Source organism: Martes martes (genome assembly GCF_963455335.1).
Source record: "Martes martes genome assembly, chromosome: 1".
In the NCBI taxonomy this organism is placed as follows: Eukaryota; Metazoa; Chordata; class Mammalia; order Carnivora; family Mustelidae; genus Martes; species Martes martes.
In genome coordinates this window covers 177,877,637-178,021,815 of record NC_137888.1, presented here as the reverse complement: position 1 = coordinate 178,021,815, position 144,179 = coordinate 177,877,637, and the positions used below count along the sequence as shown (strand labels likewise).

Sequence of the window (144,179 nt, the reverse complement as noted above, 5' to 3'; positions counted from 1 at the left end):
GGTCACACCTCCATCGAGGGGCTGGGTACTACTCTCCTCTTGCTGTAACAAGTTACTACAAACTTAGTGGTCACAACACAAACATATCCTCTTCTAGCTCCGGAGCTCCGAGGTCCAGAATCAGTGTCCCTGGGCTAAAACAAGGAAAAGGCAGGGCTGGTTCCTCCTCAAGGTTCTAGGAGAGAATCACCTGCTTCGTCTCTTCCATCCTGGAGGGTGGCTTTCTTATTCCTTGGCTGGTGGCCTCCATGACAATGCCCTTCCTCCCTCGGCTTCCATTGCCACATGGCCATCTCTTTTTCCACTTTGACTCTCTTACCTCCTTCTTCAAAGACCCCATGATTAGACAGGACCCACCTGGATCATGCTCGATCATCTGCCCATCACAAGATCCTTAAGTTAATCACATGTGCAAAGTCCCTTCCACCACATAATGTGACATGTTCCCATGCTCCAGGGACTGGCACACAGACTCTTAGGGAATGGGGTGGAAAGGAGCATCCTTCTGTCTACCATAAGCTACAATGAGGATTAAATGAAATAATTTGAGTAAGGCATCAAGTACAGGGCTTGATACATTCAATAAAGTTAGCTTCCTTTCTTTCTGTCTGCCTGTCCCACTCCTGTTCCCTGTTACTGACTGGCTGCTTTCCTACTGAGACTACCTATCCTCCCTCCCCTGCCATTTCCTTACTTCCCCACAGCAAAGAAAAAAATAGAGATTAAAATGTGCCGCTTCATTATTTCACCTAGACAAGATATAAGGTCACAAGTAGGGTATAATCTGGGAGTTTCTGTGGGTATCTCTACATTTCAAAGGATAAATGGACTAAAAGAACCATAGGCATTTCAAAATACTAAATGCACTGAGAAAAAAAACGGACTTTCCCCACAGCTCACAGCTCTGCATAATCCAGCCCCTGTCCTGCACTTCACCCTCACCTACCTTCTCCTTCTGGCTCAAATCCCCCAGCTCAAATCTACATAGCACATCTTCATTTCTAGAACTCTGAGTCTTAGCACTTACAGTACACTTTTCAAGACTCCATGCAAATGTCACCTCCTCCAAGGGGCCTTTTCTGGGCATCCTTGCCAAAGTGGTCACCCTATCCCCTGCCGTGCCCTGGCCCCTGGGGCTCTCACATCACTCTTTCCTTTCCTTCACTTGTCACTATCTGAAATTCTCTTATTTATTGCTTACATGGTTACTCTCTACCCCCCACTAGAAGATTCCACGAGGACAGGAGTCTAGTCAATCTTTTTCCTCACTATCCCTATCACTGTTCCTGGCCTTTATTATTAAATCATTCATTCAGCAAATACTGTACGAGGGCCTGCTTGGGGTGCTAGAGATCCAGAAATAAACACAAAGACAAGGTTCCTGCTCTCAGGGGAATGGGAATTAGTAAGAATGCAGCTATCCTTTCTCTCTCCCTCCTCTTCCCTCTGGCTTCCAGACTTAGGGCTTCCACATGTAGCTATGTAGCCTGTACCCCAAAAAACACTAACGTCCATGGCAGCCCAAGCCCCACCAGGTTCGTCCTATGCACAGTCACATACAGTCACCCTGTTCCAACTGGACCCTCAAGAGGAACTAGAACAAACTACAAAGCAAAGTTAGCCTGGAGCAGAGCAACCCGTCTATGGCATCAATCAACCAAGGGCAGAAAGATAAGAGGTTGGGACATGTTCAGCTACAGCAGAACGGAAGTGATTCTCTCTCCCTTTTCTAAAGCACTGTTATGGCCCCTGTTAGGAGAGCCATTTGAAGAGGGGTATTGCCAAGAAAAAGTCATGCAGGATTTAAATCAGGCTTATGTTAAGTTTTGGCACAGCAAGGGCAGAGAATCTCCAGATAGAAAATGAAGACCTGTGTGCACATCTGGCCAGTAGGTCTCCTGGTGCAGCTGAGGGAAGGACAGGGCCAGCAAGCCAGCGTCCTGTGGCTGCTGGCAGCAGCAGTCCCAGGAGCTTGCTGGGCCGGCGCCCGGAGACTCCAGGACTGTTGCTCCTGGCAGCCACTACCGCCCTCAAGCTTGTTGTGAAGGCCTGACTTTGAGCAGCCAGGGCGGTTTTCCAAAGGCGCCCTGGTGGCTGGCAGCAATTTCAGAAGGGAAAGGAAAAAGCGGAGGGGGTAGGGTAGGAGATACGTTAAAAAGAATTTGTTTCAGCAAAAAAAATAATCTTCTTCTCATTATCAGTATGAAATACAGAAGTTTCCAAGCAAATGTAAATGGTTGGAGGGAAAAAATATGAAAGACTAAACCTCCCCATAAAGGGTTAAATTTTTCAATTAAGAGAAGCTACCTGGGTCTTGGAATTATGAGTGTTTCTCTTTCTTTGTTATATTTTTGTAATGAATTTATACAGCTTTTATCATCAGAGAAAACAGAGCTATTTTTCATTTAAGGGGGGAAAAAAGAGGCTGTGAAAAAAATGAGTAAAATATGAGTCATCAGCAAAACTTCATGTATACTGCCTCACCCAAAGGCAGAATAAGAGAAACTTTAAACTTGTGAGAAAACAGTATTTGAGAAAATGGTGACGTTTCTTAAATACGTCATTTGAAAGTAGAAGAGATGTTCTCAAATTTCTTAGTGCAGCAATCACTTCAGTTTCTCCCAGCTGCTCCACTAGCAGAAAGAGATACCACTAACCTTACGTGATTACTCAGTTTTTAACCACATGATGTGACTGTCACAAATAGAGCAGTCACAAATGCAGACGAATTCTGTGAGAAATACCAAGTATGTGAGATTTTTGTGCCACTAACTCATAAAACACGTCTACCTTAATATCCAAGAGACGGTGCACTCTGGTTTACCTAGAATTTTTTAAACTTCTCATAATGTCACAGGGGGAACGGGGGAGAGCCTGAATGGTTCAGTCTGTTAAGCAGCCAACTCTGAATTTCCGCTTGTGGTCTCATGTTGTAGGCTCAAGCCCTGCCCCACGTCAGGCTCTGTGCTCAATGGGGAGCCTGCTTGAGATTCTCTCTCTCCATCTGCCCCTCCCCCAGCACGCACTCTCTCCCTCTCTCAAAAATACAGAGGTGCTTGGGTGGCTCAGTCATTAAACCTCTGCCTTCGGCTCAGGTTATGTTCCCAGGGTCCTGGGATCGAGCCCCGCATAGGGCTCTCTGCTCAGCAGGGCAGCCTGCTTCACCCTCCCCCACTCCCCCTGCTTGTGTTCCCTCTCTCGCTGTCTCTCTATCAAATAAATAAATAAATAAATAAATAATGAGTCATTCCTAATGTCCTGAAGGACACCATAGTCTTCTAATTTTATTCATGTAAGAAAATATGCTAATTCTTTAAAGCCTACAGGTATCTACTGGTTCATCCATTGGTAAAAGGTAGATGAATAAGAGCAACAACACCAGGATGGAACAGTCACATGAAGCCCAGCAGTGCCTCACACAGGGACATAATCAGTAGCTGTTAGCTGTCGATACATGGACACTGGAGGTCCACATTTCCTACCCAGACAGGAAAGGGACTTCAGGATTCAGACTCTTTGAAGAGTTTCAAAAAGTAACATGGTACACATACATTCCACATTTTATTTAACCCCCTCTAAATCTGAGGCAGCACCCCATATTCAAATGCATTGCTATTTCTATGGCAAAATCTGTGAATATGCCTACCAAGTGGGATTTAAAAAACTACTGAAAGACATCAGTTCAGGTCAGGTTTTGCCCAACAAACTGAATATTTTAAAAAATGTTTATTTCCAGAACTTTCTGTGATCCCGATACTACAGACATGAGTTATGAGCCTGTACTAGTATTACTAGTTACATCATCCCTCAGAGTGTTCTCACATAGATCTCTTTTTTATCCTATGTGAAGGAAAATATGCATTCCAACTGTTTAGAATAGAAATGTTCATTCAATTAAAATTTGAACAGTCAAAAGGCTTTAGATAATCAAACTAAATGCTTGGGAATAATAAACATCAAATTCAGTGGTTCACTTCTGAGGGGAAAACAGCATGATACAATGAGGGGCTCCAACTATGGAGATGTTTTTACTTTTTAAGCTGGGTGATAGGTACCTAGAGATTTAGTGCCTTAGTTAAGACATTCAGAAAGACATAAAGAGTATTTTAAAATAATTTTTTTAAGTAAACCTCAATTACTTATTGAACATCTTCAACAGATACAAGAACCTGTGACTGGCCGAGGCTCACATTACAGCATTCTGGCAGCTTCTCATCAAACTAGCAGAAATTCCTTGAAAGGATCTTTCCTCAACGGCAGTGGCAAGAAACCAAGTTTCCCAGCCTCAGAAATGACATTCGATCAGAATGTACAATCTGTACTTAGCCTGCATGACTTGAATTATCATTCATTGAGAGCTTCAAACAGGTAAGCCCACAACTGACTGACCAGAGAGTGGCTTTCAGCTAACCAACTGAGGTCTATTCACTGTAGTTTCTGCATAGACGAAACTGACTCTATTCTTACTACCTCAGAGATGACCAGCAAATGTGATTAGGGAGAGAGAACATGGAGAGACCATAGTTCAGCAAAAAAGCAAAAAAGGGTTTTGAAGGGAATATCTAAATCAGCATTATCTGCTCAAGTAAATCCCAATTTTGTTCTCTTTAAGGAGTTTCAAGCACATCTTATATTTTTCAAGGGCAGAAGTCTTTCTAGTGTCTTAATCTTTTTTTTTTTTCAGAGTTTTCACAAAGTAGTATCTCCTTTAGTTTTCTAAATGGCCTTACAAAGTAGGTGAGCAAATTTATCCCTATTTGACAAAGAGGAGATAAAACTTGTTTGTAGTCAAATAACTGGCCCGTCATCCCAAATCTAAACAACAGTAGGAGTGAGACTAAAACACAGGTTAGCCATTTCTTAGTATATTCAAAGATGTCTTACTACAATAAGCCACACTCTAGACAGATTTAACATCCTCTCCCTAGGCAGGGATAAAGTTGGAAAAAAAAAAAAAAAGCTGTTTATTTTGGTTTCTTTCACTTAAGAAAAAAAAAAAAACCCAAGTTAATGGTTCACACTTTCATTATATAACATTGTAAAGATGCATTTTCTGTAAAAAACATGGGGACAAAATAGTTCAAAATCTCCTATTTCATTCTCCCTGCATAGTCTTAAATAAAGTAGAATTTCCTATGTGTTTTGAGGAAGAGAGAGTGATGTCATTCCTTTTTAGCCTAACTGACAAATGATCGGGTTTTAACAAGAGATTACATTCAACCCCCACCAAGAGTAAATAGACAAAAGTGCCTACTGTACACCAAGAACTAAACAATTTGATCAAAAGACACAAATTCACTCTCACTGGGAACATTCTGTCTTGTTTATATTTATAAAACAGAAGAGACATCATGTAATAATTTTCATTTTTCAGAAGTATAAAACAAAGATTTCCAGGAAGTATGAGGAGAGAGGAGTTCCGTTTTGTATTTTGGAAACTTCATGTCTAGAATACTGAATGAAGTGGGGAAAAAAGAAAGTAACAGGACATCTGACATCTGTAAGCGCAGTATGAGTGGGAAGAACAGCTAGAGCAATGGGAAGGAACAAACATCTGTGTCACCACTACATACAAGAAGCTGTGATTTGTGCTCTAAATAGGTCACCTCCTACAGTCTTCATAAGAAACCTCCAACTAGGAGCACAACTGAAATTAAAATATCCAAATGGTAAAACCCTATGCACCAACATGTTTTAGAAAGACAACATACCTGTAACCGCTGAAACACTCCGGAGCGTAAATTTCCAAAGCCATAGCAATACTGAGGATTCAGAGCACTTTCTGATGCCTCTTCATAGGGGGACTGTTCAATTTCCCAGTCGAATTCTTCATCCTCATCTTCTACTCCTCCCTCAGAAACCTCAGATGCACCTGAATGTGTTCAATATTAATTTGTTTTAGTACTGGATTCCCTAGGTACAACTTGGGGTGGGGGGATAAAAAGTACTGGGGAAAGAAAAAATACCTGCCCACGTGTACCAAAAGAGATATGTAAGAATATGTGGAGCCCACTATTTTTAATAGTCAAAAAAAAAAAAAAAAAAAGAACCAACCCAAAGGCCCATTAATAGCAGGATGGATGTATAAATGACAAATGCAATGAAAACAAAGTTTAGCTATAGATGGATAAATCTCACAAAAATATGAAGTGAAAGAAACCAGACAAAAAAGAACACATACCATCTGAATTATAGACAATTCAAAAGCAGGCCAAACTGAGGGTAGTGGCAACCTTGAGAGGAGAGGGGGGAAAAGTGACTAGAAGGAGGCTCCAGGTAGGATTCCAAGGTATTGGAAATGTTCCATTTCTTGACCTAGGTGGTATTCATTTTATGTAACTCATTGAATTATAAACCTCTGATCTAAGCTCGAGAGGCCAAGGTTTTGCAAAAGACTGAGATGCTGTTTTGCCTGGTCCAAAAACATGGCTGACATACTGGTTCTTTTTGTCTTTAAATTATATGTCCCCAAATGAGCTATTTTGCATTTTCATGTGATGTCCTTACCTTGTCACCTGAAGGATTTTCCTCCAATCTCCTATCTGCTATATCTCTTTTTCCCCTAGAAACACACAGCATTCCAAATATTCTATTTATCTTTATTTCTTCTTAACTGCAATAAACATACCTATTTCTTCCACAAGTGGTTTCGCAGTCCTGGATTTTCTTGGTGCCAGAAGAGCAGTTAGCATGTTCAGCCCCTCAAAATGCTGGCCAGGAGTTTCTTTGGGCAATCGAATGGTAAAAATTCCTTAAAGATAAATTTATTTTACACTTAGCTCTATTTAAAAATTCAAAGACTTCACAAATAAATCCGAGAAATACGTATCTTGGTAAATTATAATTCTATTTCATAGGGCTCCAAAATTATGCCCTTATTACACAGTCAGTGAATAAAAACCAGGATAGTAAAAGGCTCAAATAGGGTTTTTCAGAATCACTGATTCAGCTGTGACCTCTACAAGAAATTAATCTGCTAAAGCTGCAGGATGCTTTAGTCTTACACAGTATCCCCTCAATCTCTTGATCATATTAAAGTCTAAGTCAAAACCTCTAAAATTCCATCGCCTGAAAAGGTAGTAGCTTAGAATTAGCCCATAGCCACTTATAACATTTACTTCTGGACTTAAAGAGAAAAAAATCTGAATATCTGATCCAACGAATAGCAGCAGTTCCAAAAACACACAAAATCTTAAAGGAATTATAGCCTAATGAAGTTTTCTGATATTGCCAGAGACATAGCCCCAAAGTCTAAGGCATACTCAAATTCTATCTATATACTTCTTTTCTTTCCCTGACTGGGCTTATCAACTTCCTCCAGGTTCCCCCCATGAACTTATATTACATTATATACTACTCTGAATTTTAAAATATTTTACCTTTTTCATTGTACTTAATCATACTCTAATACAGTTGGTCCTTGAACAACCTGGGGCTTATGGCCTATCCCCCTGTACAGGTAAAAATCTGTGTATAACCTGACTCCCCAAAAAGTTAACATCTAATAGCCTACTGCTGACTGGAAGCCTTATCAATAACACAGTTGATTAACACATACTTTGTACACTATATGTATTATATATTGTGCTCTTGCTACAATAAAGATAAAAGATGAGATACCACCTCACACCAGTCAGAATGGCTAAAATTAACAAGTCAGGAAACAACAGATGTTGGCTAGGATGCAGAGAAAGGGGAACCCTCTTACACTGTTGGGGGAAATGTAAGCTGATCTAGCCACTCTGGAAAATAGTATGGAGGTTCCTCAAAAAGTTAAAGATAGAGCTACCCTATGACCCAGCAATTGCACTACTAGGTATTTACCCAAAGGATACAAACGTAGTGATTTGAGGGGTCACTTGCTCCCCAATGTTTATAGCAACAATGTCCACACTAGCCAAACTATGAAAAGAGCCCACATGTCCATCAACAGATGAAAGGATAAAGAAGATGTGGTATTTATACATGCAATGGAATATTACTCAGCCATCAAAAAAAATGAAATCTTACCATTTGCAACAACCTGGATGGAATGAGAGGGTATTATGCTAAGCAAAATAAGTCAATCATAGAAAGACAATTACCATATGATTTCATTCAAATGTGGAATTTAAGAAACAAAACAGAGGAAGCATAGGGGAAGGGAAGTAAAAATAAAATGAGACAAAAAAAGAGAGGGAGACAAACCATAAGAGACTCTTAACCACAGGAAACAAAACTGAGGGTTGCTGGAGGGGAGGTGGGTGCCAGGATGGGGTAAATGGATGATGGGCATTAAGGAGGGCACGTGATGTGATGAGCATTGGGTGTTATATGCAACTGATGAATCACTAAATTCTACATCTGAAACTAATGATATACTACCTGTTAATTAACTGAATTTAAATATAATTTAAAAATAATAAAAGAGAAAAGAAAAGAAAATGCTATTAAAATCATAAGAGAAAATACATTTATAGTATGGTATTATATTTATTGAAAAAAATCTGCATATAAGTGGACTTACACAGTTTAAACCCATGTTATTTAGGGTTCAAGTGTATATCAAATACAACTCAACCCAAATACAACCCTCCTAAACCCCTGGGTACTTTTAAAATTTAATAAATTTGTTTCAATATGCAACTTACCTGCAAACAAAAGCAGATTTACTACCTAGAAAGGTAGTTTCATCATATTTCATTATCACATTAATTACTGTGTTACGGGTTACAACTTTGTCATTTAACTCTTTCATGCCATCCTTCCTCCCTTACCCTAGTTTACTGAGATCAATAAATATTCACTTGATAAATAAACAAGTATCTTATTGATGAGATCCATGGATAAAGAAAAATCCAGTGGCTTCTCCAAAAGCAAAATAAATGGTTTCAAGGCTAGCTGAAATGAAGAGCTTATCAATCATGAAAAGAAACTTCAGTCAGCCTTTAAATGCCACCTTTGCACAGTTTCTCTCCTACCTACATGTTATTAGATTTTAAGTTCGAAAAGCACACAAGAAAAATGCCCACATCTTTTTAATTTTAAAAATTTAATTTTAAAATTTAAATTTTAAAAATTTAATTTTAAAAATCACCCACATCTTTTATAACCAATCACCTCACATAATCTGACTTTTGAATGGAATGGGGCCCCTGGATGGCTCAGTCTGTTAAGCCTCTGCCTTCAGCTCAGGTCAGGATCCCAGGGTCATAAGACTGAGCCACGTGGTCAGGCTCCTAATTCAGTGGAGAGCCTGTTTCTCCCTCAGCCCCTCCCCCTGCTTGTGCTCTCTCTCTCCCTCTCTCTCTGACAAATAAAGAAATAAAATCTTTTTTAAAATAAAATAAAATAGGGAAAGTAGAAAATAAACTTCCAGAAAAAAGAAACAGAGTATTTAAGTAACTTTAAAAAAAACTGTGAAGTACTTTAAAGGACTGAGAAAATTGTACCTGCTAAGAAATCCATGAGTAATGGGCACTGCGCTTGTTAAGAAACAAGAAAGTATGACCAGGACAGACTATATCTGCAAAACATCTAAAGGTCACCATCATGTCTCAAAGGATTACAACATAGTTATTCTAACAGGAAGAGTCCAAAGAAAAAACTAACAAAATTCCAAAAGCAATACCTTTATCTGTATCATAGGATCCTTGTTCGATTCCATTTTCCACAACTCTTCCAGGAAGGGTTAATCTGCGATTTAAATTAAGACTTCATTAAGTCTTTAAAGCACAAAGTGTAATAAGTGACCACCAATGAGAGTATACATTTGCCATTAAAATCTATCAACCATTTTAAAAAAGGCAATTCCTCAGCATTTCTTTAATATTTCACAAACAAAATAACTTCCATCTCTTTCCTAGCTGAGAAACAAGAAATCACAGATGACTCATCATTCTGTTTGAAACTCCCTAGTCACGAATAAAAGCAATACCGAATGGAAAAAAAAAAAGGTTAATACTTAAGAAAAAGCCACAATAAATACTAGTTATCACCATTGTTAGAGTACTTTCATCTTCCTAATGAATAGAAACTTATTAAGATACCTGGTGCTCCAGCAGTGGCTCAAAAAAGATGGACTAACTGGCTCCTTTCTCCACTAAAAAGAATTTTTAAAATGGAAAACAATAAAGAAATAACAAGGCCAATTGTTTATTTTGGGCAAACTACTGCTTTAAAAAAAAAAAAAGTGTGTTTCTCAAGTCTCATTATTACTATACAGAGTTTCCCCTTCTTTCACACTAAAGGAGATGATGAACTGATTTCCCTGTTTCCAGTTTTACTCTCTTCATTCAGCCCTCCACTGAGGCCCCAGAAAAACTTTTCTAAAATGGAAACCAGACCATCACTTTTCTTTTGAAAATACTTCTACTGGTGCCTGACACCAGCTAAATAAACTCACTGGTACCACCTACCAGACCAGCTCCCATTCCATTCCAAACTTCAAATGTGAGGTTCCTTTCCTTTCCCCCCTGCCCTCTGCTACCTATTCTACCATCATCATCATCATCATCATCACCATCATAACTTGGCAGGTCCCAAAGGCCCAGGGCTTCACAACCTAGTTACCTTTGATCTTAATGCTTCCTGGAGCCACAGTGCATTTCCAAACCAAAATCTCTTCTAAGCCCAACAGAAGGAGTTAGTTTAATGCATAAATTTGCTTGTTACAATGATGACAAACACTAACTTTACTATCAGAATTTGAATTGAGTCCCAGCTCTGACATTTACCACCTCTACAACTTTCTTTGTACAAGTTAACCAGCTTCAAAGCTCATATTGTAAAAAGAGAAAAATAACAGACTCTACCCCAGGGTTACTGTGAGAAGGAAAGGATAATGCAAAGGGCCCAGTGCGTGGAAGTAGGTAAACATTCCAAAGATGTGCTCTATTAATACCAACTTTCTTTTCCTAAACTCTAAGTATAGAGTTAAATTCTTACTGTGTGAGAGTGAAATCCTATCTGTTCACAGATCTGTCACCCAACTTCTCAAGGAGATGAGCGAGGTTTTATTCACCTCTGGTATACTGTAGCGAACTCTATTTTCAAAGATAGCCTGTATCACATCACTCCTCCCAACTGTGGGGTCTAGGTCCTCTCCCCTTAAAACTGAGTAAGCTTGCAAGTGTCCATCAATAAATGAATGGATAAAGATGTGGTGTACACACACACACACACACACACAATGGAATATTACTTCAGCCATAGAAAAGAATGAAATCTTGCCACATGGATGGATCTAGAGTATCATGTTAAGTGAAGTCAGAGAAAGACAAATACCATATTTCAGTCATATGTGGAATTTAATAAACAAAACAAATGGGGGAGACAAACCAAAGAACAGACTTTTTTTTTTTTTTTTTAAGATTTATTCGAGAGATAGAGCATGAGAGCAAGAGCAAGGTAGGGCAGGGCCAGATGGAGAGGGAGATAATCAGACTCCCCATAGAGCAGGGAGCCAGATGCAGGGCTAGTTTGCAGAACCCTGAAGCATGACCCGAGCTAAAATCAAGAGCCAGCCAACCAATGGACTGAGCCACCCACGAGCTCCTAAAGAACAGACTCTTAACTACAGAGAACAAACTGATGGTTACCAGAGGGGAAGGGGGCAGAGGGATGGATGACATAGGTGATGGGGATTAAAAGTACACTTATGAGTATTATGTAATGTACAGAATTGCTGAATCACATATACGATAAACCTGAAATTAATACAACACTATATATTAAATATATGGAATTAAAATAAAAAAGAATTACTGTTTTTAAAAAATTAATTCATGTTGTGGAAATGTTTTAACTATTACAATAAAGCAGAAGTGACAGTGTGATTTCTGAGGTTAGGTCATAAAGGTGATATGAACCTGCCTTGCCCCCTGGAATACTTGGCTTTGAAACCTTCAGTTCCACCTCCCCAAAGGAATCACAAACTAGACCATGCAAGGACACCACATAGAGAGGTCCTGAGTGTACACAAAGAGGCGCCCTCCCCAGCCACTCCACCAGTCCACAGCTGCTTTGGCCCTTGCTGTTCCAGGTCCAGCCACCATATGACTCCAAGTGATTTACAGATCTCAAGTCAGAACAGCCCAGCCAAGCCCTTACCAAATCCCTGACACACAACCAGGACAAGGGAGTTAAATAATTATTGTTTTACAACATTTAGTTTGATTGGTTATGCAGCAACAGATAACTGAAACAGTAGGTCCTTGTAATAAATATCTACTGTTCGCTGAACAATTGATTGCCTGGGCAATCACCAGGCATGGTAATAAAAACAATGCATGTATTATCTCAACCTTCATATCAACTCTTTAGGATCCCTAATATCAGTCCCATTTTACAAATTAGGAAACTGAGACCAAATAACTTGCTGTAAGTCCCAGAACTATTAAGTGTGCTGAGACCCAAGTGTGCCCAACTCCCAAGCCCCTGCTACCCAAGGAATGGATGAGCCCATGTGAAGAACACTCTTTTTTTTTTCAATAAAGATTTTTATTTCTTTATTCGACAGGCAGAGATCACAAGTAGGCAGAGAGGCAGGCAGAGAGAGAGGGGGAAGCAGGATCCCCGCTGTGCAGAGAGCCTGACGTGGGGCTTGATCCCAGGACCCTGAGATCACGACCTAAGCCAAAGGCAGAGGCTTACCTACTGAGCCACCCAGGTGCCCCAAGAACACTCTTTAAACTGTTTGATACATAACCTTTTATTTGGTCTTCATCAAAGCTCCCAAACTTAAGCAAAGTGGTTTCTACTTTGAAATCTGTTATTGTACTTTTTATTTTACATTCCTATCTCATTTAAGATCTTTTCTCTGGGCCTCTGATCCTTCATCTGTAACATATGTAAGTAACAGAAACTACTTTGTAGTACTGTCCTAAAATCAAATGAAATAATCCACATAAAGTATAGACCTGAAATAAAAATTCAGTAAATGTTCACTACCACCCACACCACCTTCCTCCCACTCTTCATGTCTTGCCTTAAATACCACTTCTTCAGAAAAGTCTTTCCCTGGCCACTTCACATTTAAACAGGCTCCCTTTTATTTTCTATCACTGCACTTTACTCCCCCCTTCAGAGCACTTACCACAATTTGTAATTATATGTTTACTTGCTCCTTTATTGTTCTTTCACCACTAGAATGTAAACTACTCAGGACACCACCATAACCCTGATACCAAAAATCCAGCCCAACATAAATAAACTAAGGTTAAAAAATGAACTAAAGGGGCACCTGGGTGGCTCAGTGGGTTAAAGCCTCTGCCTTCCACTCAGGCAATGATAGTGGGGTCCTGGGTTCGAGCCCCGCGTTGGGCTCTCGGGGAGCCTGCTTCCCTCTCTCTCTCTCTCTGCCTGTCTCTCTGCCTACTTGTGATCTCTGCCTGTCAAATAAATAAATAAAATCTTGTAACAAAATTAAAAAATAAAAAATAAATGAACTAAAAAATAATAAAGTGCAGTATACACAAGTAGGTGCATTAAGTCAGGGCCTAATGGAAATCCGAGCAACGCTTGTTCAGGCTCAGTGAAGGAACCAGCTTGACTCAAGAGGCAGTTTTTATTAGGAAAGCACAGGGGCAGGAAAGGGAGGTTGCAGCTACACCTGAATGTCATGAAAGATTAGGAGAATGGAGTTTACCTAACAAGCAAGGGAAGGACAAGGGACTGTCAAGGTTTTAGGAAGAATAACCTGACAGCATCATCTGTAAAAAGAAGCTAATATCGGGCGCCTGGGTGGCTCATTAGGTTAAGGCCTCTGCCTTCGGCTGGGGTCATGATCCCAGGGTCCTGGGATCCAATCGGGCATCGGGCATCGGGCTCTCTGCTCAGCAGGAAGCCTGCTTCTCCGTCTCTCTCTGCCTGCCCCTCTGCCTACTTGTAATCTCCGTCTGTCAAATAAACAAATAAAATCTTAAAAAAAAAAAAAGAAGAAGCTAATATCAATGCCTATTTCCAAGAAGCGCTGTCAAGACAAAATGAGATACACACAAATACACACACGCAATTTGCTTCGTCTGTTGAATGAACAGTTAGCTGTTACTACTGTTGTTACGGTTTTGCAAAGAGAAAATGCAAACAAGTGCTGAAAGGCCCTCACTGAGAATGAACAACCGCCACAATTAAAGGGCAAAATGAGAGAAGTAGCAGACGAGGAAAAGGTAGGAGAACGAGGCTCATTTGGTGTCCGTGAAGCAAAGGAAGGAGAGAATATCAAGAAGTGGGGAGCGGTCAGCTAAGAGGTCGACATAACTCTAAAGAGAACGGGGAATGAGAAAAGTCAAACGGACGGGTCAGCTGGGAAGTCAGCGCGCACCGTCCCAGTGCCGGGAGAGGCTGGGAGGACCAACGCAGGACGAAAACAACAGAAAAAAGTACGGGAACTAGGCTGACGGGACAGAAATAGCAAAGGTTACAAAGCTCCAAACGCCACGTTTTACAGCGGCTGGGAATCTCTTTGAGGTGGGGATTTAACAAAGTTAAAGACGGAAACGAGCTTCTGCAGCATCTGGAACGCAGACCTGACGGGGTCACTTCGTCAGCACCCAAAGCACCCGCGGAAATCTCGGAAAAGGGCAATCGGTAAATCGAGAAGTGCTCCCTCGCTCTTTTCCTCCTTCCTCGGTAAACAGCTAATGGGTAAGTGAAAAATGAATGAATCAATCAACTAATCAATCCCATAAATTCGCTCTTTCCAAGGCCAGACAGCGGGAACTCGCCTGAGAAAGTACGGCTTGGCGTAGAACTTGAAGTCGACCCCCTCGAAGTAGACGTCGAACTCCGAGACCCGGGCGTAGGGCACGCGTATGGCGATGGTCAGGAAGTCGGGGTCCTGGCTGAGGTCGAACGCCGGGGTCAGCATGACTGCGCTGGACTCCGGTGTCCGAGTAGCTCACGTTCCCAGCCGCCGCGCTCCCGCCACTCAAACTCTGCAGCGAGTCCCCACGCGCCGGGACACACCGGCTAGCCAGGGCGCTTCCGGCTCGAGACGGAAGTGCTCCTGCGTGGGGCAGGAAGTCCCGCCCCCACGCCGTTTTCCATGGAGACTAGACGCTGTTAACGGAGAAAGGGCGTGGAGCGCGGGGATGGGACCGCAGGAATTGAACCAAGGGTGTAACTTGGAGAAATCCGGACGAGAATCCTCTTCAGACCCATCAAGCCTGTTTCGAGAGCCATAGAGATAATTTTTAACAAGCATTGGCTTTGCAGGTAGAAAGACCTGCGTTTGAATCCCTTCTCGGCCACCTGTCAGCTGTGAATTCTTGGGAAAGTTACAAACCCTCTCTACGTTTCAGAGAACGCTTCTTTAAAATGACAATGATACTAACCCCATAGAGATGTGAAGATAACGTGAAATTATGCAAGTAAAGCTCTAACAACGCACCTGGCGAGTTGTCAACGCTCCTTGTGTGGAAGCAGTCACCGCAGTAGCCACAGCAGCGTCGTTACTGTGGTTTCCCTTACTTCTCACCTGCCTGGTCACCAACTCCCCCTTCTCCCTTCCGCTCCGTGTTTCTCGGCTGATTTCTCCTCCTCTCCCTCTCTTTTTCTGCTACTTTCTCTCCCCTTCCGAATTCCTTATTTGAGTATTCTCGTTTATGGAGCGTCCACTCCACTAACCTCATCTAACCTGCACTATGAACTCCAGAGAACACGACTCAGAGAGGTTCAGTACTATATCTTATAATCATGCACCTTAAAATTATCAGAACCCAGAACGTCTGATCCTTGAGCCCTGTTAGTGCCTGCATTGACAAATGGCCGTCCCTCTGTATCCCTTCTTGCCTTTTCTCACTTTTCTCCATACACTTTTAGTCCATGCTCCTCGGATTCTCCCAATGCCGGTCCCACTCATCTCCCTCTTTCCTTACATATTCCCTTAGCCTGCCTTCCTCTCATTGTATTTCCTGTTATTCCACCAGAAACGAGAGTATTCGGGAAATACTATTTACTTCCTGGTTTGAAATGTCAATGGAAAGGGGTGAGAGTCATCTCTGGGGTAATGAGTGGACCAGATCACTTCAAAAACCTTTACAACCTCCAAGTTTTATGAATCTTGAATATTAATTAGGACTTAGGAAAACATTAGCAGAAGCAAGTAAAACAAAAGTCTCAAAATCAAAAGCAATCTGCTTAACTCTGGGAGTTTTGATTAACACAAAATAAGAGGTTATGTGTGAAACAACTGAAAGAGTACTCTTTAAACGTTCATCAATTTCCAGGGTAGCAGAAGGATTAATAGAATTAATTGAATACTTACCTTGTGCCAGCACTGTGCCAAATCCTTTATAATGATTTCCTATTTGCCTCCTGACAACTCTTTGAAGTAGGCCTCTAGGATACTCTCCAGGATCCCACAGGATCACACAGCGGTGAGTTGTGCAGTGGGAATTGAAACCCAATTGAATCTGATTCCCGGGCCCAGCCTCTAAAATACTATAGGGTTGATTCCCTCCAATATTACCACCTACCCAACTGTTTCACGTTCTGAGTCCAAGCCATCCTGCTTTAGACTGTACTGATCCTAACAAATAATAGGTGCTCAATATTGAAAATGAATTGGTGGAAACTTGAAATTAGTGGAGCTCTCAAGAGGTCCCTTGAGATAGGCCTTTGGCTGGATCATTTCAAATTAGCTTGTCTAAAAAGAATCTTTACTTCTATGAGGAGACCTCATTCCTATAGGTCACAAGCATTAATATTTTTAAATTATTAATACCAAAGAAATAACTGAGACTGAATCTATGCCATCCATGAGGAGACTATAAGTGAAAGCACTTTACAAAGTAGAGCTGTGTACTTCCTAGGTATTTTATTCTGTATCTGACCAAATGCACACACACAGGATTGCATACAGATAAAAAGACTATAGGGTTCAGTACTGCTGTTATTTGTAAGAAACATATATTGCATCTGCTATATCACAAAATATTGACTGTTGCAACCGTATAACAGGGCTCTGTTATTTTACTTCTAGGCAATAGTTCATTTTATTCTTGTATTTCTAATTAGTGGTAAGTTACACAAGTTAAATACATTCTCTTTTTAAAAAAAACAGAATGTTACAGAAAAGTTTCCCTCTACTGCAGTCTAACTTTTGTCCCCTCTTCTACTTCCCCAAAGTTAATCCCTCTAGATACACTTGCATACATTTTTATTTAACATATTAATAATAGCTATTTTATCTTCTTATTTAAATCCAATTAATTAACATATAAGGTATTATTAGTTTCAGCAGAACGTTTTCTATTCCTTTATACATTTCTAGGTACCCTGTTATGTTACATTGTCTGTGCATGGGCACATTATCACACTAAATGTAAATCTACATTGTTTTATTTTTTTACTTTGATGATTTTTTAGACCTATGTATATTGCCTCAAGGATCATGTTGAGTTGGGTCAGTTGAGTTTCATGTCTAGATAAAGACATTGCTTGAAAATACATTATTTCAACATTGCATATTAACTGTTGTAGGGGAAAATCGAACAGGAATGAAATTTTTCATCATTTTTTGATCCATTCAAAGGCTACCGTATTTGTTTTCATTTTTCTTTTTCCTTCAGGTCTACTTTTGGATCCCCTTTCAGTGTTTTAAAAACAGTTTTTTCCTTGGCCACCTTTATTGAGGACGTGTATATAATATGCCATCTCTGATTATATTAAATTAACCTGTCCTCTAACAAGTTTGATTATAATCTGCTAGGTTCAAAATTAAGTGTTAAATTTAAAAATATATTTTCTATAAACAGTTCCAATTTCAGCCTTATGACAAAATTCTATTGTTGCAGCATTCTTTTAGTGGTGAAATGCTCCTTGTTTCCAGAAGGTGGCATTCATATAGGCTATTAAGACGGTGTTATCACAAAGAACAGAGTTTTAACTTACATTGGAAATAGCTTCCTTAAAAAGCTACTTATAGCTTTAGTTCATTATCTGAGCCATTTTGGGGAAGTGGTGGGATCTTACACAGAACTTGCAAACTACACCTTAACCACTGTTTTTATTTTGATATACCTACTTTCACACTCTTACCTACCGAGAAAAGTATAGAAAGATTTTTAAATGGTATTATACTCTATATTTTTACTTTTTTCACCTTACATAGCATTACAATATTTCCATTTGGCGACTTTTTTGGTCAAGAATATTGTACCATAACTATATCCTTCTAACACTAAAAATATGAACAAAGGGATGATTGGTTTTGAGAAAGGAAAAAAGAGATGAAATCAATAGTAAAATCATAAACCTAGATCACAATCCTAGAATAAAAAATGCAAAAGTTGAAATACAAACTAGATAAAACATTTCAAAGTTTGAAAATATATTGTCCTTTTATATAATAACAGTAAATACAATAAGACTAGACATCCTAAGTTTTGCGATTCCCAGTTATAAACTGCTTCCACAAGGGCTTGGATGAGTACTTGGATAATCTACAGATGAATACTGGATTGTAAAAGAGACTTAAGGGATCGTCCCAACAGGATACAGACAGAGCAGACCATGACCCCTTTAGAGTTAAGCATGACTCTTTCTGGTCCTTGCCCCAATCCTTCAGCCCATTCAAGTTACATTGTTAAAAGAGCACAGCACTGGCAATAACCTAGCACAGTAATGGTTATTTCAGGTAGGATTTAGTCCAATTCCAATTTCTTACAAGCTCGGTAAAGCTCTGAAGAAAATCTAAAATGGCTGCAGCTGACACCAGTAAACTTCTTGCAACATTTTTGTGCAGTGTGTAGCTAAGGGCTTAGCAACATATATTTCAAGATGCTAGTCCCATCCCATTAGATGAAATGCAGATCACATAGCAATGCTCACCAAACAGCAGTTCAAGCTTCCTTCATTGTTTAACATCATATATATATAAAAGACATCTACAGAAGGTGTTGTTTTGATGCCCTGCCCAGTTGCCCTTTATGGAAATGGTGCACCCATCTGTCACTAGCAGCCAAGTGTTATTAATGGTTCGCCCTTGTTCCTTTCTTCAAAGAATTGCCCTAATCCAGTGTTTTTCCACCTTCAGTATTTCTGGGAGATAATTCTTTGTTGTGGGGAGTTGTCCTGAGCACTGTAAGATGTTTAGCAGCATCCTGGCCTCCAACTTTCCAATGCCAGTACCAGCCTTGCTGTTGTGACAACCACAAATACCTCCCCAGACTTTGCCAAATGTTTCTTAGGGGACAAAATTGCCCACCGTTGAAAATGACTGCCCTCGGTTGATTGGAGGCTCCAGGAAGTCATTACCACCACCATCACCACCCTGCCATCCAGGCCCACAACCGTAAAAACTGATCTGGGGTACAGAGACTGCCTTAAAGGAGCAGATGACTTCAGCATGGTTTATGCTCTAGAGTTCCTTATGGGATCAGGTCAAGAGTGGTTTTCCCCAAGCCCACATCTTTGCTCAGTTCTTTCCCTTTCCTTGTCCTTCTTCACTTCCTCCCTTATGGGTTTCTCCTATTTATCCCTGGATAAATCACATGCATTCACTTCCTTGTCTCAGGCTCTGCTTCAGGAAATAAATCTAGGGCACCTGACCCATGAACTCATCTTGAGAAACTCCTTCTTTAACATTCTTTACACTTCTGCAGAACTGCTGGAGAAAAGTACCTACAATATCTACCAAAAATACGTGACAAGTTTTTATGTTATTTTTTTCACATTCTCATAATCTAGTTATGATTAATCTAATTAATCTTTGATTCAGAGTGAATGTGTTTTTAGTCCTTTGTGCAGAAATGACCTGAATGTACCTCTTTTGGCATCAGAGGCTGTGGTGGGATTGTACGTTGGCACAACCACCTTTAAAAACTGTTCGGCAATATACTCTGATAAAGTTAAACTTGTGTATGTCTTAACACCCTGCAATTCCTCTCTTTGATACATAACAGAAACAAGTGGTAATCATCCATCAAGAGACATGTACTGGAATGTTCATAAATGCATTATTCATAATAGCCCAAACTGGATACAATTCAAGTGCCCATCAAGGGTACAATAGACAGACTGTAGTATATTCACTCAGTACTGCTGCACAGCAAAAAGAAAGAATGAACTCCTGCTATACAAAATATGCATGAATCACATAGGCACATTAAGTCAAAAAGGCCAGATCCAAAAGAGTTCTTACAATATGCTCACATTTATATGAAGTTCAAAAGGGGGAAAACTACTGTATGGCCATAGATGTGAAAATAGTGATTACCTTGTGAAGGTGGTTATTGACTGGGAGGAGGTATAAGAAAAACATGGGTGATGATATACAAACATAGTTTGTATCTTGACTTGGGCAGGGATTACATGGACATACACATACGCAAAAGTTCATAGAGCCATATATTTGAGATTTGTGAGCCTTACTGTATGTGATATTTCCATTAAAAGTAGGAAACAACCAGAAGATTTGGATCACCTGTGGATACTGGGAATCTAGGCTTACAGCTGTGTCCCTCACAGGGTACTGCCCTTGACTGCAGAGAAGAGCCTTGTACAAAATTACTCCTTTCCAGAAGGGTAATACCTGATACAAAGGCCTGTCATCCTGCCTTATATGGGACAAATTTGAAAGCCATCCCCACTACAGGAACTTCCTGTAGAATTGACAGAGTCCTTGGTTGTAATTGCATTGTTGGCCTCTGTCCAGTCCCACCTTCTCCTGCCTACAGGTATAGCTCCCAAGACCATTCCCCCAAAACCATCTGCACTCAACTGTCCTTCTGAAAACTCTGTTTCCTAGAGCCCCAATCTAAGATGTCATCAATGCTACAGTTCTATCCTTCCAAATAGATTGGAATGCCCACTTTCCTCTCAAAACCGAAATCCCCAAAATGAACTCAATGACCTCTTTCTTGATTTTTCTTCAGGGTCGTTTCCAGGCATTTCTTCCCTGAGGGGTCTTACTGCCTTGATTTTGCTTGTATTTTTTTAAATCGTTGCTGGGGCTCTCTGTCTTCCCGAATGCTTTTTGATTATTGCAGCTGCTCAGAAGAAAACCTGTCTTGTGAAGAAAATGGTCAATAAAACTATGAGCTTTAACCAAGAGAAAAATAGTTTTCCCTGCAATTTGAAACAATTTCTGTTGATTATATGTATTGTAAACTCATTACAGACACTTCTCTATAAAGCTAAAATAGCATAACTGGATTGTTTTATATTGTTTTCCCAGAAGAGTTCACATTAGTCACTTTTTTTCCTGAATAAGGACAAATCTTTCAATGAGATGCCCTAGTGTTTAAAATGCAGGTAGTAATTATGTTATTGTTATTGGTACATAATCAAGACATAGCCTTGGATCCTTCTTCCAATCTTCTTTGGCTTTCCTCCATTCTGCTCTCTGATTATGTATACTCTCTGTTACATGTTCCTTCACCCCTCAATTATTACACTTCTTTTCCTACATTGACATTTTTTCTGTTTCACATCATTTTTTTCCCTTTATGGGTTATGTTTATTTATACTTGTTTTTCTTGATCATTTCAATATTTAATGACCATTTATTGTGATTTTTAAAATCATAACTCATAGCCAACTTGATCTGTTCTCTCTTTAGATAAGACATAAAGAAACAAAGAGAAACAAGAAAACTTCAACTTAGGTCTTCATGGCATCAGAAGTCTCCAGCCAAAAAAAAAAAAAAAAAAAAAGTCTCCAGCCAATGGTAAGGAATCTGAATAGACATCATAGAGCCATTTGCCTCCATTATCATAGTTAATGTAATTTTTTCATTCTCGAAAATAATGCTTGAGTTCTTACCTGGACAGCACTGTTCCCAATTACCATAAGTTTGTGGTCTACATTTAGTCAACAATAATATCTGGCATTTATTGATTGCTTATTGTATACTCACCATTTTTCCAAGTGATTTCATCCCTTTATCAATTCTATAAGGAAGAAAGCTATTCTATCACCAACAATATTTTATAAATGAGGAAACTTGGACTTGGAGAGTTGAGTGATTGCCGGAGTCCCATGGCTTGTAAGTGACACAGCCAGGATTGGGCCCCCTGAGTTTGCCCTGCCTCCAGCCCACTGTCTATAAAACACGTGTTTCTGTTCTTGATGCTCTGGGAAGAGGGAAGAAGTGAGTGGAGATAATAAAAGGTAAAAGATGTGATTTCTAACTTCAATTTAGACTTTATTAAAGAAAATAAAACACTGAAGATTTAGCAATTGTGGTAGCCAGTTTCCAAAGATGCCTCCTCCCACGATGAGCCACCACTCCCAAGAATCACGCCCTCGTTTGGTCCTTTCCAACAGTGATCAAAGTTGGCCCTGGGTAGCCAAGACAATGCAGCAGAAGTGACACTGCGTGCCTTCTTAAGGCCAGGTTATAAAAGGCCTTGCCCCTTCCACCATGTACCCTTGCAGCACATGCTCTGTGGGAAGCTAGCCGCAGTGTAAGAATTCCAGCTAAGCTGAGACCACTAAGCTGCAGGGAATCCCATCCTAGCCACATGCAAAGGCTGTGTGGCCAGCCCCACCTGCCTCAGCCATCCCAGCCTAGGCACCATTCACAGGAGTGAAGATGCCATTTTGGACATTGGCGCCCCAGCAGACTTCCACATGAAAGCCAGGGGAATCTAGCCATGTGCCAGAAACAGGGCACCAGCGTTGTGGCCCCATCCCAGCCATCTCCAATCCTTTGAACAACTCCAGCTGACGCTCTGGCCCTGTGAGAGAAAAGATAAGGCATCCCCAGCGTGCCTATCCTCATTTGTAATTCACACAACGGTTAGCATAATAAAATGCGTTGCTATTTTAAGTCACTAGGTTTTGGGGAGGTTTGCAATGCAGCGACTGATACATGGAGCAACAGTGAAAGACAACAAAGAGTGTACAGATTAAGTCAGGGAGATCCAGAGATAGAGAAATGCTTGGGGTTAGAACAATTAGAAACATCTCATTTCTGATAACAAAGTCTGAGGCCCAAGCAAAGGCTCCAGCAAAAGTGCAGATAAATTCACCGTATCTGATGTGAAGGCTGCAAGAATTGAAGCACTAAGCAGTAGACTTGGAAAAGAGTCTAGGGCCGATTGGTGAGCATGCTGAGTGCCAAGGAAAATAACTTCCCAGCTGAACAGGGCTACAAAAACCATCTAGTACAACCCAATTCTTTTTTTCCTTTCTTTCTTACAAATCAGGAAACTTAAACCTAGAGAAAGAAGACAGAAGAGATTTCGGGAGGTCACGTTGCTGGTTGGCATAGGAGTTAATACCAAAGCTAGGGTGTGGGCTCTTTCCTCCAGGAATCCACAGTTGGTTAGGGAAATGGGAGCCCTGCTTTGCGGCTGAATCTAGAAAAGCTTTCTCCCCTGGCATCAGATATACCACAGGATATCCATCCTAATAGATCCTGAGAGCCACGGTAGCGTTTAAAGCCAGCTGCTTTAATTTAATTTAATTTAAAATGTCTAACATTCTTACCTCATTTCCTTCCTTCACATAAGAAACCGAACTGGACAGACCTTTCCGTCTCTGAGCTCTCACCAAATTCTTCTCAAGGTTTTTTGTTTTTGTTTTTCTTTTTGTTTTAAAACAACTTCATAGGGATGTGGTTTACATTTCATAAAATCCACTCCATTTTAGGTGTGCCCTTAAGTGCTTTTTAACATAGAGTTGTGCAACCCTCACCATTGTCCAGTGGTGAAATATTTTCATGGTCCCAGTAAAATCTCTCTGCACATTCACAGTTAATTCTTGTTCACACTGGGAGTTGCAAACAACAAATAATTTACTTTGTTTTACAAGATTTGCCTTTTGTGCACATTTCAGATAAATGGGACCAGGCAATAAGTGGCCTTTCGTGGCTGGTTTCTTTTGCGTGGCCTGTCTTTGAGGTTCCTCCATGCTATAACATGCATCAGTCCTCATTCCCTTTTACTGATAAACAGTATCACGCTGTATGGATGTATTTTGTTTATCCATTTACCAGTTAGAGGACATTTGAGTTGTTTCCACTCTTTGGCTATGATGAATAAGGTTGCTTCTATTAAGTTTTAAAAGAAGCGAGGATTGCTTACTATAGAGAAACCACTTATAGGAGTTTAGGGGTTTTGAGGGGATTGCTTATTAAAATAAGAAGACACAGGAAAACATGAAGATGAAAATAAATTCGTCATTCAGATACACTCAAGCTATTAATATTCCACACTTTTTTGTTAAACATGTACATGATTTTTTTCTTTATAATACTAAATCCTACATTTTTTTAAAGTTATTTTCTTTTTGGGGCACCTGGGTGGCTCAGTTCAGCTCAGATCATGATCCCAGGGTCGTGGGATCGAGACCTGCATCGGGCTCTCTGCTCCCAGTGCTTAAACCACTGAGCCACCCAGGTACCTCACGGCAGGGTTAGTCTTTTGTGAACATTGTCTTGTTTCATAGTGTCCTGGGAAGTCCAATTTTGTTAATGTCTATGGCCTGGAAATTTTGAAACAATTTCTACATTTTAATAGAGAAATCATCTGGGTTCATCCAGAGAATTCCTGGGTTGAAGTCACCCTTTGGGTGAGCTATTTGTAATAAAATCACAGTCCCCTCTTTTCCTCCCTCTGTCTCCATCTACCTCCAATCCCCCACTGGCCCACCTTCCACGTAGACCAGAGCTCTGAACTTCCTTCCCTGCCCCAGTGATGAGATGAACCTGTACTGTGAGTCAAGGTATTCTAAAAAGTAGATGGTCTTGAAACCATAGTGTCCCTAAGTAGCACTATTATGATCTATATTAGATATGGATTTTCAAAGCGCAAGATTCAGGTGTGCAAAAAAAAAAAAAAAGTGACTTTGACTTTCTATACCAGAACTTAATTTCTCTCTCCAGCTGTGGTTTGCCCATCAGTTCTTGGTAAACCTGGTCACTTCAGAGTTTTTCCTCAGTTTCTTTGGGATAAATTAAAGGGGTCAATGTTCTACTTTAGGTTGTATTAGGAAAAATACAAGCAATATTTCTATCTTCTTTCTAAACAGAGCAAGGATCTTAACCTTTTAACTTGCCTCTGAACTGTCTGCCTTGATCTTTCGTGTTTTTATTTACAAATGTTAGTCACAACCTGATTATGAAACTCCTCCAAAATACTGTTTTTTGAAGACTTGTCCATATGTTTTACCTATTTCTTAACTCACTACTGCTTCTTACATCCCATTCCTTCTTCTTGAATTCAGTTTCCTTCTTCTCAAAATATATGTTTATTTTTCATGCACTGAGAGTCTCCGGGCAGTACGCTATTAGACTTCATGTGCTATATTTTACCCTCTGGATTAAATTCGTTTTGCTGCTATAACAAATTACCACAGAGTTATTGGCTTAAAACAACAGAAATTTACTCACAGTTTTGGAAGCCAGGAGTCTAAAATTTGTTTCAGCGGACAAAGGCCAAAATGTCAGAAAAGCTGGTTCCTTCTGGAGGTTCTAGGGGTGAATCCATTTCCTTGACTTCTCTAGTGTCTTGAGATTGGCTAAATTCCCCAGCTTATGACCTCTTTCCTGAATCACTCTAATCTCTTGCTTCATCATTAGAAATCCAACTTCCTCCTTAGATCTTTTTGCCTTTCTCTAGTAAGGACTTCTATGATTACATTTAGGGTCCACCTTGATAATTCAAAATAATCTTCCCATTTCAAGATCTGAATCTTAATCATGTCTGCAAGTTCCTCTTACTATGTAAGGAGATGGTGACATGTTCCAAGGACTAGAGCATGGATATCTTTCAAGGCCATTATTCAGTCCATCACATTCTGCTCTGTGGACCTCAAGGATCCACTACTGTTCCACATGTAAAATATATCCATTCCATCCCAACACCCATCAAATTTTGAACTCATTACAACTGAAATCCAAAATCTCATCTAAATATTATCAGCTCAGAAGTCCCAAATCTTAAAATCTAAATAAGGTATGGGTGAGAATCTGGGTATGATTCAGCCTCCAGCAAAATGTCTCTCTATTTAGGAATGTATACAACTAGAAAGCAAGTTTACCTATTCCCAAAATACAATGGTAGGATGAGCATAGGACAACAATTATGGACATTCACATTTCAAAAGGGGAAATTTTTTTTAAAAAATTTAAAAAAAAGAAGAAAAGAAAGACATCATTGGTCCCAAGCAATTTTGAAATCCAACTAGGCAAACTCCATTAGCTGCTTGCAGTGCCCAAGAACAGTCCTGTGTGGCTCTCGGCTCTGCCTTCTGGGCCAATAGTTGTGCACTCTGAGTTATCCTTTTCTTTTTCTTAAATAAGACCATGTGTTTGCAGTTGAGTTTTCTTTTTTTTTTTTTTATCAGCCTGTTTACTGGCTGTAGAATTTTGGGGGTCCAACAGCCTTCCTTCATTTAGTCCCATCTGTTCCTTTCTGCCCAAGCTGGCAGTGTTTCTACTGCCATTGTCAAAAACTTTGTTGGTCTCTTGTGTGACCTGAGGATTCACTCCATTAAACCAAAGGCTCTCCCATGGATCTTAACTGGACAATATCATTTCCATTCTTGGCCTCTGCTGAGATAACTAAGGAGATCCATAAGTCATATATCTAATCTCTTCAAAGAGCCCTCTCTGGGATTGAATACTCCAAATTTATGATCCTTTCCAGATCCTGGCAACAAGTTGTCCAGATACATCCATGACTTTCTCTCCAGACCATAGTTTCCTTACAGTGAATCCTCTAAATTTTTACATCTTTTACCTTGTGGATAGACTGAGAATTTTTCAAATCATCAAGTCCTTGTTCCCTTCTACCTTTTTTTTTTAAACAATTCTTCCTTAAATTTATTTTTTACCTCTCAGATTTTACTAAATACTGCAAGAATAAGCCAGTTTGTACCTTCGACACTCTCTGCTAAGTATCTGAGTTCATCGTGTACAAATTCTGCTTTGCACATAATTATAGGATACAGTTCACCTAAGCTTCTAACACTATATACCAAGGATCTTTTTTCCTCTAGTTTTTCATAACATGTATCTCATCTCCCTCACCAGCAGCTCCTTTAGCATTTTTATTTCTATCAACATTATGTTTATGATGATTTAAGTCTTCTCTAAGATAATATATACCTTCTCTACCATGTTCCTCACTTCCTTGTGAACCGTTACCAACAGCATCTTTAACATCTGTATTTCTATCAACAGTCTCTTTGAAGAAATCTAGAATTTTTCTGTCATGTGTCTCAAAATTCTTCCAGCCTCAGTCCGTTACCAAATTCCCCAACCAACTGAATGCTTTTAGTATTTCTTACCTTTATACCCTCTAAGTTGGATAACAATTTCTCAGGCTACAGAAGTCTAGTCTTTCTTCAGCACATTGAAGATATTACTCCATTGCATTTCATCTATGTTGTGGCTGATGAGAAATCTGATTTTTATTTCCTTGCATGTACACAGATTTTTCTTTGTGAATTGAAGGTTTCCTCTTTTTCCTTTATGTTCTGTATATTTGTTGGCATATATCTAGGCATGGATTTCTTTTCATTTATCCTATTTGCAACTCATTCTTTTTCAGTGTAAGGATTTGTACTTTTTTACAGCTCTTTGAAATTCTCAGCCATTTTCATTTTTAATATTGCATCCTCTGGCCCCATTTTTTCCTTCTTGGAAGTCTAATTGGAAGTATATTAAACCATGGGGCACCTGGGTGGCTCTGTCAGTTGAGTGTCTGACTCTTTCTGCTCAGGTCATGATCTTAGGGTTGTGAGATTGAGCCCCACTTCCTGGCTCTGCACTGAGCATGGAGCCTGCTTAAGATTCTCTCTCCCTCGTTCTCCACCCCTCCCCCTCCAAAGATGTATATTAAATACCAAAGGAAACAATCAACAAAACTAAAAGGCAGCCAAAGGAATGGGAGAAGATATTGCAAATGATGTATCAGATAAAGGGCTAGTATCCAAAATCTGCAAATAACTTATCAAACTCAACACCCCCCCAAAATAAAAAATCCAGTTAAAAAATGGACAAAAGACATGAACAGACATTTCTTTACAGAAAACATACAAATGCCTAACACATGAAAAAATGCTCATCATTCATCATCAGGGAAATACAAATCAAAACCGTGATAAGATACCAGCTCACAGAATGGCTAAAATTAACAACTCAGGAAACAACAGATGTTGGCAAGGGTGCAGAGAAAGAGGAACCCTCTTACAGCGTTGGTGGGAATGAAAACTGGTGCAGCCACTCTGGAAAACAGTGTGGAGGTTCCTCAAAAAGTTAAAAATAGAGCTACCCTACCATCTAGCTGTTGCACTACTGGGTAGTTATCCAAAATACAAAAATAGTGATTTGAAGGGGCATGTGCACCCCAATGTTTAAAGCAGCAATGTCCACAGTCACCAAACTATGGAAAGAGCCCAGATGCCCATCTATGGATGAATAGATAAAGAAGATGTGGTGTACATGTGCAATGGAATATTATTCAGAGGTCAAAAAGAATGAAATCTTGCCATTTACAATGATGTGGCTAGAAGTAGTGTATTATGCTAAGTAAAATAAGTCAGTCAGAGAAAGACAAATACCATATGATTTCACCTATATGTGGAATTTTTTATTTTTATTTTATTTTTTTAAAGATTTTATTTAGGAGTGCCTGGGTGGCACAGTCATTAAGTATCTGTCTTTGGCTCGAGTCATGATCCCAGGGTCCTGGGATGGAGACCCACATCCAGCTCCCTGTTCAGTGGGAGGTGTGCTTCTCCCTCTCCCACTCCCCCTGCTTGTGTTCCCTCACATGCTGTCTTGCTCTCTCTTTGTCAAATAAATAAGTCAAATCTTTATATTTTTAAAAGATTTTATTTATTTATTTGACAGAGAGAGAGAGCATGAGCGAGCAGTGGGGGAGGAGCAGAGGAAGAGGAAAACAAAGGGAGAGGGAGAAGCAGAATGCCAGCTAGCAGAGAGCCCGAAGAGGGGGTCAGTCTCAGGACCCTGAGATCATAACCTGAACCGAAGGCAGATGCTTAATCAACTGAGCCACCCAGGTGCCCATAGAAGTTTTTTTTTTTTTTTTAAGACTGATTGATTGATTTTAGAGAAAGAGCGTGCGCAGGTTAGAGGAGGGACAGAGGGAAAGAGAAACCCAAGTGGATTCCGCACGGAGTGCAGAGCCAGACAGAGGACTTAATCCCAGGGCGTGGCCTGGAGATCATTACCAAGAGTCAGATGTTCAACCAACTGTGCCACCCAGGTGCCCCCCATAAGTAGAATTTAAGAAACAAAACAGATGAACATAGGGGAAGGGAAGGAAAAATAAAATAAGATAAAAAAAGAGAGGGAGACAAACCATAAGAGACTCTTAACTACAGGGAACAAACAGGGTTGCTGGAGGGGAGAGGGTAGGGATGGGGTAATTGGGGGATGGGCATTAAGGAGGGCACTTGTAATGAGCACTGGGAGCTATATGCAAGTGATGAATCACTAAATTCTACCCCTGAAACGACTACTACACTATGTGTTAACAAACTTGAAGTTAAATAAAATCTTGAAAGGAAAATAAAGTAAATGCAGTAAAATAAAATTGAAATCCTATAACCAAAAAAAAGTATATTAAATCCTCTCATTCTATCCCTTTTTCTTTTAACCTCTTAATTTTTTACATTTCTTTATCTCTTTGTGCTACATTTTCAGTAACTTCCTTAGCTCTAGCTTCCTTTTATATTTTTTTTGAGTTTTCTCTTCTGCTAGATTTTATATGCTATTTGACTTTTAAGTTGAGTTTCTAATTTGAATAATTACATATTTTTTATTATTAGAAGTTATGCTTTTTTAATTTTCAAATCTGCCCTATCCCTTTGGTAGTTCCTTGTACCTTTTTTTTTTTCTACCATGGTTTATTTTTGTGTGTGTTTTATAGTTTGGAATGATGAAATCGAGTTCCTTGGAATTTTTTTTTAAAGATTTTATTTATTTATTTGACAGACAGATCACAAATAGGCAGAGGGGCAGGCAGAGAGAGAAGGGGAAGCAGGCTCCCTGCTGAGCAGAGAGCCCAATGCCGGGCTCAATTCAAGGACCCTGGGATCATGACCTGAGCTGAAGGCAGAGGCTTTAACCCACTGAGCCACCCAGGTGCCCAGTTCCTTGGAATTTTATCTGTGTGAATTTCTTGAAACCTAGTGTATTAGTTTCTTCTTAGGGCTGCCAAAGCAAATTACCACAAACTGGGCAGCTCATACAACAGGAATTTATTCTCTTAGGGTTCAGGATGTCAGGAGTCTGAAATCAAAATGTCCGCAGGGCCATGCTCTCGCTGAAGCTCGGAGAAGAATCCTTCCTAGCCTCTTCAAGTTTCTTGTGGCTCATGGCATCTCTTGGCTGTGGCAGTGTGACTTCAGTCTCTGCCTCCATATTCACATGGCTTCTTCTTTCACATGTGTGTGTTTCCCTGTGTCATCTCTTCACCCAAGGATAAGGATACCAGTCATTGGATTGAGGGCCCACTCTGCATTCAAGGTGATTCATCTTGGGATCCTTAATCATATCCACAAAGATCCTATTTCCAAGGAAGTCACATTCTGAGGTTACAAGTGGACATAAATTTTAAGGAATCGCTCTTCAACCACCACACCTAAGATTTAATTAATTATGTTCTGTCAATCAAAATTTGCTTTTGCTTTCAGAACCCCGAAGATCTACCAATTTGGGATCATTTTAACCTAAAATTTCTCTTTGGATTTTTTTCTTTTTTCTTTTCTTTTTAATTTCTATTGATTGATTGATTGCCCCACAGAGGCCTATGTGAAAATGGGCCATTAGGAATTCTCAATCAGATCCTTTCCATCCTCTGTGGAACACTCTCCACACAGGCAACATTTCTCCTCTTTTGTGAAATGGGTTGTTTTCTAGGTTTCTGTTCAGAGTGCCACTCGGGATCTGGTTCATTTTTATGGTATTCTATTTTTTTATTTTACTTTTTAATTGTAGTATAATTGACACATAATATTATATTAGTTTCAAGTGTATAACGGTGATTTGACAATTCTTTACATTATATAATGCTCACTACAATAAGTGTACTTACCATCTGTTACCATACAAAGTTATTACAATATTATCAACTATATTCTGTATGCTGTACTTTCATCTCCATCACTTATTTATTTTATAGCTGGAATTTTATATCTCCCAATCACTTTCACCTATTTCACCCATCCTCCTCACCCTCTCCCCTCTGGCAACCACTAGTTTATTCTCTGTTTTTAATGAGTCTATGTTTTTTGTTTGTGTGTTTCTTTGTTTATTTGTCTGTTTGCTCATTTGTTTTGTATTTTGGGTTCTGTATGCAAGTGAAACCGTATGGTATTTCTCTTTTTCTGTCTGACTTATTTTGATTAATAGAATACCTTCTAGATCTGATGAGGGGACCAGGTTTTATTTCAGTGTTCCTGTTCTGACCTCACACCTTGCTTTGGCTCTAAGCTTTATTTCCTAGCCAAAGAAAAGTTTGACTTCAATGCTGAATAACCACTCTAGTCTCTTATTTTCTCATAGTTTTGTAGCCTCAGAGATTGTCTTCACTTTCCCACCAGCTCAACTGTGCATATCAAAAATTTATGTATCACTGAAAGATACCAAATAAGATGTGAACAAATAAGAGACATGTAATTATGTTAGATTGGAAAAGCAACATAAGAAGGTATTAATTCTTCTTCAGTTAACTCACAAATTTATTTCAATGCCAGTAATTTTTTTTAAATTTTGAAATGAGACAAACAGTTCTGAATTCATATGGAAAAATAAATAAGAATAGCCTGGAAATGGGGCGCCTGGGTGGCTCAGTGGGTTAAGCCTCTGCCTTCGGCTCGGGTCATGATCTCGGGGTCCTGGGATCGAGCCCCGCATCGGGCTCTCTGCTCGGCGGGGAGCCTGCTTCCCCCTCTCTCTCTGCCTGCCTCTCCGCCGACTTGTGACCTCTCTCTGCCAAATAAATAAAATCCTTAAAAAAAAAAAAAAAAGAATAGCCTGGAAAGCTCTAAAACAATAGGACCCTGTAGTAGATATTTAAACACATTATACTGCTAGTAGTTAAAGGTGTGTTCTCCCATGGAAGACAGACAAACTGAATAGAAAGCCCAGAAATATTCCAAAATACACAAGGAAATTTAGTACGTGACAAAGGTATTGTCTCCAATTGATATGGGAAAGATGGCCTGTGTAGTATTGGTGTTGAGACAACTGATCTGAAAAAAATAAAGTTGTGCTCGTACCTTAATCAGAATAAACTCCAAGCAAAACGAAGTTTTAAATTTTAAAATGAAACTATTTTTATTTGTAAGGGTTCTTTATGCATATTCTGGATAATCCTACAAATCAATAGAAGACAACTCGATAAAAAATGGTTGAAAGACTTGAGCAGATGTCTCATAAAATAAGATGTCTAATTGGCTAATGAATACATGGAAACATGCTGACTTTCATTAGTCCTAAGGGAAAGGAAAATCATACCCACAATGAAACACCACTACAAATCCACTAGAATGGTTCAAATGAAAAAGACCAATAACACCGAAAGTTGGAGATGATGTGTAGCAACCAGGATTCCCATTCTCTGCTGGTGGGTGTGTAAGTTGACACCATCACATGGTAAAACTGTTGGATGGCACCCACTAAAGCTGAACTTTTATCTACTTTGTGACGTAGTAATGCCCCTCTTAGGTATATACTCAACACACATGAATTTGTGTGCTCACCAAAGACAAATGTAAGAATGTCCACAGTAGGTATAAAGTTAAAAGATTTCCTTCCACTTTTGTCCTTCAACTGTTCTGGGCTTCTTAAGATATAAGATAAATTTATCTTTATTATTCAATCCTTACTACTCAGAGCATTATACTACCACCAGCAGCAAAAGCAACATCTAAGAGCTTATTAGAAAAACAGAATCTCTTGGGGTGCCTGGGTAGCTCAGTGGGTTAATTCTCTGCCTTTGGCTCCAGTCATGCTCTCAGGGTCCTGGGATCAAGCCCCACATCAGGCTCTCTGCTCAGCAGGGAATTTGAAAAGCCATAGTTTAAGCCATGGTTAGTCAGATATTCTCTTCTGTGTAGCTAAAATCATTCCAACAGATACAGACATAACCCCAAACTCCTCCCCTTGCTGAATTTTTTATTGGCTACCATGTTGTATATGTCAGTTTGCACACTTCTCTTTGCCCCAGCAAACTATACATATATATTTGCAGTAGCATCTCATTGTTTTAATTTGCATTCCCCTGATTACATTTGTTGTGAAGTATCTTCTCACAATTAGCTTCTCATATGTTTATTTGCCATCTTTGGTGAGGTGTCTGTTAAGGTCTTTGGCCCATTTTTAAATAGGATTGTTTTTTTTTTAATTGTTGAGTGTTAAATGTTCTTTGTGTATTTGGGGTAAGAGTCCATGATATAGTTTGCCTATTCCAAGTATTTTCTTCCAGTCTATAGCTTGTCTTCTAATTCTCTTGAGATTGTCTTTCACAGAGCATAAGTTTTTCATTATAACAATGAAGTGTCCAGCTTATCAATTATTTCTTTCACAGATTGTGCCTTTGGTGTTATATCCAAAAAGTCATTGTCATATGCAAGGTCATCTAGGTTTTCTCCTATGTTATCTTCTAGGAGTTTCATTATATTTGGGCCTATGAACCATTTTGAGTAGCTTTTGTGAAGGTTGTAAGGTTTAGGTATTGTTTTGGGGGAGTTTTTTTGTTTTGTTTTTTGTTTTTTGTTTTTTTATTTTTGCCTGTGGATGTCCCATTGTTTCAGCGCTGTTTGTTGAAGAGATTATCTTTGCTCCATTGTATTGCCTTTGCTCCCTTGTCAAATATCAGCTGACTATACTTATCAGGGTCTATTTCTGGAATCTCTGTTCTGTTCCACTGATCTGTTGTCTATTCTTTTACCAACCCCACATCTCGATTACCATAACTTTAGAGTAAGTCTCGAAGCCAGGTAGCATCACTCTTCCAATTCTGTTCTTTTCCTTCAAAGTTATACTGGCTATTCTGAATCTTTTGCCACTCCATATAAACTATAGAATCAGTTTCCCAATATCCGCAAAATAACTCGCCGATATTCTGATTGGGATTGCATTTAGTTTATAAGTAAAATTGGGAAGAACTGACATCTTGACAATATTGAGTGTTCCTAGACGTAAACATGGAATCTCTCCATATTTTTAGTTCTCTTTTCATCTAATTCTGTAGTTTTCCTTATACAGATCTTGCACTTATTTTGTCAGATTTATTCTTATATATTCTTAAGTATTTCAGTTTGGGGGGGTTCTACTATGAACAGTATTGTGTTTATAGATTTCAAATTCCAGTTGTTTAATGCTGGCATATAGGAAAATGATTGACTTTTGTAGATTAACCTTGCTATAATCGCTTTTTAGTTCCAGAAGTTTTTTTGTCCATTCTTTTGAATTTTCTACATAGACAATTTTGTTTTCTGTAAACAAGTCAGTTTCATTTCTTCCTTCCAAATCTGTATACCTGTATTTCCTTTCCTTGTTTTATTAAAATAGCTAGGACTTCCACTATGATATTGCAAGGAATGTTAAGAGGGATCATCTTTGCCTTGTTACTGATCTTAGTAGGAAAACTTCTCATCATTAAGTATGATGTTACCTATAATAAGTGTTGATGTTCTTTATCAAGCCGAAGAAGTTCCCTTTATTTCTAGTTTTCTGAGAGTTTTTCTCATGAATGGGTGTTGAATTTTGTCAAGTGATTTTTCTACATCTCTCAACAAGCTCATGTGAGCTTTCTTTTACATCCTGTTGATGTGATGGATTACATTGATTGATTTTTGAATGTTGAACCAGCCATGCACACCTAGAAAAAAATCTCACTTTTCATAGTGTATAAATTTTCCTATACATTGTTGGATTTGATTTGCTAATTTTTTGAGGATTTTTATATATATGTGTCTATGTTCATGAGAGATATTAGACTGTTGTTCTCTTGTATGTCTTTGTCTGAGTCTGGTATTAGGATAATGCTAACCTCATAGAATAAGGAAACATCCCTCCTGTTTCTGTTTTCTGAAAGAATTTATAGACAACTCGTGTAATTTATTCCTCCAGTGTTTGTTAGAGTTCACCCATGAACCTATCTGGGCCTAATGTTTTCTATTTTATAAGTTAATTGATAGGTTTTAAACCTATCTCTTTTCTAATATATGCACTAAATGGTATAAATTTGTCTCTAAGCACTGCTTTCTCTGAATCCCACAAATTTTGATAAGTTGAATTTCTACTTTCATTTAGTTCAAATGTTTTTGACATTTTCTTGTGGTTTCTTCTTTAACCCAAGTGCTTTGTAAAAGTGTGTTGTTTAATTTCTAAGTATTTTAGAGTTTTTCACCTATCTTTTATTATTGATTTTTAGTTGTGCTCTGAGAACATGCATTGAATAATTTAGATTCTTTTAATTTTGTGGAGGTGTGTTTTATAGCTCAGACTGTGATCTATCTTGGTGAAAGTTCCATGTGAGTTTGAGAAGAACATGTGTTCTGTTTTTGTTGGATGAAGTAGTCTGTAGATGTCATTTATATTCAGTAGATCAAAAGTGCTATGTTTTGGGGGCGCCTGGGTGGCTCAGTGGGTTAAAACCTCTGCCTTTGGCTCAGGTCATAATCGAGCCCCGCATCAGGCTCTCTGCTGAGCAGGGAGCCTGCTTCCTCCTCTCTCTCTGCCTGCCTCTCTGCCTACTTGTGATCTCTGTCTGTCAAATAAATAAATAAAATCTTTAAACAAAAGTGCTATGTTTTGAATGATATCTTTGCTTGATGAAGCTCTCCATTTCTGATAGACTGCCAATAAAGTCTCCAACTATAACAATTAATTCATTTATTTCTTGTGGTAGTGCTGTAAGTTTTTGCCTCATGTATTTTGACATTCTTTTGTTAGATGCATACACTTTAAGGATTGTTATGTCTTCTTGGAAAATTGACCTCTTTATCAATATGTAATTCCTTACTTTACCCCTGATAATTTTCTTCTTCTGAAGTCTGCTCCTTTGGAAATTAAAGTAGCTACCCCAGCTTTCTCTTAATTAACGTTAGCATGGTATAACTTTCTCCACCCACTTTGCTTTCCCATTCTTTTACTTTTAATCTGTATATGTCTTTATACTTAAAGTGGGTTTCTTACATATGACATATAGTTGGGTCTTGTTTTTAGATTCACACTGAAAATCTCTTATTTGGTGTATTTAAACAATTGATAGAGCAGTTATTGATATAGTTGGATTAAAATTTATTCCATTACTGATTTTGATTTGTTGCCTTTTTCTTTGTTCCAGTTTTTTCTCTTCTACTCTTTTGCTTTCTGTGATTCTAGTTAAGCATATTACATAACTCAGTTGTCCCTCTTTTCTTAACATATGAATTATACTCCTTTTTAAAAATATTTTTAGCGCTTTCCCTACGATTTGCCCTACACATTTGCCACTAATCTAAGTCCACTCTTAAATAACCCTTACTGCTTCATAGGTAGTGCAGGTACTTTATAATAATAAACTATTCCTAATGTCCTCCCTCCATTCCTTGTATTATGGCTGTCATTTATTTCATTTATACATACCTCTAAGCATCTGATACATTATTACTATTACTTTATTTATTTATTTTTAAATATTTTATTTATTTATTTATTTACTTATCTATTTGACAGGGAGAGAGACAGTGAGAGGGGGAACACAAGCAGAGGGAGTGGGAGAGGGAGAAGCAGGCTTCCTGCTGAACAGGGAGCCCAGTGTAGGCCTCCATCCCAGGACCCTAGGATCATGACCTGAGCAGAAGGCAGACATTTAATAACTGAGTACCCCAGGTGCCCCTATTGCTATTATTTTAAACAAACAACTGTTTTTTTTTAGGTCAGTTAAGAATAGGAGAAGTGAAGTTTTTATTTTACCTTATACCTTCTCTGATGCTCCTCCTTTCTTTATGTAGATCTGATTTTTTTCTTACTTGTATCATTTTCTTTCTCCCTGAAGAAATTCTTTTAACATTTCTTGCAGGGCAGATCTACTGGCAACAAATTCTCCCAATTTTTGTTTTTCTGAGAAGGTCTATTTCTTTTCTTTTCTTTTTTTTTTTTTTTAATGATTTTATTTATTGGGGCACCTGGGTGGCTCAGTCGTTAAGTGTCTGCCTTCTGCTCAGTCATGATCCTGGAGTCCTGGGATAGAGCCCTGTGTCAGGAAAACTGGTCAGCAGGAAGCCTGCTTCTCCCTCTCCCACTCCCCCTGCTTGTGTTCCCTCTCTCGCTGTCTCTGTCTTTCTCTGTCAAATAAACACAATCTTTTTTTAAAAAAGAACACAAGCAGGGGGAGTGGGAGAGGGAGAAGGAGGCTTCCCAGTGAGCAGGGAGCCCTACATGGGGTTCGATCCCAGGACCCTAGGATCATGACCTGAGCCAAAGGCAGACACTTAATGACTGAGCCACCCAGGTGCCCCTCCCCTTCACCTTTGAAAGACAATTTATGGGGTTACAAAATTCTAGATTGACAAATTTGTTCTCTAAAATCTTGAAGTATCCTCCAGAGCCTAGAATCAGCAAAAGGAAACACAAATGCAAAGACACAGAAGCAAGTAAGACCCAGCAATGGTAGAGGCCCTGATGGAAAGCCAGTAGGGCTGGAACAAGCCCCAGGATGGATGCAGTCAGACCTGCGGTCAGGGACCACATCATCCTAGAGTTAGATGCTATCGTAAGGGGTTCACACTTACTTAAAGAACCATGAAAAAGGAGCACTTGGGTGGCTCAGTCAGTTAAGCCTCTAGCTTTTGACCTCAGCTCAGGTCTTGAGCTCGGGTCCCACATTGGACTCCATGCTGGGTGTGGAGTCTCCTAAACAACCACCACCACCACCACAACAACAACAACCACACTAACAAAAACCATGATGACTCACTGAAGAGTTTTAAGCAGGGGAGAAATAAGATTCAATTTATGTTTTGTTTTAAGTTATCCCGCCTTAAAAATTGGAAGAAGGCCTGGGAAGAAATAAGGAGATTAATTAGAAGGTAATTACTATTGCATGTAAGCCGTAGAACAGTCACATCATATAATGGGGGTGGGTGGTGGGTGGTGAGGTTGGCACAAGTTATATAATACAATAGGAATGAGGCTATTAAGAATTTAGCAAGGTTTGGCCTTGTCATGCAATCATGACTGGCAATTCAGAAGGAGAGAACTGGACAGATGCCAATCACTTTTGGGAAGCAGCTTTGACAGAATTTGCTAATTCTCCGGATATAGGAGATGAAAAAGACAGCCTTCTAAAATGGCTGCCAATAATCCTGGCCTCTTGGTATTCCAGCCCTTATATAATCCTCTCCTCTTGAATGTGAATTAGATGTAATGACTTGCTGCTAAGAAGAAGAACAAGATAAACTGACAGAACATCACTTCTGAAATTAGGTTATAAAAGACTGACTTTCGTATTGTTGTGTCCTCTCTGACTCTTCTTATAGTCTTATGCTGATAGAGAGGGCCACCTGGCAAGGAACTGGGGGTATCCTCTGACCAACAGGCAGCAAGGTGACCTGAAAGAAATTGCATTCTTCCAGCAGCCACGTAAGTGAGTTTGTAAGTGGATCCTTCCCCAGTTGAGTCTTCAGATGAGATCACTGCACTGAACCAACAATTCATGGGAGCCCTATGAAAGCCTGGGAAGCAGAGGACCCAGCTAAGCTGTTCTGGATTCATGACCCACATAAATGTTGAGATTGTACATGCATTATCTTATGCCACCGAATTTTGGAATTGTTTGTTGTGCATAACAGATAATAATAGATAACAGATAACTAATGCAGGAGGTGAGGGAACTAGGGACATCAAGGATGATTCCCACCTAATTTCTGGCTTGAGCAAGTGAGTGTCTAGAGCCAGAACTCCAAGAGGAGAAAATTACTTCCGGGGTGAAGGGAGCATATAAATAAGCGTTTTGGGTATTAAACATCCAACTGAGGAATTGGGTGATGCATAGATATAGTATCTGGAACACCTTTTCCATGATGTCAGAAGTTGTACGTTTCCACCAATCAGAGCAGTGAAATCCAAAACTTGGGTTTGGACTCAGGGGAAGGAGGTAAGTCAGTGGAGTTTAAGAAAATGAAGTCCTCTGTTTGGTCAAGCCTAACTGTCCCAAGTTCCATTTGGGTGTTTGAGGCTAAAACCCTCAGGTACTACTTCAGTGTTACTTTGCCTTATTTTACCTTTGTTGCATGTATCCTCCTTGAGGAAGAGGAGAGGTGGCCAGAGAGAGTTTGGAAATTTCTATTTCACTGGGCCACAAAGCAACATGATGGTGGCCATTTCTAAACCTGAAAGCCTAAGCCCTAAGCCTTAGCATAGCTCAGTGCTTCTCAACGGGACCCCCATGTTGGCACTTGGCCCAGGACAATTGTCATGCTAGAATGTCCTGAGGATTGTAAGAGCGTTAGTGCATGTCAGTAGAACCCACCAGTCACTGTGACAACCTAAAACATCCTTCTCACAATTCCAGATGCCTCCTACTGGGATGATACCTTGTCTTTGTGGAGAACCAATGGACTATTGGTGCTCGCTCGACTGCAACATCTCAGACCACACTTTGACCTTGCACCCTGCTGTTTCCATGTGCCTGCTTGGCAAGAGGTTCCAGGATATTAAACATTCTCATTTCTAGAATTTTAAATACAATAGGTTCCCAAATAATTAAAATGTAATGTTAATACAAGAATGATTTGGAATATAATTGAATTTTAGATGATTTGTATGTCAACATGAAATCTGGTAGAAACTCAGAGACATTGTTATATCTGGTCTTCTTTGTGCTGTGGCCATGCCAAAAAGCAAGTTAATAAAATTTTGCCTGTCGGTTCATAGTGAATAATAACAGCATGTGTCCTAATGCTTCAGATTTGTGACTAGAGATGCCCTGAAAGAATACTTTGAAAATTCAGAACCTTGATCTGGTGATTGCAGCTGCTAGGGTCTCAGAAGACTCTATTCCTACACTGGGTGGTAAAGTTGTTACTCTGTGTCAAATCCACATCAGAAAGAAAAAAAAATATTTGCATTTATGTATTTGTGATATGCTGCATTTTATTGTACTGATTATCACAGAGCTTTTATTGGACACCTATTGTGAGCCAGGCACTGTGCTAGTTTCTTTGAATGCATTTTTTAATTTAATGCCCACAAAAATGCCTCTGTGGAGAGCAGTATCATCATTCCCATTTTGCATGTAAGGACATGAAGGCTCAAATTGTGCAACTTGCTCAGCATCACTAAAGCCAGTAGGGGACAGAGTCAGATTTGAAACCCAGACTTCGAAATGTATTCTATAACTTCTTTAGCCTACATGGATCTGGTGTGATTTTGTCCAACAGATATCCACCAAGTGTCAGGGCCTGCATTGGGAAAACAGAACAGAGATGCTCTTGACTGTTTGGATGTCTAGATGGATGCACGGATGTGTGGAAAGATGGATAAAAATAAATCATGGGGAAAATGCTTAGAAAAATGAGATGAAGAGAGGGGTGGAATGGGAGGGTAAGTGAATGAGTGACTGAATGAAGAAGTAACCGAGAAAATGGAATGGTATGGGAGGGAATGAATGAATGGATGAACAGGTGGGTGGAAGGATGAATGCATGAATGAGGAAGAGGATTTGAGGCTGAGCTTCCTAAAGCCTACGCTCCATGCTCCGGACGGCTGGCGGGTGGGCGGACGGGCGGCTACTCCACACAGTACGGTAGGCGCGGGCTGCTCCTCCTCGAGCCGGGCTTGCGCCTCCTCCCCTCCCGCCCCCTCCTCCTTCTCCTCCTCCCTCGCCCGCCCGCCAGCCGACTGCCCGGACCCCAGTCCCCGGCGGGCGGGCGGAGAAGGCGGCCGTCAGCGCTGTTGCGCTCGCCCCGCCGCCGCCGCCGCCGCCGCCGCCACCACCCGGCGAGCCGCGATGCGCAGAGGGGCCGCGCCGCCCCGGGGCCGCCGCCGCCGCGCCGCACCATGAAGCTCCGCAGCAAGGCGGCGGCGCTGCTCCTGCTCGCGTTGGCAGCGCTGCTGCTAGCGCTGCTGTCCCTGCGCGCCGGCCGCGCGGAGCCCCCCGCGCCCCCCGCGCGCCCCGCGTCCGCCCCGCAGCGCCACCCCGCGCCGGCCCCCGAGCGCCTCCCGGGCCCGGGCGCCCTCCCGGGGGCCCGCCCGCGCGCTCGGCGGCGCCGGCCCCCGCGTCCGCGCCCCCGAGCCGGCCGCCGGGGCGCCGCGAGCCTGGAGAAGTTGGCGAGGTGAGTCGTGGCAGCCCCAGAATCCCTGCTGGGGACCCGTGTCTCGCTCCCTCCGCCCGTGTCAAGTCCAGGGGAGGCTTTGGGCTTCAGGGACAGACTCCAGGTTCTCCCGCGGGCTGCCCGGTAGTATTTTTTGCCCCGCCAGAGCTGAAGAACCACCTTTGTGGAGTCCTGTTGACAGCGCAGTGCTGATAATCACGTACATTTTTGAAAGAGAAATGCCAAGGAGGGTGGTTTATATATTACATTTTTTTTTAACAGAGCAAGACGTGTGTTTGCGTTCTTGCAAACATGAGCCCTTTGTTTAATTTTTCCAAAGGCATCACGATTCAAGAATGCTTTATCTAATTCTCATGTTTCACGGGAGAATTTTTACCAAAAACTTAGATGTGATTGAGTTGGAAAAGTTAGATGTTTACCAAACACTAGCCGCCTCTCCTGGAACCTTGAATCGTACTGTGCTTAGAACAGAAGGGGCACTCGACCTAGGTTTATTAAAAAAGGAAGTTTTCTTCCTGGAAGGAGCGATGCGTGGCACGGGAAAGAGAGAGTGACGGTTTCCCTGTTCCACGTTGTTTCAGACTCAAGTACGGTCGAAGCGTCTTACAGGGCAGAAACATCTTAACCTTTGACATGGTGTTTGATACTCTCTTTCTCTGCACGGAGCTTAACAAGCCACAGCTTTTCATCAGAACGTTTTATCTTTGTCCTTAGGGTTGCTGGACCGCCCCCAGGTTAGGGATTTGCGTTCATTTCCTTTGTTGTGGAGAGCTTTTTAACAATCCCCTTTTCTTGCCGCGGGTCTGTTTCCTCTGCCCTTTGGAAGCTGGTGATGTTTGTAACTGCCCTTGCTGTCTCTGCTGTGCTGGGCTCCTTCATTACTTGAAATGAGTTGAATTCTTTTTGGCCCTAATGACTAAATCTGTTTTGGCGCTTTTACTGTAACTAAGAGAAAAGACACAAAACCTCAAGAAGTGGCTGTGTCAGCTTTTGGTTCTCTTCTGCCTCATCATAAATGTACAGATGGGTACTGACAAGTTTGAGAGGGGAAAAAGAAACCCAATGATCATCTATAGAGTCACTTTTAAGTATTTAGAACCATTTACAAGCTCTTGTGAATGTATACATACTTTAAACTCAGGATATTTCTGTTAGGAGCTGGGATTTCTTACAATATGTTGCCCTAAGGTGGAACTGCAAGTTTCCTAGGGTTTGTAAGTAGAAGGGACAACTCCTAAGACAGTGACAACTGACATCATTTAACTTAGCTAACCTTTCGCCAGGCATCCTCCTAACAGCAGTCCACAAAAGTAGTCCTTGTTAACATTTACTGTACACACATTAACCATGTCATCTGCACCATGGCCCTAAAACGGGGGTTCCGGAAGTGTAGTCTTTGAAAGAGCTAGCGGCAACAGTGTCACCTGAGGCCTCGGTAGAAATGCAGATTCTAGGGCCCCACCCCGGCCCCAGGAAATTAGAAACCATGGGGGGGTGAGATCAGTAATCTGTGTCCTAGCAAGCCCTCCCATTGTTTCCAACACACACCAGCGTTTGAGAGCCTGTTCTATGAAGTAAGCACTAATTATTATTGTTCCCATTTCACAGTTGAAGAAAGTAATGCCTGAGGTTTAGCCATTTGTCCAAGGTTCATAGGTCACTTGTGGTCGATAAGGGTAAAGTTTCAGGTGGTCTGGGCCTGGTTGACTCTTACCTGCTATGCTGATGTCATAACACTAACTAGTCTTGCCTGCTTTTCGTGGTTTTCCTGATATTTCTCTAAAGAAACATCATAGATTTTTACAACGGTCTCATTCTTCAAGGTGTTGGGAACATAGGGCAGCATCTTCTTGTCTCTATCTGAACAAATTGGCTCTGACTAGGAAGAGATCATGAGCAGAATCCAAATGGATGTTTTAGGGAGGGACTATTCCATGAGCAACAGTACCTCCTGAAGCCATTTTTCTTTTGAACATATCTCTTATATTATCAATGAAGTCGTGGCCAACACCATAGGAATGTAGAACAAAATTTTTAAAACTCGGGAAAGAGCGAATAACAAAAAAGCCACAGGAAGTCTGAAGCTCAGATGCAGAAAGATGAAAGTCTAGTGTCCTCTGGAGAAGTTGACATTTCCTGAAACTTAATAATGTTGTTTTTTTGGGTTTTATTGTTTGTTTGTTTGTTTTTATACTACCTGGACAGAAATGGCGGCAGAAGATACTGAGACAATGAGGGAACGGGAGGGAAGATCTCTGCATGGACTCCTTTATTGCTCTTCTAACCCTGCTTGGGTTAAATTTTTGTGGTTTAGGAGGCATTTCATTTTAGGGAGGGAAAAGAAAGCCTCGTGTTTTCAGAAACCGGGTGCTTTAATCTCGTTACGTGGCTAGAATCCAGAAGAGATGAAGGTTACGTGATCTCATTTCTCGGCCTGGGGAGTAGTCAGCAGCAAGCGTGGAGTTGGATGGGATACAGTCCACCACCTGCTGACCATCCGTGGCCCGGGCTGCCTTACCTCCCCCGGGGTACTGCTGTTAAGTCAAGTCCTGCCACGTCAGCGCAGGAAACATAGCCCTCTCCTTCCACATCTTGTTTTCATTTTAGAGAAGTTTCCAGGGACTTGCCTAGTTAGCAGACAGACCCTACAATTTTATAACTAGTCATTTGTATGCAATCTGTCCTGCGGTGGCCTCTCCTCTCTATAAATATAAAGCCCAGAGGTAAGGTCTGAGCTTTTAGGTCAAGGGTGGGATCTGGAAATGGACACCACAATCTAAGTAGCTGTTCCAAGTGCACAAGAGAAATGAAATCTTCCTTTATTTTGGTTTATTGGTGATTTACACCTGGCTGACTTCCAGAGAGAATATGAGACGATTTTAGTAAAAAACATATATAATAAGGCCATTGAAATCATTCTAAAAAATGAGAAGTCATAAAGGAGAGGAGGAAATAAGCACTGTTTGTCAAAAACTGAGCCACTATTGTTATGAGAGTTAAGTATTAAATTTAGCTCCAAGCTTCCTGGCAGCCATGTCAAAAAGGGAATCATGATAGGCTGCCTTATTTTCACTGAATGTTTAGAGGAAAAGTTGATCAGGAGGAGATGATTGGTTTTCATGGAAATGAATTCTAAAAAGGATTTTACCGGAGAGTAAACTTTAATAGGCTGTATCTCCAAGTTGCTTTGAGCCTGTGTATGGAAAGGCAGTTGAATATAACTGCTAATCAGTGCAATGTAGAAAAGAATTTGGCATCTGGAGGCCAGAAAATTGGGTTCTAATCCCAAGCCATTTCACCTTAATTTCCTCATCTGTAAACTGAGCAAATCAATCCAAAAGTTTTCCAAGATCTCTTCCAGCTCTGACATTTGATGATCCTGTGATGAGATCATCCAGTTTAGCTGTAAAATCCCAACAATGGGTATTGCTTAGCGCTTTGTGCTGTCTCTTGCAAAATCAGTTTCTCATTTATTGGCTCTATCCTAGAACTCCTACTGATTACTCAATCTCAACCCTCTCCTGAACTTTATTCTTTTTCTTTTTGCATTGGCCTGGGTATTGCTGTTTTCTCTTAAAATATGGTTTCTAAGGGAGACTTAGGATACCTCTGAGCTCTGTGGAGGTCCTCTGCCATTTTATTCCACAGTCATTCAACAGATGTTTATTGCACATATATTCTGGACCAGGCACTCACTGTACAGTGGTGAAAGGAGTTGTTGCCCTCCCAGAATTTGGGAGAGGTGGGGTTGAGGAGACAATAGAGAAACACGTTTACACTTGGCAGCCTCCCCAGCTGTTCCAATGAGAGGAAGCGTGTTTACTCGCTCATCAAGAGACACCATTTCCTGCAGTTCCCTTTGGTATCTGAGATAAGTCTTCTCAGACGGTTCAAGCCTGAATAAAGGTCTCCCTTAAGAGGGATGGTGTTATATAGCAAAATGCCAACCCTGCAGCGATCCTATAATTAGCTGGTAGCCCCAGAGCATATTAAAGCTCTCCAGAACTTAGGTACCACCTCTGATATTATGTAATCTGATTCTTGATTCTGTTCACATTCATTTTTGTTCATTGGTCCATGATTCCATCTTTTATTGATCAGCAAGTCATATTGGTTCTATGTCAACATATATCCCTAGATACCTGGGAGGCACAGTCGGTTAAGCGTCCGGCTCTTGGTTTCAGCTCAGGTCATAATCTCAGGGTCTTCAGATCAAGCCACATGTGAGGCTCCCTGCTCAGCAAGGAATCTGCTTGAGGGTCTCTCTCCCTCTTCTCTAAAATAAATAAGTAAATCTTAAAAAAAAAAAAAAAGTGTGTGTGTATGTATGTGCATGTGTATGTATGTATCCCCATTTCCATGCTTACCACTGTCTCCTAAACACCACCTTTTAAACGTGGACTCCCCACAGTAGCCCTAGATCTGGTTTGCATGCCTCCACTCTAGCGCCCTCTACAGTCCATTTCCCATACAGCTGCTGGAATGATGTAAACTACTTAGACCACACCAGGTCTTTGCTGGTGAAAGCCTCCAATGACCAACATCCTGTCACAGTAAAAAAATTCAGTTTCTTAGTCCAGCCTTCAAGCCTTGTCTGATCGCAACCCCATTTAGGTCTCTGACCTTGTCTCCTACCACTGTGCTTCAGCTACACTAGCCTTTAAGTGTGCTGAATTCATTCCCTCCTCAGCACTTTTTACTTATTCCCTGTGCTAGAATGTTCTTTGCTCATAGCCCTGCCTGGCTAGTTCCCTTCCTTCTTTCAGGACTATGCTTTTAGGTTTTCTTCTCAGAAGGGTCCTCCCAGCTGCTCTAGAAAAAAGGACCCTCCCCATCACACTCTACTCCCTTACCCTGGTTAGTGCTTTTTTAAAAATTATTATTATATGAACATTGTATTTTATTTGTTCCTCTCCTCCATGTCTTATTCATCACTGTGCCACTGGCACCTAGAACAGAGGTGATCTCATAGTAGGTACGGGATGCATATTTGTCAAATCACCTAATGAATGAACACAGCACCCACCTCATGCCAGCCCTAGGTGAAAATTTTACTTATATGATTAAGTTACATACTATTTAATAATCTTCAAAATAATCTCATAGTGAGAACAATGAGAAGAATGGTGAGGATCTTTAATTGTAACATCCTTAATAGAGAGGGCATCTTTTTCTTTATAATAAATGTTACTTTTTAGAAAAAGTGAGAAAGTAGTACAGAGTTTCCCATACCCAGCACCCAGTTTCTTCCATTATTAAAATCTTGTTAGTTTGATGCATTTGTTATAGTTAATGAACTAATAGTATAGTTACTAATTTTTAGTTTATTTATATTTCCTTAGTTTTTACAGAATGTCCCTCTTCTATTCCAGGATCCTGGCCAGGATAGCACGTGATATTTATTTCCTTTTTTTTTTTTCTTTTAAAGATTTTATTTATTTGAGAGAGAGAGAGAGAGAGAGCAGGAACGGGGTGAAGGGCAGAGGGAGAAGCAGGCTTTCTGCTGAGCAAGGAGCCCAATACGGGGCTTGATTCTGGGACCCCGTGATCATGACCTGAGACAAAGGCAGATGCTTAACTGACTGAGCCACCCAGGTGCCCTGCATGTGATATTTAAATGCCACATCTCCTTAGTCTCTTCTTGGCTGTGGCAGTTTCTCAAACTTCCCTTGTTTCTGATGACCTTGGGAGTTTTGAAGAGCGCTGGTCAGATATTTTATAGGATGCCCTAACCCTGGAATGTGTCTCATGCTTCATTCATGATAGTACTGAGTTATGAGTTATTGGGAGGAAAGCCAGTGAGGTGAAGTGCCATTTTCATCATATCATATGGAATCTATATGCTACTGACATGATTTATGACTGCTTTGGTCACCTGGAAGAGGTAATGTTTGTTGGGTTTTTTTTACTGGCAACTGCTCTCCCCTCCCCCCCTTCCATGCTATATACCTTATTATTTTTTTTAAAGATTTATTTATTTATTTTAGAGAGGAGCGAGCCGGGAGGAGGGTGGAGAGGGAGAGAGAGAGAGTCTGCTTGAGAGTCTCAAGCAGACTCTCTCTCTCTCCCTGACTGAGAGCAGAACCTGATGCAGGGCTCGATCTCACAACCCTGAAATCGCCCCTGAGTGGAAACCTAAGAGTCAGTCGCATAACCAACTGTGCCACCCAGGTGCCTCCATACTATAAACTTTAGAAGGAAGTCACTGCCCACCTCGCACCTGAGGAGTGAGCAGTGATGCTCTCCCTCCTTGGCGGTGGAGTATCTATACAAATTATTCGAAGTTGATTGTCCTGCAGGGACAATTTGATTCTTCTCCTCTATTTATTAGTGTATTCAGTCATTATATCACTATGGACCTACAGAGAGATATTTATTTTATAGTTTGAGTTATAATCCTATACAACTATCATGTTGCTGGAATTGTTTCTTTATTGGCCATTAGGAGCTCTTAGAGTTGGCTTTTATTTTTGACGTACTCCTATCAATGTGTTTTTGTTTTTTTGTTTTCATTTCTAGTTTTTCGAGCACTTCCTTACCTTCTTGCCCTACAGGATGCTCCAGGCTCATCTTGTATATTTTCTGACTCATTTTTTGAATCAGCCATTTCTCTAAAGAGCCCTGATTCCTCTAACTGGAGAATGGTATTAGAAACCAAGATTTGGGTATGAGATGTGCTTTTTGCTACTGGGATATCATTTCTTTTAGACACTCACAGCTGACAGAACAAAACATGTATGTGTTTATATTAACTTACATGTTTACGCATATAAATATTTCCATATGTAACCATGTCTATCTATGTTAAGCTAAGCATTACCATATGGACTATTCTATATTCCTTTCCTTACTTACTTGGGAGAGAGAATGTTTTTGTCTTCCCAAACCCCAGTTTTCTCCCATCTCGTTGGCTTTCATTGGTTTAAATGCCTGTAGTATGGGGGAGTAATTGGGAAGGAGCGGAGGGGTAGGATAGGATTGACTAATTGACTCAAACCAAGCAAGGCCCAAGCCCTAGTTAGAGATGAGACAGTGACTGCTCATACCACCTGGGGGAAGGCGATGTGGTAGATGTTGTGATTGACTCCTAACCTCTATTCCTCCCACCCTGCTGCGGTTTGTGGATGGACCGAACTTCCAGGAGATGGTGTAAGCCAGGCATGGTCGTCCCACCCCTTTCGTAGTGTCAGCTGTGTGCATGCAGGACTAAAACATTCAATACACTCATTTCTCTGGCAACAGTAATTGGTCCACGGGTGTTACCTGACCCACATTGCTGAACCAGCCAGAAGGGAAGGACATATTTTTTATTTTGGGGCAAAAGACTCCATATGCTAGATATGGACAAGGAAATTAAAGTCCCAGTTACTACCATGATTCTTAGAGGACCGTTTTAAGATGAAGCCATCACTGTGAGCAGTAGAATAGAGAAAGTAGGAGAATTTGGATCCTTGAGGAGGTTACTGAACCCAAGAATCAGAACATCCTGATGCCTGCCCTGTCTTGGGCTCTCCGGTTACATGAATTGGAGTTGGGATGTCTGATATTTTTCTCCAGAATCATCTTACCCAAACCAGATAGTTCTTTAAATCGGAATCTCACTGGTGTGAATGGAGAGAAAGGGGAAAGGTCACGGGAGGACCCATAGGAAAGGTGCATCCACCACACCCTGGAACAGCCCTTATGTACCCTTAACTTGTCCCAGGTGCCAGGTGATTCAAGATAAGTTTTGGGGCCAAATTAGACCCTTTCTTAGGGATTTAAAAATTGGATCAGAGACAGTTTAAGGGCAAAGTGGCTAAGATTCAGGTATGAAATTCAGGATTGACTGCCATGTTTCCTGCATATGGAGGAAGCTGGTTTGCATTGAGAGTATATGAATCCAAGTGAGAAGCAACACAAAGCAACTGGCGGGGCAGGGGGGCGGGGGGTGGGTAAGGTAAGGGAGGCAAGTCCTGACGTTGTTCCCAAGGTCAGCTTCTGCCCTTTTCTGGCTGTGCTGCTTCATCCCTTTCCTAGAATCCATGAGCTGAGTTTCTTTCACTTACCACCAAGGAGTTCTGACTGATTTGGGTATGTGATACCTGCTTTTAACATTGTCACTAAGTTCAGTAAATAGTAGCCATATTGACACAAATCCCCTGACCAACTCACAGATGAGATTCTTTGGAAGAAAATTTGAAAACAGATTTGTTTTCCTTGGAAATACTTCTCTTCTTGTTATCTCACTGTGAGAAAATAAAAGATAAAATTGTATGAGATAGGGGTTCCTGGGTGGCTCAGTGGGTAAAGCCTCTGCCTTTGGCTCAGGTCATGATCCCAGGGTCCTGGGATCGAGCCCCGCATCGGGCTCTCTGCTCAGCGGGGAGCCTGCTTTCCCCTCTCTCTCTGCCTGCCTTTCTGCCTACTTGTGATCTCTCTCTCTGTCAAGTAAATAAAAAATCTTTAGAAACAATTGTATGAGATATGTATATGCATATATATATATATATATATATATGAGATCACCGTTTAAAGTCTTTAAAAAAAAAAAAAGAAAATAAGAGACTTGTGGAAGATGGAATTCATTTTGTGTTCTTTTCCAAATCTTCCCCAGCACTTGATTTACTTCAGATTCTGAAATTCTGAAAATTGCCCTCGGAAAGGGGAATCTCTTGACGTGATGCCTTTATTGGGCCTCCGTGATTTGGGCCAGCAGGGAGTGACTTTGGTATATATGAAGGTGATGTTTTGATGTTTGCCCATGATCCCTCCCCTCGACGTCTTTTAGCAACATGATGAACTGAAATAGTCTAGGAAAAATTCATCATTTGTACAATTAGAATCCAAGCTTTATGTAAGGGTTAGTGGAGAGCACATAATCCAAAATTGGACCCCTTGTCATGGGGGAGGAAACTGAGGTCCGAAGGGATTAAATAGTAATAATGTACATAAAGCATCTAGCACAGGGATACCTCATGGGGGTCACTCAACAAATGATTCACCGTTCTGCGTACTCTGATCTTGTCCACTGTTGTTTATTAGTTAGGAACTGAATCGTAACTAGACCCAGCTAACAAGCTGAATCAGTCCTCCTCAGCAAATCATGGCTTTCTCTTAAGCTCAATGATACAATGAAATAACAGGTACAATGCCGGCGTGGAAGCATGCCAGAGACTCAGCAAACGTGAGCTGGGGCCCGGATGCAGATTAGGGCAGGCTTTTCTTGGATTATGACTTGAGGAAATCAAAACTCAGCTTCCATATATGATAAGTAATACACCAGACCCAGTCTTCTGATCCTCAGTAAAAGCTAAGTGAGTAGCTGAGGGAAGACCATGTTGACTGCCTCTCAGGGACTTGGACTACGGCTCTGGAGAGTGTCAAGCCTGGAACTGTGGCTCTCTCTAGCTCTGATGTCTACTGGAGGGCAGAGAGCTATGGTTTCCCAGCTCCAGAAAGTAGAGAGTGGGCGAAGGGTTCACGGGAATAGGAAGTGTTCTCAGGGAACCCAAATGCAGAATTTTGTCCACAGACACTGCTATTCAGGGCTCTGCATCTGTGGTTGGGCTTAAAGATGCCCTTCGTTTTCCTCCTCCTAGTTTTGTGAGAATTACAAGGACCTCAGTTGTCTGACCACCAGCCTTAAAGTAACAAGCTTTGATGTTCAGGTATCAGATTTTACCCTTGGGGAGAATGCATTGCTAGAAACTCCATTTTAGAAGAAACACAAGAGTAGTCAGAAACACATTGGCAATTGGCATTTAGAAGAAACTTTTAGTTTAGAAAGTGTACTAAAACTTCAAATCTAGTTTGCAATAAGGTAGAACACTGATATCTAAAGTACCATACTTTTTGCCGCTCTGCCTGCCTGTTTTTATCATGGAATTAAATTTTTAGAAAAAAATGAAGGCTTCTTGTACATTTCAAGTTAGTATTTAATAATAATGGTGGTGGTAACAACTGATATTTAATGATGATTTAAAATATGCCGTGATATGGGGCATCTGGGTGGCTCAGTTGGTTAAGTGTCTGCCCTCGGCTCAGGTCATGATCCCAGAGTCCTGGGATCTAGCCCAGTGTCAGGCTCCCTGCTCAGTGGAAGAATCTGTTTCTCCTTCTCCCTCTACCCCTTCCCCTCTGACTTGTACTCCCTCTCTCTCAAATAAATAAATAAATAAATAAAATCTTTTAAAAGAAAGTAACCCACAATACTGTACGAAGCATTTCCGCGTATTATCTCACTTCTTCCCTAACAACCTAAGAGGTAGGTACTATTATTGGATAGGTCAGAACACTTTCAGTTGCAAGAGATAGAGTCTTAGCTCATCAGCTTACACCACTTAGTCATAAGAGGTGATTTACTGGCTCATAAAACTAGAAATTGCAAAAGAGATAAGGATTCCATCGCAGGTGTTTCCCAGATTTCTGGCTGTCATGCCTCTGCCTTCCATTTCTGCTGCCTTCTGTGTGAGCCACACCCTTGCGTGGGTGTTCTCCCCGTGAGAGTCCCAACAGGTCTGGGCTTGCCTTCTCCTCCTTCAGTCACTGCTAAGTGAAAAACTTCATCCAGCAAGAGTCCCAGGGCTACCTCTGTTGACCTGACATGGATCACATCCATATCCGATCGCTGATGGCCACGCGTGGGGAGAGGATGATTCAGCCCTTCCAAACCTCATGGACTCACAACAGAACAGGAATGGTTTCCCCAAAAGAAAATTGAGGTGTTCTTACCAGAAACTCTTGGAAATGGATGCTGGTAAGAAACACCAAAACCAAAAGCAAATGTCCACTATAATCAGTACACCCATTTTACAGGTGGGGAAACTGAGGGTCAGAAGTGGTTAAAGCATGTGCCCAAGATGGGACAGGTAAGAGGCAGACCTAGAATTTGAAGCCTGGGCCATGTGCTTTGAGAGCCAAATGGCTTACCACCACGCTATACTGGGGAACAAATCTTGAAGTTTGAAATATTTGATTGCTTTCTAGAATCCTTTTGAAGAAGATCCTTTGATTAAATCTCTTTTTTAAGTGAGAATTTTTTCATATTTATAAGGGAAAAATAGGATATAAATATTATCCCTTTAAAAAAGTTTTTATATATTTACATATTTATAGATACACATCCACATATTGAGTGTGACTGTGGAAGATTATACCATTATACCAAAATGTTAACAATGGTTATGGAATTGGAATTATGGTACTTGCCTTTGACTTGTCTGTATTTTAAATTTTTTTCTATGAGGAATATATGCATTACCTGTATAATTTATAACGTGAGTTAAAGTATATAAATTATCATAAAAATTAAAAATCCCTGATTGCCTGAGGCCTTGGAGGATGGAAATTAGTTGGAGAGACCATTTTTCCTCCCCTTCAGTTGGTCTTTCATGCTCATTTTTGGGCAGTGAGCTAGAAGTGTCCATTTGCAGAATATGTAATCCTCATTCTTTTCCCTCATATGTCACCAGCCGTTTATTTCAAACTAACACTGCTGGTTCATATTTTACAATCTCAGTAACATCTTAATTTGAGAAGAAGAGGGAGATGGAAAAATAGAATCTCCTGTGTGTCAGGAACAATCATGAGGGGAACGCATGAAAAGAGAATTAGTCCAGGCAGCATCACAGAGTTAGAGGGAGAGGAGTATAGATAAATATACTTGTGCATGATGTCAGCTGGTGAATGCATGGATTATGAAGGTGCAGTTGATAAAGGTATGCACTGAGATTCATGCCTAGGGAAGGGGGTGGGGCTAAAATCCCATCCAGGCTCAGATCACTGAGCTGCGAGCCCTGAGTACAGATAAAGGGTTTATCTGCCCAGAGCAGACTCCTTTTCTGAATCACTTGTGTGTGGCCCCAAATAGAGCATAAGGATTAAAAACACGGGCTCTTAAGTCTAGCTCCCTGAGTTTGAGTCCTTGCATTGCCATTTGCTAATCATAAAGCAGGTGTATATGTCCAATAATGTCTCAAAGCAGACATACATACAGATAGACCCATAGACAAGATTGACAACTTCAGGCTTGGAACACCTACTACGTATTAGACCTAGACTTTGTTTAGGAACACAGCCATGTTTTAAATATCATGATCCAAACTAAAAATATGCTATTCATAATTGAATGCACTTATCAAATAATTGTGTTATGCACTGCCTGCCCCCCAGCAGATTTTTGGCACTGTATTGACACCATTCATATAATACCATGGCTTTAAGGCAAACGTCAGCTTCTCGGCCTATCTTGGAAGATTAATGGTACTTGATTTAACTCCAAACCATGGGTCATTAAAAGTGATTTAACTGTTAGCACAGTCCTGAGCGTCATGTCTGGGTTTCTAAAGCGAAGGCTCTACTCCCAGCTCCTGCAGGGAAAATTTTTTTCAGGGGACGAATGTGTTCCCAGACCTGTGGTTCACAGGGAAGTTTGTAGCACCCCTCGCTGCCAGCCCGTAGCGTGGATCTAATTACCCATTACCAGACTCGCCTTCTAGAGGCTGAAGCAAGGTGTTTCCATTTCTAAACTGCCACCCTGGCCTCATCCGCTGGCCTTCGGCAGATTCCAGTAGCTATGGTTTCATCTGGTAGGATTCCACGCAGGAGGGAATCTCTTCTTCCCCCGGATGAGAGTATTCGATTTCTCGGAATTCATCTTCTACCACCCCCACCCCCCCAATTTATGTTTCCTTCCCTATGAAAATGAGTTACCAACAACACTGTTTTAGACTCTATTTTAAAAAAACCAGGGTTTTCTCTTCAGCCTCCACTGCCTGCCTGTATCCCAGCATCAGGTTTACCTGCATTAATTTAGCTTGTCAGTTAAGGAGAAGCCCTGGTAAGAGGTAGCAGGAGATGGCTGGAAAGAGGGTCTGAGGAAAACCAATTACTCACTTTAATAATTCAGTGTGTTTTGCAGTAATAGGCTACAGAGTAAATAGCACTACACATAAGTGCCGTATTTCATTATTTATACACTCCAGAAATTGAAGTTTAATTAAGTCGCACTCTTGAGACTTTTAAGCGATTAAGGAGACGCCTCATCTCGGACAGTGTGGAGCTGGTAGAGCTGCTTCCCCCTGTGAGCCTCCTCCGAATCTCATCTTATATTTGCACAGGGAGGGGCTTGAGCAGGGACGAATGAGACATACATTTTCCAAACGGCAGTCAATGGCACATCAGAGCCATCATTCTTTTTTTTTTTTTAAAGATTTATTTATTTATTTATTTGACAGAGAGAGATCACAAGTAGGCAGATAGGCAGGCAAAGAGAGAGAGAGAGGGAAGCAGGCTCCCTGCTGAGCAGAGAGCCCGATGTGGGACTCGATCCCAGGACCCTGAGATCATGACCTGAGCCGAAGGCAGCGGCTTAACCCACTGAGCCACCCAGGCGCCCCAGAGAGCCATCATTCTTATGATATGGCCATACTACCAGTGTCTTGAAATGTTAAAAAAAAGTCTTGGTTAAACATAAGCGCATTTACTTATTTAATCATAGCTTGATTGCAATATAATCCAAATACCTTTTGAAGGTGTACAATACAGTGGTTTTTAGTTTATTCGCCAAGTTGGACAACCATTACCACACCAAATTTCAGAATGTTTTCACCACCCGAAAGGAAGAAACCTTGTGCCCATCAAGCCGTCACTCCACATTTGCCCCTGGATTCTTCCTATATATGGAATCAGAAATAGGTGGTCTTCTGTATTTTCACAAGGTTCACAGTTCACTGTTTAAGGTTCATACAGGTTGTGACATATCAGCACTCCTTTCCTTTAATGGACAAATGATTTTTCATTTTATGAGTATGTCACCTTTTATTTATCCATTCACCAGTTGGGGGACATTTGGGTTGGAGTCTGGCTATTTGAATAATTCTGCTCTGAGTGTTTGTGTGTGAGTTTATGTGCGGACATATATTTTTATTTCTCTTGGGCAGATATGTAGGAGCAGAATTGCCAGGTCACATCGTAGTTCTGTGTTTAACCAGATTTTTGGAACTGTTTTCCAAAGTGGCTGCACCATTTTGCCATCCCACCAGCATTAGGTGAAGGTTCTAATTTCTCCACATTCTAAGTATATTTGTTTTAAGGGAAACTTTCTATCACCGACACAAATTCTCGGTGGCAACATGAATAGAAGGTAATTACTGAATAAGACACTAAGACAATGAAACAGTGTTGGTCATTTCTGACTTGGCTGTTGAAGGTTCTGTATCTGAGATCTGCTGTCTTTTTAGTTGAAAAGGAAGATTAGGTAACATTAGAAAGGTGTTTGAAACATGTTAGCGCCAAGCCAAGACTTTCTTACCGACATTATTGAAAAAAAACTGGAAATGGAATGGCTTTCTCACTCAGAGGCTCAAAGTGATTTGATGCGGTGTCTTAATGGTAATTGCAGCTGAGACATCACCCTTTGGAAAACGCAGAATTTGGGAGGCACGGATGCTGTATGTGAGCCCATCTCATCGTGTTTCAGCAGTCAGCTTCATGGTTATGTCATGCAAGTAACTCGGAGGTGGCAGGGGTCATGTTTGTTGTTTTTTGGCTATTATTTTTTCTCACAGTATGTGTTTTCTAATAACTCTTGGGTAAATTTGAGAAACTGTCAAGGTTACTATATTTTTGGTAGGATAATAGCTATTTCACCCAGTAATATCATTTCTGGGAATGTAGTTGAAGGCCATAATGAAAAGAAGGGAAAAAAATTCTGTTGGCTCACAATATTTAGTACCAGACTTTTTTTTTTTTTTAATATGACAGAATAGTTAGTTGGAAACAACCAACAAAAGGGCAATGCTAATAAGCTCTGTTGTTTTTATTGGATGGACTAGTAGATAGCCAGTTACAATGACACGGCTATGAAGACTTAAGAAGTAACAAGAAAAATAAAAGAATCAGATGAAAAATGTGAAATATAAAGTTGTAGGTACACTGTTAGTACAGCTATAAAAATATGTATTCAGTGGAATTTAGACCAGGACATAACTGCAAAGAAAGTTTTAGAGGGCACAATTTTTTTCCATTTACCAACATTAATATTTCAATATATATGTTATATATATGTATTTGTTTTGAGAGGGAGAGAGAGCACACGTGTGCATGCAGGGGCTAGAGGGAGAGGGAGAGAGAGAATCTCAAGCAGGCTCCATGCCCAGCTTGGAGCCCAAGACAGGGTTCAGTCTCATGATCGTGAGATCATGACCTGAGCCAAAATCAAGTCAGACACTTAAATAACTGAGCCCCCAGACACCCATGTTTAATTTTTTAAATTGGAACCTTACATTATGTATTTTATTCTGATCTTGTTCTAAAGATAGAGATTTTGCTTATTTACATTGCCTTAGATTGATGGTATATAATGTGTCCTTGATATAAATTACATTGAAAGAATTTATAAACACCAGCTGAGGTAAGTTTTAGGAAGGAAATAAACAAAGACCATGACAATAAAAGGGAGGGTGCTCCTTTGATAAGGTGGTCAAGGAAGCTCATTTTGCTGTTTAAAAGAGAAGGAGGTATCTATGCAAAGGGAAGGATATTCCAGGCCGAGGACACAGTAAAAGTCCAGGATGTGAGCACAGCACTGGGTGTCTCAGGTAGAAAGAAGGAAAGGTGGTGGGTGCAGAAATCCCAAACTTAAGGGTCAGGAGGCAGGGAGCATCTTCTAAACAGTGGTTGAAGTCCTGGAGAATGCTGGGAGGAGCGAGGAGCTGAGCTGTTCGTTGAGTTAAGAGCACTGCCAGGAAGCTGAGAGATAACACCAACAAAGACAGAAGACAGACAGTTTTCATCCATAGGTGTCACTATGAAGACGCATCCCACGTCTAAGTGTGGCAGGAAGAACAAGGAGGACACCAGCCCAGCTCCTGCCCCAAGACTCCTGGGGGTGGGGAGGAAGAGCATCCTCCACATGGGGGTCTGCTGGGGAGGCGGCATCCTCACAAGGCTGCCATGTTTTCATGACGGCAAGACGTGAAGAGAATACCCTGAGAGAAGGCTGAACATGGAGTGGGTTTTCCTGGGGGTGTGGGGGAAGAGTTTGGGAGAGAAAGGAGAAATGAGGAGTCAGCTCAGATCATTAGTTCTTGGCTGTAGCCAAGAACTATTGGTGATTGTGGTATAACTGTACTAATAAGCAAACTCCAGGACCTCCCCAAGACCTTCTGATTCAGAATCTCTTGTGGCGTGGAGGCTTGCATGTTAACAAGCACCTCCAATGACTAGGCTGTGTGAGCTGGGTAGGGGATGCCCCGCACTAGATGGTATCTGGTGTTTCTTCCAGCACAAAACTGCAAGAGTGATGGGACTGGGGCTCAGGGCCCTAGCAGCGAGCAACAGGGAAGAAAGGGATTCAGTGAGCATTTCAAAGGCTGACTCAAGGTGAGAATATGAGAGAGGCGGAGCAAGGCAAAGGTGATTGGAAATATTTTTAAGCCCTACATTAGGACTCTTTTGATTGCTAAGCTATAAGTTTGTTTCCATGTGGCTTCAGCGAAAGGAAATGCACTGGCTTAAAAACAACTCTCTGGGGCACCTGGGTGGCTCATTCACTTAAGTGTCCAACTCTTGATCTCAGCGCAGGTCATGATCTGAGGGTTGTGAGCTCAAGCCCCACGCTGCTTAAGATTTTCTTTCTCCATCTCCCTCTGCCCCCCTCCTACTTGTGCTCATTCTCTTTCTTTCTCTTTAAAAAAAAACAAAAAAACAAAACCATCCTCAGTTATGGTCACGTGCCCCTGGATGCGGATAGGGCCAGCAAAGATGTGACCCACCACCTTTCGGCTCTGCTTTCTACTGTGTTGACTCCCATTCAGGCTCTACCAGTGTGGTGGCCAAGATGGTTACCATCAGTTCCAGCCTTAACTGGAAGCTTCTCAAAATTCTGGACAGCAAGTGTCCGCCCCAGTCCCCTTTTATAAAGTACAAATAAGAATATAGTTAACCATCAGTCTGAATGATGCTACAATTCCCCACTGCCCATTCCCTGCCCAAACTGTGTAATTCAAGGGGTTAAGGAGTTTTAGGTTCATAGACTGGACTTCCCTTGATCTTCGAAGGGTCTCAAGTGACATTTGAGTGGTGCTGGGTGAAAGGCACACCATTTTAGTGCCCTTAAACTTGATTATTCATTGTGATCACAACACAAATGCTTACTGCCTGAAGCCTGAGGTTTTGAATGTAATGTGAGAGGTAACAGAGGGGGAGCAGCAAAGGTCTCATTAAATCCTAACCATTGATACTTGAACTGCCACCAGGAGAGGCCTTTATTTTTCTTTTTTAATACCTGTCACCAGACACCAAGAAAGACTGCAGTCCCCAGCCCCTGCTTTTTGTACTGTGCAGTCCCAAATCACGGAAGCCTGCAGAGAAGTAGCTTGCTAGGCTGCAGAGGAATGCAAGCTTTTTTTAATTTAAAAAAAAAAAGTTATTGGGGAGCCTGAGTGGCTCAGCCAGTTCAGTGTCTGACTCTTGGTTTTGGCTCAAGTCATGATCTCAGGGTCATGAGATTGAGTCCCACATCAGCTCTGCTCAGTGTAGAGTTTACTTGAGAGTCTCTCTCTCCCTCCCTCCCCCTCTGCCCCTCTCCTTGCTTGCTAATGCACACATGTGCACACAACACACTCTCTCTCTCATATAAAATCTTTTTTAAAAGGGTGTTGTTGGGGCACTTGGGTGCCTCCATCAGTTAAACGTCTGCCTTCAGCTCAGGTCATGATCCAAGGGTCCTGGGATCGAGTCCTGCATCAGGCTCCTTGCTCAGCGGGGAGCCTGCTTCTTCCTCTCCCTCTGTCTGCTGTACCCTTGCTTGTACTTTCTCTCTCTCTCTCTATCAAATAAATAAAATTTAAAAAAAAATCTTAAAAAGAAAGAAAAGTAGTTCAAATAGTTTGGGCATACAAAAAATACAGATAACAACATAATGAATTTCTGTGTACCTGGCACTCATCTTAAGAAATAAAAATTTAAATCCCAGAAATAACCATTATCCTGTATTTGATTTTTATCATCCTCCTATATTGTTTATTTTTACTACATAAGTCTATGAACAACATACAGTGCTATTTTGCTTGCTTTTAAGCTTCATCTAAATGGTATCATTCTATGGGGCACCTGGGTGGCTCAGTCAGCTAAGGGTCTGCCTTCACCTCTGGTCATGATCATGATCCCAGGGCCCTGGGATCAATCCCTGCATCAGGCTCCCTGTTTAAAATTAGCATTATCCTTAGGTGCCTGGGTGGCTTAGTTGGTTAAGTGACTGCTTTCAGCTCAGGTCATGATCCTGGAGTCCAAGGATCAAGTCCCTCCTCAGGCTCCCTGCTCAGTGGGGAGTCTGCTTCTTCCTATGACTCTCCCCCCTCTCATGTTCTCATTCTCTCTCTCTCTCTCTCTCTCTCAAATAAATAAATAAATAAGTCTTATTAATAAATAAACAAAATTAGTATTTTCCTGATTACTAAGGTTAAAGTTTTTTGCTCATGTAGAAGCCCAATAGGTAAAGCTAAACGGGGCCAAGTTATTTGCGATGGCCAGTGGTTCCTATATAAGACAGCTGTGCTATTGAGTTGATTGTTTGAGTACCTTTGGATGAGACCAGTGTTCCTAAATATTGGGCATAATTTTAAGCAAAAAAGTTTGCATGAAATCTCTTTTGTAACATGTTTTGGCCAGATTTTTGCCCTTTTTTTAAATTGACTGTGATTTTTAGCATTATCTGTGACACATCCTTCCCATCGTTTTACATAAGTTAATTGGGAGCTGGCTTTAATAGTGGGTCAGAAAACTCGCCCACAGAGCTGAGGAAGAGAAGACATCTGAGTCCATTCAGCAGGGGTCCTTGAATTTACCAGGCGTGATCCTGATTTAGTACCTTTGCTCTGACTGTCTCCTCTGCCTGGAATGCTCCTCCCGCAGAAATGCTCATGACTCACTTCCTCGCCTCCTTCAAGTTGTCATCGGATTTCTCCATCTCAGTGAGGACTTTCCCAACTCTGCACTGTATAAAAATATCTACCAGCCTGTCAGCCACTGCCACATCCCTCTCTGCTCAAGGGTATATTTCCTTCATAGCCCTTATTGCTGGATAAATTTCTATGTAAGTTACTTAGTTACTGCTACTCCCTTCTTTGTCTTTCCCCTGCCACCCTTAGAATATAATTTCTGCAAGGGCAGGCATCTTGTTCTGTTTCCTTCACTGCTGTCCTCAGGTAACTAGAACAGTGCCTGGCACATAATCCTCAGTATAGATTTGTTGATTAATACATGGTCTGAAGTTAGCAGGAAAAAGAGAGCAGAGGAGAGCATTTCTGAGAAAGAGAGGGAAAGAGAGGGAGAGACAGACAGAATGCATGTGCCAAGACCTGGAGACAACCCACCAGTCTGCTAACCAGAACTGAGACAGATGGAGAGGATGAGTATGTGTGACTATGACTTCGGTTATGAATGGCTGTCCCCCCGAAGCTGGGGGTGCTGGAGGCAGTTGCAAGAGATGTATATAGGAGCCATGATCATCAGTTTGGACTCAATCTCAAGGACATCTGGGAGCCCTTACATTTATTTTAATCCAAAGAATTACACATTCTGATTTGCATTTTAGAAGAACATCACTCTGACAGATGCTGGCGAGGATGCGGAGAAAGGGGAACCCTCCTATACTTTTGGTGGGAATGCAAGCTGGTGCAACCACTCTGGAAAACAGCATGGAGGTTCCTCAAAAAGTTGAAAATAGAGCTACCCTATGACCCAGCAATCACACTACTGGGTATTTACCCTAAAGATACAAATGTGGTGATCCGAAGGGGCACGTGCACACAAATGTTTATAGCAGCAATGTCCACAACAGCCAAACTATGGAAAGAACCTAGATGTCCATCAACAGATGAATGGATAAAGAACAGGCAGCATATATATACATATATATATATATATATATATATATGAATACTATGCAGCCATCAAAAGAAATGAAATCTTGCCATTTGTGATGACGTGGATGGAACTAGAGGGTATTATGCTTAGTGAAATAAGTCAGTCAGGGAAAGACAATTATCATATGATTTCCCTGATATGAGGAAGTCGAGAGGCTACATGGGGGGGCTTGGGGGGTAGGAAAAGAATAAATGAAACAAGATGGGATCGGGAGGGAGACAAACCATAAGAGACTCTTAATCTCACAAAACAGACTGAGGGTTTCTGGGGGGAGAGGGGGAGGGAGAGGCTGGTGGGGTTATGGACATTGGGGAAGGTATGTGCTATGGTGAGTGCTGTGAAGTGTGTAAACCTGGTACAGACCTGTACCCCTGGGGCTAATAATACATTATATGTTAATAAAAAATTAAAAATTAAAAGAAAAAAAGAAGAACATCACTCTGGTGCCAATAAGAAGAAATCAGAGGGTGAGAATTAAAAGAATAAGACTGGAGGCAGGTGGCCCATCTAGGGAGCCATCACAGTGGTTGAGGCGAGAGAAGCTGGTGGTCTCATTGGGTAGCAGCAGGGGGATGGAGAGAGTCGGACAACTTCAGGAAATACTTAGGACACCTCTAAGTGTTATTCTGTGATCTGTGAAATCAGCGGATCCACATACCTCTCGGTGTCTAAGCTTAGCTGAGCTTCCACTAAGTGCGCTCTGAAGTGATCAAATCGGAAAGCGGTCCGACGTGCTCCACCCACCTCTTCACCTACCTCCTGGTGAAAGCACTCTGGAGCAAGACTGCCATTATTCAACAGAGCAGCGGATAATGGAGCAGTGCACTGATTGGACTGGAAGGTTTTGGAAGGGAGGTAACATTCCATGTCCAAGTTTCCCTGGCCTCCAAGTCTTTTGTGCAAGTAAATTAGTTTCATTCGTCTCAGGGCACCTTTTCCAGGCCAGCTCCTTCCAACTTGCCTGCAAATGTCTCTCAGTGGTGTGTTTGAGGCTTGGCTGCGTCTCCTTGTCTGGAACAAATCTTTTATTACGAGGAAATAGCTGGATGATGATTCTGGACTCTTGGACCCTATTCCCCTCTCAGCTGTTGACTCAGTATTTGATACCTTGGTCATTTTCAGCTTAACCTGCCTCCTCTCCTGCCTGTTTCTCATTAACACGACTTACATACTGGAAGCCGAATTTCAAACCTACCACCTCAGCAATTTTGAGTGAGACAGTTAGGATTAACACCTGTTTCTCGAGACTCTCCCAAGATATGACGGAGGCACACATTATTTTCTCTGCTCACCTCCCAGACTCGCATGATTTTCCTTTGGTGCAGCGGTCATGCATTCCACCGCAACCTAAAACCATCCAGATGATGGGAATATCATATTGCTCGTTTCACATGGGAAAGCCACAACCCACCCTCGTCTTATTCATGTTGCATTCAAATCCAATTTGCGTGGCCCAAGTGAGCGTGAGCAGCACAGCCCCTTTGTCAGCTGTTGGAAGTTTAGCAATACTATTTCCAAACACGGGCCATTCAGCAGCCAGCAGGCGCTCGACAGCTGAGTGGGGCAGAAAAAGTCTCAGACACCTATGGCCATCCAAACAGTGACTCATCCTGCTATTGCCAGGATAAATATGGGAATAAATGGTATTTTTCTCCAAGCAGGAAGAATTGTCAAAATGCTTATCACTTTATAAAATATAACAGATTGTGCCTGTTCATGTTTTGAAATGTTCCAACTATTCACTAGCTGGGTGTTTTGTTTTGTTTTTAATTTTATGAGTTTATTAATAGCTTTAACTGTTTTCCTTCTTCCTAGGAGGCCTGGAGAACTCAGGAGTTTTCAGGCCGTGCTGCCTCCGGAGCTCTGGATCCACTTGGCCGTGGTGGCCTGTGGCAATCGTCTGGAGGAGACCCTGGTCATGCTCAAATCCGCTGTACTCTTTAGCCACAGGAAGATCCAGTTTCACATCTTCACAGAAGACTCTCTGAAGCCCGAGTTTGATAAGCAGGTAAATTTGTGGAAATGGCAGTGCCATAGTTACTGAGTGCAGACAGACTGCATTGTGGGAAATGCGTATCCCCCTTCGCTAATGGGATTCGCTGACCTTCGAGCTGTACTCTGCTGTGTGGCCATACACTCGACTCTGAGCCTTACTGTTCTCATGGATCCTTTAAGGATACTTACGCCTACCTTGCAGAGATATTGTAAGAGTTCTATGAGATGACGCACTTGAAGAGCTTGACCCAGGGCTTGAGCCCTCGGGTGTAATTAACATGGCTCTCATGTAGGGGACAGGTAGCCATCTACAAATCCCCTTTATATAGGTTTTTTGAATGACAAGTAATAAACGGTCATTAAAATAAATTCAAATGATACATATGCTGTACATTAAAAGGTAGGTGTCCTTGGTACCCTCAGTCCCACACAAGAAACTATCTGAGTTAGCTATTTTGAGTTATTCTTCCTTATTTTTTTCATTTGCAGATGTGTATTTGTGTGTGTAATTATCTGTATGGATGCATGTATATGTGTGTAAATGTGTATTTGTTTGTATAAACATATACCTGTATAACACACAGGTATATGTGCCCAGACTAAAATGTATTTCTTTTATTTTTTAAAAAGATTTTTAAAATTTATTTGAGACAGAGAAAGAGAGAGAGCATGCATGTGCAGGGGGGAGGAGCCGAGGGAGAGGGAGAAGCAGGCCCCCTCCTAAGTAGGGAGCCCTATGTGGGGCTCGATCCCAGGACCCCAGGATCATGACCTGAGCTGAAGGCAGACACTTAACTGGCTGTGCCACCCAGACGCCCCTGTATTTCTTTTATAAAATCAGGCTTGTTCTCTATGTGTCCACCTGAACTTGGTTTTCCTACCTTAAAACCGTATTGTCAGGATTGTTCCAGGTCAGGTCTCAGATGTCCTCACCTCATCTTTTCTGGTGACTGTATAGTATTTTATTACAGGTTGGATCCCTGTTCAGTTGACTGTTCCTCTACTGAGGAACAAGGACTGATTTTTTTTTTTTTTTTTTTTTTTTTTTTTTTTACCAGTTCCCAAGGAGAGCTTTGGAAATACCTCTTCTCCCCACTATCGGGACTGGGGAGTTTGCAGAGTTTTGAGTTTGCAAACCAAACTTTGCTTTGTCTTGGACGTTTGCTCTTGTGGTAAGGCCTTGAGTGCTGGCAGAGTGAGATGTGGTTCGTTTCATATGCACTGACTTGTGTCAGCAGGGCCCCCTCCTGTCCCCGGGCTGGCTACACTAATGAGAAAGGCCAAAGAAGCCTGTAGGGCAGAGAAAGGCTACTAACAGAAAGCTAGAAAACGGGTTGCGTTTCCCCTTGACGTCTTCACCAGGAGAAGCCAAATAGTCTCAAAGCTTTGAAATGGATTGGAAAATGCCTTGAAAAAAGATCTGAGTCAAAGGAAAGGGAAGAGGTTGGCACACACATGGTTTGCTTTCTCTGCAGCTGTGGTTGAAAGGAGATGGCAATGGTAATTACCATTTATCAAGGGCTTCTGATTTATAATTTACCCCTCCTTAACTCTCACCAGAAGGTAGCAATCATGTCCCTCTTTTGCAGAGAGTTTTAGTGATTTGTTCATCAGGTGTCAGTTCAAGGTCACAGCGTCAAACCTCCACCTGCTTAACCAGTGTGCCATTCTACCTCTGCAGCCAGCAGATAGAAGACTCATCTGAGAAACTCAGCTCCCCTGTATGCTTGCTGCTGGATCTCAGGCAAGCCTTGTGGCCTCTCAGAGCTTCGGCTTCCCTGTCTGTAACTTGAAGCGAGCAACACTGATAAAAGAGCTAAGGTATCTGGAATCAGGATAGGCTAGGTCAGGCTGCCTTAACACCTCCCGAAAACCTCAGACACTTTCCATGTGCCTCCTGCTTGTCTCACACAGGGTCTTAGGTCTGGGACTGAAGATGACAAAGACTATTCATGCTTTTTTTTTTTTTTTAAGTTTTTTTTTTAATTGTTTCTGATAATCTCTACACCCAGCATGGGGTTTGATCTCACAACCCTGAGGTCAAGAGTAGTATGCCCTCTCAGCTACGCCAGCCATGCGCCCCAAGACTGTTCATGCTTTGAGTTGCACCTGCTGGAACACTTGGCCTCTGAAGTTCTTGGGATGCCATGCAGGAAAGAGAGAGACAAGTGGCTCACGACTGTGCATTTCACTCCCTCAGCTTGACAGTGACACGAGTCTTTTCCATTCTCATTGAACTGCCTGGAAGCAGTCACAAGGCTCACCCAATGGCAAGAGGCTGAGAAGTGCTCAGTGTGCAGGAAGGGAGGAAACCAGCTGAGGACGAACCTTAGCAATGTGTTGCCCAATATCCATCTAACAAGTATTTATTGGGTACCCACTGGGTGCTAGAGGCTGGGCCAGGAGGCTGGAGCCGAACAAAACGAATTTGAACTTAAAGAAGGTGAGGGGAAGGAAGATGTATGTGTGTAACTATGTGTATGAGGCAGAATGTATTTTCCAGAGAAGCTCTCAGTGGCCCCACCTTCTATTATTCACACCCTAGCATGCTTCCCTCCTTCGCTGTCCCAAGGGTTGGCCTGTGTGACCAGCAGCATGGGGAAGACGCAATGCTATGTCAGTTCTGAGATTAACGTTTAAAAAGGCACCGCGCTTCCTATCTTGCCTGCACTTGCTTTCTCTCCTGGATCACCTGCTGTGGGGTAAGCCGCTTTCATGTCAGAGCACCCCTTGGAGAAGCCTTCCTGGTAAGGAATCAGGGCTTCTTGTGACACTCATGTATGTTAGCTTGGAGACAGAACCTCCCGCCCCGCCCCGCCTTCAGAGGACTGTAACCCCAGCCAGTAGTTGGACAACACCCTCGTGAAAGCCACTGAGCCAGAGCAACCCAGCTTACAGATTTTTGACCCTAAGAAAGTACATGAAAGAATACATTTCTGTGGTTTTGAGCCACTAAGTTTTGGGGATAATTTGTTAAAAGGTAATAGCCAATACATATGCCTCTATATATGTCATCTGTATGTATATGTAAAATAGAGTATGCTGCATAGAATGTTCACGTGACATTTGAGGCTAGAGAATGGAAAGAACATAGCTTCTGCCGGCTTTCATGGAATGCCTGTCCCAGGAACCTGGCCAGCATGTGGTGAGTGAGCCCACACTAGCCCATTCGGACAGATCGTATGGAGAGACCCACTCAGAGAAGAGCTGAGGTCCCTAGCCCCTAGCTGGCCTCAATTGGCAGACATGTGAATGGACTAGCATTCAGATGATTCCACCCTCCAGGCTTTGAAGCTTCTAGCCCATGATGAGGCCTAGACATCATGTAGCAGTGTAAGCCGCCCCCTGCCCCCTCCCCCGTCGCCTTCTGTGCCTTGTCCAAATTCCTGATCCATGGAATCTGTGAGCTTAATGGATGGTTGTTTTATACTGCTAAGTTTGGGGGTAATTTTCTATAAGCCATGGTAATTGGCACATTATAAATTGGGAACTAAATTGTATGGGAGAATCATTGAATTTGAAAAATCATTTGAATCGCTCTGGTGACTTTATCCCTGTGATGGCTCCTTTCCTCAGGTCTTTGTTAGATCAGTGGAGCTCAACCAACAAAGGAAATTATAACAGGGTGTTAAAAGACAGGCAGGACATCTGGCCTCGTCCCTTTCCATGCAGGGATTATAGACAAAAAGTTTAGATATAAAACCTTGTCTCTTATGGAATTCACAGAACTTTCCTCAGTCTTGGTTGTTTCATCAGTATGGAAGGACAAAATGATCCTTGCTCTGTTACTGCAGAGCATACTTGTGAGGCTGAATCACATGATCTGTTTATTCTTTCATTCCACAGAGATTCTTTGGAACATCTCCTGTACCTTGTTGGCTTGAAAATAGTAGGACAGGACCAGTTGGTTTTTGTGTAGTTACAGGAGATGCTGGTATGGAGAGGCAGGGTCTGCCACCCTTCACCAGGGTCTCACTTCTAACCCTGAGGCATTGTGGGAATATCCAGTTTCTTGTGATAACTTCCTGCGAAGCACAAGGCCACGTATCTTTGTTTTGTAAAAACAAAACAAAGTGCCAGCTGACCTCATGATTCCTCTGGAGACTGCTTTGTGGGTGAATTATACTCTTTTTAAGGAGAATTTTTTAATTTTTAAGCCATGTAAATATAATATGTCTGGAGCTATTTACCAAGTATAATGTAGATACTTAATATTTTGGAGTCTTACTTATTTTTGTCATCTCTCAATATAGGAGCTGCAAATGCCAGCTGGTTGATTTCCTAGCTGCTGCTGGCAGCTCAGGAATCAGACATGTGCTTGAGGTTTGGCGCATCTGTCAGGAAAAAGTGGGACACCAAAGGGGGGTAACCACCAGTCCATTCTGGTGAAGGGTGGGGCCAGTGGGATGGCAACATCCTGTGTGTGTGTGTGTGTGTGTGTGTGTGTGTGTGTGTGTGTGTGTTTGCGCACACGCGCGCGCATGCGTTCTATGTGTGTATGTGTCCTCTGCCATAGGAAGAGGTGTCAAGGAGAACTTGTGGCTGGAGTTGGTGTACTATTCAAACACAAGCATTGAAACAAATATAAATGGACTGAACATTCCAGTTAAAAGACACAGATTGGCAAAGGCAGATAAACCCTTCTGGGAGATGGAAGAGTCAGGGAAACCAGTAGACCTCTGGGACCTTCCCATTCTCCTTCGAGGGCTGATTTTGGGCTGCTGTGGCAAGGCACATTTGGACTGAGTATCTGTCCCTGGTGTCCATTCTGATGGGTCAGTGTTTTCGCTCTGAGTGTGTACAGCCAGTGTCGGTTCTGATGAGTCAATGCAGGTGTGCCAGTATTTGTGCATGGTGTGGGTTCTGATCGGTCAGCAGGCCCTTGTAAATTAGTTATCAAATACTTTGTCACTCCTCCTCTTTCTCCTTCTGAGATTTCTCTCTCATATATCCATCTCAAAGTTGCAAATTTAAAGCATGATCAGTGGTATGTTTCTTCAGACATTTTTATGCGACCGTATAAGCAATATATGTACAGTGCAAAAAAAGCAGTCATAAAATTATAAGTTTAAAAAAATCAGCCATCCTAATGGTCAGGGAGAGTAATATTGGTAGATTTACTTATATTCCTTTTCTTTTCGCATGAATATCAGAAATAGGATCATCTTCTATATTCCCTTTTATATCACTAAGTTTTGTATTACTAAATTTCTTCTAAAACTGGGGTTGTCCAGTTTTTTCTGTTAAAGACCAAATAATAGCTTTTTTAGGCTTTGTAGGCTGTGTGGTCTTGTAGCCACCCAATTCTGACATTCAGTGTGAAAGCAGCCATAGAAATATGTATACAATTAGGTGTGACAGTGTTCCAATAAAACTTTTATTTATGGACACTGAAATTCAGATCTCATGTGACTTATAAATGTCACAAAATATTACTGTTGTTTTTACTTTTTTCAGCTATTTAAAAGTGTCTGATCATTCTTGGCTTGTGTGGCTTTCATAGCAGGCTGGATTTAGTTCTTGCCCTACCAATGGTTAGCAAACCCTTCCTGTACGATGTCACATTCTGTTATGTAGACATTTCTTGGAGCTTATTTAACCAAATTGCTCTTTAGGTTGTTTCTAACTTTGCTCTGTTACTGACAACATTATGATAAACAACCTTGCCATAAATATGAGTGGACTTTGGGAATTTTTTCTTACAAGTAGGACTTTTGTGTCCACGGGGAAACGTTAACTCAAAAACGTAAGAAGACACACAGATGGCAGATAAGAAGGAGACTCCACATCACACGTTATTGGGGAACTGCAGAGTAAAACGACGAGATACCACTACACACCTATTAGAATGGCTAAAATCCACAACACTGACCACACAACATGCTGCCGAGGGTGTGCGGCAAGAGAAAATCTCACTCATTGCTGGTGGGAATGCAAGATGCTGCAGCCACTTTGGAGAGCAGTTTGACACATTTTTAAAAACCTAACTGTAGACCGACCATACAGTCCAGCTATCGCACTCTTCAGTATTTACCTAGAGGAGCTGAAAAGTTTTCCGCACAAAAACTACACATCAATGTTTATGCAGTTTTATTTGTAATCACCCCAAACTGAAAGCAACCACGATACCCTTCTATGGGTAAATGTATAAACAAACCGTTGTATATCCATACAAGGGAATATTATTCGGTGATAAAAAATAAATAAGGTACCCATCCACCAAAAGACATGGAGGAGACCTCAGTGCATATTGCTGTGTATAAGAAGCCAATCTGAACAGGCTTTATACTCTCTGATTCCCACTATATCACATTCTGGAAAGGACAAAACTAAGAGACAGTAAAATAATTAGTGGTTGTGAGAATTCAGTGGGAGGGTGTGCCTGGATGGCTCAGTGGGTTAAGCCTCTGCCTTCGGCTCAGGTCATGATCTCAGGGTCCTGGGATCGAGCCCTGCATCGGGCTCCCTGCTCAGTGGGGAGTCTGCTTCCCCCTCTCTCTCTCTGCCTGCCTCTCTGCCTGCTTGTGATCTCTCTCGCTCTGTCAAATAAATAAATCAAATCTTAAAAAAAAAAAAAAGAATCCAGTGGGAGGGAAGGAGGAAGGGGTGAATAGGTGGAGCAGAGGAGATTTCCGGTGCGCTGAAACTGTTCTGCAACGGTAGAGACCTGACGTTATACATCTGTCAAAGTCCATAGAATGTACAACTCAAAGAATGAACCCTGAGGTAAGCTATGGATTTTACTCACTAATATATTGATATTGATTCATCAGTTGTAACAAACATACCACACTAATGCAAGACATAGGTAACAGGGGAAAGTGTGGGGATAGGGGGGAGGGTAGATGGGAGCTCTGTGCTTCCTGCTCAATTTTCCTATAAGCATAAAACTGCTCTAAAAAATAAAACTCATTAATTAATTTTGTTATTGATATTAACATATACAAAATAAATATACTCACTGGAACATTTTTAAAGAACACAGAAATAGAAACTTAGAAAATGACACCACCGCCAGCACTTCCACAGGTGTCTACTTTTAACAGTTTAGCATCAGGGACGCCTGGATGGCTCAGTTGGTTAAGTGTCTGCCTTCGGCTCAGGTCATGGTCCTGGGGTCCTGGGATCGAGCCCCGCATCGGGCTCCCTGCTCAGTGGGGAGTCTGCTTCTCCCCCTCCCTCTGCCTGCCGCTCCCCATGCTTGTGCTCTCTCTCTCTCAAGCACAAGCTTGAGCTTGTGCTCAAATAAATAAATAAAATCTTTAAAAAAAACCCAAAAATCAGTTTAGTGTCTATCTGTCGAGATTTTTCTCTCCATATAAAATATATGTGCATATATTTTTCCTTTAAGACAGAAACATATTATGAAATTTTTTGCATTTTATTTTTTATATTTAATAATAAACATCTTTATAACAAATTTTATAACAAAATTCTTAATAAATTTATTTATTTAAACATATAAATTTTATAATAAAAGGTTTTTTATAGTAAACATTTTTCCTTGTCAGCACATATAGATCTACTTTATTTTAACTGTTACAATAGTCTATTGTATAGTTCCATCATAATTAATTTTTCCAGTTCCTAACTATTGAGCATTTAGTTTGTTCACAAAGGTTTTTATTCTTAATTACAAATGAGACTTTGTTGAAAGTCTTATGCCTTTATCTTTTGGGGTTCGTTGTTCCCAATTTCAAATTTCCCTCTTTGAAGTTTATTCAAATTTATACTCCCCTTGTGCTGTTTATGTGCCAGTCTCCCAACATCCTTGACAACTCTGGATGTTATTTTTTTTAATTCTAGCCGTAGTCTTTCATTCATTGAGCATTAATCATGGTGGTGAAGTTAGACAATCTGTGTAAGGTACCTGAATAATTTCCACTTGAACATCCAGAAGCTTCAGGTGTTTTCCATATCTCTGGGGCCTAATCACCCTCCCCTTGTCTTCCTTGTTTTTTAGTTACGACAGTGGCCTGACTCGTATACAAAGAAGTTTGAGCACAGAATCTACCCCATCACATTTTCGGTTGGAAACCCTCAGGAATGGAAGAAATTATTCAAACCCTGTGCTGCTCAGAGACTCTTTCTTCCGGTAGGAACACAAGCTTTTACTAAAATGCTGCTCGGGAGAGAATTGTTCTTGGAAACATGGTGAAATTAACTGGTGTGTGTCTAAAAACATTTTCCTGAGAGCTGAAAATGTGTTTCTCATGGATTCTGCAGTTGATTCTCTTAGTGTTCCAGGTATAGGGGATTCTTATGTTCAAGAAGTTGTCTGTCCCAAAGATTGAGGGACTGAGAGCATCCAAAGCATGTCTTGGATTATGGGTCTTTGTGACTTCGGTTCCACCTTTACTAGCTGTCTGAACCTCAGTAAATCCCCCACCTTCACTAGCCCTCATGTTCCTCCAGAGGTTTGGCACATAGTTGGCCCTCAATAAATGGTAGCTTTGATGATTATTCTCTGGTAACAATAACTATTACCAGATGTAGCCATGTTAGGGGATAATTCAAAAATAGTCCAGAGTTCTGGTTCAGACTCTCAGTTTTGAATTTTTTAATTAAACAATTTTGTTACCTTTTAAAAAATCCTAAGTAGAAAAATCACTGAAGATAGATTCTAGGTTCTAGGATAGGTTCTAGGCGCCGGGTTAGTGATAGCAATATGGCGGCAAACAAGTCAGTCACAGCCTTGCTCCCTCGGAGTTGAGCCTAGCATTGAATAGGTAATTGGAAGTATGATCTGTGTTGAAGTCTCGTGGGTATATGTAATTTGGGGTTCCACGCTGGTGAGTGAGAGGTCATAGAAGGTTCTTTGGGGACATGGCATTTATGCTGAGGCATGAACGTGCCAGTCTCCCAACATCCTTGAAAAGAAGGATCCCTTCAGAAGAAGCAGGGATCACTGAGTGATAAGGGCCTGGTTAGTAATGAGAGAGAAGAGAGTACCAAGCAGATGGAACAATATGTTCAAAGGCCCTGAGTTGGAAAGGAACATCCTTAAGAAAATAAAAGAAGGTAGAGTAACCAGAAAATAGGGTGATGTGGGATTAAAGAGGTCAGCAGGGGTTGGATTGTCTGGTCTTTGTGTTAAGGGCACTGAGAAGCCATTGACTGATTTCTAGCATGCAAGTGGGATGATCTGGCTTGTGTTTTAAAGAGGACACCCTAGTTCATTGCAGTGTGGACAGTGAAATCTCTAGGCCAATTACTGATGATATGGGCTATGTTGAGGGCCTTAAAGATGGATTCAGAACCTGCCTAAGAAAGAGAATTTACCAGTCCTCATGACTGGCTTGCTGTAAGAGTTGAAGTGGAGTGAGGTGAGAAGGATGTCCCCCAGGTCTCCGACCTGAACAACTAGTAAGGCTGATCTGTTTCAAATTGCCAATATTCAGCTATTTATGAGCTATGGAAAAAGGTAGTTTGTTAGGGTTCATCCTACTCAATGGATGGTGATCTTTGGAGAGATGGAAAAGATTGTTTTCATGGGATGAGATGAGTTTAACTTGGGTCATATTTTTATTTTGAGGTGCCTGGGAGATGGCCATGTAGAGAAGTCTTACCATCTGTTGGTTTCAATCCCTAAATGGCAAATGGCCATTTTAGCATTTCCTACCCAGAACCTGTGAGAAGACCTCCGCGCAGGCTTACTCACTCATTAAGTGACCTATCTGTCACACACCACAGACCATCATGTGAGATGGGAGTCATTTCATAAAAGTGTGGGTAAGGACAGACTACCTCAAACTGGAACTAAAAATCTGTAGGTGGAAGATATAAAACTTAATTACCATTTCAGAAGATGAGAAAAAATGTCAGGTTTCTTCTTGTCTCTGTTTTAGAGGGAAAAATGTATTCAAAAACCAAAGTTACTATTGCAGAATTTTCTTTCCAGCCTATCCAAAAAATATAAGCAACCCAGTAAAACCACATTTGAATGTTCCCTGACCTTGAGTTGTGACTTTATCACCACTATTAAAAAAACAAACGTACCACATGATGGTTTTCATTCATTCACAGCTAAGTAAGTGTTCCATTTTGAATGACAAATGATTGCTGGCATTCCTTATCTGCTTTTGATAATGGAAACTAGCCCTCCCTAAAAATAATAAAGAGAGATTGAAGTTGACAGGACATTTACCTTCTCTGAGTCATATATCATAACAGCAGATTATGAACATAGCATTTTTGGGCTTCAGTAGAATATATTATCCTCAGGGTAATTTGAAATAAAGTCTAGGTGATGTTTTCCTTGAAATTCATCTCTGTAGGACCAACTCAAATATACTGCTGAGGCAGCAGAGTGAAGATGGAGATCCCAAAATGCAAACATTCTAGCAAGTGATAGGTCAGTCGATTGCAAGCCACAATCTCACCCATATTCTCATCTACCCCAAGCCTGTAGGAAAAAAAAAAAAGAAAGAAAAACCCTTCTCACATAAGATTTTACTATCAGAATAAGATCAGAGTACAAGTCTGCAACTCAAGCATATTAGATTCTCAAGTACAATTAGTGGAACTCAGATCCTACCAATTCATGATTTATGAAGCCCTAGAAACCAGTGGACATTTAATTTTCTATTTCTGTGAATAATGGTTCAAAGAGCAGGACCATTATTAGTGCAAAGTAAACTGCAGATGGCTTGTAAGCTCTCTAAGATGCATACTGCTCTCGGGTAACTCAGAAGCTTAAAGTATTTAAAACAATCTGCTGATTACAAATAAATCAAATCTGTTCATTAAAATTTATTCTGGGGGGGGCTCCTGGGTGGCTCAGTGGGTTAAGCTGCTGCCATTGGCTCAGGTCATGATCTCAGGGCCCTGGGATCGAGCCCCGCATCGGCTCTCTGCTCAGCAGGGAGTTTGCTTCCCTCTCTCTCTCTCTCTCTGCCTGCCTCTCTGCCTGCTTGTGATCTCTGTCAAATAAGTAAATAAAATCTTAAAAAAAAATTTTTCTGGGGTACTTTTCCCCTTTTCTTTAGTAATAGCCATAAAACTTTCACTATTGTAAAAATAATTGAGTGTCTTGAATTCACCTCACCTCTCTCCCATTTAATTGGAAGTAGTGAGATTTTTTTGATGGATCTATACATTTTGTTACACACTCGCTGCCTTGATTCCAAAACCCACTAATTGTGGTTTTCCTGGAATCCTAGAGATATCCCAAACATGACAGAGATCACTGAATTGCAGAATCTTCAGAGACTTTACTGGCAAGCAGTAAATATACATTAGGTTAAGGTGCTTTGTAAGTCTTACCCAGGGAGAAAGGCCTTTTATTTATTTTTTTTTTAAGATTTTATTTATTTATTTGACAGAGAGATCACAAGTAGGCAGAGAGGCAGGCAGGCAGAGAGAGAGGAGGAAGCAGGCTTCCTGCTAAGCAGAGATCCCAGATGTGGGGCTCGAACCTAGGACTCTGGGATCATGACCTGAGCCAAAGGCAGAGGCTTTAACCCACTGAGCCACCCAGGGGCCCTGAGAAAGGCCTTTTTAAACCAAGTTTTGATAAATGCCAATATTATAATAATGTCTGATGTTTTTCCTGTTTCCAACACTTGCCATAAGTATCTATCTCAAAAGAAGGAGTTAGGGAAGAATATTGACCTGAGAGGTAGGATAAAATTGCTTACAGCCTTGACCTATAAATTCTCCCAGACTTCTCTGGATATTTCTGTATTTCTAACAAACTCGACCCATCCTTTACTATTTCAAAGGAATATCCTACCAAGTAAATAAAAATCTTAGATTACCTAGATTTTCTTCATCACATCAAGAATAACAATATATATGGGTGAGTGGGTGGTGCAGTCAGTTAAGTGCTAACTCTTAGTTTCAGCTCAGGGGGTAATCTCAGGGTCGTGAGATTGAGCCCCACATTGGGCTCTGCACTCAGTATGGGACTATCTCTCCCTCTCTCTCTGCCCCTCCTTACTTTCCCCCAACCTCAAATAAATAAAATAAATTTTTTTTAAAAAAGAGTAACAAGGGCACCTGGGTGGCTCAGTCGGTTAAGCCACTGCCTTCGGCTCAGGTCATGATCCCAGGGTCCTGGGATTTTGTCCCACATCGGGCTCCTTGGTCATCTGGGAGCCTGCTTATCTCTCCGCCTCTGCCTGCTGCTCTGCCTGCTTGTGCACTTGCACACTCTTGCTCTCTGAGAAATAAATAAATAAATAAAATCTTAAAAAAAAACTTTCTGCAGAGAAGAATGAACACACAGATCTTTCTCTTTTAAAAAAAAAGTAACAATACATAATCTTCCCTTTTTCCACTTATAGTTTGTTTAAAGAGGTTTGTAACTAGCTCCAATATTTGGATAACGATATGCTTACAAGAGATATTCTAATGAATCAGCTACAGGCTAATGGAAAAGAGAGATTACCTGACTTATAAGAACTTTCTATAATTGAGGTCAGGCCTCTGTACTATTCTTAATATTATAATTCAGCATTAGCAGTCAACATTGAGTCTTCCTTGGAACCAACCCTTTGGATGTCAAGAAATATTGACAGATGTATAGGAACATATTAAAAATCCTTATTAAGAAGAACATCTATTAGTCACCATAAATGATGTCTCTGTATTTCATTAAGCATCAAGAGCCCATAAATTATTGGGACAAGGTGAGCTATCAAAAAGGTCATATAAAAATGACCCTAGATACCAATTTTGTTGAACAAGCTTTCCTAAGTCCTTATCATTTACTCACACATTATTAAAGGTTTGACGTTCAGGATATTAGTTACAACTCTTAGTTACATGTAAGAAACTCAATTTCAACTAGCTAAGGAAAGAAGCAATCTTTTTGGCTTATCTGACGGTGAAGTCCAGATGATCCCAAGTGTAGGGCTGATCCAGGGGCTCCCATGATGTCACCAGGCTCTCCGTGTCTCTCCCTCTGTTCCTTGCAAGGCTCACTCCAGGAACATAATGATTGCTTGAAGTAACCTGAGATCCAAATTCTAGAAGCTTAGTTTAGCAGAAAAAATACCAGGAAGGGTGGCTACTTACAAAATGGTGGCAGAAGAGCTCTGTGGAATTGCTCCCCAGCAAGACAGGTATAACTGGTGAAAATCATTTTTTTCAAGGATTTTATTTACTCATTCATTCATTCATTCACTTAAGAGAGAGAGAACATGAGTGGAAGGAGGAAGTGGGGGAGGGTGGGGGAGGGAGAAAGAATCTCAAGCAGACTCCACACTCGGCGTGTACCTGACATGTGGCTCAATCTCATGGTCCTGAGATCATGACCTGAGCTGAAACCAAGAGTCAAACACTTAACCAACTGAGCCACCCAGGCAACCCTGGTGAAAATTATTTTTAAAACAATTATATAGACTCTTTGGACATTGTGCTAAGGGGCTAAGCAAATGAGGAAACAGATTATTCAAGAAAATGTGATGTAACCAAGTCTAAGCTTGTTCTACTCAACTGCATGACAAGTCTAGAGGCAAGATGTTGGGGTAAGGAAAGTGACTTTATCTGGAAATGCAGCAAACCAAGGAGATACAGACTATTATCCTAAACAACCTTCTCCCCTTAGCATGAAATTCAAGTTTCTTTTATGTTAGCAAAGCAGGGGAAGCAAAAGGGGGTTGGAGTCAGAAGGTAACTGATGCCTGGTCATAAAACTTGTTTGTCCTTGGTCAGTTGATCTTTGTGTACAGGACTCTGATCATGTCATTCCTATAAACATTAAGCGTAGCATAGTCAATTCCATATGTGCTTCCTTATCTCCTTGGGTGAGGTAGGTTTTCGGCAGAAAGCAGTTTTTGCAAATATTAGCTGTAATATGAAATACTAGCAGATCATGCCCTAAGCAAAATCTCTTTGATGATTAACATGCCTACGTACATGCAGGGCTAAAGCAGAAGTTTCTAAGCTGTAGGTCGCAGCAGCAAGGGAAATAGAAGCAACGTGAAGTCAGACATGCTGGGGTTTTTTCCCTGATACACTAAAACTTGGTAAGAAAGAGGGATAATCTATTATGTGTTAATAAAAATAATTTGAAAAATAAATAAATAAATCAAAAGAGGGAAAATCTGTGACGTTTGAACCACAACTTACTCCCTCCTTCTCCCCTTGCAACTCAGCATGATGGAAAGTCAACTCCAGACAATTCAGTCAAGAATACAGGGATCCTTTTCTCCCCAACTCCCAGTTGAGGGATATGGTACTGCCTTAGGAGGGCCAGGTCATCAGCAGTTCTCATCTCTGCACCACAGAGTTTAAGTTCCAGGCAAATGTGGCCAATGTTCTGCAGCTTCCATAATTAAGAGGAAGATGGTAGCTTCATGAAAGCAAGAAACTAAAACAGAGCTGGTTCATTTATAAAGGAGAACCAGGGAAAGAGACAGATCAAAAAGCACCTTCGTGGTGGCAGAACAATGTTCAAAGACTGGCCTTAAAAATTAATCCTGCAAATGAGCCTAAATTTAATTGTAGCAGGTGGAAAAGCAATTTGTGCCTCAAAAACAATAAAGCAATCAGCTGGCAATTCATGGAGGCTAATAGCTGGGTGTAATACTAACAGCGACAGACAGTTTAACAGAAAGATTGGAGAAAGTGTCAGTGAAAGATAGGTGATAAAACCACTGTCATTTCAGGGTGACTGTATGCATGCCCAAGGCTGCACCCACTGAGGAACAACATCGCAGGCTGCATGCAGTGGGTGAAATGGACCTCACTAAAATAATCCAGACAAGATGCTGAACAAATACTTGAGCAAACAACATCAATAAGCCCTGTAGGCTGGAATTGCTAAAATATATGACCTAACATATCCCAGGCTATATTATCATGCTATCATTTATTAACATGCTAAATATATTATCCAGATTTTTTCATCAAAAAAGTATGAGGTGTTCAAAGAAACAGGAAAGTGTGATTCATTCATGGAGAAAAAATGCAAGCAATAGAAGATGCCTGTGATAGGACCCAGATGTCAGATTTAGTGAAAAATATTTCATCCTTTGCTGGGGTCTTATCCCTGAGGGACAGAGTACAACACTGGGGTCTGCTGGCATGGGCTCAGGACCTGTGGGCACTGGCCTGGTCCCTGAAGGTCTGACGAGGGGGGTAGTGACACCACCACTGCACAGGCCCCAGCCCTCCCCAGCTGTCAGTAATTAAAAGCAATCTAACACACATAAACACACACAAAAAAAAATAGAAAAAGACTTCAAAGCAGCCACTATAAATATGTTCAAGCAACAAGAGGAAACCATGCTTGAAGAAGTAAATTAATTAAGGAGGCCTCATGATGTGGTGAGCACTAGGTGTTATATGCAACTGATGAATTATTGAACACTACATCTGAAACTAATGATGTACTATATGTTGACTAATTGAATTTAAATTAAAAAAAAGTAAAGTAAGATATCATGACAGTGTTTCATGAGATTAAGAATATCAACAAAAAGATGAAAATTATGTTTAAAAAGAGCTCATTGGAAATATTGGAATTAGAAGGTACAATGATTGAAGTGAAAAATCATTAAAGGACCTCACAGCTGATTTAAAATTAAAGTAGAAAGAATTGGTAAGTTTGAAGATAATCAATAAAGTTCACTTAATCCAAGGAATAGGGAAAAATAATGGATAAAATTGAACAGAGACTAAGAGAAATATGCAACACATCAGGCACACAGCATATGCACGATGGGAGTGCCAGAAGGAGAGCAGAAAGAGAAAGGAATAGGAAAAAGCTATTTGAAGAAATAATGGTTGAAAACTTGCAAATTTGATGAAAAACAATGTATACATCAAAGTTCAAATAATTCTTTTTTTTTAAGGTTTTGCAGTTTTTGTGTTTTTTTTTTAAAGATTTTTTTTAATTTATTTATTTGACAGACAGAGATCACAAGTAGGCAGAGAGGAAGGCAGAGAGAGAGAGAGGAGGAAGCAGGCTCCCTGCTGAGCAGAGAGCCCGATGCAGGGCTCGATCCCAGGACCCTGGGATCATGACCTGAGCCGAAGGCAGAGGCTTTAACCCACTGAGACACCCAGGCGCCCCAAAGTTCAAAGAATTCTAAGATAAACTCAAAGAGATCCACATGGAGATAAATCATAATAAAAAATCCTGAAAGAGATAAAGTCTTAAAAGCAGAAATAGAAAAACAACTTGTTACATACAAAGGAACTTCTTTAAGATTAACAGCAAATTTCTCATCAGATACTTGTGGTGGGCAGAAGGCCATGGGATGGCATATTTGAAATGCCAAAAGGTGGGGGGGAAACTGTCTACCCAAAATCTTACATCTAGCAAAATTATTTTTTTATTTTTTTAAGATTTTATTTATTTATTTGTTTGACAGAGAGAGAAAGAAAGAACACAAGTAGGCAGAGCGATAGGCAGGGGAGAAACAGGTTCCCCACTGAGCAGGGAGCCTGACGCAGGCCTCGATCCCAGGATCCTGACATCATGACCTGAGCCAAAGGCAGACGCTTAAGCGACTGAGCCACCCAGGTGCCTTGTAGCCAAACTATTTTAAAAATGAAGGTGGAATAAGCAGTGCACCCAGCAGTCCTGCAGATCTGTGTCTTGCTTCAACAGTGTTTGGATAGAACAGACCCAGAGTTGCCTCTTCACCCTCCGACCACCCTCCAACTTTTTTCTGGTCACAACCTTTAGAGCCACCTTTTCTGCCACCCTTTGCCCCTGGGACCAGCCAATACCCTATTTTGAGCTTCTCTTCTTATTACCAACGAACTGTGAGCTCCCAGGTTTTTCAGAATTATTCTACAGAGGTGGAGGCTGCTGTCAGCTGCCTGGTCAGCTTGCATCTGCTGGCCTCCTACACTGGTCTCTTTCTGGGCCTCTATTTCCATTGTGAAGACATGGCTCTGGAGGACGTGGGCCCCTTCTTCCACAAGTTGGCTAAGGAGAGGTGAGGGCACTGAGCATCTCTTGAAAATGAAAAACCAGTGTGGCCTCTTCCTAGGTGCCCTCTTCCTAGGCGTGCAGAAGCCATCCCAAGATGGTTTCTTGTTCTAGAGAAGAACCTGAACGAGGCCCTTTTAGATCTTCATGCCCTGGGTTCTGTCCAGGCAGACCCCCACCTCTGTGACTTCCTGGAGAACCACTTCTAGCTGAGGAGGTGAAACTCACCAAGAAGATGGACAATCACCTGCCTAACGTCCGTAGACTGGTCGGCCCCCACACTGTGCTGGGCAATGCATTCTATTTAAAAGGCTCACCATCAGGCATGACTAGAGCCCTCTGAAATCCAGCAGCCTTTGAGGGGCCCCTCTGGCATCGCCTTGGTGCTGGGCTTGTGCCTGGGCCTCTTCCTGCAATGACTAGGCAGCTTTTTAACCACCCAGGACCCCTCTCCGAAGCCATGGATGAAATGGAAGCAATAAAGCTTTTTTGCAGGAGGAAAAAAAAGGTGAAATCAAGTCATTCCTGGTAAAGAAAACTGAGATAATTTGTTGCTAGCACAAATGGTTTACAAGCAGTACTATGGAATTCTTTAGGTTGAAAGGAAATGACTCCAGACAGTAATTCAAAATCACATTTTTAAAAAAGAGCATAAGGGACACCTGGGTGGCTCAGTGGGTTAAGCCTCTGCCTTCAGCTTAGGTCATGATCCCAGGGTCCTGGGATCAAGCCCCGCATCGGGCTCCCTGCTCAGCAGGGAGCCTGCTTTCCCCTTCCTCTCTGCCTGCCTCTCTGACTGTCACTCTCTCTGTCTGATCACTCTCTCTCTCTGTCAAATAAATAAATAAAATCTTTTTAAAAATTTTTAAAAAGAGCATAAGTAAAGGCAATTATATAGAAAATGTTATAATGAATATTTCTTTTTAAAATTTCATTTTATTTTTTAAGACTTTATTTATCTATTTATTATTTATTTAGAGAGCACAAGCAGGGGGAGGGGCAGAGAGAGAGGAACAGAGAGTATCTCAAGCAGACTCAGGGGCAGAGAGAGAGGAACAGAGAGTATCTCAAGCAGACTCAGACTCAGAGCCTAACATGGGGCTTGATCTCATGACCCTGAGATCATAACCTGAGCCAAAATCAAGAGTCAGACACTCAACTGACTGAGCTACTCAGGCACCCGTTCAGACTTTATTTTTAAGTAACCTCTACACCCAGTGTGGGGCTTGAACTCTCAACCCTGAGATCAAGAGTTGCATATCCTACCAACTGAGCCAGCCAGGCACCCCTATGATGAATATTTCTTATCCTTTACTCTCTCAGTTGATTTTAAAAACAATTGTATAAAACAGTATGTATATAACTGTATTGTTGGGACTGTAACATAGAAATGTAATATATTTAAGATATATATAATAGCACAAAGGAAGTTGGAGTAGAGGAAAGTTGTGTGAGATAAGACAATGATACCAGATAGTAACTCAAATCCACAGGAACAAATAAAGAAAATTAGAAATGATTGAAGAAGATTAATATAACAAACTCCATAAATATATCCTTGCTCTCCTTCCTCTTTCATCTTCTTTAAAACACATACAATTACATAAAGCGGCAATTATAACAATATATTTTGGGGTTTATAGCATGTATAGCTGTAATATGTACAACAATGACATCAAAAAATGGAGACAAGAGAGTAGAGCTAAATAGGACTAACATTTGTATAACTCATTGGAATTAAGTTAATATAAATCTGAAGGTTTTTTGTTTTTGTTTTTGTTTTTTTAATTTATTTATTTGGCAGAGAGAGAGAGAGAGATCACAAGTAGGCAAAGAGGCAGGCAGAGGGGTAGGGGGAAGCAGCTCCCCACTGAGCAGAGAGCCCGATGCGGGGCTCAATCCCAGGACTCCGGGATCATGACCTGAGCAGAAGGCAGAGGCCTAACCCACTGAGCCACCCAGGCACCCTGAAGGGTTTTTTTGATAAGACATGTATGGTAAGCCCAGGAGCAACCACTGAGGAAAAATATGGTAAAAACAAATCACTGAATTAAAATGCTATGTTAGAAAATATCCACTTAGTGCAAAAGAAAACAGTAAAGGAAGAACAGAAAAACAAAAAAGACATGAGACATATGGAAAACAGAAAGGAAAGTGACAGACATATATTCAACTACATCAGTAACATTGAATAAGAATGGATAAAACAATCAAAAGGCAGAAATTGCCGGAAATAGGTGATAGAAAAATAAAATCCCAAATATGTGCTATCCACAGGAGACATTCCTTAGGTTCCTAATATACAAACAGGTCGGAAGCAAAAAAGATGGAAAAAGATGTCAACCAAACAGCAACCACAAGAAAACTGGAGTGGTTATACTAATATCGGACAAAATAGAACTGAAAAAAATTATTAGAGAAAAATAAGCACATTAAATGCTAAAAATGTTAATCCATAAAGAAGATAAAACAGTTATAAATATATATGCACCTAACAAACAGAGCCCCCAAGTACATGAAGCCCAAACTGACAGAATTGGAGGGAGAAATAGGCAATCCACCAATATTAATGGGAGAGTTTAATGCCCCACATTAAATAATGGGTTAAACAATAGATAGATCATCAACAAGGAAATAGACTTGAACAACAGTTTAAACCAACTGGACCAACAGACATCCATAGAACACTCCACCCAACACCAGTGGAACACACATTCTTTTGAGTGCATATGGAACATTCCTGGGATAGACCATATGTTAGGCCATAAAACAAGCCTCAGTGAATTTGAAAGGATTGAAGTCATACAAAGTATGTTCTCTGACCACAGTGGGATGAAATTAGAAGTCAATAACAAAGAAATTTGTGCAGCTCACAGAGAAGTGGAAATTAAACAACACACTCCTAGATAAACAGTAGGTCAAAGAAGAAATTACAGAAGACATTAGAAAATATTTTGAAATATGGGGTGTCTGGATGGCTCAGTTGGTTGAGTGTCTGACTCTTGATTTCAGCTCAGGTCTTGATCTCAGGGTCATGAGTTCAAGCCCTATGTTGGGCTCCATGCTGAGAGTGGACCTACTTATTTTTTTTTTAAGATTTTATTTATTTATTAGAGAGAGAGAACACAAGCAGAGGGGAGCAGGAGAGGGAGAAGCAGGGTCCCCACTGAGCAGGGAACCCAGTGCAGGACTCGATCCCAGAACCCTGGGATCATGACCTGAGCTGAAGGCAGACTCTTAACGAACTAAGCTACCAGGTGCCCCTGGAGTGGACCTACTTAAAAACAAACAAACAAAACCAGGAAAATACTTTGAGATAAGTGAAAATGAAAATATGTATACCAAAACTTAAGAGAGCAGCTAAAGCACTACTTACATTGAAATTTATAGTTGTAAACTGCTACCTTACAAATGAGGAAAGATTCTAAATCAGTAACTTAACTTTCTGCCTGAGATACTTTAAAAAGAAGAACAAACAAAATCCAAGAAGGAACAAGAAAGGAAATAGTAAAGATTAGAGTAAAAAAATAAGGAAGTAGAGAATAGAAAAAGAATAGAGGATAATTACAGACTTGAAAGTTGATTATTTGAAAATATCAACAAAATTGACAGGGACACCTGGGTGGCTCAGTTGGTTAAGAATCTGCCGTCCGCTCAGGTCATGATCTCAGAGTTCTGGGATAGAGCCTGGAGTTGGGCTCCCTGCTCAGTGGGAAGCCTGCTTTTTCCTCTCCCTCTGCCCCCCCCCCCACCACTCATACTCTCTCTCTTGCAAATAATAAATAAATAAAATCCTTTTTTTTTTTAAATTGACAAACCTCTAGCTAGACTGAGCACGAGAGAAAAGACTCAAATTACTAGAGTCAGAAATGAAAGAGGGAAGACAAATACTAACATTAGTGATATAAAAAAGAATTGTAAAGCAATACTGTAAATAACTGAATGATAATTAGAGGAAATGGACAACTTTGAATTAGTAATTTTCTTTAAACCCATGAAGAAAAGTTCAGGACTAGATGGCTTCATTGGTGAGTTTTACCAAACATTTAAAGAATTAGTACCAGTTCTTTCCAATCTCTTAAAAACAAACAAACAAACAAACAAGCATAGGGGTGCCTGGGTGCCTTATTCATCAAGTGTCTGACCCTTAATTTCAGCTCAGGTCATGATCTCAGGGTCATGAGATGAGGCACTCTCTCAGCCTCTGCATTAGGCGCAGAGTCTGCTTAAGATTCTCTCTTTCCCCCTCCCTTTTCCCATCCCCCCTGACTCTCCCTCCCTCTCTTAAAAACTAATTAATTACGAAAGACATGAAATCTTGCCATTTGCGACGACATGGATGGAACTAGAGGGTATCATGCTTAGCGAAATAAGTCAATCGGAGAAAGACAACTATCATATGATCTCTTTGATATGAGGAAGTGGAGATGCAATGCGGGGGGGTTAGGGGGAGGTAGGAAAAGAAAAAATGAAAAGATGGAATTGGGAGGGAGACAAACCATAAAAGACTCAATCTCAAAAAACAGACTGAGGGTTGCTGGGGGGAGGGGGAACGGGAGAGGGTGGTGGGGAAATGGACATTGGGGAGGGTATGTGCTATGATGAGTGCTGTGAAATGTGTAAACCTGGCGATTCACAGACCTGTACCCCTGGGGATAAAAATACATTATATGTTTATTAAAATTTTAAAAACTAATTAATTAATTAATTAAACAGAAAAGAAGTGAATATTTACAAATTATTATATTAGGCCACATATTAACCTGTTAACAAAACCATATAGTGACATCACAAGAAAAGAAAACTACAGAGCAATTACTCATGAATGTAGATGGAAAAAATCCTCAACAAATATGTATATATCCTCTACTATATATATCCTCTACTATATAGAATCCAGCAACTCAAAATAAGATTTTACACCATTACCAAGTGGAATTTTTCCCAGGAACACAAAGTTGGTTTAACCTGTTAAAATCAATTAATGTAATGTAACATGTAAACAGATTAAAGATGTCATGAACATCTCAATAGATGCAGAAACAAATTTGACAAAATCGAATACACTTTCGTGATTAAAAACTTTCAACCCTAGGAATAGAAGAGAACTCTCTCAATCTGATGAAGGGCACCTACAAAAACCTTACAATTAGCATCATATTTAAGCATAAAAGACTGAATAGTTTACCTCTAAGATTAGAAAAATAGTTATATGCTCTCAAAATTTCTGCTCTTCGTTGCATTGGAAGTTCTAGTCAGGACATTCAGGCAAGAAAACAGAATAGAATGAACTCTGATTTGAAAGAAAGAAGTAGGGGCACCTGGGTGGCTCAGTGGGTTAAAGCTTCTGCCTTCGGCTCAGGTCATGATCCCAGGGTCCTGGGATGGAGCCCCGCATCGGGCTCTCTGCTCCGTGGAGAGCCTGCTTTCTCCTCTTTCTCTGCCTGCCTCTCTGCCTACTTGCGATCTCTGTCTGTCAAATAAGTAAATAAAATCTTTATTAAAAAAATGAAAGAAAGAAGTAAAATCATCTCTATTTTCAAATGTCATCATATCATACATAGAAAATCCTAGGGAATCCATTCTAAAAATGAGGAAAACTAATAAAATTTAGTAAGGTTGCCAGATACAAGACCAAGACATAGAAACAATTTTATTTCTAAATACTTGCAATGAACAATCCAGAAATAAAATTTAAAAAACAATTCCATTTATAATAACAAAAATAATAACATAATAAATTTAACAAATTGAATACAAAAGTTGTACTCTGAAAATTATAAGAGTTGTTGAAAGGAATTAGAGTGCAGTCAATGGAAAGAAGGCTCATGTTCATAGGTCAAAAGATTCAATATTGTTAAGATGGCTTTAGTCCTCACCATTGTCTGTATATTTAGTACAGCCTTTAGCAAAATCCCAGTTGGCTTCACTGTAGAAAGTGCCCATCTTATCATAAAATCCATACAGAAATCCAAGGGACTATAACATAAGTAAGCTTCTAGTCAGGCTAACTAAATAAAAGCAGAGAGGACACAAATTGCTAATATTAGAAATGAAAGTTTGTACAGATTCCTTTTGATGGGCATTAGAAGTATAATTTTAAAAAGTACTAACATCTCCATGACCACAAATGGTAAGTTAAATGAAATGGATCAGTTCCTTGAAAGACACAAACTGTCAAAATCTCACCAAAAAAATAGATGATCTGAACAGGCTTAAGTCTATTAAAGAAGCTGAATCTGGAATGCCTGGGTAGCTCATTCAGTTGAGTGTCTAACTCTTGGTTTCATCTCAGGTCATGATCTCATGTGTTCTGGGATTCGGCCCTCATTGGGGAGTCCGCTTGAAGATTCTGTCTCTCTGCCTCTCTCCCATGTGCATGCATTCTCTCTCTCTCTGAAATAAATAAATCTTAAAAAAAGAAATTTTTAAAAATTGAATTGATAATTAATGACCTTACAAACAAAAAACACCAGGGCCAGACAGGTTGGTGAATTCTGTCAAACATTCAAGGATGAAGTTATACCAATTCTCTATAATCTCTTCAAGAGGATAGAAGAAGAGGAAATACTTCCTAACTCATTCTGTGAGGCCACCATACCTCTAATGCAAAATCAGACAGACATATTAAGAAAAGAAAGCTACAGACTAGTAGCTCTTACTAACATAGATGTAAAAATACTCAACAAAATATTAGCAAATCAAATTTTTTTTTTTTTAATTTATTTATTTGTTAGAGAGCGAGCGAGCACAGGCAGACAGAGTGGTAGGCAGAGGCAGAGGGAGAAGCAGGCTCCCTGCGGAGCAAGGAGCCCGATGTGGGACTCGATCCCAGGACGCTGGGATCATGACCCGAGCCGAAGGCAGCTGCTTAACCAACTGAGCCACCCAGGCGTCCCAGCAAATCAAATTTTTAAAAAGCATACAAATAATTATACACCATGACCAAGTGGGATTTATCCTAGGTATGCAAGGCTGGTTTGGCATTAAAAAGTCAGTTGATGAAGTTTACCACACCATCAGGCTAAGAGGAAAATCATGTAATCTTATCAATAGATGCAGAAAAAAAAATTGACAATACCTAATATTTATTCATGATAAAAAAAATTGTCCGTAAACTAGGAATTAAAGGGAACATTATCAACTTGATAAAAACTACAAAAAACCCTACAGCTAATATCATACTAAATAGATCTTTAAAAGTAAGCTTTAGGACCTTAATAGAATAGGAATATTCAATATTGTCAAGATATCTCTCTTTCCCAAATTGATTTATAGATTCGACTCAATCCCAATCAAAATCCCACCAAAGTTATCTTATGGATAACAACAAACTGATTTTAAAGCTCATATGGGCAGGCAAAAGATTCAGAATAGCCAACATAATATTGAAGGAAAAGAACGAAGTTGGGTGATTCATGCTCCCCAACTTCAAGACTTACTGTAAAGCTATAGTGATCAAAATGGAGTGGTATAGGCAAAAGAATAGACAAATAATCAGTGGAACAGAATAGAAAGCTTATAAATAGACCCCCATAAATATAGTCAACTGATCTTTGACAAAGGAGTAATATGGTAGAACAAAGATAGTCTCTTCAACAAATGGTGCTAGAACAACCGGATATCCATAAACAAAATTATAAATATAGATGCAAACCTTATACAGTTCACAAAAATAATGGATCAAATATTGAAATATAAAATGCAAAACTATAAAACTCCTGGAATGCAACATAGGAGAAAACCTAGATAGCCTTGGGTATGGTGATGGCTTTTTAGATGTAACCAAAGACATGATCCATGAAAGAAATAATGGATAAGCTGAACTTCATTAAATTTTAAAACTTCTGCTCTCTGAAAGACAGTATCAAGAAAATGGGAAGGCAAGCTGTAAACTGGAAGAAAATATTTACAAAAGACCTTTCTGATAAAGGACTGTTACCCAAAATATGCAAAGAATTCTTAAAACTCAACAGTAAGAGATAAACAACCTGATTTAAAAATGGATCAAAACCCTCTAATCAAGGAATTACACAGTTGGCAAATAAGCACATGAAAAGAGGCTCTATACCATATATCATCAATGCAAATTAAAACAATAATGAGATTCCACTACACTGACAACACCAAATGCTGATGAGGATGTGGACCAGTAGGAACTCTCATGCTTTGCTGGTGGAAATGCAAAATGGTACAGCCACTTTGGGAGATAGTTTGGTGGTTTCTTAGAAAGTGAAACACACCCTTACTATGGGACCCAGAGGTTGCACTTTTTGGTATTTACCCAAAGTAGCTGAAAAATTTTGTCCGCATAATAACCTCTGCTTGAATGTTTATAGCAGTTTTATTCACAGTTGTGAAAACTTAGAAGCAACCAAGATGTCCCATAGCAGGGGAGTAGATAAAGAAACTGTGGCACATCTAGATAATGGGATGTTAGTGCAGAAAAAGAATCAAGCTGTTAAAGTTATGAAAAGTCATGGAGGAAACTTAAATGCATATTACTAAGTGAAAGAACCCAATATGAGAAAGCTACACACTGTATGATTCCAATTATATGACATTCTGGAAAAGGTAAAGCCCTGGAGCAATGGAAATGTTTGCCTGGTTGAAGGATAGCCTGGGAAAAGGATGAACAGGCAGTCCACCAAGGATTGTAAGGGTAATGATAGTACTCTATATGATATTATGATGAATATATGTAACTGTACAGTGGTCCAAACCCATAGAATGTACAACACCAAAAGTGAACCCTAATGTATAGTATGGACTTTGGGTGATTATGATGTGTTAATGTAGGTTCATCCTTGCTAAGAAATATACCTTTCTGGAAAGTGATGTTGATGATAGGGGAAACTATGCATGTGTAGAGACGGGGTATAGGAGAAATCTCTGTACCTTCTCTTAATTTTGTTGTGTACCTAAAACTGCTTTTAAAAAATAATCTTTAAAAGAAAGAGAGAAACAGAGAAAGGGAGAGAGAGAGGAGAGGAGGGAGGGAGAAAGGAGGAGGGAGGGGGAAAGAAAGGAAAGGAAGGGATGGGAGGGAGGAAGAAAAAAGAAAAGGGGAGGGGAGGGAGATTGATTCAGGGGACCCAGAATATTCAAAACAATCTTGGGAGAGGTGGACAAAGTTGGAAGACTCTAATTTTCTGATTTCAGAATTTACTACAAAGGTACAGTAACCAAGCCAATGCAGTACTGGCATAAGGATAGACCTAGAGACCAATGGAAGAGAATTGAGTCCAGAAAAAAACCCTCATATTAACAGAGTAATTCAATGGGGAAAGAGTAATCTTTTCAACAAAGAGTGCCAAAAAAAGTGGTTTTCCACATGCAAAAGAATGAAGTTGTATTCCCTACCTCAAACCATATTCAAAAATTAATTGAAATGATCAAAGACCTAAATATAAGAGCTAAAAATGTAAAAGTCTTAGAGGAAAACATAGGAGTAAATATTCACAATCTTCTATTAGTGTTTTTCTGTCTTGTTTTTGTTTTTGTTTTTTTAGATATGATACTAAAAACACAAGCAACAAAAGAAAAACTGGGTAATTCAGACTACATCTAAATTGAAAACTTTTGTGCTTCAAATAATACCATCAGGAAAGTATGCAGACATCCTCAGAATGGAAGAAAATATTTGCATATCACATATCCATTAAGGGACTTGATCTAGAATGTATAAATAACACTTACAACTCAATAATAAAAAGATAAATAGCCCAATTAAAAAATGGACAAAGGATCTGAATAGTCGTGTCTCCAAAGAAGATATAAAAAGGAGAAATATACATATGAAAAGATGCTCAACATCATTAGTCATCAGGGGAGTGAAATCAAAACCACATTGAGATGCCACTTCACACCATGAGGATAGCTGAAATCAAAAAGACATTATAGCAAATGTTGGCAAGGATGTGGACAAACTGGAAACCTTGTGCACTGCTGGTGAGAATGTAAACTGGTACAACTTCTTTGGAAAACGGTCTGCCATTTCCCCCAAAAGATTAAACCTGGAGTTACCAGATGACTCAGTGACTCCACTTCTAGATAATGGAGAGAAATGAAAACACATGTACACAAATATTCATAGCAGCATTATTTTTAAGAGCTAAAAGATGGATATAGCCCAAATATCCATCAACTGTTGACTGGATAAATAAAATGTAGTCTGTTCATGAAATGGAATTGTACTTGGCAGTAAATAGAGAAGAAGTACTGATCCACATTACGGGATGGGTGTGCTTTGAAAACATGCTAAGTGAAAAGAGCCATTCAAAAACATCACATATGATATGATTCCATTTATATGAAATGTCCTGAATAGGCAAACCTATATAGGGAGATAGAAAGTAGATTAGTGCTTGCCTAGGGCTAATCAGATTGGGGAGAATAGGGACTGACTGCTAATGTGTCCAGAATTTCTTTTTGAGGTGCTGAAAATGTTCTAAAATTAGTTTGTGATGATGTTGCACAACTCTATGATATACTAAAAACCATTGAATCATTCACTTTAAATGGATATATTCATATGTAAATTAGATTTCAGTAAAGCTGTTATAAGAGAAAACAAAAGCATGGTACTTAATAACTGTCATAAAAATCTTGGGGTATATTGTGATTGGCCCTGCACAGCTCATGTGCTCATCCCTGAACAGTTGATATAGCCAGAAAGATAAGATACTCTCAGTAGCCCAAGTTAAATCACATTCTCATCCATGAGCAAGAGGGGTCCCCAGCATCTGAACCTCAGAGATTTGTTTTTTTCATAGGAAAGAGGGTTGCTCTTGTCAGAAGATGAAGGGAGATATGTAGAGAGGACAGACAGTAGGTAACTATCTCACTTAAGAATGCATAGTTCTGGGGCACCTGTGTGGCTCAGTCATTTGAGCTGCTCTTGATTGTGGGTCCAGTTGTGATCTCAGGGTGATGGGATCGAGGCCCAGGCCATGCTCGGTACTGGGTTCGGTACTCAGTGTGGAGTCCGTGTGGGGTTCTCTTCCTCCCCGCCCACCACCCACCCACCCCGCCGCAGCACTCTCTCTCTCAAATAAGTAAGTAAAATCTTAAAATAAAAAAAAGAATAGCTAGTTCTGTAACACTTTTTCCTTCAGAAAGTTATTTTACTTTGTTAAGATGAGGAATACAGGGGCACCTGGGTGGCTCAGTGGGTTAAAGCCTCTGCCTTTGGCTCAGGTCATGATCTCAGGGGCCTGGGATCGAGTCCGGTATCAGGCTCTCTGCTCAGCGGGGAGCCTGCTTCCCTCTCTCTCTTTGCGTGCCTCTCTGCCTACTTGTGACCTCTCTCTCTGTCAAATAAATAAATAAAATCTTAAAAAAAAAAAAAGATGAGGAATACACACACACACACACACACACACACACACACACACACAGAAATAGCAGGGCCTTTAAGAACTTGATAGCCACAGTACTAGGAAGCATTTAATGGAGATAGGAATTAATTTGAAATATACAGAGACAGTGTGATATGGTTGTTAAGACCACAGACTGTGGGTGTGCCTGTTTGGCTTAGTCAGTTTAGTGTCTGACTCTTGGTTTCAGCTCAGGTCATGATCTCAGAGTCATGAGATCAAGCCCCTCGTTGCACTGAGCGTGTAGCCTGCTTAAGATTCTTTCTCTCTCTTCCTCTGCCCCTTCCCTCTCCTGCCTATGCTTGCTTGCTCTCTCAAAACAAACAAACAAACAAACTAACTAACTAACAAAACAAAACCCACAGACTCTAAAATAGCCCAAATATGTTCAGATCTTAATTTGTGCTTCCAGCACTTACCACTTTGTAAGCTGGGGAAATTTTATTTGCCTTAATTTATTCATCTGTAAAATGGGAATAAGAATATTACCAACTGACAACAATAGTTTTGTGAAAATTTAAATTAGCTAATATATTTAACACCCTTAAGAACTGTGCCTGGCACATAGTAAGTGTGAGTTTCTATTTTTATTATACTTGCTATTATTATGAGGACTGATATGTGGCATGAAACTACTGAGATTATTAACTTTTTTCCCAAAAGGACCTTATCTTGGCTAATAGTAAGAACATTTTTTTTTGGTCTAGTTAGCCAAGACATAACCAACACAGGACAATTATAACATGTACCAGCAGAGAACACTACTATTAAAATATCAGACACATTGTAGTTAATTGTCTTTTTGTCCCCAACATGATTACCCTCCTAGTAATTCTGGAATCACCATGTTTGTTATGAAGCACAGTATAAGAATCAACATTAATATTTGTTGATTACCTATTGTAACATAATTCTTTGGTTGCAAGCAATCATAATTTACTCAGGGTGAGTTAATCAGAAGATTTGATTGAAAGGATGTTAGGGGCTCTGAGAATGGGAGAGAAGTTTAGTCATCGAGGCTTGGGTTTGATTAGAGATGGCAAGCAAAATATTTGCATTGAAATTCATTCTTTCCTAAAACTATACTTAAATTCATAATTCACTTTTTAAAGAGCATAAACATTCTAGTCAAAGACAAAAGAACAGGAGAGGACGCAATTAAGGCTCAAAATATATTTTGAATGGTAGTAACCAACTTAGCTACTTTGAGGCATCTGTATCTTTAACCAGCAGTGAGGAAAGCCCAGAAGTAATTGAGTTACATGACACAACCTACAAAAGGCCAGTGATTTGGTGGCACCAGCTATGTCTGGAAGTGGCAGTAAAGATGAACCTAAAATCATGGGGTTTGGTTCAAGTGTCTTTAAGGAGCAGTTAGACTCCCAGATTGCATGTTTTATACCATGTAACTGGGAATCTGCTTCACTCCTACCCTGGGCAAAAGACTGGAGGTTTTGTTTCCAGAGAAGGTAAAACAGAATATCTCTGGACTAGGGAAATCAAGGCACAACTGAGGGCATCGTGTTGAAACATGAGATTCAATCAAAAACTTAAATATGGGGCTGTGGGTGGTTCAGTTGGTTTGGATGTCCAACTCTTGATTTCTACTCAGATCATGATCTTGGGGTTGTGTGATCAGGTCCCATGTCAGGCTCCGTGCTCAGTGTGGCATCTGCTTAACATTCTCCCTACCTCTTCCTTTGCCCCTCCCCCAACTCGCATGCATGCTCTCTCTCTCTAAGATGAATAAATAAATCTAAAAAAAAAAAAATTACATATGAATATTAGGACTCCAGACACTTTACTTATACATAGTTCCCAGAACCTTGCAAGGAAAATTAGGCCTTTTAGGCAGGGATTTGAAAGAAATATCTGTGGGAATTTAAGGACACTGATATCAAGGGATTCCATATCAAGGCGACACAGCCAATACTTGCTACACTGAAGCACACAGCTTACAAGTCCCCTCTACATGCTTTCAAGTGACTCTTAAATACTAATGGAAATCCAGAAATCACTAGACATTTGAAGAAGCCCTCTAACAGGAAAGACAGAGGTCAAAACAAAGAGAAAACATCCACTTAGAGCAAATAATCTATGCAAGATAAATACAGCTTCTAAAGAAATTGTCGTTAGTATCCTCAGAGAAATAAAAGAAGATGTTACATGGAGAAGCACAGGATTCTACAAAAAAAAAAAAAAAAAAAGGAAAGAAAGAAACATTTAAAGACTAAAACCAAAATGTTTATAATTCAAAATATGGTAGCAGAAATGAGCAACTCGGGGCACCTGGGTGGCTCAGTGGGTTAAAGCCTCTGCCTTCGGCTCAGGTCATGATCTCAGTCCTGGAATTGAGCCCCACATCGGGCTCTCTGCTTAGCGGGGAGCCTGCTTCTCCCTCTCTCTGTCTGCCTGCCTCTCTGCCTACTTGTGATTTCTCTCTCTGTCAAATAAATAAATAAATTCTTTAAAAAAAAAAAAAAAGAAAGAAATGAGCAACTCAATTGAAAAACTGCAGAAAAAGTTGAGGAAATTGTTTGGAGTAATAAACAATAAAAGTCAATGAGACGGGGAATAGAGAAACGAATAGACAGAGGACAGATTCAACATCTGAACAACAGTAATTCTGGAAAGAGAGAACAAAACACAAAGGGTTGGAATCAGCCTTGAAATTAATTCAAGAAAATTTCTAAGAACAAGAAGATATAGATTTCCAGATTGAGGGAACCCATCAAAAGACTATCACATTAAAAAAAAAGACAGATCAGGTAAATTGGCTTAACTTTCAGGGTTCCAGGCCAAGATGGCAACGTAGGAACCTCATGAACTCACCTCCTCTCATGGACACACTGAATCTACCCCTACACATGAACAATTCCCTCTGAAAGAAATTTAGAAACTAGCTGAGTGATTCTTACATATTTGGCAAGCAAGAAAATACCCATACCACCTATATCGAAATGGGTCTTAGCACACTGTCAACTACTAGGAACCACTAAAAACAAAGAAGAACAAACAAAGGTGGTGTGAATCATCACAAAGGTTTGAGGGACAGCTTAGTTTGAGGTTGACTGAAAAGCTTCATCTCCCCTACAAGGCCACTCTGTTAAGACTAGGAGAGGTGGCTGTTTTACCTAATGCACAGAAACCAACACAAAGAGTCAATGAAAATGAAGGAATAGAGGAATATGTTCCAAATTAAAAAATGGGATAAAACTCCAGAAACAGACCCTAATGAAATGGAGGTAAGTGATTTACCTAGTTAAAAAGGTAACAGCAATAAGGATGCTCACCAAAGTCAGAAAACCATGCATTGACAAAGTCAAAATTTCAACAAAAAGATAGAAAACATAAGAAAGTATCAGACAGAAATCACAGAGCTGAAGAATACAATAACTGCCTGAAAAATTCAAGGGATTCAATAGCAATCTAGATCAAATGGAAGAAGGGACTTGAACTTTGAGAGCAATAGGGAGAAAAGATCAAATTAGGTGCCAGTTGGGGGGAAGGAGATTTCACATCCAAAGGATCAGAAATCAGAAGGGCTCCAGATTTCTCAACAGCATTAGTGGAATTGGTAAAATATTGGATCAATGCCTTATACATCAGAGCATTATCATTTCCAACCTAGAATTCCACACCCAGACAAACTACAAATCAAGCATATGGGTAGAATCATGACATTTGCAGATGTGCACAATTTTAAGATATTTACTTCCTCTGAGTCTTCTCTCAGGGAGCTGCTGATACACCGCTCCACCAGAATGAAGGAGTGCATCAAGAAAGAGGAAGACGTGGGACCCTGGAAGCCAGGAATCCCACAAAAGAGACATAAAAGAAGTCTCAGGGCAAAGAAGGTGACAGCTGCACCGCAATCTGATGAAGCCATTTAGGGAGCTGTGGAATAAACTTTGCTACATATGCATAAAACCAAGCAAAATGTTAACACAAAAAAGGCAAGTCTTAATTCCAGGGAAAATAGAATTGTACGGAAAGGTCAAGGATTGTGGTTCACTCCATGGCTTGATCATAAATAGTGTTTAAATGGCCACGATAAGATAATATTGTATATTGATCCAATCAGTATTTTGATATGCTCTATTAGGGGATGAGATATATGTATTTGAGAAGCATGGTGGGGTTGGGAGTTTGTGTTAAAGGGAACCAAATTATTTTCTTGAGTATAAAGTCACCAGATAAGGCATGTGTGACATGGTAAGAAATACTTACTTGGGCTCTGCCTCTGGTTATTGATACACAGCTCCTAAAACTCTTGGGATTTTTCTAAGTGATAAGGGTGCTAGGAATATATTTCATTCTAGTTTTGGGTCTTTGACCTTCTTTCTGACACAGCTCCTAAAAATCTTGTAATTTCCTGAGTAATTAGGGTTTAGAAGCACCTTATACAGAGCTTCTAAATCCCTTGGAATTCCCTGGGTGAGAGGAGTGATTTTTGTTCCAGTGAAGTAATTCTTGGTGGGCTCCTGGATGGGGGCTGGTCATCAGAAAGACCAAGGCTTGATTAGAAGCTTGCAACTTTCCACCCTACTCCCCAACCTCTAGGAAGGGGAGGTGGAAATTAGAGATTGAGTTAATAAACTATCATATCCATGTGATGAAGCCTCCATAAAAATCTGTAAAGTATGGGGCTTGAGGAGATTCCAGATTGGCAAACACATATGTGTGCTGGGATGGTAGCATAGCCCATGCTTTGTGAGAACGGAAGCTCCTGTTCTCAGCACCCCTCTGGACCTCACCCTTGTACCTCTTCAACTGTATCCTTTCTTATATCCTTTATAATAAATCCATAAAAGTGAGTGTTTTTCGGAGTTTTTTGAGCTGTTCTAACAAATCATCCAGCCTGAGGAGTAGATCATGGGAACTCTCAGGTACTTGTAGCCAAATTAGGCAGAAGTGTGGGTGAGAACCGAGTACTATGATTGGCATCTGAAGTGAGGGGCAGTCTTGGCAGACTGGGCCCTTCCCCTATGGGGTCTGCACCAACCCAGGTAGTTAGTGTCGTAATTGAATCATAGGACCCCGGGCCGTTGCACAGATTGGAGAATTGACACATTTGGTGTCAGTAGTGCTATAGATTCAGAGAAAAAGCTGTTACTAAGGCATATTATTTAGCAACATGAAGGTACAAATACAAAAAAAGCAATTTAAAGAATTAGAATTGGTGGTTAGTTAGAAAGTAGGAAATGCAGTGGGAGACGTGGAAATTTGTCCTCCTGTCTGTCTCTCTGTTTACCTACCCACATTTAATTATTTACCAAGCCTTTGTTAACTTCAATCCTCCTATTTCTCAAATTGTGGAAAATTATTTACTGGCAACTCTTCAAATTAATTCAGTGGATTATGATCAGATTTTGAAAAAAATTAAAGTAGAATATAATAATGAGCATGCATTGCCTATAGTAAGGGCAAATGCCATTTTTGAAATTTTTGTTTCTGTTTTATATATTTACATATGCTTGTGCTAGAGTCGTGATGTAGATGCATTTCTTTCTTTGAGGTACCGTTGAAAATAGTTTGAGAAATGGGCTTAAGATACATCTTTGGAACATAGCCCTGAAAGAAGAATGTATGATAGGTGGCCAAAGACCATGCAGTGTCTGCTGCACTTGACACATGCTAGGCTCTTAAGGTTTAGGATTTCATTAACTCTTCACAACTCTGAGGAATGTACTGATTTGTATCCTTTCTGTAAATGAGGTGGCTGAAGTTAGCCCAAGTTTCTTCTATAGTATAATTATTCCGCTCTACTTCTTGCTTGAGTTTCCTCCTGTCCATTACCAAAACATGACCAAAGTGTTCCAAAATGCCTCCTCCCCTGACAGACTTTCAGTTCTTCCCCTGTTAATGGGGACAACAAAAGTACACATGTCTTTGCTTTGTTGTTTAATATGGCTGTTGTATTTAAAATTGCTCCACCCCCTCCCTTTGCTTTCCCCCCATCCTGTCTTTGAACAAAGAATACCACCTGATGTACTTCTTTGTTCCATTTTTTTACTTCTCCCACTAGCATATGCCCCCAGTCAGGAAAAAGATCTTTGGTCTCCAGCACCTAGAGTAGCACATGGTACATGTTCACAAAAGGCACTCTGTGGCAATTCCCAGACCTGTACCCCCGGGGCTAATAATACATTATATGTTTATAAAAAAATAAAAATAAATAATTAAAAAAATTTTTTGAAAGCACTCTGTAAAACTATTTAGATGGGTAGATGGAGGGAAGGAAGGAACGAACAAATGAATGAAGGCAGGAAGGAACCCAGGCTTGAGCAAGTGCCTTCATAGGCAATATAGAAGATTTGAAGCTACCGTACTTCTTTTTAAAAGATTTTATTTATTTGTCAGAGAGAGAAAGAGAGAGAGAGAGAGAGCGAGCACTGGCAGACAGAGGCAGAGGGAGAAGTAGGCTCCTTGCTTGGCAGGGAGCCCGATGTGGGACTCGATCCCAGGACGCTGGGAGCATGACCTGAGCCAAAGGCAGCTGCTTAACCAACTGAGCCACCCAGGCGTCCTGAAGCTACTGTACTTCTAAGAGTGTCCAGCCTTGCACCCAGTAAATACTCAGTAAATGTCGGTTAGATTTAATCCTCAAATATAAGGAAAGGGAAAACATTCTTAGAAAACTTCCAGTTCTTGTGAAGAGCCACAGTTCTGGTAACCCCATGATCCTGTTTCCAGCAACTCCCTAGCAGAGGACGCATCCTCTGGGGAGACACTGTCTGACTAAAAAACTAGCCTGTTCTAAATGACAGTTGCCATGGCCAACAGGATGTCTACAGTCAACAGGGAAAGATAGTGTGTACTTGCTGGCTGGGATTGCAACATCTGATAACGGGAGGAAGAAAGCCAAAAGGGATGGAAGCAGATGGAAGATCTGAGAGAGCCATTATCTCAGAATGCACCAGAGAAAGCAGATACCTTCAGTAACTTCAGTAACGCAAGGCCTGTGGAAAACGTCCTGCATGCTGATACAACAGTTGGCCACACAGCTGAGACGATGAAATCAAAGACCGAATACAAGTTTGATGAGCCAGAATTCTAGGAGAGTCATTCTAAACAAAGCCGTCATTGATTTGCCCAGCTCAGAGGCAGGCTGACTTTTGTCTGCATGGAGATCAAAGATTAAACTGATCAGAGGAATCTAGGTTGTTAATGGGGACCACGTGTGAATGTAGTCATGACTTTGGTACGTTCTGCTCTTCTTTAAAAAAAACTTCACAAAAATGAGCCTGTCAGTTACATGTAATTCCACAAGAGGGCACAATAGAAGCAAAAATAAAAATTGATAGACTGTCTCCTGTGCCACTCTGTTTTAAGCTGCTAATTTAAGGACCAATCTTAAAATCTCAAAACTGTTAAAATGATAGATCACTACTTAATTAAAAAAATGGATATTTATTTTTGTTCAAATTCCCAATATGTTTTTTAAAAAACAGGGAAAAAACACTACATAGGAACAACACTTTCTAAGTGTTCATGATTCTCCCCCCTAACTTAAACTATTTTAACATTATCAAATAGGATATTTGAGAATTCAGCATTGAACAGGAAGTCCTTTGTTCTCTGTGCGTCCAAAATGAGAGGGAAATACCTCAAAGCAGACGGCTAGCAAGTATGTGTAGGAGGATTCCACTGCTGTTTTAAAGAATCCAAAAGCACCTATGTTTGTGCATGTATATATGAGCACACAAACATTGATACACACAGCCATTCATTCAGTGGTGTTTACGGAGCCCCAACTATGTGGCTGTCCCTGGAAATATGATTGGGGGCAAGATAGACAAATTTCCTGTGCCTACAGAGCTTATATCTCAATCCAAGGGAGAAGGACCAAAAAAAAAAAAAAAAAAAAGTTAATTATACATTAACTTCGGGTAGTAATAAGAATTAGGGGGAAAAATTTTATGAGTTTCAAGAGTGATGGGGAGAGGGACCTCTGAGGAGGTAACAACTGAGTTGAGATCTGAATTCCCAGCCATATTACAATCACATATACGTATAGATAAATCTGTAGAAAGCACCAGGGTAATGTTCACTGAAGTGTTACCATTAGTTCATTCTAATGAAAAGAGAGAGGGTGTGGGGGCGTGGGGTAGTGGTGTGCAGAGGACAGACAAGAAAAGAGCAACTTGAATTTCTGACACCACAGATTGCTGCCTTATCTGTGTTTTTATAACACACAAGCCTGCATTCATGTATTGTGTAATTTGGAGAATTTTTGAAAATGGCGAACCAGTCAGAAAGAGAAGAAAACAAGAACATCAAAGCTTTTCGTAGGGTACTGAAGCTCCCCCCTCACATTTGCAAGGACACAGAGACACAGCTTGAAAGTACGGGCCTCTTTCTGACCAGGTGTTCGGGGTCTGGCTGTATTTACATTAATACAAAAATAAACACGGCAGTGATAATAGAGAGCAGGATGATTGAATTGCCCTGTTTACTCGTCTCCCTGCCATCTGTGTCCCTTCCCTCTTGCATACCACTCCTGGGGTTTCGGGTTTTGTTTTTATTTATTTATTTTTTAAAGATTTTATTTATTTATTTGACAGATAGAGAGATCACAAGTAGGCAGAGAGGCAGGCAGAGAGAGAAGGGGAAGCAGGCTCCCCGCTGAGCAGAGAGCCCGATGCGGGGCTCTATCCCAGGACCCTGAGATCATGACCTGAGCCGAAGGCAGCGGCTTAATCCACTGAGCCACCCAGGCGCCCCTGGGGTTTCGGGTTTTGAATGCTACTCTCAGAATGTGAATTCTGAGCTCAGAACTTTCCTGGAGTCCCTGTTCCCATGTAGGATCAAGTCCAAACCCTCAGCCTTTTGTTCGGGGCCCTCCACATTCCAACTGAGTTCCCCCGTTCATTCCAGATCAGGGCTTGCCACTGCAGATGGGCTGCTCTGCCACTGTCCTGAGAGCATATTATCCTCCTCCAAACTATCGTCTGGGGACAATACCCTGGCCACTTCGCTCCCCCACCTCTAGCCGCACTTTTTAAAACCATACCCAATTCTTTAAATCTCAGCCCAACACCGCAATAATCAAAGCTCAAAATTCCCTTTACCTTTAATAAATTATGTCTCCGAGTCACACTCATGCACACAGGCTCTTGAGATCAGGGATCCACATGGACTCATTTTTTTAAGCAGATGAAGAGATAGATGGACAGATGGATAGACAGATAATTATAGATTTATGTGTATGCAGTGGTTAGTATACATACATGTATTTCCTAGCTCTATCCACTGAAGGAAGCTAGAAGCAGAGTGTATTGTGGGGCTGGCAATTAACAATGTGCTAAAATAAAAAATGGAAGGAAGGGAGGGAGGAAGGGGAGGGGAAGAAGAAGGAAAGGGAAGTTAAGGGAATGAAAGGAAAGGAAAGGAAATGGGAGGAGAGGGAAGAAGAGGAGGGGAAGGAGAAAGGAAGGAAGGAATGAAGGGGAAAGGAAAGGAAAAGAAAAAAGAAAGGAAGGAGGGGGGTCAAATCGAAAGGGCATGGGAACCAGTCTGACAGAGCCCCTTATGACTGGAGTTGGAACAGTTTGGGCAGCAAAATAAATAATGACAGTATTGAATTATAACCCCCCAAATAAAATAATTTTCCATAAGCCCAAACTAATATAAATAAATAATAGAAAGTTTGAATGAGTGGGGAGAAATGGCAGCTCTTTCCTATGGAAGATTTCCAATGAATACTTGTAGAAAGTATGAGAAAAATTGAAAATGACACTTAGGACACCATCATACTATAATGACTGCAGGTAGGATCTACCAGCGAATGCTAAAAGTACGGGGTAAATGTTTAACCAGAAACAGGACATTTGGCAATTATGACAGGGAAAATAATATGTTTATTGTGGGGAATGTTGGCGGACAGCGCCAGAGCCAAGTGACCCGGGTTCACATCACTAGTAATACGTATCAGCACCATATATGCCCAGATATGATACACTGAGAAGGGCACCTCACTTCTGCTGTATTCTTCCTGCCCATGCATAACCTCGATCTAATCATGAGAAAACACCAGACACCGAATTGAGTGACTTTTACTGAGTAACTGACCTGTACTCTTGGAAGGTGCCAAGATCATGAAAAGACAAGGAAAGACTGAAGAACTGTCACCTAGTGGAGGAGACAAGGAAGACGTAACAACTCGTTGCAGTGTGGCATACTCAGTTGGATTTTGGACAAGAAAAGGAAATTAGTGAAAAAGCTGCTAGAATCAGAATCAAATGTATAGTTTAGTTAATACTGTTATACAAGGTTAATTTCTTAGCTTTGACAAAGGCTCAGTGGTTATGTCAGATGTTAACACAGGGGGAAGCTCAGTTAGAATACTGAGAGCTCTCTGGACTCTTTCTGTAAGTCTTCTGAAAGTGTAAAATGGTCTCAAAATAAAACATTTAAAAACACGTGCATATGTACATACAATATGCAGGTTCTAGGGGCCTATGCCAGACCTAATAATTCAGAATTTGGGGGTAAGGTCTGGGAATCTTCCCTCTGTTCCTAGATGACTGTCAGGTACATACACAGAAGTTTAAGAAACAATTACTCTCTGACTGACCACATCCATCGTTCACGTTGTGAACATGTCCAGTGAGCATTAGGTGAAAATCAGCATGATCCTTGGTGTCACAGAGCCCTGGGTTGACCATGGTGCTGCCATTTTTCTCGTGGTGACCTGAGATATGCCATTTTAGCTCATCTGTTAAGTGGGGGTAATATTTCCACCCTAGGGAGGTTGTTGAGGCACTAGCATCAATGTATATGAAATGCCCAGAATGAGGCTTAACATACAACAGGTGCTGAGTAAACGAAGGGATTCTTATTCCTGTACGTTTGTAAATTATTGACAAAAATATCTGCTGATTGAATATTTCATACAGTTCTGTGACATTGGGCTAGTAACTTAACCTCTCCATGTCTCAGTTTCCTCATCTGTAAAATGGGGATATAGTACTGGCTCATTGGGTTGTTGAAAGGATTAAATGATTTAACATAAGTGTTATATGAGTGGTTTGACTATTATAATTATTTAGTCAGAATAGTATCTTATCTACCTAATTATTTTACAGGATTATTGTTTACAAGGGTCTTGGGCCATAACCTCTTCTGATCAGTTTTGCATTTTTCAGATTCCCACCTCTGTTTACTAGAGGACATCTCAGATTACCCAGACATCCATAGAAAAGTTGATTCGTATTCAGCTTTCTCTCTTTTCTTAATAATTATTGTGTCTATAATAACCTGTTTCAATATAGGTCCAGTGTGCATTTTTTCAAAAGAAAAATGAAGGAATGGTGTGGGGAAAGGGTACTTATTTTTACCAGATTGCAGATTTATGTTGATATGTAGAATTTCCTTTCCTTTCTGTTTTTTGTTTGGAGACTTTGGAATTTTGGTCCCAGAGCAGAAAGTCCAGATAACCACAGATGCTTTAGTCCATCCACTTGAATTTTCTGTAGAATGAGAAGGGGCAGGAGTCACCAAACGTTTTCCCAGAGTCTGCCCCCCAAGAGAGGCCTCTCTGTTAGAGAAGGAGGCAGGTAGCAGAGGGGAGGCTCTCCCTGCTCCTTTCTTGGCCAACTTTGAGAGACATCTTTCCTGGACAAGAGTGTGTTGTAGGACTGATATTTCAAAACAAGAAAAGAAATGAAAAAGGACAGGGACCTGATAGAACTGAGGAAATGAAAGAATGAAAGATGATTTTGGAAAAACTCTGCAAATTTAGGGAAGGGCTTAGGGAAGTAAAAATTCACAAAGGCAGAAATAGGTTAAGCAACAACATGAAGCACATTGTGTAAAGCGGGCTTTAATTGAAAAAATATAATAACGGTGCCTGTGCTTCATTTTCCCCCATTTTTATTATAAACTATATACAGTACACAATGTTTTCAACCATTTGAACCATGTTTCAGTGTACGGTGCTGTGGCACCGAGTACATTCACACTCTTGTGCAACCATCACCACCGTCCATCTCCAGAGCCCTTCATCTCCCCACACTGAAACAGTGTCTGTATTTCTTGTGCCTTTCCATGGGAGCACCATTTCCTTACTCATAGTCCCATTTAGTACAGATGGACACTGTGCCTCGCTGATTCTGTGTAGATGGATTGTGGCTATCTTAGTTCTAAGCAGGTTTCTTTATTTTCCCATATACACGATGTATTCATCTGGCAAAAAAAAAGAAAGTGTTTCTTCTTCTCTTCTTGAAACCCTGTCTTTTCCTCTTCTCTGTTTCCGCCTCCTGCTTTGACCCTCTTTAAATATTTTTGCCTTCTGATAAGCATTGGTGTCATTTTCCAAAGGGTCCCTCTCTCTGGTACAGTTCTACTTGGATCTGAATGGCTTCTTTGTCTTTGCTTCTGTTCTGCCTTTCCTCCTCTGGTTCCTTTTCTTTTCCTTCAGTTATCAGGGCCTTTTAGAGATGTTTGAGAGGTAAGGAAATGGAATTATATACTTAACACCTGGTTGTCTCATCAACAGAGGAGGAAGGCATGTTGGACACACAAACAAAAGGACATTCATTGGTGTGGGAGGTGTCATGTTGGTTTTGTCTTCAGGAACGTGAGTCTTCTGTAATTCATTTGTTCACAGACCATCTCATTCCTCAGGACCTGTCCTCATCTACCATCAGCCTTGAATTTAATGTTTTATAGTGGTTCTGAGACAGCTCAGCAGTTGAATTCCTTAGTTTATGTGAGCATTTATTGGATGCCTAATCTCTATGCCAGGCATTGTGCTATACACATGGACTTCAAAAGTTAACTAGACACACAGCATCTCTGCCCTATTTCCAGGGGCAGAGTTCAGGGAGGGGCTCAGGCTGAGCATCAGGCTCTGTATTGGTGGCCTGGAGGGCACCAAAAGTGGGGGTGGCCTCAGGGGGCATGCAGGTTTCTCCCCCTCTAAGGTTTTTGCGCAGCTCCAAAGGGCACAGTTTCCTCCTGGATAGTAGGCAGAGTCCTGGGGTGTGGCTCAGGAGTCCCCAGTCTGGAAGGCTTCGGGGCCGGGCCTCTTTGGATGGAAGCCTGAAAACCCAACCCAGAGTTAGTCAAGGGTTGTCACTCTTGGGTCCTTAATCTGGGGGGCTTGGGAGCCAGGCCTCTTGGGACAGAAGCCTGAAAACCCAACCTGTTAGTGTTAGGGCCTAGGGACATGGCAGGCTCAATCTGCCAGTGCTGAGGTGGGACCCCCCCGGGTCTGAGTTCAGGACAGGGGTCACGAAGTGCTTCAAGCTCCAGGTTGGTGGCGAAGGGGGCCGCCGAATTTGGGTGTGGCCTCAGGGAGGCATTTAGGTTGCTCCCCATCTGAGGATTCCTGTGCAGTTCCAAGTGGCACAGTTTCCATCTGGGTGGCAGGCAGACTCCTGGGGTGTGGCTCCAGGGTCCCCAATTTGGAGGGCTTGGGGGACAGGCCCCTGGGGACAGAAGCCTGAAAACCCAGCCTAGGGTTAGGGTTAGGGCCTAGGGGCATGGCAGGCGGGATCTGCCTGTGCTGAGACTGGCTCCCCAAGGGGCTGAGTAGAGGGAGGGTTTGGCCACATGTGCACCTGGCTTTTAGAGCGCTTTCTTGCAGGGTTTGGGCCAAGACCTCTTGGGATCTCGGGCCAGGCCTAGGAGGCTCCCCTGAAGGCCCACACAGCCGGAAGGGAGTTTGCCGGGGGGTTGCGGCCAATTTTCATGAGCTTTCTGCCCAAGTCTATATCAATTTGGGCACAAATCTCGTGAGAATTGGCCGGCGTTGTGCGGCAACTCAAGCCATATTCGCGCCAGCTGTTTAGAGCGATTTCCGATTGGGTGCGTTTGCGACCACCTGGGAACTCAGGCTGGGGCTTGCAGCTCCCATAGGGCCTCAGCTGAGGGCAGCTTTCCGGGGGCAGAGATGAGGGAAGGGCTTAGGCTGAGCTTCAGGCTCCATGTTGGTGGCCTGGTGGGGCACTGAAGGTGGGGGTGGCCTCAGAGAGACATGCAGGTTTCTCCCACTCTGAGGGTTTTGAGCAGCTCCAAAGGGCACGGTTTCCTCCTGGGTGGCAGACGAAGTCCTGGTGTGTGGCTTAGGGATCCCCGATCTGGAGGGCTTGGGGGATAGGCCCCTGGGGACGGAAGCCTGAAAACCCAGCCTAGGGTTAGGGTTAGGCCCTTAGGGGCATGGCAGGCCCGAACTGCTGCCCTTGAGACTGGCACCCCAGGCAGCTGAGTAGAAGGAGGGTTTGCCCACACGTGCACCTGGCTTTTAGAGTGCTTTCTCGAAGAGTTTGGACCACGACCACTCGGAACCCCAGTCCAGGCCCAGGCAGCTCCCCTGAAGGCCTGCACAGCTAGAAGGGGGTCGCTGGGGGTTTCCCACCAATTCTCACAAGCTTTCTGCCCAAATTGATATGGATTTGGGCAGAAAGCTCGTGAGAATTGCCCAGCGTTGTGCAGTGATTCAGGCCACACTCACTCCCTTTGTTTAGAGCGCTTTCTGGCTAGGTGTGTGTTGCAGCCACCAGGGAACTCGGGCCAGGAACACATGGCTCCTGTGAGGGCCCCTGCTGAGGGGAGCTTTCTAGGGACAGAGTTGAGGGAGGAGCTCAGGCTGAGCGTCAGACTCCGTGTTGGTGGCCTGGTGGGGCACTGAAGGAAGGGGTGGCCTCATGGGGGAATGCAGGTTTCTCCTGCTCTGAGGGCTTTGAGCAGGTCCAAAGGGCACGGTTTACTCCTGGGTGGCAGGTGGACTCCTGGTGCGTGGCTCTGGGGTCAATCTGGAGGGCTTAGGGGACAGTCCCCTGGGGATGGAAGTCTGAAAACACAACCTAGAGTTACTGTTAGGGCTTAGGGACATGGCAGGCCCTATCTGCTGGTGCTGAGGCAGGATACCCGGTGGTCTGAGTTAGGACAGGGGTCACATGGTGCGTCAGTCTACAGGTTGGTTGTTTCTAGTCTAATCAAGGAAGCAAGCAATAAATGAGAAAATAATGCTGCAAAAGCCACTGGTGTAAGAAGTGTTGGAAAGAAAGTGGTAGGGTTTTGCAATGATGGGACTGGGAATGTGGAGGTGATGGGTCTCTCCAGGAAACCTTACTGAGGAGGTAACATCTGAGCTCAGATCTAGAGGATAAGTCAGAGCTGGGTATTCCAGAAACAGTGAGTGGAAAGCTCTGCTTCTCATGGGGAAAAGACTTTGGAAGCACTTCGCTAACAGGACAAGGAAGGCGCTTTCTATAAATTACAGAAGCTTCATGGAGCTTAATGGACAGACTCACAAAGAGGGGACAAACATCAAATTACTGCCAAGTCATTTACATCAGCAGATACGACTTGGGAGCATCCATTTACACACTAATCACAGCTTTGATTCTTTAGGCAATTATCTAAAACAGTAGCTTACAGGGTCACCTGGGTCGCTCAGTCACTTAAGCATCTGACTCTTGATTTTGGCTCAGGTCATGATCCCTGATCCTGGGATCCGGCCCAGAGTCGGGCTCTGCACTACATAGGGAGTCTACTTGAGGATCTCTCTCTCTCTCTCTCTCTCCTTCCCCCTTTGCCCCTCCCCCTCTACAGCAAATAAACAAACAAATAAATAAATAAATCTATCTTTTTAAAAAATAAAAATGAAACAATAGCTTGCAAACCTTGAAACTGACTAAAGCATCAGAGGCTGTGCATGTATTTCAGAGTCAGTAAAGATGTTCTTTTTTTAAAAGATCTTATTTATTTGAAAGAGAGAGCACAAGCAAGAGGAAGGGTCAGAGTGAGAAGCAGATTCCCTGCTGAGCAGGGAACCTGACATGGGGCTCGATCCCAGGACCCTGGGATCATGACCTGAGCCAAAGGCAGATGCTTAACTGACTGAGCCACCCCAATAAAGATGTTCTTTTTAAGCACATTTGGAGACTTATCTCCTTCACCTCAGATGTCATGAACTTAGGGAGTGAAATGAGGGAACATTTCAAAAAATGATTCCTTGGTAAATACATAATTTCAATTTTTATTCCTTCTGAAAGAGGAGATTTATATCTTAGTGTCTATCTCAGCAGAGACTTAAGAGCATCTCCAACATAGAAGACCCTGGCCATATGTACAAACAGAATCAAGAGCTTATTGGCTCCATAGTAAGTTATTTTGCTCCCCAGCCTCTGCTGACTTTGACAGTAACGGAGTGATAAGAAAAAATTTAAGGCCCTGAAGCCAGAAAAACCTTAGATTAGGCTAGGAGGTGAAAAAATGCCGCTGATAGAAGATGAGGTTGGAGAGGTGGGCAGAGCATGTCCATCCTGCAGGGCCTTTTATGGGCCATGGTATGTATGTGAATATTTCAAGTGCAGTAAGTCTTGAAGGGGTTTAAGAATGAAAGTGGCATCTTCTAATGTAGGTTTTTTAAAAAAGTCTCCTGAATATTTCATAACCATATAAGGATCTAGCTGTCAAGAAGTTGTAACCTACCTAAATGAGTTTGCATCTAATAACAAGCTTCCAGATCAATAAGGCAAAAAACATACTTAGGCAAATAGACAAATCCACAATCTGACTTGGAGACTTCAACACTCCCCTTTTGATAATTGACTATAATCATAGTGTGAATATGAATGATGGGCACTAAATCACATCTAGGGTTTTCTTTGTTTTAGTTTTTATTTAAATTACAGTCAGTTAACAGTGCAATTTAGTTTCAGGTATGCAATATAGTGACTCAACACTTCCATACATCATCCAGTGTTCATCACACCAATGTACTGCTTAATCCCTAACACCTATTTCACCCATCCCCCACCCCCACCTCTCCTCTGGTAACCATCAGTTTGTTCTCTATAGTTAAGAGTCTGTTTCTTGGCTTCCCTCTCTCTCTTTTTTTTCCCTATGATCATTTGTTTGTTTCTTAAGTCCCACATATGAGTGAAATCACATGGTATTTGTCTTTCTCTAACTTACTTCACTTAGCATTATACTCTCTAGCTCCATTCATGTTGTTTCAAATGGCAAGATGTCATTCACTTTTATGGCTGCATAATATTCCATTGAGTATATATGCCACTTCCTCTTTACCCATTCATCAGTCGATGGACATTTGGGCTGTTTCCATAATTTGGCAATTGTAAATAACACTGCTATAAACATCAGGTTACCTGTATCCCTTTATTTTAGTTTTTTTTTGTTTTGTTTTTCAGTAAATACCTAGTAGTGCATTTTCTGGATGTAGGGTGAAATTGGACCACTTTCTTCGACCATACACAAAAATTAATTCAAAATGAGTTAAAGACCTAAATGTGAGACCTGAAACCATAAAAATCCTAGAGAAGAATATAGCCAGTAACCTGTTTGATATTGGCCATAGCACCTCCTTACTAAATATGTCTCCTGACGCAAGGGAACCAAAAGCAAAAATAAACCATTGGATCTTAATCATATCTCTTGATGTAAGTGAATTTGCAGTAATTTCACAATTCCCCCCCTCCTTCTTTAATGTCTGGAGAAAAAACTCCACAGGGCTATAATAAACAAATGGAAAATCAGTATTAACCTGGAAGTCCTTGACAACATTATCAACTGAATGACCTAATGGACAGCTAGAGAATTTGTAGACTACTCCACCCAATGACTGCAGAACAAACATTCTTTTCATATGTTTGGGGAACATTCCCCAAGATGGATCATATGCTGGACTGTAACTTTGAGAGGATTAAAATCATGTAGAGTGTGCTCGCGGACTACAAGGGGATTCAATTAGAAATGAAAAACAAAAAGAAATCTGGAAAATCCCAAATATTTGGAAATCAAACCGCACACTTGTAAATACCCCATGGGTCAAAGGTTAAACATCCCTCTGGCTGGTCTGGGAGGAATGTGTTGGAGGGAAGTCAGTAGGGACACAGTGAGACCAGCAAACAGACCTGTCCAGACTTCCAGGGGAGCTGTAATCATGCTTTGGACTCAGAAAAGGTGATGGAAAGGGGGAGAAAAGGGCAGATTCACATGTATTTGGAGGAGAAACTGATGGGACTCTTTATGGTTGGATGTGGCAGCGTAAGAAAGGATGTGTCTGACCTTGGGCTTTCTGGTTCACATCCTTTGACATCTCCCCTTTGTTCTCAGGATCCAGTCCAAATGTATGGGCATAGCTCCTGTTTGGGCCCTCCCCACTCTGCCAGCCTAATTGCTCTCTGGCTCTCCCACTGTCTGCTCCAGCCGCTCCCCCAGCCCCTGTCCTGACCCCGGGCACCTAGCCATCTCATCCTGCGCCACGTTCTCTGTCAGGTATGGACCTTTCTACATGGTGTTCCATTGATCTGCAGGACTCTTTGCCTTGATATTCATGTATGGCTCAGCTGAGATGTTGCTTCTTCTGGGAAGTCTTCCCTGCTTTCGCTGCAGACTGGTTTAGGCACCCTGCTGTGTGCTTCTGTCCTACCCCATCATCCTGCACACCTCACTTTGCTTTGCCTCTTATCTGCCTCCCCCATTAGACTTCCTGGAGACAAGAGAATATGCCTCATTCTGTCATTATTACTACTACAACTGCCTCTACTGCTATAGCCAGGTGCTTGTTCCCCCAGGTGTGAATCAAGGATCCCAGCCCTGGTGAGACAGGATGATAATGAGACTATGGCATGTCCACTGAGTGCCTGCTGGGTGTTTGCCGGGGGCTTCGTTCGCCCGGTCTCATTTCATCGTCCCGGCAGCGCCCCGAAGTGGGTGGCCATCACCACTTACAGGATGAACATAAGTCGCTTGCCCATGACCACACAGTTCATGGGGGAATTGGATATGAACACAGATACAGTGGTCCCCCCCCCATCCACATTTCACTTTGCACCATGTCAGTTCCCCCCATCAAGCACAGCCCGGAAGCAGAGGATCCTCTCCTTCCCACATCCGGTAAGAAGCTCATTGGTAGCCTGACGCCATGTCACAGTGCCCATGTCACTCACCTCATTCTGTGCAGTCACCTAAGCATTTTATCATCTGACGTCATCACAAGGAGAAGGGTGAGGATGGTGCAATAAGGTATTTTTGAGAGAGGCAACAGTCACATAACTTTCATTACAGTACGTTGTAGTAACTCTTCCATTTTATTGTTGTTGTTTGTCTCTTACTGTGCCTGATTTGTAAATTAGACTTCATCCCATTTGTAAATTAGACTTCACCCCTAATTTGTAAATTAGACTTCGTCCCTTTGCACGGTCTCAGGCATCCATAGGGGTCTGGAAACATAACTGTCATGGATTGCGGGGAGCTACTGAAATTACATTTCAAACCCTGAGCTTTTAACCACTAAGTTACACTGTCAAATAACTGAGTTGGGGCAAAACAAACTTGAAGGTAAGCCTGTGAGTCCCCGATCATCTTGCTGCCTGTGGCCAACCTCTGGTCCTCACCAAGCACAAAAAGCCAGCAGATTTCCCTGGGGACAGCCACCCAGGTTAGGGCAGCAGGGACAGCAACGCCCATTACAGCCAGCAGGATGAGGTACAAATAGCTATTGTGTGCCCTTTCTGCCCCCTCTTTCCTAAGAAAACAAAGGCCTCATTTCTGGTGCTGACTGATTTCCATAAGGGAATTAGAATGGCTAATTTTATATCCTTTCAGTAAATATTCCTCTTTCCATTATCACATGGCCAAATGATCCTCTTCAAATTAATACCAGCAATAATTGCTGCAGAATTAGCCTCCAGAGACATAATGTTATAGAAAGAGTGGGTTTTTCCCCCTCCTGCCCTGGTCTTTTGTTTTTTCAAATAAAGAGTAAAAAAGCCTTATGTACTAGCTTTCAGTAAAGGTAATAAGTAGATTATGATAATATCAGAAGGTTCAAAAACTTCTCTGCTTGACTTTGACTGTATTAAAGGCTTTTTGTGGCTAAATTGTTTTGAAGTGCTGTGGGCATTGATGGCAATGGTAACTAATTACACTTGATACTTTACAAGGGAAAACATAGAGACTTCTTACAATAACACCATGTGACAGTACAGAAACACAGTACTGACTGTGTAGCAGCCACTATACCAAGTACCTTGTGTGTGTTATTTCACTGGATCATTAGGACGACCTGGGGAGAAGGCGGTGACGATGATGATGCTTTCCACCTTTTACAAATGGGGAATGGAGACCTGGAAAGACGGAGTGACTTGTCCAAAGTCACAGGGCCGGGGGTCATCCTGCCTGGAATTGAACTCACAAACACCAGACTCAAGATTTTTTCTTGTTTAAGATTTTATTTATCTATTTGACAGAGACATGGCGAGAGAGGTAGCGCAAGCAGGGGGAGTGGGAGAGGGAGAAGCAGGCTTCCCGCCAAGCAGGGGGCCCAATGCAGGGTTCGATCCCAGGACCCTGGGATCGTGACCTGAGCCAAAGGCCGCCGCTTAACGACTGAGCCACCATGCCCGTATGTACCCACGAGGGCCAGACAAGTAACTTGGGAATGACACATATCAGGTGCCATCTTATGTAGAGGTGACTCTGTCGTACCTTTCGTTCGGGTTAAAATCCCTCAGGTTGGGGCGCCTGGGTGGCTCAGTGGGTTAAAGCCTCTGCTTTCAGCTCAGGTCATGATTCCAGGGTCCTGGGATCGAGCCCCGCATCGGGCTCTCTGCTCAGCAGGGAGCCTGCTTCCTCCTCTCTCTCTGCCTGCCTCTCGGCCTGCTTGTGATCTCTGTCTGTCAAATAAATAAATAAAATCTTAAAAAAAAAAAACAAACCCTCGGGTTGCTCTTGACATTTGTCTTTGTCTTATGTGGTGCCTACAGCCCATCAGGAAATGCTGTTGGCCCTATCTTTAAACTCTGTTTAGGATTTAACCACTTCTCACTCACTGGGTCATTACCCCTGAGCCAAGCCACCAACACAGCTCATCTGAGTTACTAAGATGCTGTTCTCCCTGGGCTCTCTGCTTCCGCTATGCACCTTAATCGTCTGTCCTCAGTGTGGCATTCACAGTGACCATTTCTCTAAGTCAGATCCTGTGTCAGCCCTGTCAAAGCTCCCCAGTGGCTCTCATCTCACTCAGAGTAAAAACCAGAGTTCTTCCAAGGGCAAGCAAAGCTCTAAGTGGCCCACATACCCTCTATCCTCATCCCCAACTCTTCTTCCCTTTGTTGGCCCTGGTCCAGCCACAGTGGTCCCGTGCTGTTCTGGAAAAGTACCAGCCTGCTTTATTCTCATTTGCTCACCTCTTTTGGAGTGACACTTCTCTCCATAGCCCTATTTAGAATTGCAGACTCCTCTCTACCTGGGACCCCTGGTCCTTCTCACTGCTTTATTCTTCACCTGCTTATGGACTCTGTAATCAATATATTTACCTTCTTTATTATCTGACTCCCACACGAGAGCAGAGTTTTTTTTCTTTCTCGGTCACTGATGGTCACACGTGGCACCTAGTGGACCCTCCATAAATGTTCATTGTATGAATGCACTGAGGATTTCGGGAGTGCCTGTCCACAAGGACCAGCAGATTTGTCCCTTAGAGGATACAGGCTGTTCTTGCCAGAGCTGTCAGAGTTTTTTTGGTTTTTGTTTGTTTTGTTTCAAGACAGAAATGCAGGGATTTCTGAGAAATCTTCAGTTTTCACAAAATATTGGTAACTAATTCAATTTTTTTAAAAGATTATGTATTAAAAATTTTTTAAAATCCAGTCGTTGGTTGAATTTGACCCACAGGCCCTGATTTGCCCCTGTAGGGTACGTTGAACTGGCTTTGAATTCTTCACTGAAGACATGCAAGTTTTCCAAAAATAGTAGCCATAAAATTTACTCCTGAGTTTTTTCTTCCTTGTCCATTGGTCCTCGTCCAGAAAGCACGTCTCTAAAATCAAAGCAGCAGAGGAGGGATTAGATATAGCTCTGGAGAAGGATGGTGTGGAGAGGGCTTCCCATGCATGGGTCCTCAGATCTGGGGCCTGTGTGGGTGCTATCTGGTGGGGGCCAGCACTGGTATTTAAGTGCCCTTAAATGGTTGTCACTCGTCTTCCAGACATGCATCATCTCTTGCCACAGTGCTAGATCCCAAGCAATCGACCAGGGCAAGACTTGCAGGAAAACACAAACTGAAATGAACTGATAGGCTAAGCCTCTCTGAGGTGTGCTCCTTGTAGGCCAAAGCCTGAAAGCATGACCAAACAGGATGCTGGCGAAGGTAAGGGGTAAGAGGCAGCCTCTTACGTTGCTGGCTGAAGGCTAAATCAGTCCATTTGTAGAGAAGTGGTTTGGCCACACGTATCAAACTTACACATGCGTGTACTCTTTGACAAAAGAATTATGTTTTAATGAATTTATCCTACACATACATTCATGTATGTTTGAAATGAATTAAGCTGAGGAGGTTTCTCATTGTGACACTGTCATAACAAAAGCTTGAAAGTAGCCTAAATGCCCTGCGGTGTGTAACGAGGTCAATTATGGTAGAGCCACACAATGAAATGCTACACAGGCATCAAAAATGAGAAATAAATCTGTATGTGCCATAATGTGAAGTTCTCCTGCATGATTGTTTTATTTATTTTGGAAAGCAGGCTGATAACATCGCAGACACCATGCTACCATTTGTAGCCTGAAAGAGAGGACTGTATGTGTATAGCTCTTTATTCTTACATGTATAAGATATCTTTGGCACAACACAGATCAGTCCAGTATCGTCGGTTACCTCTAGGAATGGGACTTGGTGACAAAATCACCAGGAAGAATAAATTGCCAACAAATATACTTTAATACATTCTTATTTTTAACCATGCAAATGTTTACTACATTAAAAAGAAAAAAGAAATGCTGTATTATGTGCTTGGAAACCTCTCTAAAGGGTCACCTGGGTGGCTCAGTCAGCTAAGTGTGTGCCTTCAGCTCAGGTCATGATCTCAGGGTCCTGGGATTGAGCCCCACTTTGGGCTCCCTGCTCAGCAAGAAGTCTGCTTCTCCTTCTTCTTCTGTCCCTCCCCCTGCTTGTGTGCTCTCTCTCTTTCTTTCTTTTGCTCTCTCTAATAAATAAGTAAACTCTTTTTAAAAAGTCTCCCTAAAATAGTATTATAGTATTGTTTATAATTATAAAAAAGGGAAGCAATCTTGTGTGTCAAATAATAACATATTGGTTAAATGAAAATTTTACCCTATTTAAGTTCATTGTGAGTTTTTAAATTTCCAATACAACTTTTTTGCCTTTTTCACTCTTGATTAAACATATTGCCTGTACCTTCATGTTGGAATAGCTCCATTCTTCAGAACTCTTTAGTGTTGTTTTGTTTTTCCAGACCTTTGTCAGAAGAGTCTTTTGTTCTTTTTTGTTTTGATGAGGGGTGGTAACATTTTGTCGAAGAAAGTAATGATAGCTTTAATGATAATGATGACTTAGAGCCAACAAAAAAATTAGGGTAATCAAGCCAACAAGCTTGATTCTTTTGGGTAGATGTCTACATAACCCTTAATTGATTAAAACATTAATATTATATGCTTTTCTTCAGGTCTTATTAGATAATCAGCCATAGAGAGAAATTTGTACTATTTCACATAGGTTGAGATAACTTTCTCTTCCTCTCTGATTCTGGAATTCTAAATTAGCTTTTTATTGAAACACCATACATTCTCTTTTCCTTGAAAACACATTCTAAAAAGTGACTTAATTTTGCTTTACCCTTATTAGCCCAAATCCAGCAATCATTAGCATTATTTGACATCTAAACTTGGACAGAACTCTTTTCTTTATTAGTTTTTCTTCCAAATAAAATAAATTGGTGGGATGTTGAGTACTTGGGATGGTATTAGGCATGCAAGAAATCATAACTATGTTTATGTGTGATACATAATTTCTGTCATAACATGCATTTACTCATACTTCTGTAGAGAATTTGCCTTTCTTTCCCAGTATATGTAACTGTGATTTTAAAAAAATTAGCAGACAGATGCTAATCTGTGGCAAATTTTTTACCTTTCCCTGGCAAAATGAGAGTTAAAAATAAGAATAAGGTAGAGGATTTTTTTTTTGAAGTTCGAGTGTTCAATTTGAAGAATTTATCCTAATTCTAAAATTTTGTTAAAATAGATGTCAAGATAATTTCTCTTATAAAATTGTAGGTGATCAACGTTCTTAATTTCATTTTACCAGTTGGTAAAATCTATTCCTCTAGTAGATGAGGAACAAAAGCTAGATCCTGGAGCTGATCACGTAAGCTCTGAAGTCATTCAAGTCTGAAATCCCCATGATACCTGTATCATACAGTGTGCATTTTCATCAATATTAAATATTGGGGATCCCAATGGAATACTGTCTTAGCCTGCCATAACAAAATACCAGAGATTGTGTGCCTTAAAACACAGAAATTTATCTCCTCACCTTTCTGGAGGCTGGAAGTCTGAGATCAGGGTGCCAGCATGGTTGGGTTCTGGTGAAGGACCTCTTCCTACCTTGAGACAGCTGCTTCTCATTGTTTTCTCACATGATGGAGAAAGACGGCAAGTTCTCTGGCATCTCTTTTTATAAGGGCACCCATCTCTTCATGAAGACCCCACTCATGACTTAATTGAACCTTAGTTACCTCCCACAGACCCCATCTACAAATACCATCACACTGGGGGTTAGGACTTCAACATATGAATTTTGAAAGGACACAGGCATTCAGCCCATTGCATGTGTTGTTATGTTATTAGGATGATGTTAGGCTAGGGACCCAGAAAAATTCAAATCCTTCCTTAATTAAGCGACCACTAAATTTTGGGAACAATGGTAAAACAAGGCAAATAACGCTATCACTAACAGACTCTGAAGTCTCAAACCCCAGGACAAAACTCTGCTAAGCTAAGCAGTTAGGACAGGAGAACTCAATCGCTTTAAGTGGCTGGCTTCACTGAACTTCAAGAGAGACTGGAAATCACAGCCCATGAATGAAGAATGGCTTTTGCATTTGAAACAGTCGAAAAAAATCAAAAGATTTTGTAGCATCTGAAAATTAAATGAAATGCAGATTTTAGTCTCCATAAATAAAGTTTTATTGAAACACAGCCACACCCATTCTTTCACACATTGTTGTAAGTTTTGTACTATAATGGCAGACTTGTATTGTGGCAACAGAGCCTGAAAGATTTACTGTCTGACCCTTTAGAGAAAAAGTTTGCCAATTCTGATCTGTAAACAAAGCTGACTGATGATTTGTTTTACCGATTCCTAAGACTAAATATTAGCTGAAAATGTCATTGCACAAGGATGCAGTCATACCCATCAACACTAGAAGAAATGGATCCAGAGACAGAGTATTTACCTCAAAGCCTGGCATGAGCTGGTCTAGAGATTGTCCACTTCAATTTGTCTAATGCCAGACCCTCCTGTTCCAAGAGAAAACTAAGAGAGAAAGACAGATGGCTTCACTGGAGAATAAAAGGAGAAGAGAGAGTCTCAGTCCATGAGCTGATGTGGTCAATCCTTTGAAATTTCAACCCTTTCCAAATATACTGTAGGGTCCTGGAATTGAACCATCCTGAATTAAGAATTGTTTTCCTTTGAGTCTCTACCCATCGCTTAATATTATCCCTGAAGTCAAGGGAGATGGGAGGAATGGAAGCTAAGAGCGCGGTACCCTTTCTAGAATTCGACATGGACCACTGAAGTTGGTGGCGCGGTTGACATATCAGGCCACTTCCTCTGTTCCTGATTTGTTTTCATTTTGTTTTCTCCCTCCTCCCCGCAAACACACAAAGGTGATTCTAAAGGATGTGGATTCACTCCTCTACGTGGACACGGATGTTCTCTTCCTGAGACCCGTTGATGACATCTGGAAGCTTCTGAGGCAATTTAATGCCACACAGCTTGCAGCCATGGCCCCTGAGCACGAAATCCCCAAGATTGGCTGGTACAGTCGCTTTGCTCGGCACCCTTTCTATGGCTCTGCAGGAGTTAATTCAGGAGTCATGCTGATGAATTTAACTCGCATAAGAAGTACCCAGTTTAAGGTAAGGAAATACTTTATATTTCATGTTTAAAAATTGGGATTTTTAGTCATTTCAACAGTGATGTTCCCAGGTTGTCAGTGTATTGATTTTGGAAGTAGGTGGCTTGTCAGTGGGAATGGAAGGAGCCAGGGAAGAGGAAAATATTTGGAACATTATGAAATATTTGTTCAGGAAAAGTCCAGGTGGTTATGGAATTTAAAGCTTCACCAGAGTTGCTCTTTAGGAATGCTATGTTGCATTTCTGAATTCTATAATGTTGGAACTCTGTGTATACCCAAAGCTTCAAAAACCATGGGAAATTTTGTGGAATTTTCCTCAGGGTATATTTATATAAGTATACAGAGATATTTGTACAAGGCTGTTCATGGCCTCATCTTTTATCCTAGTAAAGAACTGGAAAGAACCTAAATGAACATCAGTAGAGAACCGTCAAAAATTTTTTTTGAAAAAACTCATCCTTCTATTAAGAATTAGATCAATCTATGACTAAGAGAAATAAGATCTCTAAACAATACTGAGGGGGAAAAGTGAAAATGCAACAAAGCATGGTACCATGAAGTGTGATCTCTTTCATGGCTTAGAAATTTCTGGAAAAATACCTAAGAGAATACCTAATTGTTAACTGTGGATATTTCTGGGAAAAGTGGGGGTGGAGATGGAAGGAGGATGGAGGAAGAATATTTTTACTTTTTAATTTTATCTTTGTGTGCTGTTTGAATATTTAGTCTATGAATGTGTTGCTTTTATTTTAAAAGCAAATTATATTAAGACAAGGATAAGGTGTTTTTCCTTAGATACTTTAAATCTGCTATCTGTACTTTGTTCCTTCATTTCTGAGGCAAGAATTAAGCATGAGAAGAAGAGGTTCAATTTGGGCACAGTTTTCTTACTAGAAATGATAGCCCCAGCTACTGGTTCGTGGTCCCTCTTATATCCATATGTTATCCATCCTGCAAAACTCTATGGTTTCCAGCTCTAGTTTTGCTTTGTCCTATGTCTTGAGGCCAGCAGGACCCCTGCCCTATTTGCTTCATTCCTGGGGGGTTTGGGGAAACCAGTTCCTCTCCATCATTTCTCAGGGGATAGGATGTATTTGCTTTGCCTCAGCCCCTCTGATGGTTTTCTCTTTTGCAGAACAGCATGATTCCAACAGGCTTGGCTTGGGAGGACATGTTGTACCCTCTGTACCAGAAGTACAAGAATGCCATCACGTGGGGAGACCAGGATTTATTAAATATTATTTTTTATTTCAATCCAGGTAGGCTCTCTTGTGAGAATGCTGTTTGTGCAGGAGTCCGCCCACCGCACCGCCCAAAGCACATTCCAGCCCGGTCTGCAACTGACTGAGCCTGAATTGTGCCTGGGTTCCCCTGTGAAGTGTGCCCTTTCATTCACACACACCACCACCCGCCCCCCACAGGCTGCCCCCCCCCGCCCCACCCCCGGGGGTGGCCCTCATGCTGCTGACACAAAAGGCCAAATGTTGCAACCTCCAACACTGGACTCCATTTTTGGAGAATATCTCTTCGAGTTTGGCCACACCATTCTTCTAAGAAGTGTGGTCAGAATTAATGGCAGGGCGCAGAACTGAATGCCAGCTTTGTAAGCTAGACAGGAGGACTTCCATGGCTAAACAATTGCTAGACTGAAGGGAATTGATTCCTGGGATCCCTATGGTTAAGTGACTTGTTCAGTGTTCAGTGAGCCTAGAATAAGGACTTAGACTCCCCAATTCCTTTTTCTTTTTAGGTGAGGCAAAATAAATAAATAAATAAATAAAAGTCCTTATATTGTATCAGTGATTTGGTGGAGTTGGGGGAGGGAGAGAGATGAAAATTTCTGATCTGTATTTTTTGTTGTTGACACCTAAAACTAATAAAATTTCCTCTCTTCTTTCTTCTTTGCTAAAACCTTATTTAATATTGCTAAAATCAAAACCATGTCTTCTCGAGGAAGATCTTTGGCAGGGGGTGGGGGGAACACTCATTACCCAGACCTATTGAGTTCATTTCTTTGTCTTTACAAAATCCTAAAATAGAAACTCCTGTCTATAAAGGCCTCCACCTATGATAACCTGTCATTCTGGAAGCACCTACTATGTACTTGAATTTTTTTTTTAAACAAAACCCTGAAATAAAACCTAATCTCATAGGTCTTTGGATCTAGAAGGAGCAAATCCTGGGAAAGAAAAAAACAAAAAGCAGATTGAAAGAGTTCCTGGGGAAATTCCCACTACGAATTCATTAGATTCAAAGTCTTGGCTATTTGCTGGTGGCAAGTTTTAATCCATTTCCCTCTGACAGTAACAGGAACTTTAAGGTTCCTAGTAATGAACTGTTAAGGTGCCTCCTCCTTTTTCTTCCTAAGCAGATTTCATCTTTTTTCTAGGTGTAGATGGATTGGTTAGGACTCTTGGCTACATGTAAAAGACCCCCGGAGTTAGTCCAAGTACAAAGCATACTTTTTTTTTTTTTTAAGATTTATTTATTTATTTGACAGACAGACATCACAAGTAGGCAGAGAGGCAGGCAGAGAGGGGTGGGCGGGGGAAGCAGGCTCCCCGCCAAGCGGAGAGCCTGACGCAGGGCCCAATCCGAGGACCCCGAGACCATGACCTGAGCCGAAGGCAGAGGCTCAACCCACTGAGCCACCTGGGCGCCCCCAAAGCATACTTTTTTATTAGCAAACTGGTGTCTGCTAGAAACTGAGGCAGGAAGGCCAGCAGGTTCGGCCCAGGACCTGAGGCAGGAGAGGGAGAATGAGGAGGAGGCCAGCGTGGGCTTGCTTTCTCCCACTGACATTGCTTATTCCCCTCTGTGGACCTCCTTCTCTACTCCTCAAAGTACCACACGTTTCATACTCCAGGTTGCGCCATGTGCAAAGATGAACTCCAGCCACGTTCCGAATTCCCCCGGGGAGAAACCAGATGGTTCCAGTGTGGGTCAGCTAGGTCAGGAGCATGCCGCTGAGAAATAATGGCTGACGTTCATTATTTACTCAGTGCCAGGTGCTGGTCTAAGCATTATCTTCTTTAATCCTCACAACCACCCTGAGAATATAATCCCCATTTTACCGACAAACATACCCAGGGAAAGAGAGTTCGGTAATTTGCAGCACTGCTAACGAGTGACAGAGCAGGGGTACAAACCCAGACTGCTCTGACATCCGCCCTCTGGGTTTGGGGGAGTGGGGAAGTTCTAAGAGAGGGGCAGTCCTAGAGAGCTGGCGGGGACATCCCAAAATGTATCTCTGCACTGAATTATTTGTCCTTTACATACTGCAGTTTCCTCTCTCTTATGTGGCTGAAACTATCTTTTAGAAGCCCATCTGGACATATTCCCAAGCAGGAATTCTAAAGATGCGCACAGTTTCCTCCCCACAAATCCTCTTAGCCTGTTGCAGATTATTTGAGGACGTGATCAGTGAGTAAATAATACTTGAAGGCAGTTGTAAGCAGCTTTGCAATTAGACAGGAGCCCTTGTCTTTAATTGGAGCTGAAAACCAGCTGAGTTTGTTGGCTTCTGTACGCCCCATCTTAAATCCGTTGAGTACTCGAATCTCATAGAATACTTTGAAGTTGTTCTAAACCCTGGTTCTGAAGAGTACCAATAACCAAGTTTTCTGGCTTTCGATCGGCGAGTTCTTAGGTGACTCCTTGATGCATTCGGTCGTCCTTTCTCATACGTCATTAAATATGACATCTTTTAACTGAAACCCATTGATACCCTTCACATGATAAGCTCTTTCTTTGTTTGTATTGTGATCACTTTCTATTAGCCAAAAAACTATTTGGAAAAAAGATTGGTCATTTTTATCCCTAGAAAGGATGGAGGGAAAGGTGGGAGAGGAGATTGGCCTGGAGAAGGGAGATAAACATGCTTATTGTTATGGTCCTTTGGGTTGCCATGGACAAAGAAGCAATGCACAAGGGGCGCCTGGGTAGCTCAGTGGGTTAAGCATCTGCCTTTGGCTCAGGTCATGACCCCAGGGTCCTGGGATCAAGCCCCACATTGAGCCCCTTCTCCCTCTGCCTGCTGCTCCCCTCCTACTTATTCTCCCTCTCCATCTCTCTCTCTCTCTCTGACAAATAAAATCTTTAAAAAAAAAAAGGCAATGCACAAAAAACCTGAGCACATGTCTGGAGTGGTATTATTACTATTATAGCCTCCTGTAGCCAATAATCGACTTTTAAAAATAAAAGTCATTAGTTTAAAAATATTTTAAAACTCTTGCCATAATTAGATAGTAAATTTCTGTGGGTGTGTAATTGTAGAGCTGGGTACTAGACCGGAGGAGAGAGCTAAAGCTCAGGAGGGACACGCAGGTCCCTCAGCCCACAGGACATTTCCTGGCAGGTGAGCCAAGGTAGCTCCTTCAAGGGGCGGAAGACAGAGCTCACAGCTCTGCATATAAATTCAAGTTGAGAGCAGAGTTCTCTAGAAAGGGTAGATTTGACTGAAGCCAGAAGAGCACGCTACACAGCAAGATACGCTTTGATTAATATGTTTAGGTTTCAGGGAACAAAACTCCGGCCAGCTAAGGGACGCACCAGGGGGAGGCCCTGGGAACACACGGTTCACATCATGCCAGGCCTCTTGGGAACTAGCTTTGAGAAACTGCTAGGGACCAAAGCTGACCTCTCCCTCCCTCAGAGGCCCCACGGCCTCTGCCATCCTTGCCCCTCTCCACGCCTACCTGATTCCGTTCTGTTTCTCAGCATTCTGTTTCACGTGGCCCAACCCTGAGCCTACACCGCCTTACAAACCCACAGCCAATGATGAGGCATGTTTGGTAACAGCCCCCTTTGTTTCCTAATTCACATTCTTGAAGAGAGAGAGAGAGAGAGATGTGCCTAGCTCAACCTAGAAAATGATTCCAGGCCCAGCTAAAAATGATTTCTCTTTGGATGGGAGCCCCATGATCTGGTCATCCGGAGCCATAAGAGCAAGGCCACTCTCTCTCTCTCTCCCTCCCTTTCTCCCCCCCCCCCCCACATGCTTTTGCATGCAGTCCTAGAGCTCCGTCTGCTCCTGACTCCCACTCACCCGGTCAGACCATATCCTATGAACCTGGGTCTGGGGATCCAGGAGCAGAAAGGAGCCCAGGCGGTGATGTTGGCAGTGTTGGCAGCAGTGCTGAAAAGCTGACGTTAATTAGTGCCCACCTGTCAGAGTCCAGGCGCTGCCCCACTTCCTGATTGGGTTCAGTGTTACCTCTGATTTTTATGAGCTAGTCCCTCTCTTTCCAAAGGGAAAATTCTTTTCCTTCTTTTTTTTTCTTTCTTCAAGCTGGAATCGAAGTTAGTTACTTGCAATCCAACATAGATACATATTTCTTGAATATTTTAGGTCAAAGCAGTCTATTTATATGACAACTTTGCTGCTGTTATCTTACCCCTTTGAAGAGACCGAATTTATCCCAGCAAAATTAAATAGCTTATCTTTCGTAAAGCACATGCTGATTCCCAAACTCTTCACCAGGATCAGGCCGTTTTCTCCTCCTTGAATCCTCCTCCAGTCCTCCATTTTTGACTATCAAAATCCCATCCTTAGTCTATAAGTCTGAGTTTAGATGAAACTTTACTGAAATATCCTTTCTATGAACCCTGATTAAAAAAAAAAAACATGTTCATTTTGACTCAACTACATACTGTCTCCCTTACAAGAGTATAAATTCCCCAAGGGCAGGAGCAGAGCCTTATCATCCAGCAACACCAATGTCTTGCATTGTGTGGATGAATTCTTCTTTCAATTACATGCTGAATGTATTTTGTGTTTCTTCCTCTGAAGAATCCTGAAGGGGATTGTAAAGATGTGAATTGAATTCTGTCTAGAATCTAGTTTCATATTTGAGATTCAACAGCTGGGTTTTAGCTGGTCTTTAGGAAATCGATAAACCCCTAAACTTATGAGCAAACGTTCTTAGATATGCCCGGTTGTACCTTTCCAATGATAAGGTCTAGGGCTTTCATTAGACTCTGAGAGAGATCCGTGATCCATAAAAGGTTAAGAACGTCTGGCCACCTGCTTGTCTGGAAACAACTGGAGTAAAACATTTATTACCAAGGTACTGTGTGTTGAGAACTATGCTAAGCTCATTCCCTTTATTTTGTTTTATTCTTCCAGTGACCTAATGCAATAGTTCTTATAACAACAACAATGCTCACAGTCATGATTACAGCTTACAGTTATTACATGCTTCCTATGTGTCATGTACTGTTCCAAATACTTGTATTTATAAGTTCACTTAGCACTCCCCAGAATCCTACTGGACAAGATATTTACAGTCCTTCCCCATTCACAGATGATGAAACTCAGACTCAGAAATATTACGTAATAATTTGGCTGAGTTCATGCAAGTAGTGGCAGTTTTGTCATTCAAAGCCACTGGGTTGACTCCAAGGGTACCTGGGTGGCTCAGTCAAAGCCAGTGGGTTGACTCCAGAGCTGGCTCCCTTAGCCGTTTCACTATTAGCATAATAAAGCTGGAGTTCAACCCCAGATAATTTGGCATGTTTTTACTGATTCTAAATTGAGGTCCAGGTAACTCATCAAGGTTATGGATCTAGGAGGTGGTGGGAGCCAACTTTGAACATACATCTGTCTGATTTCAAAGCCTTTCTATTTCATCATCTGCCTTGGAGGGCCCTCACTGGGTGTGGTCCTCTAAAGAGGCTTCAAAGAAGGGGAAGGTTTCCTTTGCCCCGGGGTCCCGCACTATCTGTGAAGAGGCGCAAACCTCCATCACCAATCTCAGATGTCACAAAGGCAGGAACCAGACTTTCTTTGTCCACTGCCTACTTAGCCCGCACTCAATAAATATTTGTTGATTCAATCAGCATATTTACAAAAACAGAGATGGATTCTAGGGCAATTCACTCAGCAGGGAACATTAGCAGGTGCTTAAGCAGGGATTCAATTGCAAATACCCAGGCCGGTATCATAACTGAGCGATGTGATTCAGAAGGTTACAAAAGGCCACCACTGGTCTGAGGTCAGACGCAGTTTAAAAGCACACAAGCACTTTTAGATATCTTCCCTCATAAAATCCTCATGCCCACCCCCCGCACTGGAGTGCAGAAAAATCACCCGAATCCAAGAGGAGTTTAATTGTAGATAATGTGACTTCAGGATGAGCACTGCTCTCTCCCAGCTACGGAAGATTATATTTGTGCAAGTGTGGAAGCGAAGGCAGGTTAAGAGCAGCATTGCGGTGGGAAGGGGTTCTCCTGAAAAAAGGAAGAGGACAATCTCTCAGGATGTCATGAATGACTAGGAATTGGAGGGTGCCTGGGTTTCACCATGGCCCATTAAGACTGAGTGGTAGAATTACTACCTGCAGGCTACCAGAAGGGATGTGTGGTGATCTCTCCCTTGTTTGCTTTCCATCTCAAAGCTCTCTGGAAGCTGTCTTTAAGTAGTGGTCCTTTCCATGAGAAGGGATAGCCATCAACGCAACCCACAAACGCATCTCCGTGTTCCTTTTCTGACAACGGTCATTGATTTGCTCTAATGCTTCTGTGTTCTCACAGGGGGGCCTTTCTCGGGAGTAGTGACACACTCAGAGAGCTCTGATCCCTGCTGCCCTTGCCCCAAGCTGAGCAGCCAGGAAGCTCAGGGGTCATGAATTTGTTGCTAATTTTGTAATCCTAGCTGTCCAACAGGATCAGAGCCAAGTTTCTCAACCTTGGCACTACGACTCTTGCAGAGGCTGCCCTGTTCATTGTGGAATGTGTAGGCTATCTCCGGTCTCCACCCACTAGAGACCAGTAGCGGCCTCCTCCATGTATGACAACAGTGTCTCCCTCCAGACGTTGCGGAATGGCCCCCCCGGGGGAGGCTCCCAACGAAGAACCCGCCAGATTAGAGATACACATACAAGAAGACAAGTGTGCGCATGCTCACCCACAATGTGTGTAGTCTCCTTGACACAGACACTTCTTTCCTTCTTTGCTCTTTGGGGGGGGGGGGACTCCCCTTTACTGTTATAGGGTTTTTTTTTTTACTTCATTTTGATTTTATTGGTTGGTTTTTAATCCAAAAATGAACCTTTGCTTCAATCTTGATTGCAATTTTCCAAGTCTGTCTGTTTCATAAAACCTTCCCCAGGAGTTGATTATAAGTGCTAACACTGCTGACCACCACTGTGTGTTTGGCCTTCAGCAGAGCATTTTACCTGTGTTTTTAAAATCTAATCATCACAATTAGAGGGAGTTCCTGTCCTATCCATATTACAGACGAGGAAAGTGAAGCATAGGGAGGATGAATGGCTGGGCCTAGGTTGTGGCGTTTTTGAGTGAGAGAGTGGGGATTTGGACCCAGGCTGTCTGCTGACCTTGTTGGCCTCGTCCCTGATGCTTTGCCCTCCTTTTTGGGGGTAAAACCTACAGCATCACGAGTACGTGCGCCTTCAGTTCCTGATCTCAGGATACGGACAAAATATGGTGAAGGCTGGGGCGTGAGTCCCAGTCACACTCACAAGCACTGAAATCACATGTGGCGTGCAGTTTTGGGAACATGGGTTTAAGCCCCAGGCGCACAGAGGAGAGCGGGCACTGACTGCAGGCACATCTTTCTCTTGTCCCCACCAGAGTGTCTCTATGTGTTCCCCTGCCAGTGGAACTACCGCCCTGATCACTGCATGTACGGAAGTAACTGCAAAGAAGCTGAGCGGGAAGGCGTGTCTGTCCTGCATGGGAACCGAGGCGTCTACCATGACGATAAGCAACCCACTTTCAAAGCGCTCTATGAAGCAATACGGGATGTAAGTGTGCTCCTCCCCCCACCCCATGGAGCAGACGCATGCGTACTCCACATGGAGCAGGACAGGTGCATTGGTCCGTAGCACCTTGGAAGGCCAAAGAATTCCCTCAAAGCATTGAGTTCCACCCCTGTCCCCAATCTCAGGCACCACTTCACTGTATCCACCTGCTCCCTCATATTATGGCCACTCTTAATCTTTACAAGTAAGTCATTCATTTTGAGGGGGGCAGGGGGCGTTAAGTAAGTTCATTTAAGGAGGACATGAAAGACCCAGAAAGAAATCTGGTGTCGTTTGCCATAGCAGAGGGGAATGTGTTAGGGTAAAGGTCAAATAATAAGAACAAAATGATACTATTCAACTCAAGCTGAGTGGGTTGCCTGGTTGCCTGGTTGCCAGCCTCCTGTTGAGCAATCCAGTGTGGAGGTGGTCAATTAGGACCAGGGATCAAACTAAAAGTAAAAATCAAGTCTTTATTATACATATGCAGCGATGCAAGCAAGAGGCAAAAAGAGGCACCCGCTCCCCTGTGTTGCGTCTGTACCCAACAAAGAGTACTGGTCAACAGGCAGAGATCATCTCAAGGCTCCTGCATCCTTGTGGACCTGTAGGCCAGGGGAGGGGGAAGGAGGGAGGAGTAGAAAGGTACCCCTCCTTTTCCAGGAGGCCTCCAAATGGAGGTGTTTGGGATAGGAACGCAGATACGCATTTGAACGTGGCTGGCCGGGGGCAGGGGCCTGAGTTCTTGACCCTGTACCAAATCTGGTGTCAGGAGGGCAGCTCTCCAACCCTCCAGAGGACTGCCAGCAGCCTTGTCATTACCCATAGTTGAGACTGAAAGACCACACGTAGGATTTTGGCCTGGAGCTGGACTTCTCACAGCCTCAGGTCCCCAGTTACTGCCTTGGAGAAATTGATTAGCGAAGTGTTGAGACATTAAAGACACCTGGGAACTATCTTCTTGCAGTAAATGGGAAGGTTGAAAGAAACTTACTTTGGGGCTTACTGCCTAAAATGTCAGATATTGCCAGCTCTTGCCTTTCATCCCACACTTGGAGAAACGCTGCTTTCCACATTGTTTTTTACCTTGAGATCACTAGGGGGAACCAGCACCAGAGATTCAAGGATGTCCCTTTTGAAACAATAATTCCAAGACCTAGAGTAGGGGCCAGGAAACTTGGCCAGATCTACCTTGCTGCCTGTGTTTGTAAGACATGCGGGCTGGGAACAGGTCTGTAAATCACTGGGGGGAAAAAAGGATATTTCATGACATGAAAAAATTATAAGCAATTCAAATTTCGGTGTTCATAAATAAAGTCATGTCAGGAAGCAGTGACACCCATTCATTTGTGTGTTGGTGTGTGGCTGCTTTCAAGCCACAATGGCAGAGATGAGTATAACAAACTGTGTGGCCCACAGTGTCTAACATATTTACAGTCTAGCCCTTTATAGAACAGATTTGCTGACCCCAGACATAAAGTGTGTAGACTTTGTTAGAGGTATTTTTCTTAAAAATCCACAAACCCTCGTAGTTTCACAAATGGGCTTTGGCAGAAGCGAATCCCGAGACACAGGAACACATTTTTTCTGTGTGAAAAATGTGCAGCTTCCTAAGGAGAGTCGCTGGAATTCCCAGAATTTTCTCTGCAGGGAATGAGTTTAGCCTGCATGTAAGCTAACACCGTTTTCTTCTCCTGCATTTCCTGCTGTTGGTTTTCAAAGACCAGGTGATTTAATTACACAGAAAATTTGTTCTGTACTTAGCGATAGCATCACTTCAGATATTCAAACACTGACTCTGGGGCAGAACCATTCAGGAGTACAAACAGAAGTGAGATGAGTTTGTCGCGGTTGGTCAGAGGCGCGTTGGGTTTCTTCTGTGATCTGTCAGCCCTAGTCTGGAATTGAGCAACTGTGCTTCTTGAGTTACCCTGCGTCTTGTTTGCTTTCTGGAGGAGCAGAGAGAAAGCCAAATAACTGGGTCATAAATGATCCTGCCAAATACACCCAGTGACGATCCTCACCTGGGCCTACAAGGACCATTTTCTTTCAGGCGTTTCAATCAGGAATATGGCCAACCCCATCCTGAAATGGGAACAAACATAGGCTCCCTCTTGGAAGACATGTTTCCCCACTCTCCACTGGGCCATGCACCATGGGGTCAGGCCTTGGCTAGGGGGTGGACAGACCTCAATGCAAGGCCCAATTTTTGTCCCTTTCCCGTGATTAGTCATTAACTCTGTGTTCCTACCTTGCTGGGCCTCAGTTTCCTCATCTGTGAAATGGAATGGTACTATCATCTACCTCATAAAATTGTGAGGATGCAACAAAATGATGGTTTTTAGTTTTTATTTATTTATTTACTTATTTATTTGTGAGAGAGAGCCTGAGAATTGGGGAGGAACAGAGGGGAAGGGCAAGGGAGGGGAAACAATCTTCAGCAGATTCTACACTGAATGTGGAGCCCCTGTGCGGGGCTTGATCTCATGACCCTGAGATCGCAACCCTGAGATCATGACCCTGAGGTCATGGCCTGAGCAGAAACCAAGAGTCGGATGCTCAACCGACTGTGCCACCCAGGTGCCCCAAAATGATGGTTTTTTAGGCTCATAGTACAGTACCTGACATACCGTTGTGCTTAATAATTAGAAGTTGTTTCAAGAATAGCGGTTTCACACTTACCTCCTTTCCTACTTTGTCCACATTGTCTCACTCACTCTCTCTTCCTCTGTCTATAAGTAAGTTTTCTCTCTCTCTCATACTGTTATTTCTTTCTCCCTTCATCTCTCTCTGAAAGTATTCTTCCTGCCCCTTCCCTTTCCCCCTCCATCTCTTCCCTTCTCCTCTCTCTCTCTTTCTCTCTCTCTCTCGCTTGCACACACAAACCCTAAGCCTATGTATCCGCATTTGTGCGAAGGAGAAATGCAGTCTCCTCTCATTGTGGTCCAAGGAAGTCATCTATCAGGTAGACATTCTGTCAGTAAACCTTGCAGCCATCATCTATGAAGAGCCTATTTTATTCTAGGTTCTAGGCACTCGGAAATTAACAAGACTGACAAAGCAGTCATCATGAAGCATATACTGTGGGTGGAGGAAAACATGTAATTACTCACATGGACAGAGAAAGAAATAAAAATCGTACCACGTTGTGAAAGGTGTTAAAAGGGAACCAGAACAGGGTGATGGCCTGAGAGTCATGGACAGGGAAGAGCATTCAGGAGCTGGGGTCCTCAGGGGCCTCCTCAAGCCTGATAGGTGAACGATCAGTGAAGGCAGCCACGGGACAGTCTTGGGGGAGATCCTGCCAAGTAGAAGGAATAACCCAGGGAGAGCCCTGGAGGCAGGAATGAGTTTGGTGTGCCCAAATGGCAGGGAGGTGACCAGAAGGTGACCAGAAGGACCGAACACCAAGGAGCGTTCAAGGTCTCATGGAGCCTTGGGAATAAGAGCGGAGTTGGAATCTTATTTTAATAGCAGTGGGAATCCCCCGCAGAAAAATGATATGGTCTGATTTAGACTTTTAAAAGTTACTCGGTTACTCGGTGCAAGGAGGCAAGAGTGAGAACATAAGGGCTATTTATGAAGAGTTACTGCAGGCTTTGAGGTGAGACATGGGGGCAGCAGGAAGGTGGACAGCGGTGGCCACATGCAGGCATCATGGTAAAGATAGATTTTACAGTCCCTGCTGATAGACTAGATGAGGGATGTGGGGGAAAGAGAAAATCAAGGTTTCCTCCAAGGCTCTGACCTATTCTCTTCCTGTCACTAGGGACACCGTGACCAAAAAAAGTTTATCAGTGGTCTAAATTGTGCTGAGAAAGAAAACGGTTGTCCCAAACATGGTCCTTTTTGTGTTACATAATGCATAATCTCCTTCCAGGAAGAAATTCACATTTCTGATAAACATGCTTAAGCAATATTTCTGATGAACTTTAAAGGGATTAAAACTTGTTCTAGGAAACCAGACACCCACCCACTCTGCTGCCACGCAAGCATGTACTGACCTTTCACCCTTGTTTTCTTTCTTTCCTTTTTTTTTTTTTTTTTCTGGTCTTTCTGTATAAAATTTCCTTGCCAACGATGAATCTTTGACTTGACCTATTGGAAGCCTTTTCCATTTCAACCAGATTGTAATAAAAATTTGAACATGCCCATCACTAAGTGGTCAGAAAGATTTATTTTGGAAAATCCTTCTCATAAACACCTTCCATGGGAAAATAAGAGAATTAAAAATCTAATCAAATCAAAAGCCCAATATTAAGTGGGAAAAAAACCAACAACCAATATTTGGTAACTGAATTATTAAAATGAAGTTCAGTGATGATAAATTTTACTTAATGGATAAACTCTGGACTTCATGAGATTACTGTGGACATACCTTAAAGTTTCTTCATTAAGATTGCAACAAACATGGGGTACCTGGGTGGCTCAGTGGGTTAAGCCTCTGCCTTCAGCTCAGGTCATGATCTCAGGGTCCTGGGGGGGGGGTCCCTGCTCAGCGGGGAGCCTGCTTCACCCCTCTCTCTGCCTGCCTCTCTGCCTGCTTGTGATCTCTCTCTCTCTGTGTCAAATAACTAAAATCTTAAAAAAAAAAAAAAAAAAGATTGCAACAAACAGGTGCTTGATAGCTCAGTCTGTGAAGAGTCTGGCTCTTGGTTTCAGCTCAGGTCATGATCTCAGGGTCATGAAGCTTAACCCCATGTCTGGCTCTGCACTAACAAAGGAGTTGGCTTGAGATTCTCTTGTTCCCTCTTCTTTCGCCCCTCACCCCCACGGGCATGCATGCATGTGCATGCTTGTGCTCTCTCTCTCAAATAAATAATCTTAATTTAATTAATTAATTAATTAATCTTAAAATAAGTTGCAACAAATACAAAAAATATGAAGAATTCAGTGTTTTAATGCAAAATATTTCAAGTCTCTAGTTACGCCTTGCTTTTCTTCAGCAAGTGCCTACTATATAGAAAATATGTTGTTCTTGAAGACATATTTTGATCTTAGATTTTAAGAGCTTTAAGGACCCAAATAAATCATTTTTTTTTTAAGAGGGAAAGAAACTGAGGCCCAGGGAAGGTAAGTAATTGTCTGGGATTGCACAGGATTGAATCAGGTGTTGAATCTCCATCCAATGTCTAACCCATGCCTGCATGCTTAATTCCCCATTTCATTCTTTAGTAAATGTTGTTTACATTGTAAATGGCATTTCAGTCACTAAACATTTTCTATCATTTAAAAAATCCTTTTTCAGTTTCCCTTTCAAGACAATCTCTTTCAATCCATGTATTACCCGCTCCAGCTGAAGTTTTTGGAGACAGTGCACACTTTATGTGGACGAATCCCACAAGTGTTTTTGAAGCAAATCGAGAAAACAATGAAAAGGGCTTATGAGAAACACGTCATCATCCGTGTGGGCCCCAACCAGATGCACTGAATATTTTTCATGTTGTCGCAAATGGATTCGGCCTCTTGGGAACAAGGCGACGTTCATCTTTAAGCCGCCTGGATCTCTTTCGTGTGAATATTTAATGGTGCTCTGTGACAGTTGAGTTTAAAAGGCCTCATTACATGTTGCTCATTTTGTTGCCCCTAAAAGGAAGTATGCTTTAATTTTTTTAAAATTGCTATTTATCTCTCTGGGTTTTTTAATGGTATTATTACTCACTTCATATTGTTCAAGCAGGTGGAGCTAGCTGTGAAAAGGAATTTTGTGAGCCTTCCAATGCCTGTTAAACATCTGAGACCACGTCAGTGCATCTCCTGTTGTATATTACTCTAGTATTCTTGAGACTCTTCCTATGCAATAGACACCCCATATCCTTGTAATAACAGGAATCCATGCTAGTTGTACAACAGAGAATGTTAAACGTTTGTAGGGGTGGGTGCCTGGGTGGCTCAGTGGGTTAAGCCTCTGCCTTCGGCTCGGGTCATGATCTCAAGGTCCTGGGATCGAGTCCCACGTTGGGCCTCTCTGCTCAGCAGGGAGCCTGCTTCCCCCTCTCTCTCTGCCTGCCTCTCTGCCTACTTGTGATCTCTCTCTCTGTGTCAAATAAATAAATAAAATCTTTAAAAAAATTTGTAGGGAATACAGGTCCATGGGCCAAAATCAAAATTAGATTAACCATAATCCTACCAACCGGTGAAAAGATTGTTATTTCAGTGGGGGGTTGCTTCCAGCCTTTTCTCCCTACTTCTATATTTATTCGCTGGTTGTCTTTTCCATTATAATACATATGTGAAATAGTAGTTGAGTGAAAGCTGGCACCTGCTCTGAGATTTTTCTGTAGAGATGAAAAATGATGATTTTTCTGTAGAGATGAAAAAGATGATGAGAGAAAATGATTATGTTTACAGTGCTTTATTTAAAATACGTCTGGCAGAAGTATTCGGATTTCTGCTGATTGGCAGTGTTAAAGGGTGAAGCATATCTGGGGTTGTTTTTTTAAAGAAAAGTTGTTTAGATTAGCGGAAGATTAAATCACAAGAAATATTTATGCAACCATACCTTCTGAAAGGAAATTCAGTAATTGTGCTAAACCCAAGGGGTCACTTTAACAGAGATGTGATTTTGTGTTTACCCACAGACAAAAACATTTTATCTCTTACCCTAGTAGGGGTGACCTTCTTTAAACTGTTGGGCAACAGGTGGAAATTAAAAGCCAAGTTTAAACTTATGTGTACAGAATAGATAGTTCAGCTGATTCCACTGACAAAAAAATTCAGCTTCATACCAGCCTTAGAAAGGGCCCTTTAAATAATTTTCCTTCTCTAGCGTTACCCGGCTGTTAGCCAAGGAACCAGGCAGGTCTTATCACCTAGCTACAGTAGAGGAAATTCTATATTCCCCCAAGGGAGCTGACTTAATCCCTAGTTGCACCTGTAGCTGGTATCAGGGTAAGAGCGTTTTGCATAAGGCTTTATTTATCTCAGAAAACTTGTGCAGAAATGATCTTGATGTTCACAACAGCCTAATGGTCTTAGGTCTTCTTCTTATAAAGAAACAAGGACACCCAATATAATTGCTGTTCTGTAAGGCATACAGTTAACATAACATACAGGGTAACACGAATCCTGTATTGCAGACAAATTTTTGGAAATAAAAATATTAAATACTTTTCATCATATATAGACAGTGATAAAGATAAGTACAAATAGATAAAGATAGATAAAGATAAAAAGATAAAGAAAAGTATAAAATGAAAAATCATATTTTGTTAATGCAAATGTGGTGTTCTAGATAGTGGAACCCAGTTCGATGTCATAGGTACTATATCCATAGAAAAAGTCTTACGCTGAAAAAATATATGAAAATCTCAGCACTCCAAAGAAATATATAGATATAATGAATATTGGTATACAGCACCATTATGGTAATAACAAATTCTGAAATGTTAGAGGAATGGCCCATACTTTCGTTTCGATCAGTTTGGTGGCCTCTGATTTGTTATTTTTGTTAAGGAAATTACCATTATGATGTAGAACTCTTCACTGTTATATTTTCTGCTTCCTCATTTCACCATTAAAGGTGATGTCGTTTATTATTTTATATCTAAAGGCCTTGGGGCAATTTTTGGATTGGCTTTTGGATGGGAGAGAAAGCATCCTACATACCCACAAATGAGGTTTTAATGAAAGAGCCAGAATTCCCTGACTTCTGTTCCAGTCTTCCTACTTGTTCAACATGGCCAGTAAACCCAACAAATGTCATTCAGATTTGTTGATGACTTACCGACCTAAAGAAGTTCCTTTCCTCCTTCGGTGAGTTCCACAAAAAATCTGCTATAAAGGCTTTGAATTCTGCAACATCTTTTCTTTTATCAGAGTCTGGTTTACCCACAACTCTTGACTATCGGTTCTGGTCTAAATACCCAGAATCGGATTTCTAACAAAGGTCCATGAGAGAATTCTAGAACATTCTAGAATGATGCATTATGAGAATGTGAAACTTAAGAATTTGTTATGCTTTCCTGCCTTGGAATTTCTTCATGCTATCCTGAAATTTGAAGTGAGTTTGGTGGAGAATTTGGACAACATTTGCTGTTCCAATCTCTGCTGCCTGAAAGTGCTAATTATTTTCTATTTGGTATGTTACCATGAGGCAGTATTTTCTCTGCCTTTGATAATTCCCAGACAACTATGACATTAGCACCTTAGAAATCTGGGAACTGTAAATTTTAATTCAGTGGACTCCTAAATCATGCAGTCTATGGTCTGAAGTTTGCCAAAGGTTGTGTTGCTCCATATGGCACGTTGTACCTGTATTGGGAAGAGCATGAGACTGGTTCTCTATCTCCTCTTCTTGTTTCCTTCAGAATTCTGGTCAATGCGTATGACTACAGAGTTCCACTGGAGAATGAAAGAACACTTGCCAATAGAAAAATGTATTTTTGTATGCATTGAGAGTGAGACTTTCTATAGTAGGGTCACTATACTTAACAATATTTTTCTTGCTGAGTTTTTCCTCCAATACAAATCTCAAAAATTGTGACTTACATTAAAAATTTCAACGTTTTAAAAAAATTAACTGGCTAGAAAATCTGTTTAAGTTTTCCTTCAACTTCCTGAATGACAATTTAGCATTTAGGGGAGAACACTCCAACTTCACTGTTTATTTGAAGTCTCTGTTACATAGTGCTTCCATTGTGACTTGTTGTGACTATGACTGGATTTGTCATCAAAATGGATGTTTATATGGACTCATCAAGGTTTGAGAGTATTTATCTTATTACCCCTACGGTGTTCATAAAACAAGCCAGCCATACAAGACTTTACTGATGTCACGAAATAGTAATCCAGTAGTAGAATAATCCCTCCACCCACCCAAAAGAGAGGACAACATTCACAGAAATTTAGATTTATGTATAAATGTTGCCCGATATTATGCAAAAAAAAGATAGATTGCACATGTTGGATGAACCACCGTGAACATGATTTCATGACTGAAAAATGTTGGATGTCATGGGGATACAAATTATTTTATCCTCACTGAATGGTATGGTAGGCAAGCTTTCTTAGGTTTTTCTGTTTCTTGGGTCCTATTCTTTTATCTTCCTTTTTGCCTTTTTTCATTTTTGCCTTTCCTTTCCTGTCTTTGATGTAAGCTACTGACTAGTACCAAGAGGCTTGGCATTAATGACGGAGGACAGAACTCGGGGATCCCTACGCAAGTTGAAGGAAGTTCTAATCCTTAGATGGAATCTTTATGATAAGAACTTCACAAAATTTTTTTAAAATCACACAACCCATACATAGATAACACACACACACCCTACATGCCTTTTAAGGAAAGAGCCCTGGGAATCTGTCGTGCTCTGTGAATTGAAGAATTCTAGACAGTGACATCTTAGGTCAACTCATTTCACAGCTGCAGGGCTGGTGTTTGAAGCTGATGAGATTTCACTGCCAAACAGAGAAAGTTATCCTAGTTTCCGTTCTTCACAGGTTAAAGCTGGAAATACTCTCTTGAGTCCTCAAGATTAAGCACGTATGTGTGCGTGTCACCATCTGAACGAACATGTAAGAGTCAGTGTGGTTTCTGCATCATTAGGTTTACACGTTTGTGTTGTCACTGAAAAGTGCACCATTGTTTATTGCTCCCAAGGAGACCCTGTGTGGATTTTTATATGTTGGAAAGCTTATTTTTTAGGAATTTTTCTTTAGGAAGAAATGAGCGTAAAAAAAACAATACTTCAAAGAAAATGAATTGTTACAGCATTTAAAAGAAACAGAAATGTTATGATTTAATTACTTGTCTTTTTGAACGCCATCTCCTGTTTTACCCTTTTTTTTTAATTAAAAGCTTTAAAAAAAGGCATGTCTTTTGGTGTTATTTTGGAAGTGTGTTTCTTTTCTCATGAGATTTCAAGTTTGCAATTTTAGAATATAAAATAGTAATATTTAAGTCCTTCCTCTTAAGAACTGGTAAAGAAATATTTGGGTTTAGTAAGTAGCTTAGCCTATTTTTAAAAGTCATTAAAACTTTGCTTTGTTTTTAAAAATGCTGTACTATCGCAGTACCTGGCTGGCTCAGTCAGTAGAGTATGAGACTACTGATCTCAGTGTTGTGAGTTCGAGCCGCATAAAATTCAAAACAAAAATTTTTAATGCCATACTATAAATGATATGTTGTTTGGTTTCAAGGATGTTTTTATGTTTGAGGTACAATGAGAATTTGGAGGATGTGAAAATCAGTTCTTCCCATTCCTACATGTTATTTGGCAGAATTAAAATTGACTTGTTAAGCTAATAACACATATCAAAAATAACCGAAGAGTGCTAAGAGTTTTGAGTCTATACAAAGGCTTTTCGCCCAATCCCTGGTCTCTTTTTAAAATTAGCACAAGATACTCCATGCATCCACTGAGTTCCCTCCTTATATATATTTTTTTAAGATTTTATTTATTTGGCAAAGAAAGACCATGAGAGGGGGAACACAGACATGGGGAGTGGGAGAGGGAGAAGCAGGCTTCCCGTCCAGCAGGGAGCCTGATGTAGGAATCGATTCCAGGCCCCTGGGATCATGACCCAAGCCCAAGGCAGACGCTCAACAACTGAGCCACCCAGGCGCCCCTCCTTATATTTTAAAACATTTTAAAATGCTAAGATACTTGGATATGGTTTTCTGGAATAACTGGGAACCCACATCCAATTACTAAGACATATAAGCTTCAGGACCTACATGTAGACAATATTGAATTTAAGTCCTAGCCCCACCCCACAATCCTTACTGACCTGCTTTTACTTCAGACTTCCTAGGGGAAGACCCTCCTCCTGGCTTGTGGTAAGGAATAAACAGAAACATGGAATTTCAAATTTTTAAAAATTCCTTGTTGTGGTCCTCTAACCCCACTAAGTAAATGGCTAACTGGTTTTTAAAGAGTATCAAAATGAAGGAACGGCAACCAATTTGTCCTTCTCTTCCTTTGTTTTATAAGCTGGTAAATGTCACCAGCATCCACCTGCTGCCTCACCCCAGAAACCTGGCCATTACTCTTGTCTGCTTCCTCTCCGTCCTTGCGCACCACCCTCCTCCCTAAATCATCACTTCCCCCACTCAAATAGCCTACTCCTGGTACCGGTTTCCGCAGCAGCAAAAACCCTTCAAATTGTGAGTGACCATATACAAATTGAATTAGTACTGGAAAGGCAGAGGGTGTATTGCTTCTACCTCCAGAATATTAACTGAGTCAGCTTCCTATGTTTCTCTTTACTGTTGCCTCCATTCAAACCATTACTGTCTGGGGTCTTGTGATCTCTGGCCTGGGTTATTGTTCTAATGCTGGTCTTCTCTCCCTATTTACTCTGGCCCCCACTAGACCATAACCCACCCCACCTGTGTGAAGCCATTCAGTGGTTCCCCTTTGCTCCTATGGTAATACCCACACTTCTTTCCAAACAGCTCAGGAAGTCCCTGTGTGATCTACCTCCTTCCTAGCTGCCTGGACTTGTTTGAGTTTTGCTTTCCCACTCCTCTAATTAATCACTTTCGCTGATTCATTTTCTCTTCTTTTAAGAAGCCAAGCTCTTACCCATAGAGGGGCTCTGCATGTGCTTGGAATCCTCCAACCCGCAAATTCACCTGGCAAATTTCTAGTATCCTTTAGGTCTTGATTTAAATACCATTTTCTCATGGAAGCCTTCTTGGATGCCCCCATAAGGGCAGGTCTTCCTCTTATCCTCACTCATATCAACCTGTACTTTCTCTTTTCAGTATGTATTATAATAGTGATACTTACAGGGGTAAAACATTTCACTTACTGACTGTCTTCCCCACTAGACACAGTGTTCCTTGAGAACAGTGTAGTCCTTAGTGATCTTGCTCCTTGTTCTATGACCATTGCCTAACTCAATGACTAAACCATTTCTGGTGCTCAAAATGTATTTATTGAGAATGAAGTGATTCTGCTGTATCATGAACTGGGACCAGTTCCTATCCACAAAGCTTCATGACACACTGTATTGACTTTGAGTGTTGTTCTCAAAAACTATGCGTCTTTTAAATGTTCATTGTTCTGGATTATAATACCCTATCCTCTAAAGTCTCATTCATTGAAAGTGTATTGATTCATTGAATTTCTTAGAGATTTACTTATTTGTCCAAAAAGTGACATAGTCGGGTTATATAATGTTTAACTTCCTTTCCTCCTAAATGCGTTGTGTTTCCATAATCTGTTTTTGATGGCTCTGGTGTGGACATTTGTGGGATTTTGACTGCCTGGAAACCACACTATGCCTGTTACCAATTTCCATATTAGTTATAACTCTTTAAATTTCAAGGGACAGCAAATACAACTCAAATTAATACAGAGAAAGAGACACAGAGAGAGGGAGACAGAGAAAGAATGTATTGGCTCATGTAAGTGAAAAGTCCAGAAATAGCTCTGAATTCAAGGCTTGAACGATGCCAAGGGAAATGTATCATTTTAACAATGCTTTTTTTCATTAATATTTTATTGAAAACCACACATCCTTCTAGGACTCCAGCCATAAAATTTTCATGTCATTCCAACAGAATCATTCCATCTTTGGAAAAATACATTGTCTCCATGTCCAGCTGAAAACTGGTCTTGTCAACCTGGGCCAAGACATCAAGAAAATTGTTCTCCTGGTATATGTTTTAAAACAACTGTAATATATCTTTTCCCCCCTCACTGAGAACCACTATTAACCAAATAAAGCTCTCAAAGAAGAAGCAATTCACCAACTAATAGGAATGGATCATGGGGAGGGAGGGGGTACATTCTCATAAACTGTTGAACAAGAGTGTTTTATCGCCATCCCTCTGCTCTACAGTCCACATAGACTCTCAGAGGTGACAGTCAAAATCATGAGTATAGATGTATCTTACTTAGGCTTCTTAGGCTACGACTATAAAGAGACTCCTGGGAATATCTGTGCCTGTCTCTTTACTGAGCATTTAGATCTTATCAAAATAATAGCACTTCTTTTTTAGAATTGCTACCTTGGATCTAGTGACAAAGCAAGTCTAAATGTCATCCTAGGAAGCTGAGTTCTCCCGCATCTAAATTATTGTTATTAGAAATGATTGCAAGCATACAGAGTTAAAGGAAAAATCAAAGGGCTGATACCAGCTTTGCTATATTAAATGTTTAAGACTTGATAGTTGTTTGTAAAACTTTGCTAGTGTTTGCATGCGCATGGTGGTGCAGGAGAGAGTTAACATAAAACTAAGAGGTTGTGTTCAAGTGAGTGGAAATTTAAACTTCTCAAGGTTGCCATCTGTCTGTTCAGATCCCACAGTATCTGGCATGTAATGGATGACTAGTACAGGATGCACTCCCTATTCCCCTAACACATTATTTCCACACATACCAGCAAGAAATCTAATTTCCAGCCCCTGTGACTCCGTGGCTGAAGGCTCCTTTTCCACTGCAGTCTGCTCCGCTCACCTATGGGAAGGCTGGAAGTGTTGAAAAATGAACACATGAGAGTACCCCTCAACCACTGATTGATGGAAATTGGTGGGTACATACCCCAGTTCCCTCTCCTCTCAGGTTGGGTAACTCTTGGTTATCTGTCCCAGAATTCTCCACCGAGGTGGGGGGGGGGGAGATTGAGAGAGAGAGAGAGAGAGAGGCAGCTCAAACCACTCACAGAGTAGTAGTGACTTCCTTGATAATACATTTCTTCATTGGCTTCCCTTTCCTGCCTCACTTTCCACTCTTGTACCAGTGTTTCCTTGGATTTGGCCCCAAATAAACCACTTGTACTCAAATCTTTGTTTTATCGTCTGCAACTGATAAACTTCTTCATGTCAGTAAAAAATAAAATTTAATATCTATGATCTTATTTTAGTTATTATGAAAATAATTCCTGGGTGGGGGATGGGTATTTGGGTGATGGGCATTAAGGAGGGCACGTGATGTGATGAGCCCTGGTGATGATAAATCTGAGACTAATGATGTACTATATGTTAGCTAATGGAATTCAAACTAAAAAAAAGGAAGGAAAATAATCCTTTTCCTTCCCTCTCTCCCACCACCCCCCTTTTCCCTGTCCCTCCTCCTTCTTTTCCTTCTTCTTCCCCTCTGTCCTCTTTATCTCTGCTTCATTTGGGAAAATTTGAATTAACCCCCAGGACCTGGGGCACCTGGGTGGCTCAGTCCTTAAGCGTCCGCCTTCTGCTAAGGTCATGATCCCAGGGTTCTGGGATCCAGCCCCACATCTGGCTCTCTGCTTCTCCCTCTCCCACTCCCCCTGCTTGTGTTCCCTCTCTCACTGTCTCTCTCTCTGTGTCAATAAATAAATAAAATCTTTAAGAAAAAAAAAAACCGAGGACCTGCACAAAATATTTGGAAATTAGCATTCTTATACATCCTCCTGTTGACTTTTCTCCCATCACCAGATTTTATTAGCCATTATTATTTTATATATATTTTATATAGTCAAGCTGTGTGACATTTACACTCTGGTCTATAGGCTATTATCTCAACTATATTATAAATAACATATAATTTATTTATATAATAAATATAATATATAATAAATAAAAATAAATATCATATAAATATAAGTAAATCACATTTGGGTGATTTAATTTGTTGATCTCCGAAGAGTCCCAAATACTTTGAATTCTGTTATTCCTTATTTCCTTTTTCTAAGGTATACATTTTAAATACACGGTATTTCGGATTTAGATTTTTGTTTTGTTTGTTGCATTTGTGACTTACATTTAGATAGTCACTACTATTTTTATACAACTTCGTTATGCTAATAACGGAAAAATCATAAACTTCTCATATTTAAAAGGTGCAATTTGATTGGTTGTAACTTATGTATGCTCACTTGAAACCAAGGTAACAAACGTTTTTATCACCTCTAATGGTAGTCTCTTCATTCCCCCTTTTGATCTGTCTTATCCTCCATCTCCATCCCTGGCTAACCATTGATCTCCTTCCTATTACTTTACATGAGTTTACAAGTTCTCAGATTTTATATAAATCAAGTCATACCATAGGTATTCTTTTTGCTTGACTTCTTTCACTCAGCATAATTCAGACTAACCTACATTGTGCATGTCTCAATATTTCATTTTTTTTTATTATTGAGTAATAGTTCTTTCTATGGATTAACCCTAATATGTTTGTTCATTCCCCTGTTGATGGATTTGCTTGTCTTCAGTTTTGGACTTTACAAATAAAGCTCTTATGGACATTCATAAGCAAGTTCTGGGGCGTTTTTAAAAATTTCTCTTGGGCAAAAATTAGGAATGATATAGATGAGTAGTACAGCCCGTGTATGTTTAACTGTTTAAGGAATCGCTAAACTGTTTCCCAAATTGGTTGTACCATTTATATTCCCACGAGCAGTTCTAGTTACTCCACATCCTTGCCTAGATTGTGTGGACAATCCTTTTAATTTTAGCCAATCTAGTGATTATGAAGTGGCATCTTACTGTGATTTTAAATTGCATTTTCCTAGTAATTAATGAGTCATCCCATGTATTCAGTTGACATTCATATGTCTCTGTGAGTAAAATGTTCAAACCTCTTGCCCATTTTTTTTAAAAGAATGGGTTGTTGATGCCTTACTACTGAATTTGGGGAGTCTTTACATAGTCTGGGTATAAGTCCTTTGATATATGTGTTGCAAATATTTTTTCTTAGTCTATGGTTTGCCTTTTTGTTGTCTTAATGGTACTCCATTAATGCATTTTCCAAGAGCAAAAATTTTTATATTGGTAAAGTCCAATTTGTCAACGTTTTCTTTTTCTGTTTTATGCTTTGTGTTTTAAGAAGTGACTGCCTATCCCAAGTTGCAAAGATTTTCTCATGTGTCTTCATCCAAACATTTTATAGTTCTAGGTTTTATACTGTAAAGGACTGAATGTTTGTGTCCCTCCAAAATTTATATGTTGCAATCCTAACCGTCATAGTATTAGAAAGTGTGTCCTTGGGGCACCTGGGTGGCTCAGTGGGTTAAGCCTCTGCCTTCCGCTCAGGTCATGATCTCAGGGTCCTGGGATCAAGCCCCACATCGGGCTCTCTGCTCAACAGGGAGCCTGCTTCCCCCTCTCTCTCTGCCTGCCTCTCTGCCTACTTGTGATCTCTGTCTGTCAAATAAATAAATAAAATCTTTAAAAAAAAAAAAAGAAAGTGTGTCCTTTGAAAAGTAATTAAGTCTTGAGGGTAGATTAATGTCCTTATTTAAAAAAGGGGTACCTGGGTAGCTCAGTCAGTTAAGTGTTTGCCTTTGATTCAGGTCATGATGCTGGGGTCCTGGAATCCAGCCATGCTTTGGGCTCCCCACTCAGCAGAAAGCCTGCTTCTCCATTTCCCTCTGTTGCTCCCCCCACTTGTGCCCTCTCATGCTCTCTATCAAATAAATAAATAAAATCTTTTAAAAAAAAGAAACATAAGAGACATGATTTCTCTCTCAGCCAGGTGAGGATATATGATCCATTTTTAGCTAATTTTTAATGTGTATGGCAAAATATAAGTGTTGACATTAATTAATTCCCATATGGTATTCTTTTGATTCAACAGTTGATCCTGCTGTCTTGTATTTATTTAGATATTAATGATTGGATCAATATTGGAGAAGGACAATCAAAGGCAATAGACCTTTGTATTCATTCATTCATTCAATTAATATTTATTGAGATCTATTAAGTGCTAAAGTCACTAGTTGGTTTTGGAGACACATGATAAATAAAACACAACCCTAAATTTCAAATAGATTACTTTTTATTTTAAGTTGGCTCCATACCTAGTGGTGAGCCCAACGCAGGGCTTAAACTCATGATCCTGAGATCGAGAACTGAGCTCAAGACCTGAGCTAAGACCAAGAGTCGGATGCCCAACCGATAAACCCACCCAGTGCCCCCAAACAGATTACAATTTAATTGAGGAGATAAATATAAAATTATAATGTGATAGGAGAAAAGTTTACTGGAGCTGTGTGTTTATATCATAGTAAATTTAGAAAGTCACAACTAAGGGCGCCTCTGTTGCTCAGTTGGTTAGGCAGCTGTCTTTGGCTCTGGTCATGATCCCAGGGTCCTGGGATTGAGTTAGGGATCATTGGGCTCCCTGGTCAGCAGGGAACCTGCTCTCCCTCCCCCGCTCTCCCTGCTTGTGTTCTCTCTCTCTCTCTCTTAAATAAATAAATAAAATCTTAAAAACAAAGTCACAGCTAGCTAGCATTTTTTAAAAATGAAATACAATATCAGAGTGCATATTAAGATAAATATTGTTTTACAAAATCTTATTTTAATTTCTTATATCAGTATATGTTTATTGTGTTGCAATGTAAAATGAATTTTTGGGGGTGCCTGGGTAGCTCAGTCATTTAAGCGTCTGCCTTCAATCCTGGGATCAACACCCAAGTGAGGATCCCTCCTCAGCAGGGATCCTGCTTCTCCCTCTCCCTCTGCTCCTCTCCCCCTCTCTCATGATCTCTCTCTCTCAAATAAATAAGTAAAATCTTTAAAAATAAAATAAAATGAATTTTTTACTTCAGGTCTTTGTAAAAAATGTTTTCAAACCTCTATGTTAGAGATATATACAAAGTTTTAGGCAAGCCAATGAAAGAAGCAGTTAACACCTAGCGCAGAGTTGGGGGTATACTGAACATGGAAGGAATAACATTTGAGCAGAGTATTGTTTTTTTTTTTTTAAGATTTTATTTATTTGAGAGGGAGAGAGAGAGCAGGAGAGAGAGGGAGAAAGAATCTGAAGCAGACTCCCTACTGAGCTCAGAGTCCGATGCAGGACTCGATCCCATGACCACAAGATCATGATCTGAGACGAAACCAAGAGTTGGATGCTTAATCAACCAAGCCACCTAGGCATCTCTGAGCAGAGTTTTAAGGGAATGATTAGGGAAAGAGCACTGCAAAGAGAAAGAGCGGCACATAGCAAGGCCTAGTGCACAGTCACAGCAAATTCCAGGAATGGTTAAAAGGAAAGAGGCAGGAGGTGTCCCAGGGTAGAGAGTGGGTGGAATGAGATAAGAGCAAAAAGATTGGCTTCGGAGGTACTACAAAGGACCCTTACAACATACTGGTTAAGATTAGCTTTGGTCCCTGGGCCTGTGTTTCTCAAAGTGTGGTCCCAGAGATCACTTT

General features: G+C 41.2%; 2 protein-coding genes and 1 pseudogene across 3 annotated transcripts in view; 2 read left to right on the top strand and 1 right to left on the bottom strand.

Annotated features, from left to right (window-relative positions):
• SHQ1 (SHQ1, H/ACA ribonucleoprotein assembly factor) overlaps window positions 1–14,971 on the bottom strand; it is a 94,998-nt gene extending 80,027 nt beyond the window's left edge. Inside the window, exons 1-4 of the mRNA XM_080812177.1 lie at window positions 14,706–14,971; window positions 9,611–9,675; window positions 6,629–6,751; window positions 5,712–5,872 (exon numbers count right to left, since the gene is read on the bottom strand). Coding sequence (XP_080668303.1) covers window positions 5,712–5,872; window positions 6,629–6,751; window positions 9,611–9,675; window positions 14,706–14,848 — 492 coding nt within the window. The 5' untranslated portion in view covers window positions 14,849–14,971. The remainder of the gene's footprint in view (window positions 1–5,711; window positions 5,873–6,628; window positions 6,752–9,610; window positions 9,676–14,705) is intronic.
• A 25,986-nt stretch (window positions 14,972–40,957) lies between these two features.
• GXYLT2 (glucoside xylosyltransferase 2) lies at window positions 40,958–133,386 on the top strand (the record flags this gene model as incomplete). The annotated part of the gene is made up of 7 exons (XM_080828426.1): window positions 40,958–41,232; window positions 62,959–63,151; window positions 71,102–71,233; window positions 117,082–117,333; window positions 118,468–118,591; window positions 125,925–126,097; window positions 131,343–133,386. The coding sequence occupies 7 exons, from the start codon at window positions 40,958–40,960 to the stop codon at window positions 131,523–131,525; spliced, it is 1,332 nt and encodes a 443-aa protein (XP_080684552.1). The 3' UTR covers window positions 131,526–133,386.
• On the top strand, window positions 76,162–80,362 carry LOC308351332 (ferritin light chain-like; annotated as a pseudogene). Its single transcript has 2 exons — window positions 76,162–76,205; window positions 79,818–80,362. The product of its transcript is annotated as a ferritin light chain-like (transcript).
• Window positions 133,387–144,179: the final 10,793 nt, after the last annotated feature.